Source organism: Aythya ferina (assembly GCF_964211825.1).
Source record: "Aythya ferina genome assembly, chromosome: 23".
NCBI classification, from domain to species: Eukaryota; Metazoa; Chordata; class Aves; order Anseriformes; family Anatidae; genus Aythya; species Aythya ferina.
In genome coordinates, this window is record NC_140321.1 from 3,774,171 (window position 1) to 3,898,485 (window position 124,315).

At 49.5% G+C, this 124,315-nt stretch overlaps 5 protein-coding genes across 12 annotated transcripts; 4 read left to right on the forward strand and 1 right to left on the reverse strand.

The window, feature by feature from the left end:
* Nucleotides 1-14,351: 14,351 nt before the first annotated feature.
* Nucleotides 14,352-15,511, reverse strand: RPRML (reprimo like). Its single transcript, XM_084496038.1, has one exon. The coding sequence runs from the start codon at nt 15,085-15,087 to the stop codon at nt 14,752-14,754; it is 336 nt and encodes a 111-aa protein (XP_084352164.1). The 5' UTR covers nt 15,088-15,511; the 3' UTR covers nt 14,352-14,751.
* A 3,106-nt stretch (nt 15,512-18,617) lies between these two features.
* On the forward strand, nt 18,618-37,588 carry ITGB3 (integrin subunit beta 3). 2 transcript variants are annotated; one of them, XM_084496159.1, is made up of 15 exons: nt 18,618-18,968; nt 22,498-22,583; nt 26,315-26,507; nt 28,375-28,627; nt 29,058-29,220; nt 29,808-29,966; nt 30,113-30,208; nt 30,409-30,498; nt 30,988-31,122; nt 31,533-31,962; nt 34,078-34,300; nt 34,467-34,567; nt 34,692-34,811; nt 35,432-35,598; nt 36,320-37,588. In XM_084496159.1, the coding sequence occupies exons 1-15, from the start codon at nt 18,911-18,913 to the stop codon at nt 36,386-36,388; spliced, it is 2,343 nt and encodes a 780-aa protein (XP_084352285.1). In that variant the 5' UTR covers nt 18,618-18,910; the 3' UTR covers nt 36,389-37,588. The 2 variants fall into 2 exon arrangements, with proteins under 2 accessions (XP_084352285.1, XP_084352284.1); XM_084496158.1 differs by having other exon boundaries at nt 18,619-18,968; nt 29,805-29,966.
* A 6,238-nt stretch (nt 37,589-43,826) lies between these two features.
* Nucleotides 43,827-50,393, forward strand: EFCAB3 (EF-hand calcium binding domain 3). The gene is made up of 10 exons (XM_084496041.1): nt 43,827-44,051; nt 44,723-44,815; nt 45,716-45,812; nt 45,900-45,967; nt 46,464-46,607; nt 47,120-47,191; nt 47,776-47,902; nt 48,212-48,402; nt 48,921-49,105; nt 49,939-50,393. The coding sequence occupies exons 1-10, from the start codon at nt 44,009-44,011 to the stop codon at nt 50,224-50,226; spliced, it is 1,308 nt and encodes a 435-aa protein (XP_084352167.1). The 5' UTR covers nt 43,827-44,008; the 3' UTR covers nt 50,227-50,393.
* Nucleotides 50,394-50,500: 107 nt separating this feature from the next.
* METTL2A (methyltransferase 2A, tRNA N3-cytidine) lies at nt 50,501-64,675 on the forward strand. The gene is made up of 9 exons (XM_084496160.1): nt 50,501-50,630; nt 52,885-52,976; nt 56,851-57,212; nt 58,547-58,596; nt 59,078-59,138; nt 60,312-60,451; nt 62,248-62,354; nt 62,570-62,635; nt 64,009-64,675. Exons 1-9 carry the CDS (start codon nt 50,536-50,538, stop codon nt 64,158-64,160), a joined length of 1,125 nt encoding a protein of 374 aa, XP_084352286.1. The 5' UTR covers nt 50,501-50,535; the 3' UTR covers nt 64,161-64,675.
* A 10,748-nt stretch (nt 64,676-75,423) lies between these two features.
* On the forward strand, nt 75,424-120,186 carry TLK2 (tousled like kinase 2). 7 transcript variants are annotated; one of them, XM_084496161.1, is made up of 23 exons: nt 75,424-75,813; nt 77,921-78,009; nt 79,826-79,891; nt 86,540-86,611; nt 89,113-89,182; nt 90,232-90,275; nt 91,297-91,392; nt 94,060-94,227; nt 94,782-94,877; nt 97,820-97,912; nt 99,345-99,455; nt 100,838-100,974; nt 102,404-102,556; nt 106,411-106,477; nt 109,244-109,341; nt 109,641-109,722; nt 111,383-111,474; nt 112,439-112,528; nt 112,970-113,139; nt 114,640-114,778; nt 115,914-116,025; nt 117,028-117,135; nt 117,520-120,186. In XM_084496161.1, the coding sequence occupies exons 2-23, from the start codon at nt 77,929-77,931 to the stop codon at nt 117,691-117,693; spliced, it is 2,319 nt and encodes a 772-aa protein (XP_084352287.1). In that variant the 5' UTR covers nt 75,424-75,813; nt 77,921-77,928; the 3' UTR covers nt 117,694-120,186. The 7 variants fall into 7 exon arrangements, with proteins under 7 accessions (XP_084352287.1, XP_084352288.1, XP_084352292.1 ...); XM_084496162.1 differs by having other exon boundaries at nt 77,924-78,009; XM_084496165.1 differs by lacking the exon at nt 75,424-75,813 and adding an exon at nt 82,301-82,582 and having other exon boundaries at nt 77,963-78,009.
* Nucleotides 120,187-124,315: the final 4,129 nt, after the last annotated feature.

Here is a 124,315-nt window from a genome sequence, read left to right on the forward strand (position 1 = left end):
AGGGATGGAGAGCCTGGTGTAGTTTTATCCCTACCCCTTTTTTCCTGCCCTCAGTGGGGAGCAGAACGCTGCCCCAGTGATGCTCAGGTCATCCTGCATCATCATCCCAGATGCTGTTGTTTTTATCCTGATGCACAACCAAGCAAATACAGTGCTGTACAGGGGCTCATCCTTCCTCATCCTCCCTGGGGCATGGGGTAATCTGTGCCGATCCCTTGGGGCAGGGCTGCCGCTGGGAGGGCAGGCAGGGAAGCGGTGTTTATTCGGAGCAAGGAAGCAAGCTGCTGGCTGAGCTCTGCGTGGGAAGGGCTGCGAGCTGTGAAGTGTGATGCCTCGGGTGGGTGAGCTCTAGGCAGCCTTTCCTAGAATAGACCAGGTGGAGGTGATGGGGAATGAATGCCATGGGGATGTGCTGGCTGTACCCGCCTGGCTGAGCTGCCGGAGGTTCGGGGTGCATCATGCACACAGGTGCCTGGGTCTGGTTTCTTCCCCCACATGCACGCCCTCTCCATCACTCCTTTCATTTGCAGATGTTTGTGTTCATACACAAAGCTACCACAGGTGCTTCAGCGAGTGAAGGAGTTGCCGGAGCCACACTGAACCTGGCTGCTGGTACATTTCGTATTGCACTGATTTCCCAGTTTTTAACAGAATTCTGCCCTGCATGTGGAAAGGCATCAGCTCTGTGTCCTCCAGGGTGTGGTTGGACCTTCTGACTTCCAGAGGTCCCTTCCAACTTCAACCATTCCGGGATATCTCCGAGTCTGGGACTCACAAGCTATAGTACTTTTTCACACAATCTCATGTTGCAGACTCAGAAAATCTGAAAGGATTGTTCTGAGAAAATCCTTTACAAGCTGACGTGCCCAAATGTGTAGCAGCTAGCAACAGTTTGAATCGCAGAGTTCCTTCGTGCTCTTTGTTTCCCAGACCGCGTAGGCCGGTGTTTAATGCACAGTCTGGTTTTATCACTGGTTTATCTTAATGCAGGAAATTTTGTTAAAAAAAAAAAAAAAAAAGTTTGGGGGGGAGGAAGACTCATGACTGTTGGCAGCAAATTTTAATTTGGGTTTGGCAGATGAGGGAGTTATTCATGGAAGCCTTGTCCCAAAATAACACTCTGCCAAGACAGACACGCGTGGAGGTTGTCTGTCCGTCCCAGCTGTGGGGCAGAGCAGCAGCAGGGGATGAGGACTCAGCAAGGGTTGCACCACAAGGATTGAGGCTTGGCAGCTGCCCGTGGTTCAGCACTGCTTCCTGAAGTGTGTGAGCCATGGGACAAAAAGCGATGGGCTGGCTCTGCTTGTCCAGAGAGCAGCTGATGGGCTCTTTGGGGACGCAGCTTCAGGATCAGCACCCAGAGCTTTGTTTCTCTCCGTGCTCCACCAAGGGCAGCTCTCCCACAGCTGCAAAAGGGTCTGTAAAGATACAGAGGGGAGTCAAAGCTGTCCTGTGGGTAGCCAGTGGGAGGGGAGGATCCTTGCAGAGCTTGGAGCTGTCCAGGTCCTCACTGTTTCTCATTCTTTGCCTTTACCAGGTCTACTCCGAGCAGCATTTCCACAGCAGGGTCCCTGATGGACACCCAGATGGTACAGGTGCAGCTGGGGGTGGGCATGGAGGGACCTATCCTGGTGCAAGGGGGGAGCAGGAAGGGTGCTGGTGCTGCAAATAGCAAGTTGCTTCCACGTCAATGTTCCTGGGCCTGGGTGTGTGGGTGCAGACCGCTCCAGCTCCTCTCTGCCTCTCCCTTCCTTCTGCTTCTTCACTACAGACTTTGCCTGGCATTGTACCTGCCCCACTTCCCCACCCCATGTCTGCCCACCACCATCTCTGGCTTTATTCTCTTGAAACATCTTGAGCTGGGGCTTGAATTCCCCATCCCAGGCTCTTGATTTTAGGGGGGATCTTCCTCTGTCCCAGGCAGGAGAGCCGTGGCTGAGCTGTTTTGGGTCCGTGTACCCATCCGCCCCTCCTTGTCTGTCTCCCTGCTGCCAAGGCAGAGGAGTGTGAGATCTCCCAGTGGAAAAACAGAGGGAGGAGGGGGAGAACTGCCAAGTGCAACAAGGCAGGAGCAGGAGGCAGATGGGTGCTGTGCCAAACGGGGATGTCAGTCACTCCTCCTGCGCCAGGCGGGCTGGGAAAGGAGCTGGCGTCCTGGCAGCCTCCTGCCATGGGAAGAGAGACAGTGGCATGGAGCTGCCCATGTGGGACAGGGCAATAAGTCCCTGTGTTGGGCCACTCCAAGGTATAGTGACCACCATATATGTCACCAGCCTCTCCGTGCTCCCTTCTCTCACTCAGGTGTGCTCACCTGAGGTTCCATCTCTCACCAGCCCATTCCTCCTTGGACGCTGCCACGTTTGAGTCCCAGGAAGGGAGATTGGTGGCCCCTTGCCTGGAGATGCAAAGTGAAAGGCAGGAGAGGCAGAGGCAGATCAAGGAACTTCAGAAAGCAGCTTTTTTTCAAAGCCTTGGCTAGCCTGGCATCCTCTATATGCAGTTATTGACAGGCCCATATGAAGAAAAGCCAGAAGAAAACACCAGCTGGCAGGAGGAGACCCTGGCCCCGTTTCCTGGCTCTTCAGGGCAAAAGCAAACAGACTGGGCCAGCAGGCAGGTGGTGGGGACCTGCTCAGCAGCTCTGCAAAAGCAAACACCACACCTCGAGCACCCGGCCTCTTCCAAAGACCGTCTTTGGCGCAGACCCCTGCAGGAGAAAGCCTTGCTGGAGGTCACAAAGCCACCCCCTTGGCGCTGGCGCCAGCCACATGCTGGCAGCACCCCCCCTCCGATTCCAAACACCGCCTCCAGCGCAGGAGACAGCAGAGGAGGAAACACGGAGGTGAGACAAAAAACAGCGTTTGCTTTCCTGGCCATCTGTTGCAGTGTCGCAGTCGCCTTCCCAAACAGATCCCAGCTCAGCGCTGGCTGGGAAAAAACAGGGAGTTATTTTGGTTCTTCAGCATCCAGCACCCAGCGACAGGAATGATGCGTCCCATGGAGCCAGCAGGAGGAGGATGCTCAGCGTCGGGACCGCTGGCTCCACCGCTGGGACAGGACATCGCACCCTGTGTACCATGATGGGCTACAGGAGCCACAGGGGCTTTCACCAGCACCTTGGCTGCTCTGTGTTGGGTGTCTCCAGCAAAACTGGCCAGTGCAGGACCTGACTTAGGGCTCACATAAGGGGCTGTGCATGCTCAGAGCCTGTTCTCAGCATCTCATTTGGCTTCTGGGTGCTTGCAGGCAAAGCATTGAAGTCCTCGTGGCTAGTTTCAACCCCAGCACAGATGACATATGGGCTCCCTGCGTTTGGCTTGGGTGTAGCAGCCATGCCAGAACTGCCTGTCCTTCAGGAGATGCTTCCCTCACTTCCCCCGCTACCTTCACATTTCCCTGGTCACGAAGCAGAGTCCCCAGAGCAGACCCAGCAAAGGCTGGCGGAGATTTGACACATTTCATAAGGAGCAATAATAGCACAAAACTGGAGGCTGTTCTGCTGGAGGGCTTTGGCTCCTTCCATCTTCATTTCTCAGGCAATTTATTACCCAGATGAAATTATTTCTTGATTAAAAAGACAGGTGATTCTCTCACAGTCAGCTTGAGATTTCAGGAGGAAATAACTTGAAGGAGATCTCCCCACACACACCAAAAAAAAAAAAAAAAAAAAAAAAAAAAAAAAAAACAACCTTGGAATTGGTTGCCCTGTGGATTATATTTAAGTGGAAGCATATCCTTGGAGTAGCCTGGATTCCCAGGGAGATCATTATTGCAACTGGGAAAAGGGAGCACATATGAAGGAGAAGGGAAAAAAGAACAGAATGGGTGAGGGATGAGAAGAGGAGGTTGGGCATTTTGCCACAGACAAAGTGACAAGTGCCTGTTCTGTAATAAGCAGCTCTTTTGATGTCATGTTGCAGTAAATGGAGACTAAAAGAACGAAAAAAAAAAAAAAAAAAAAAAAAATGAGAAATGGAAATAACATGTGGCAGCCGGACTATGGCAAAGCAAGCCAAGTTTTATCATGGGATTTTAACGTTTTGTATCTTTCTGCTTATTTCCCAAGCTTCAAAATTACCCATCAGAGGGAAACCAGTGCCACACACCCCATCAGCTCTGCAGTGGGATCCAAACTCAAAGCAGGAATAAAACTTCCCAACTCCACTGCAGCGAACTGATCTACACTGAGGACCTGACATTGAGTAAGGGAGCGAGATGACCCGTGTAGGTTGCTTTGGACAATGCATTTCTTACTGTTGCACATGGGAGACTCAGTGGTGTGCTATAGACATGTTTCTTCATAGCAGCTGGAAAACAGAAAGAAAGGGAGAACATACCAGAAAACCAAGGTCTTCTGCACAAGGACTGCTTGGTGGGTTGGACAAGGAGATTAGGATGTGTGTAGCCACCCCACACTGGGAGGATTGGTGTGAGTAATGCAAGGCAAGGAGAGTTTGAATGGAGATCCATAAAGCAAAGAAATGGAGCAGAAAGAGCCCCTGTGATGGGGCTCACTTGGAACAACTGCAAGATACTGTAAACTTGCAAAGATCGTCAAAGATCATCGCACAGATGGGATGGGTGCCAATGAGTTAGGCAGCAACGCAGAAATGCTCCTGGGGTCGTAGTGGATCCAAAGGTGAGGGAGCACCAGTATGAACAGCTAGCAGGAGACAAAAGAGCATCCCAAGATGCTGCATCAACAGGAAAGCTCTCTGGCAGAAAGACATTTAATGATGGTCTTTGTTTGTTTGGGCATTGGGCTGAACTCAGTTTTTTCGGGAACAATGTTTTGGGGAGGGTGGATGAAGAAGGGGAAGCATGCAGACAATTTGAATGTGGAAAAGGTAGCTGGAAGGAGAAACCAGCCATCCCTCTCCATGCCCACATTGTGCCCAGGAGAAGTTGTGACCTGTAAATTGCAGCGAGGGAGGTTTCATTCAGTAAGTGGTGTCCCTGTGTTTTGGGGTCCTTCTGCTGTGGGATGGTGCTCGAACAGTGGAATGTTGATAGGGCTGGCCATGCTGCCACCCACACAGCACACTGCACCGTGGCAGACCCAGGAACATGGGCAGCAGTTGTCTGGCTCAGTTAAAGGCTGGAAAGAGCAACAGGATTAGCTGCCAATGCCTAGTGCTATGCAATTTTGGAGAAGGTTAAGCCAGCAAGGAGCTGAGCAGGAAGACAATACCAAAGAACCCTTCAACCCAGAAAATAAATAAGGAAATCTCATTGCTGGGGCTAAAGCTACAGAAGTCAGACTGACGGAGCAGCTTCTGTGGGAAACGGGAGATGTCGGGATCTCGGGACCTTCACGTCCATGCTGCTTGCTGCCAGATGCACAAATGGGGCCGTGCCAGGAGGCACCGGTGTACATGAAAACATCCCTGACCTTAACCCAGGGCGGCCTTTCTGCCAGCCAGGCAGGAGGCCAGCCTGCCAACACTCATCTAAAGCTTCTTTTTGGGGTAGGAAAACACCCAAAAAAGAAACATCTTTCACAATTCAACATACTTCTCTTTCTCTTCTCCACAGCAGGACACAGCTCCTGTACGTTGTGCCAGCAGTGTTGGTTTGGTGAATTGAGAATGATCTGACCAACACATAAATCTGTTTTTATGGTTAGCTTGCAATTATTTTTCCAGGTTACCTGGATCTGTTTGTGACTCCTCTATGCGTGAAGTGGGGAGGCATGAAGAGGCAGCAAGGGTCTGTGGAGCTGAGGATGCTCTACACTGCAGCAGCCATAAGCTTTGCAACATGAAAGCACAGCGATGCTTCACCGTAACAAGGGGGGAAGTGCTGGTGCTGAGCCTTGGCAGTGCTGTTCTTCGATTTCTTCAACCCACCACCCCCTGCAGATGAGGAGGGAGCTATAAAAAGGGGCTTTGGCCCAGTGCATCCAAGCGGCCAGCTGCGTTCCTTTGTGCCTTGTTGCCAGGTGTTGTTCCCTCCTGTCTGTTAAAGGGTCACCTGGTACATGCCCCGCAGGGAATAATGGAGCTATTAGTCATCTGAAAGCCCTCAGATAAGGCACCTGCAGGTAGCAGGTCTGAACCATATAAAGTAACTGTGCATGGGGCAAATTCCTAAGCAGCCCAGGTTCCTCCCAACTTCTCCCTCCCATCAGCCTGTGCTGGTCTTCCAAAAACCAAGGAGAAGGAGCTGGGTTGGTCATGGAGAGCTGGAGACCTCACCTCTAGCATAAATGACTTCTTACTCAGCACCTCAAGCACACAGTTTGGGAGTGGGCAGAGACTCTTGCACCACCAGCGTGGTCGGTGCAGAGGAATATTTTAGGACTGCTTCGCAACCCAAGGGATAAACGAAGTGTCAGGCCTTGACTTGACAGCACATAAGGCTGAAGATGGTTCTAACCCTAAAGCAAAAGAAATATCTCCAGTGCTACAGCCCGGGCAGATGGAAGCATGAACAAAAAGCCGTGAACTATAGGAATGGTGCAAATGTGATTAGTCCCTCCTTTCCACAGCCCCTGCCCGCCCCAGCGATTATTACATTTCTGTACAACAAGATGACAAACAGTCAGCACTGAGTGAAATGCGTGCGTAATTTCTCATCCCCCCATGCCTTGTTTCCCAAGGCGCTTTGTAAACTCCATAATGAAATGCAGCCACCTGGCACACAGCACGCTGCTCGCAGAGGGAGAGAAGGGAGACTTGAGCCAAGGCTGCGGAATAAGTCCAGCATATTTCTAGGCATGATCTGTCAAGTGCTGTGATGAAGCAACGCTGCCTTTGTTCCTACCTGTCCAGCCTCTCTGAACCATCCCTAGCCACTGAGAAGATGTTGGCTGCACCAAATACCAAGTCTTTGCTCCATACCACATTGATGGGGAGAAGGACTTGTTAGAAAAAATGTGTCACAAGGGATTTGTTAGAAAAAAATGTGTGTACCTGGGCAGAGCAACCTGTTTCCTGAGGCTCCTTGGCTGTAATGATTGCTTCCCTTTGCCCAGTCACATTCATTGTGAAGATGCTCAGCTTCCAAATGTATGGTTTCCTACCAGAAAGCTTTGGCAAGGCAGCTCTAGCAGTGTCACTGCCAGCTCCAACTTGTGCCCTACAGGCTTCCATCAGCCCAGGGAGCCCTGGTCATGAAACAGAGCTTGTGAAAACCCAGCTGAGGCAGATTGAGCAGCAGAGGCAGGGGAACCAGCACTGTTGGCTCAGCACTGACCACACACAGGCCAGTCAAATCCCTGCATTGCCATGAGGGTGGCAAGTAGAGACTCATCCTCTTGTCCTTGCCAGCTGAAACTCCCTGGGATGCTGCAGATGGATGAGGGTAGATCCCTTCACATTAAGATTTTTGGTGTGCTCCTGCCTGGGGGTGTTGGCTTGGTGGCCCACCAGCTCCTTGATTTGTGAAGTGGGAGATGAAGAACCACGAGCTTTGCTGTGTACACAGGTCAATAAATGATCCTCACTGCAGCCTGGGTAGTTCAGAGGTTTTAACGTCTTCGGGGATGAGAAAAGAGGCCCTGGGGAGTTGCAGGCAGCCAGTGGGTAGCTGTAGCCACGTTCAGCTGCCAGGCTGGTGCTGGTGTGGGGACAGGAGTACGTGGCAGCTGGCAGAGCACACGCCAAGCTGGCTGGCTGGCTGTACTGGGAATTCATTGCAACCAATTAGTCCGATTTTCAATTATCTGAAAGAACGAACTTAGCTAATTAAAGCCTAATTACATTTTGCCTGCTTCTTCAGCTGTCTTGTCCCATTAAACCTGCATTTTGGGACTCAGGGAGGCAAGAGGGGACTGCTCACAGCTGCACAGAAACCTGTAAGATGTGAACACTTGTGGGGCCCGCCAGCAAGGATGGCTCGGGATTTAACCCCACGTGCACGAAGAGCTTGAGCCGTGCCAGGGCAGAAAGCCAGCACCCAGCACCAGCCAGGCAGCTGTCATGGAAAGGAAAGAGAGCTCTGAGCTGGCTTTCACGTGCACCCTGTTTTCCTGGAAGATGCAGTGCACAACAGGCACCTGCCTCCCTCCTGACACCCACACTCGTGTACCAGGCTCAGACAACACCAACAGGTGACAAAACTGCCTCTATGACGAAGAGGCAGGGCTGTGTAACTCTGCAGCCCCAGCCCCTTTGCTAGAAAGGCCACTCTAGCTGCCTGCTGCTGTAGGGTAGATGTTTCTGCTGTCTTCTGTTGGTTGTTGTCTTGATCATCTCCTCTTCCAGTGCCACATCCGCAGTGAGGATGAGATTATAACTCATCTCCTCGCAGTGCTGAACCATTGTGGAGGAACAAGAGCATCACAGGAAGGATGAGTCTTGTTTCCTTTCCCTTGGAGTCACCCAGACCAAAGCCAAAAGTGTTGGTGTTCAAAGGCATGTACCTGCAAGGCACAGCTGGTGCTCCATAAAGCACAAACAGCCAGTGAGCCCACATGGAAAGGACGGATGTAACGAGGGATTCTGGTGCTGTCCTCTACTCTCACAGCTCCTTGCTAGGAGAGCAAATCCACCTGCAGTCGTGGTGTCTTCAAAAAGCTTGTCCATGGGGACAGGAGGCCCCCATTCATCTGAGCATCAATGTTTGGAGGGGTCTCGTTAGCTCAAAAAGAGGAAATTTCTTTGGTTTAATAGCTGCTCCCTGTCCACACCCCAACAGAGAGCACTTTGCCATGGTCAGCGCTCACGTTCCTGAGCACTGTGGGTTGATGGAGAGTGCCAACACCGTTGCTTTCACCTTAAACGGATCTTGGACCTGCAGCCAAATTGTTATGCAGACCCACCTCTCTGCTTCTCGCACTACTGTGCCATCTTTCTCATTAAAAAGACATTTTTGCTTTGTTGTTGATTAACCCGCCTTAATGATGTGAAAACGTCTTCCACGCTAATGAACTTCTAGGAAAGAGGAGAACTGCAAAGGTGTCTCTGAAGCTAGACTTCTGCTACACTCACAGCCTGAAATACATGTAGATGAGCAGCATTTTTCAGATCAGAGACAGCCACTCAAATAGTTGCTCATGTCTTTGAGCATTGCCAGTGCCCCCGCTGCTTTCCAGCACTTTGACGGTGATATCTTCAGGGAAGTGCCAAACCATACTGATCGTTGGCAACACTCTGATTTTCTCTGAACTAAATTTTCTATAACCACGTCCTCATGGAACAAACAAGTCCAAGAAATTGCCTGTCTGTAAAATCAGAGGAGCGCAAACTTGACCGCGGTGCAAGGGATTCGCTTGGCTAAGCCATCTTAATGGGGGAACTGGTGGGAACTCAGAGATTTGTCCAACACCACCAAAGAGGCAGTTGTCAAGGATACTGAGGATGTTTTGTGCTTCACTGGGCTCGCTGTTTGCCCAAAGATGTATTCTCCAGGACTAAACCCTGGGGTTTCCAATCCCTCATTGATACTTGAGGAAGCCAAGTTGGATTCAGAAAGCCCAAAAACTGCTTTAAAGATATCTACACTGGCACGCGGCCCCTGCAAACCCATCAAACCTAATGAGGTGCTCACCCTGCACAGACAGCACTGTCCGAAGCAATATCCTGGAGTGCATTGTGGTCTTTTTGCCACTGCCCGGGGACTGTTTGGGTCAGAGCTGTTGTCACAGGTCTGAGCCATACCGAGAACCCTTCGCACAAGTCAGCAGTATCATCCATCAGCCAAGCCCCAGTGGCCAGGAATGATCTTGTTGTTCCTCTTTACCAGTACAGACAGATTGTAAGGCCCGTGTTTTGCACCGAGGGCTCTAAATGCTCCTGCAATCCCATGATAGCTCCGATTCAGCAGAGAGTAAGAGGGAGAAACCCCTTTCAATGCCTTCACAGCTGCAATGCTCTTAAATTTTGTCATCATTTGGCCTCAGCTCTCCCTTGGGTACCAGGCTCTCGTGGCACTGACTTGTCCCTCTCTGTCAGAGCTAATGGACTACAGAGGCTTTCTCTGGAGGCTGATGGCTCTCACACAGCCGGCGCGAGAGAACCATGCTGAGCGGCAGCAGGGATTTATGGAGCAATGTTCCTGAGTAATTGCACGCTGTATTTCAGACCATCTCTCTGCTAAGCGAACCCTAAATGCTCTGCCTCAGCCTCCGGAATAGGAAACAGGTTCACAGAGCTGCTGATTTATCCAGCACTAAATTAAAATTCAATATGAGCAGCGGCTGGACAAACCTGCCACACTTGGTGGAATGGCTGCTTAGAGAGGAGATGGGAGCAGCTTGCATTTTCCCATTGATGGGAAGCAGAACAGGGACATGGGGGATTTCCACTCTGACTTGATGGATGCCCCATCAGAGAGCTTGAGCCAGAGCTCAGGGAACCTGTCCTTTCTTCTTAGGTGTGCCTTTTGGCTTTGGGAATGTGGCCTGTTAATTCTTTTCCAGCCCCCAAACTGCCTGTTTTGTTATGCATGCTAGCTTTGGGACCTTCAATGCTTGGGGTGCAGGTGTCCATAGGCAGGTGGGATCCCAGCATCCTTCCGTGGGCTTGGCTGGGATGAGGGTTTCTGCGTGGCCACTGCCTTGTGCGAATAAACTCAAGAGAGACGGGTATGAACTTCCCATGTCCCCCACGGGGACACCCTGAAGCCAGGCCAGGGGTCTGGCAGGGAAACCAGGTGGTGCTGGAGCATCCCAGGACCAGCCAGGGGAAGGGTTCAGCCCCAGCACCCCCAGCAGCACCTGGGTGCTGCTGACCCCAGGTCAGGACCTGGGGGGATGCTCCCAGCCATTGCCCAGGCTTTTCTGGGCGACGTGTGTCTGCAGCAACCTGCCTCCCTCCACCTGCCTACAGAACAAGCCCAGAACTGCCAGACGAGAGACAGGAAACTGCTACTTATCTAATTTGATTTTATTTTACTTCTTTTTTTTTATTATTTTTGGGGGGCTGTCTGAAATGTTTTCAGGCTGGATTGAGGTTACAACCTGGGTAATGCCTCCCTGCCTAAAAAAAAAAGGCTGTTTCCATAACAACCTGACTCTGCACTTCATTACCATGGCAATTCTCAGGAATTATTAAATACTGTGTATGTTTGGTGCACGCGCTCCGGTACATCTGGTGCCAGGCTCAGGTTGGGATCCTCCCTCCCCCTTAATCTGTTTGTCTGTCTCATCTTGTTTAACTCTTTCTCTGCCCTCAGCCAAGGCTGCCAGGGCATGGAGGAGGAGCTGGGCAAGGTGTGGGACCTGCTTTGGGTTTCTCTCCGCCACAGGCAGGACGGCATGGCCAGGCTTGCTGGGTTTTCCCAGGCGGGTCAAGGCAGCTCTTCATTTCTCCAGTTGTAACACCAGGCAGAGGCTGCCTGTTTGCAAGCTCAGCAGGGGGAAATGTTCTCACATCTGCCTGCCTCTGCTGCTTCCCTGCTGCTTGTCTAGAAATCAGAAATTCCAGCTGGAGCAGAGCGGGGACCAGCCCGGAGATGGGGACAGCTCCGGGAGGAGGACCACGAAGGTCCAGGGCAGGTTTCTCGTGGTGGGGCCAAGAAGCAGTTTCCCATTAGCAGGACTGCTTGACGGCCCACATGCTGCCTAAAATCATGACTATTTCCAGAGAAAAGGTGCCGATAAAGCGGACCCATGGCTCAGACTAGTGTGGCCAGTCCCACAGGTCAGGACTGTGGATTGTGTTGGTTCCTTGCCTTCCACTGCGAGGAGATGAGCTTAAATGGGGCTCGAGGTCTGATCCTCACTCTGCCACTGATGTGCGACTCCCCCCGAGCACATCCCTCCTCTCTCTGCTGTATTTTACAGCCAGTGCAGTCTCTCAGCCATACTTGAACAGCTCCTGGCACCCCCGTGACGTTCTGGGAGCTAATGAACTACAAGTAGCAATTAAATATATATATATAAAAAAAAAAAAAATAAAAAAATAACCTTAAACTGTTCTCCTTCAAAAAAAAAAAAAAAAAAAAAAGGAAAAAACTGCTTAAAATTTTCTTGGGAACCAGTACCCACTTGCAAGCTTGAGCTAAATGAGTGGGCGGGAGATGAGATGAGAAAGCACAGATATCTGTGGGGGAAGGGCAGCAGAAGGAGCCATTATTATGGGATGCTTTCCTTACAGCGGCCCCGGAGCAAGCAGCTCATCCTCCGGCTGCAGGACTCGTGCCCCTTGGCAGAGCAGCCGGGTCCCCAGGACCTGGGGTGGCAGCCTGAGGTCTGGGGAGCATCGTGGTGCCCTCAGCATCCTCCCTCCCATCCTTCCTTCTGGTCTCACCTTACTGTCACCATGCTGACATCGGTCCTCCTGAGGTCTCCTTTTCCCCAAATATTTCCTCCTCTCAGTGGGGCCATCATCTTTTCATTGGGACTCTAATGGGATTTGTGTGCAGGTGCTTTAAACTCACTGTGAGCAAGGCAGAAGCCCAGTCACCTCATGGGGATACACACCATGTGGTGTGGCAAACCTGGATGGTGCCCTCCCTGCAGCCCCTCCTCTGCTGGTCCTCCCTGCCTGGCAATGCAGACAGAGCCCTTATGGCCAAGGAAGGGACGTAACAGGACTAGAGGATGAATGAAGTTGGCTTCTTGCCCCATGAGGCCACACATAAAGTCCCCCCTCCTCTAAGTGACTCCTGAGCAAGCCCCACGGGTCTCAGTGGGGGCCAGCTCAGCTTTCTGAGGCACTGCATTGCTCCCCCACCTCTTGTGTACGTGACCCTACAGCAGCTGGCTTTTCTCCTTTCCTTCAGAAGACTCCAGAGCAGAAAAGGGATGAAGGTTTCCACATCCCCCTCCTGAAGGTGGCCTGTAAGGACCCTTAGGACGAGCTGGTGGCTCTGTCACATAGCAGAGCCATCCTTCCCCACAGGGCAGCAAGACCCCTGTACCACACAGAGGTTGCTGAGGTGTGCGTCTGCTTTGTGTGGGCTCCAGGCCCAACGTGACCCCCTCAGGGTCAGATTCAGAGGCTGGGGGAGCTTCCAGCAGAGCTAACCAGCTCCAGTGGCTGATCCATGGAAGAAAGAGGCTTCTTCAGAGCATTCGTCAGGCTCCTGCCGAGCCCTCTCTTCCTCCCCTGTCTGCAGAGGAAGACAACGGTGACCACCCTACATGTCCCCCCTGACCCCTGCCACCTGGAGACGCAGGGATGCATTTAGTCTTTACACGTGAGTACATGCTGAAGATTTGCAGAGCAGGGTGTTTGCACCAGTGGGACAATCCAGAGCTCTGGCTCCCAAATCGTGGTCCTGCTGTTGCGTTGTCTTTGTGCTCCTAAGGTTAGCGGGAGCAATCAGTGACAGGACTGCACGAATCTCGCTCTGCATCAGGGCTAGCCCAACAATATCCTCTGGGATCCCTGAAGAAGGTGCTCAGCAAGCACTGATTAGCTACAAGCCATGCCCTAATCCCACTCCTGCATCTGGGAACAGCAGAGAGCTGCTCAGGATTTACATCCCCATACATCAAAGCAGCAGCTCCTCCAGGATCCAGGATCGCTTTCCCACCACAGAAGCAGACCCAGCAGGAATATTGTTGGGGCAACAAAACTCAAATCATTTCCATCTCACACCCACAGACAGAGCTGCAATTCCATCACAGCACAAAGGTCAGGAGTCCTCCTCCTCTCACATAATTTAGTTTTGACAGCTCATCAGGATCAGAGGAGATGGAGATTTCAACTCAGGGTCTGAAATCTTGCCTTGCAAGATGTGTTTGGTGCATCTTTGTGAAAACTCTGTGTTTTGGTACTGTGCAGGAATTTAACACCAGCCCAAAATACGTAGTTCCTGACAAATGTATTTGGTAGTGGAAGCTGATACTTGCCTGTGAAAACAATATATGGTAGTTTCTGCTTTAAATAACTGTCTTTAATTAGAGTTCAACTGGAAGGTGAGATGACTATATTTAAACTCTGGAATTGGGATTGAAATACCTGAGCTCTGCACACACGGGAAAAGAAAATGAAGACAACAAGAAATTCTTTTGAAACAGGTTCATTTTCTTTTTTTTTTTTTTTTTTTTCTTTTTCCTGAATGTTCAACAGTTTTCAAAAAAAAAAAAAATACAAAAACCTCAAGGACTGTAACAATATAGCACTTGGGAAAAAAAATTAAAAAAAAGGTTGTTATGTACAAAAACAAGCATGCTTTTGTTTTGGGTTTGGGGTAGGGTTTTTGTATTTATCTGGGTTTCTTTTCTTCCTTCAGTGTTGTGAAAAAAGACAGTACCAGTTTATTTAACAGGACAGTTCAAAAAAATAAGGAAGAACATGCTCTCCTCATTACAAAACTGCCAGACAGTGCATGCTCGATGTCCAAAACACAAACAGACCAACACATTTTGTAGCATGCAGACTTTGTTGTACAACCCACCCAACCCTTCCCTGCCCCTGCCCCATGGCCAACGACGTGGCCCGTGCCACAAATTTCACTTTCCCATTACTTTGTTTTCTTTTTGTAGTGAGTAGTTTGCTTTTTACACTTTTTTTTTTTAGCCCTAAATCCCAAGTAGCGGTATCCAAGGTAACAGCAGAAAAAGAGTCCGAATCTGCACATTATCACTGTTTCTGCAAGTTTCATGCAAAACTTAATCCATTTCTGCATGCAACACAAGGCTGGTCAATTATTGTGCTTGATACAGCGCTGGGGAGATCTCCCCCTTCACCACGACAGTTCCCTCACTGGGAAGCGCAGATTTGCTTCCTCATGGACACAGACATGTTAAAAGCCATCGTCCCCCTTCCCACTGTCCCCAGCTGCCCCAAACACACAGGAATCTGCATCATAGCACCAGGTCCAGCCAGTTCACTTGCCTACAGGTGCCCCGTGGCTTCAGTAAAGCCCCATGATCGCAGCTCCTACATCCTTGGAAGGTCTCCGGTCCTTCACCAGAAAGTTAATCATGCTCTCCGACTTGATGAGCAAGTTGCAGCCCAAAAAGAAGATGCCAAACACCACAGTCAAGGAGAGGACGCAGAGGACGGCGATCTGCACCACCCGCGTGATGTACAGGCTCCTCTCGTCCGGCGCGAGGACCAAGGAGCCACCGTCAGTCGCCAGCACCGAGCCGGTCCCATTGCAGCAGGCCAGGAGCATCCCCAAGCCCTGGGTCCTGTTGGGGTAAGCTCCTTGCTCAAGGAGAGTCTGGTTGAAGAAGGATCCATTCATGGTCTGTGCGTGGTCCCAGATCTTCGAGGGAGGCAGGAGGGAAGCGTGCTGTCCCCCTGCCCACCCTCACATCCCGGCGGGCTCCGTGCCCCCTCCTGCCTCCCTCCTCACGACGCCCGGGGTGGACGGGAAGCCAATTTGTGCAGCTTGCCGCCGGCTCCCTCCTGGCACGAGCAGCTCAGCACAAGTCCCCGAGCAAGCAGAGCGAGAGGCAGAGGAAAGGCAAAGGGCACGCAGGGGAGAAGAAGGTGGCCAAAGGTGGCCACATGCCCCCTGCCCTCACTGCCACCCCAAGGGACGGGCGCTGGGGACCTCCCGGCAGGAGCAGGGGACCGATGCCTGCCGGCTGGGAGCTCCACGGATGCAAGTTCCCAGCTAAAAGTCTTCCCCGTGTTCAAAGACAAACCAGCAACTCCACCCCCTTGCAGCCTCCCCCCAGGACCGCCTTCCCTCCCCCCCCCACGCTCACCCAGGCTGCCCACCCCTTCCCCACGCGGGTGCAGCCCCTTGCCCCGCTCTGGGTGCCTGCACCCACCCCACTGCCACCCCTGGGTGGGGGCCGACCCCTAGGGTCCTGCCCCTAACGCATCCTCGCCCCCAGCCCCTCCACCTGCTCCTCAATCCCACCAGGTTCCAGCCCCAGGTGGGTGGCAGGTCCCTTGTCCCCCCCCCTTGCACCCTGCCCACAGCCTCAGGTCCCTGCTGCTCTCTCCGCTCCCCGCTTGCTGCTCTGTGCCACCCACTCCTTCCTTAGGAGCAGCACTGGCCCAATCCTGCCCGGTCCACCCCCAGCTCTGCTCAGCGCTGCCTGTCCTATGGCAGGGCTGGATCCGTCCCTCTCTCAGCATCCTCTGGCTGGGGGGGGTTGTCCCCAGGGCACATTTTTCTCCCTCTCCTCTTGCTCCTTCGTCCCCTTCAAAGGGGAGCACAGGGATGCTGCCCCCCAATTCCTGTCCCTAGCTCGGGATCCTACACCCACGGGCCAGTCGGCACCGTACATGGGTCCAGATGCATCTGGACAGTGAGGAACAGGAGCTTGCTGTGATGTGGGGACCTCGTTCTGATTTATCTGTGTACGTCTTGGATCACTTTCCTTGTGCAGCCCCCAGAGGGGATTTTAATAAACCCAAATGAGAATTGATAAATTGCAGCTAAAGGCAGAAGCGGGAGGCCGGCTGGCTGCGGGTAAAGGGAGGCTCAGTGGGAAGCGTGTCAACTGATTTTTCTTTTACACAGCCAGGAGCTGAGTGCCTCTTTTGCTTTTGTGACATTTAAGGGCCCAAAAGCAGCTAGGTTTGGGGTTTACTTGTTGCTTTTTCCTCCTTGTTTCACCCACGGCGTTGCTGTCCCAGCAGGGCCGTCTGCAGCACCGGGGGAAGCAGAAAGCCTGGCAAGACAGGGACCCATCGGGACAGGGACCCATCGGGACAGGGACCCATCGCACTTAACCCCAGGCCCAGGAAAAATCCCCAGGGGAGACCAGAGCATCCCAGTGGCAGCTCCTCTCCCCGCTGCCTTCAGACCAGAGGAGTTTCTGCTCCCTCTGCTGGCTCCAGCTCCAGCTCCAGCCTCTCCTCCGTGCCGGATCCGGCCGCTGCAGCCATGGCACAGGGGTCACAGCCACCAGCTGCAGTGCTGGAGAAGCTGGGGACATGGGGCTACTCAGCTCTTGGGTACTCCCTGGGCTGCTCTTTACCTTAATCCAACCACAGGCTTCATGACACAGAGCATCCCATGATTTATTCCCCTAGGACCAGTTTTTGTGCAGCTCTCCAGACCGTATCCAGCCCCAGAGAGCAGCGATAGGAGCCCAAACTCTTCTCGGTGCACCCTGAACTATGTGCACCCCATGTCACCATCACAGTGATTCTTGCAGGACAAGCAGCACCTTCCTGCAGTCAGCCAGGAAAACGGGTCCATCCTCATCTTCAGGCAGGGTGAGAGCCCAGGAGGGTACAGGAAGTCAAACGTTTCATTTCGTGGCTTTTTCCTTCTTTTTCAAAGTTTTTGTTTGTTTGTTTGTTGTTTTGTTTGTTTGGGGTTTTTTTTTGCATCATGCTGGCAGCAAGGGCTGGAGTATCCCCCTGTGCTGTGAGGGTCCTGATCGTGCTGGCTCAGGGAGGAGACATGTGGGACTGTGTCCCTTTGGAGCTGGCAGCACTTGCAGATTCAGGCAACCAGCTGCTAGGCAGGATGAGACCCCAGTGAAGAGGACTTTTGGGACCGACAATTCACTCGGTCAAATCTTTGAGACAAACGCATCCACGAAGCTTCAAACCTGTTCCTGGGGTGGTCCAGTGCAACACACAGGGACAGGCTGGCCAGAAAGCCATGCACAAGGGGGAAAAGACACACCAGTGGCATTTCCAGGCAGGGACGGGGGGACACATGCAGGGAAAGCAGGAATTGGGGTGCCCCAAAGCTGGCTTATGGGGTCAGCAGGCTGAGATGGCTGCAGGGCAAGATTGAGAGCCCTCAGAAGGCAGCTTTGGGGTGTTATTTATTTTATTTTCCAACCAAGAAGCAGCACTTTTTCAACACTGCGTGAGGGTCGATGGGTTTCTCTTTACCAAATCCACGTTAAAAAGTCAGGGGGGAGAAGCCGGGAGGAAAATGACCCCCCCGAGCAGAGCCCAGGCAGCCGCAGGAGGGCAGCAGCACCCGCCGGGAAGGTGGCAGTGAGTGGAGGAAGCAAAAACGCATCGAAACTTCTTTTACAGCCAAGAAAAATTCCCCGGCTCCCGAGGCAGAGCCCCCAGCCCCATCTCACCTCGTCTCTGAGGCTCCGGGCAGATGCAGCGATCCCCGTTTCTCCCCGCACAGCACCCTGTACTCTGCACAAGCTCCTTTTCTGCTCCCCCCCGGGATTACCCCGACCCCAGGTTTTGCCATTGCTGGCCCCAGCCCCTGTCACCCGGTGAGGGGAGCAGCCCTTCCCTCCCTTGGCAGCCCAGCCTGTATTTGCCTGCCTCAGTTTCCCCATCTCCGAGTAGGACCCTGGGGGATGAGAGGTTTTTTAAACCTCTTCAGGAGGCATTTCTTTGGGTATTTCAGCAGGGAAGGTTCCTGCACAGATCTGACCCCTTGCTTGGTACAGGAGCGATTTGTGAGGATGTGGGTGAGAAAAACAGCACAGGAGAGAAGAGAATCGGGTCCGAATCACCCAACCCAAATCTGAATTTCCCTCCCTTTGTGATGTCCGGGTTTGTACCCAACTGGTCCTGCCAGGTCCAAGTCTCTGCTCTCTGTGGGTCTCCCCTCCCCGTTCCACCAGGGATGTCTCCACCTGCAGTGTCCTGGGGAGGGTCCCCAAGACCCCCCCCCACACACACGCACTTTCATTTCACTATGCAGTTGCTCTATTTCCCCTTAAATCCTTCAGCTCTCAGGCAGCTCAGCCTCGGCAGGTTTAAAAGCCGGGCTGCCTTTCATGCAAGAGTTAACAAAAGGAGGGTGTGAGCAGGATTTTGCAAGGAATTAAACCCCGGCAAAAGAGCCTATGGGAAAGAGCCTGTTCGTGCGGGTCGCCCGTGCCCCGTACTTTCTTCCCGGGTTCATTAGGTCCTTGTGTGAGCTGCGAAAAGGAAAAAGGGTGAGGAGCTCCGGGCAGGATGGGGGGGGCCACTCCCTGACTCAAATTTGAGTGACGAGCCAGCGCAGTTTCCTCCGGCCGGCCCCGCTCCGCGCCTGTGTCACACACCCAGGCTCATGATTCATCTTCTGGACGGCTCAAAACCCGGAGGTTTTGCCCCAGAGCCGCTCTCCATCGCTCACGGCGGGTTGGTCCCGACACCCCCCGGAACCCCGGGGCTTGGAGGAGAAGATGGGGAAGCTCCGCGTCGCCCTCGGCATCCTCGTGCTCTGCGCTGCTGGCAGCTGGGGTAGGTTTTTACAGCCCCTAAAGCTGTGTTTGCCCTAATGTTGCACTTCCCGCTTAGATTCCCTGCTATTTCCCCTAAATCCCTGCTATTTCCCCTAAATCCCTGCATTCACACAGTCCCGGAAAAATTGCTGGAAGGGGAAGCTGGCAGAGCACTGCCTCAGTTCCCAAACACAAAGCATCTCTCGGGCCGGCTGGGTCGGGGCTGGGTCAGGGCTAAGAGGGTTTCTCTGAGATGCCGTGGGATCAAAGTGTTGTGGCTCCGTGCCTTATTCTCACCCCAGTAACTTTATCTCCGCCACCTACCCGCCGTTGGGCTGCGGTACTAGTTTATAATGGGAGCACTGGGATGGGACTTGGACTCTGTCCTCTGTAAACAGGCAGTAAGGGGAGTTTATGGGGCAGGCATCACCATACCCATCTCATTTTAAGGGCATGGGGTGTGTTTAAGTCAGCATTAGTATCCTGTGTCATTTTTTTCTCCTGTTATTTTGGTGCTTTTCTTTAAAAGCCCCGATTTCTGGCATCAGGTGACTTCAGGACAAAAGTGGCTCACTGCTTTAAAAACTTTTCAGTGCCTTGCGGAACAGCAGCCCGGTGAAGAGACTCTTCTCCCCAGGTGTGGTTTCCGGGGCTCAAAGCAAGCAGAAAACAAACCCTGCAGCCACAAAACGGTGCCGTGTTTTTCAGCTGCTGATTTATAAATCAGTCCCATTGTTTTGGAGGCCTGACCCGAGGGGTTTTGGGGCAACATTGTTCAGGCTAAAGAATGCCAGATTTCTGTGCATTCCCACCAACAGCCTGAGCAGGAATGCAGAGTAACCCCTGAAAGAGATTTGGGTTTGTAAGGTTGCTCTTTGGGGCTGAATAGGTGATTTCTCCGGTAATCAGCTCGGGGCATCTCCTCCCCAGGAAGATGTTGGTAGACAGGGAGGGGTTCAGAGAAAAGACGCAGCCCCAGGATGGTGTGGGCAGGACATCAGCCAAAAATAAGCCCAAGTCCATATTGCTTAGACAAGCAGAAAGCTCAGAGAAGATGCAAAAATGGTTTGTATCTTTATCAAGCTTGTTTAAGTCTCCTTATAAAGTTTTCTGCATGAGTGTATTAGCAGGAAAAAAAAAAAAAAAAAAAAAAAAAAAGACGAGACCCACCAAGGCATGTGGCTGGCTCAGACACTGTGTGGAGGTGACTTGGAGTTCAGGCTGAGCACTGAGTAATTTTCTCCAGCCAGGGAAGGATGATGCTCAGCCACAGCCGTCTGGGGCATTTTGGGTTCAGCATGCGATGTGCATCCCCCTCCAGTGCCTGGCTGCAGTGCTGCCACCCCAAACGGGGCTCCCTGTGCCACCCAGGTTAGCTCCTGGTATTTCACGTGCTGGGATTTCTCCTTATTTCAAAGCTTCAGTCATTAGGATCAGATTTTTTTATGAGACCAGCGGGTTTTGTAGTAAAAAAATAAATAAATAAATGCAGCTTTTGTACTTTGGTTTATTAGTTTTTATGGCTGGAAAAAAAAATACACTGATAAAATACACGAAGTTTATTAGTTTAGTCTGTGCTGAAATCCTGTTAACCAGCTCGCAGCCAGGCAGCATCCTGCACACCAAGGGCCAGAACCAGAGCATCTGAGCTTCAGCACCCTCTGCTCTCCTCTTCCTGTGGTTTTGTGCCCCCATCACTGCTGCTTCCCCCTCCCCACCTGCCTCCAGCAAAGCCCCCAGCACCTCACCCTGCATCCAGCTGTGCAAATGCTGCTGGAGATGCCAAAAAAAGAGGCATTTTCAGGGTGAGGGGGTGAGGCTGGCCACCACCTTCTGCGTGTTTGCATGGCGATAACAGCCCTGCCTTAATCACAGCTGGCGCCCGGGGGATTTCGGCTCCTTCTCATGGGATGGAGAGCCCTGCTCCATCCAGCCGTGAGTTAAACACAGCCAAGAAGAGCTCCGTATGGTGTTACAGGATGGGGAAAGGTCCCACATCCCCAGACATGTGTCTTGGTCATGTGGCAGTGGGGCAGGATGGCCCCATTCATGGTCCTAAGTGCCAAGATCAGCCAGAAAATTGACTCATCAGGGCTCCCCTGGAGCCTGCAGTTTTGGAAGCTGTTCCCGTCTTTGGGCACGTGGCCCTGAGAGTTTAATCCCAAGTGCCTGGAGCTGCCAGGCTGGTGCCTGCCAAGCCATCGGCACAGGGCTCAGCCTCCTGCACCAGAGATCAACCTGTCGCTCTTTAGGGCCATGCTAAATTTAAAGTCTCCCATCCTTTTTTTGCTTCCTTTTATGCATCCTTTTAACCTGCAGCCAGGTATTTTGGTGTAGGGAGAGAGCTCTGGGAGTGGATGCAACCTCAAAGCTGAACAAGCTGCATGCCCATGTGCCTGAGCCTTGTGGCATTTGCTGTGTCCCCACATCAGTCCCATGCCCGGATCCATCGGTGCCAGCACCCCGTACCAGCACCCACCTCCACGAGCCCTGGCACGCTGCGTGCCAGCAGGCACAGCCACACCGAGCTGCAGCCGTGGCTCTGCCCGAGGACCTGATGCCATCGTTTCACCGTTTCCTCTTTCTCTTCTGTGTTGCATTTCCTCCCACTGCTGCAGAAAACTCCTCTTTTCTTCCTCCTGTGGCTGCAAGAGGGGACCCTGGGCAGGGAAGGTGTGGACAGAGGAGCCCCCAGTTGCTCCGTGCTGGCACCCCCAGTTCCTAGGGCTGTAGCTGGGGACACACAGCACCCCCAGGGACTGGGTGCCTGCAGATGCTGAAGCTCTGACGAGGTGCAGGAGGGAGAAACAGCCCAGGGCAATGCCACCACAGCTGTGTCTCAGCCACTCACCGCAGCAGCAGCCGTTGGGACCGCAGAGCTGCACAGTTCCTACCTCTGCCCTTCCTGCCCCAGCAGACATTGCTGCTGCCCCAAAGCCCCTGAGGGTTTTTTGGGGGGCCCCTTGATGGGACACACTGGCCTCTAACCAAGGCATGCACCTCCCGAAATCCTCACTGCCACTTCCTCTGGTGGAGCTCCGGTTTCCCCCCAGGGGACATCATCACAGTTGGCTGTCAGCATGTTTTGGGATACGTGCCACTTCCCTCCCCTCTTTTCCCCATGTTTTAACCCGAGCCGAGACCAGCAGGGCTGAGTTCAGCATCTGCAAAAACAGGCACCGACCGGCTGGCCTGGGGGTGGGAAGAGGCGCTGAGCTGGGGGGCTCACTCCTTCCCCTCCCCGCTGCCCCAAAATGCCCGCAGAGAGGCACAAGGGGCGATGTCCCCCGGGGCTGCAGGAACAGGGGACACTTTAAGGAGCTGGCATCAGGCTGGCAGGTGGGAAATGCCAGCAGCGGCGGGCAGGATGGAGCCCAACTGGTGCCGGGCTGGGGGAGGCAGCCGTAAAAGAGGCAGGGGGGCAGCAGCTGGGTTTTGGGGCTGCAAAAAGGGTTAGGGTGGAGACCTGGGAGGATGGGGGCTCTGCCTGCTGGTGGGGCTGTTTGGTGGCCCCGAAGGTGGTGACAGCTTTCTGTTTGCTGTTCCAGGGGGTAACATCTGCACCACTCGAGGGGTGAACTCCTGCAAGCAGTGCCTGGCCGTGAGCCCCCTCTGTGCCTGGTGCTCCGCAAAGGTGAGTGCTGGGGGGGCTGAGCAGGGCTGGGGGGGCTGAGGGCTGTGGGATGGGTGCTGTGTCTCCGTTTGGTCCCACCGTGTCTGAACACATTCCTCGGTGGCATCTGGCAGTGACCACAGCTCTGGCAGTGCCCACAGCCATGCGCATCGCGGCTCTTGGTCTGGATTCCTGCCTCGCTTTCAAAATCTGCCCCTTACCTGGGTGCATGAGTATGAAACACGTCGAGTTGGCTTGGAAGTGCTGAAGTTTTCCCTGTGAATTCCCTTTGTCTCTGAAAAGCTATACATTTGAAAACCTGGTTTCCTTTTGGTTTGCTTCTCAAAAACCTATTGTGAAGCTCAAATTTTAAAAAGAATCTAATTCCTGAAAGGGCTGGGAAAGGAAGGGAGTCTGGAGATAGGAAGCAAGTGTTGATTAGAAGGTTTGGGGTTTTATTCATTGGAAAACGGTGAGTGGGAAGGTGAGGTGACTGGGCTTGGTTACAGAGCTAAAGAGGATGTCAGAGCTAAGCTGCGGCTCTGAAATCCCCGTCTGGGTGGGTGAGATGCTGGAAGGTCTGCCACAATACCCTCCAAAAATGCTGCCCTTAGGGTTGGCCCATCAGGGATGTAAGGCTGGAAGTTCCTAACACTGATGGGATCTGGTGAGCTGCAGCCCCAGGGCAGAGACAGGAGGCAGGGAGAGATGGGAGAAGTGATTAAAAACTCCGGGGCTTGGGTGAGCCATTGCCTTAACAATGCACTCCTGTGGCTTGCAAGGAGTTCCCCTTCCCCAGAAAGCACTAAGAGAAGGCTTTTCTTGCCTTCTGCTGCTGAGAAATCCTCTCCCATGAGTGGTGGCAATGCCCACGGGGCTGGAGAACAGACCCAGGAAAACTGATCCAGGTTGGGAGCGCTGTCGGATGGTGCTCGATGCCGGGCACCCGCTGCATACCCCAGCCACCTGCAGGTCCCATCAGATCCCAGGGCATCTTGCAGCATCATCCCATGCAGGATGCATAAAGATCTTGTGTGGATGAGCCCCGACTTATCTCCTGCAAGAAGCAAGAAGCTGAACTTTGCAGCTCGATAAGGACTCGACCATCCATCTGCTCCTTCCCAGCCCGGGCTGGTGTCTTGACGCGGCAGGGACTGCGAGCTTGGGTGTTGTTTTTTTTTTTCCCAGATCAGCAAAAGTTTCCAAAAAAGGAAATATTTCCAGCACTGCTCAGGGCTGTGCTCACGGACAGACGTGACAAGCAGCAAGGGAGCCGTCCCACTGCCAGCAGCCAGCCGCCGGAGAGCCGCGCTGTGCAAACTACTCAGCAGCTCTGCCTCCAACATCTGGACCACATTGTCTTAATTTAGCAAATGAGGGTTTTTTCTGCGGGTTTGTTTAATATCCCCAGGGCGGGGGCGGTCTCTGATCCTGCCCCCCTCCTTCGTTAAAGGGACAGGGCTGCCCTTAGCTGTGCTCCTTTCCCACCCGTGCTGGCTCCCAGAGGAGCCGGGGGTTATCAGTTGCTGCTGCTCCTTCCTGGCTTCGAGCAAGAAAGGAATTTTATTGCTCTTTCTTGTGACCACTGACTCCACTGAGCACTGAAGCAGAGGAGAGTTGAGTTATCTTTATTTTTCAGAAACCCTGACCACCGTTACCAGCTCATAGATATGCCTGGCCACTTGTTTTTCCTTTTGGGAAAAGCCAGCTGAGACGTGGCTCTAAAATCACCTTGGAGAGCATCGTGGCAGACTTCTCCTGGGTCTCACCCACCCCAAATGTCACTTCCCAGGGAGGAAAATAGAGCCAAGGTTGGACCAGGGTTTGGTTTAGAGAAGCTCTGGAAGGTTTTAGCTTAATGTGCAGAGGCATCTGTTCCTTGGGTCCTCCCATGAGCTCTCCTGCAGAGAAGCTGTTGCTGTGTGTGGTTGCCTGTGAGATGAAAATGGAGGTGCCCTGGGGATCCTGCAGCCTCCCAGCCACAGCAGTGATGGAGATGTGGGATGGAGCTGGCTCTGACAGCACCCTGCCCGATCCTTATCCCTGTCCCAAAGGCCTTGAGCAGATACCTCCTGTAGCAGGCTCACAGAACTGCAGAAAATGGGAGAATTTGAGAGGTTGGAAGGCAACTCTGTGCATGCACCACCTAGTGTGGGCTGCCAGGAGGGGAGGTGGGTCTGGGGAGCATCTTCCAGGGCTGCAGGAGGGCTGGTGGCAGAGGAGGTGGGACCATGTGCCCCCCAGCAGCGAGCCTGGGCTGCCTCCGAGTCGGTTTTACAAGTCCTGAGTCAATCATGTTGAGGCTTTCAAGGAAAGGGGAAGGATGTGGCCCAGAGGTGAAATAGCTTCTCCGTGGGAATCTCTCAGTAGAAATGATGCTGCTGATTGTGCAAGGAGCTGCGTGTCCTTTGGGAGCCCCCCAGCACCTCAGGGTACTGCCCAAGAGCCCAGTGGCATGGTTAAAAACCTTTCTGCCCAGCCCTGCCTCTCACCCTCACCCTTCCAGTGCTTTCCCTGCCTAGGACAGGACCGGGTGTGTAATTACCCGTGGGCTCAGGAATGATCCAGGCACCTCACCCAGCTCTGTGGGGTCACAGGGAGAGGTTCAGTGGCCTCGAGGGCTTGGAGATCTGTGGTGGGGAGCCCCACAGGGTGAGGTGGCAGGGTGGGTGGGTGCACAGAGCTCGTGTAGACGTAAAACGTGTCCTCTTCACCAGCAGCGTGCTGCCTGGGCAGGAGTGGGAGGCCACAGGGGAGGAACACGCCTGCTGATGTATTTTCTGGCTATTGCTCGGACTGAGGGAGGAGAAAAAGGCAGATAAAGGCCGCTGCTGCCGGAGGGGGCCTCCTGATGCTGTTTGCACTTTTCCACTTGTTTGCTTAAAACACACAAATTAGCTCCCGGGTTCAACCCACCTGGACCTGAGGGGAGCTTATAACCTGGGCAGGGGCATTGATGGTGCGGAGAGGGCAAGGATCTCACTTCTGCCCTCCTGGGGCTTTGAATGGAGAAAGATTTGGGCTGGGGGGGAGCAGGAGGGAGGAACCCCATGGAGAGGGGACAGCGGCTGCCCTGCCAGGAACATGCAGCGGCAGATCCCAGCAGCGCTGGGCCAGGAGAGGAATTCTTCCCATATTTGTCCCAATAGGAAACTCTCCCCCCTCCGCCCCCCAGGAGTGCCGGGAGCCCTCTGAGCATGCCAAGATAAGGGCAGGCAGCCGGGAACTTTCTAGGAAATCAGGGAGGGGGCCGGAGCCCCCACCGTGACTTCACACTTCTGGCTTCCTGTTTCTGACGGATTCTCGATGCCTTCTCCCGCAGCCCAGTTGCCTTTTTGGTCTTTCTTTTCCTTTTTTGGTTCCCCTTCCTCAGCTGGGCTCCAGCTGGCAGGATGCTGGGAGCTGCAGATAAGCTCAAGTGGATCTCAAAAAGGAGCTGTGTGCTGGGCTTGCCTGCTGCTCCTGGGGCGATTTCTGACGGTGTATGTCAAGAAAACTGGGGAAAAGGTGGCTCTATTGCCAAAGCTTAGAAAAACAAAACAAAAAAGTCTCATACTCTGCCCATTGCTCACAGCCTGCCAAGCTTGTGTCCTGCTTCACTCTCTTCTGGCACGCAGCCACCCCATGTAGAGGGGCTTTCCTTTTAGCTGTGCCAAGAAACAAACTTGTGGCTCCAGCTCCTAGATGTCAGAAGGGGTTTGGGCTTGGGCAAGCCATCCATCATCACTCCTGACTCTTCCCCTGTCCCACAGACCATGGACCAGTCGTCCCCACGCTGCGACCTGCTCGCCAACCTCCTGCAGAACGGCTGCAGGCAGGACTTAATCGAGTTCCCCACCAGCAGCGTCACCATCCAGGAGGACCGACCGCTCAGCGACAAGGGCTCAGGGGGCTCCACCACCACCCAGATGAGACCCCAGAGAATAGAGCTGAACCTGCGGCCGGGTAAGAGTCCACAAAATGCTGTGGGAAAAGGAGATGTGGTGGGGACAGCTTGGAGAGCTCGAGCGATGGATGAGCCATCACCTGTTGGCCAAGGTTGTCCCAGACCCACCGGGGACAAGGCAGGGCTGGGGCTACACCAACCCCACCAGCAGTGTCCGCAATCTGGCTGTCTGCAGGCTGATTTCTGCTGTTCGGTCTCCCAGCTCAGCCCTGCAGGACGGGATGTGATTTCGACATCTGTGGGATTATTTTATGAAGCCACTTAAACCTTAACCACTGCTGCCTCAGTGCCATAAGGCTGACCCTTATCTTTCCCAAGGCTTGTATTAAGGGGCTTTGTTAATATATATTTATTCACATTGTACTTCCCCTGTTTGATTTCTCCTTTTGGTGTCACTCACCTGAGGTCACAAAAAGGGTTTGGGAAAACTGGAGCAAAATGGTGACATTGCCATGTCCAGACTTTCCCCACACACAGCCCATCCCTGCTCTTATCATCAATCTGCTCACAGATGTCTCAGCAGGAACAAATTTTGGTTCTGTGTTCATTCTGGCCTCAGGGACAGATGTCAGAGGCTGATAGCATGTCCCTGGGCTGGGCAAAGAGAAGTTCTGATGTGAGTGACAGCGGTCAGCCGTGTCCCCTTCCCCATGATAAGGGGACGTGTAGCTGTGGGGTAACTGTTGCTGTCTTTAGGTCCAAAAGCAGTCATCAAGAGACAGGTATGTGTGCTGCTCTGGAGAGGATCAGAGGAGGCATGTGGTGCTCTAAGGATTTTGGAAGCAGTAGAAGAAAACCCTGGCTTGATATCACCTCTGCCAGAACAAGAGGGCTTAGCAAGAGTTGTCTTCCCCAGCTCGTGAGAGAAGGCCAAATGGCATAACCAAGGCATGTCCCACAAGCTCTGAGTCCTTGTGGTTTAACTCAACGAGGAGGAGCAGAAGTCCCCCAAGGATGAAGCTGGGACTCCTGACTGCGTGTTGCTACCTGGCCATGCAGACAGTGGGGCATGGAGCTCTTCAGGCTCTCCTGGATTTTGAAGATACTTTACCGATCCTGAAAATCTAAATCTGAGATATAGATTTATATGAAAACAATGATTAAATGAAAGTTGATTAAAGCTTTTTTCTTGTTGTTTGAGGTGTTCTGAGAAGGCTGCAGCTGTGCCCCAGTTGCATATCAAAGAAGTAGTTTCAGAAAACAGCAAGAAAGATCCTTTGTCCCTTCTAGAAAGTTGAAAGAAAAGGTCAACCCTAAGTGTTTTCAGCATTATTTTTTTTCAAAGTCATTAAAACTGGCCTGTTCCCCAGAAGGTTCTAAGGAGGTTTTTGTTTCATTAGAAAGTGTTTCATCAAAAAGTTTCCCAGCAGGGGCTGGGAGGAGCCAAGAAGAACAGGAAGGAACAGGGATGGGGAGGCCCAAGGAGATGTTTGGAGGCCTCAGGAGTTCAGAAGCAGCCTGAAGCAGACGTGCAGTCCCCTGGCTGTTCCCATAAGACCTGCTGCCCATGTGTACAGCATTTTACTCACTCCATCCATCCTGTGTTGGCCACACTATCAGCATAGGACAACTCTGAGCAGAAGGAGTTCATGTCCTAGTAATGAGATGCTTGGACAACAGGAGCTGTGGGACATTTGCCATCTTCAAGGGGTGCACAGCACACCTCACATGCAAGCACCCTGCTCTTAGTGGTTTACTCCTTGGTGTGTCTCACTGTGATAGTCTCCTCCCAGCAGCTTTAAGCCATCTCCTTGGGTTCCTGTTGACCCCATTGGGTCCCATTGACTTTCTCCCCAGTCCTGCGACCAGCCCCCTTTGTTTCTCCCAGGGGATGATCTCTTACTCCTCTGCCCTGCCATATTACAGATGACTCCCAGATCTTCCAAGTCCAAGTGCGTCAAGTGGAAGACTATCCTGTGGACATCTACTACCTGATGGACCTGTCCAACTCCATGAAGGACGATCTGAGGAACATCCAGAACCTGGGCACCACGCTGGCCAGCGAGATGCGCAAGCTCACCAGCAATCTGCGAATTGGTTTTGGGGCCTTTGTGGATAAGCCCATTTCCCCCTACATGTATATCTCTCCTCCAGAAGCCCTCAAAAACCCTTGCTATGAGTAAGTCCCAAGCTGAGGGAGGTCTGTAAGGGTTGGAAGCTAATGGGACATCACCAGACTGTGGCTGGAAATCTGTGGAAATGGATTTCAGAAGGGATTTGGGTGTCTGATTTGGGGCAGGGCTTAAGCTGGGCTGCACTGCATGTCCTGGTATGGATAGGGGGAGCACGTCTAGACTTTGAAAAGCTCTTGTGGGAAGAAACAATTTTCCACCGTTTTTGTTCAAGGTCTAACTCCTAAAAATCTCAGCTTCACTGTAACATGATAGCTTTTTAAAAGATCCTTCACCAGCCTCATGCTCAGGGCTCTTGGGGTGGTTGGGTCCTTTCGGCACGCCCAGAAGAAGACCAGAGGGTGTGAAATGGCTGCACAGTGAGGACAGGAGCTGGGACACCCATGAGACTTGTGCCCTGACCACTTTCTCCTGCAGGATTGGGGAAACGTGCCTGCCTATGTTTGGCTACAAGCACGTCCTGTCGCTCACAGACGAGGTGACGCGCTTCAACGAGGAGGTGCGCAAGCAGAGCGTCTCACGGAACCGCGACGCCCCCGAGGGCGGCTTCGATGCCATCATCCAGGCCACCGTGTGCGATGTAAGGGGCAGGAAGGCTGGGACGGGGCTGGGAGAGGGTCGCTAGGCTGAGCCTGGTGGGTTGGCAGAGAGCTCCCACCCCACCAGAACGGGGCCTGAGGCCTCTTGCAGTGGAGCTACAGCAGGGCTGGGATGTGGGCAGGGCGCATGTTCAGCAAGGGCATTTCTGGGTCTCAACCAAGGAGAGGGTAGAGCATGGCCCTTACGTGGACCTGGGAGGAGAGAGGAGCAGAGCAGATGCTTTGGGGATAGATGTGGTGATCCCATGTCAGCCCAGAAGGGACACCTTTTCCTCTGCCAGCACCTTGATTTTGCTCGAGATGGGAGGGTTCGTGCCCCTCAGTCGTTAGCCACCGTGATTAACACTCTATCAAATTAAAGCCTGTCTTTCACCTTCACAAGCAGCCCATGCTCACCTGCCTGGCTCCCCAGCACTTCCCTGGGAGAGGGGCTGCCCTTAATTCCCCCTGCAGTGACAGGCTGGTCCCCAGGGCCCAGCCATGCCCCATGGTGGCAGCGAGGTGCCGGTACAGGGCTGCCCTCGGCACACACTGCCACCCCACTGGGAGCTGCTTTTGGCCACAGAAGAAGATCGGCTGGAGGAATGATGCTTCCCACCTGCTCGTCTTCACCACGGACGCCAAGACCCACATTGCGCTGGACGGGAGGCTGGCCGGCATCGTGCAGCCCAACGACGCCGAGTGCCACATCGGCCAGGACAACTTCTACTCAGCCTCCACCACACTGGTAAATCCAGGCCCATGTGTGGGGTTTGGGAGCCCACAGCTCCTGCTGGGGATGGGAAAGGTGGTCCAGGTGTGCTTGGAGGGCATGGGGGGGACCGGGGTGGTTGGGACTACGTGTTTCAGGGTGCAGCCTTTCCCCTTCCCCAGGACTACCCCTCTCTGGGCCTGATGACTGAGAAGCTCTCGCAGAAGAACATCAACTTGATCTTCGCTGTGACGGACACAGTTGTTGGCCTCTACCAGGTAACGGCTGCTGTGCAAAGCCACCTTCGTGGGGGGCTGTGGGGTCCTGAGGGCACCTTTTGTGGGTGGCTGGATGGATGCTGGTGGCACCCATCCTCACAAGGCTGCTCAGGAAGCTCTCGTGTCTGGGAATGGCTTGACCCAGCAGTGGTGCCTTCACCTGTCATGAGCAGACTGTGCTTACGGTGGTATTTCTCCAGAACTACAGTGAGCTGATCCCAGGAACCACCGTGGGCACCTTGTCGGGAGACTCCAGCAATGTTCTGCAGCTCATAGTGGACTCCTATGGGGTGAGTGTGCAAGGCCAACACATCCTGTCCCCATGGGCAGCTCAGAGGGAGCAGCAAGGTGCAGGGGGCTTTCTCCTCATCTTGGAAGAGCAATCACCCTCGCAGCACACAAACCCCACCCAGGGTTGCCCAAAGGAGAGCTGTGCACTGTGATGGCCCCACAGCAGCACTCTTCCTCCCCAAATAACCACCACAAGCAGCTGGACACTTGGCAGCTCCTCCAGCTTCCAGCAGCCTCCCTGGGCCAGCTGTGAGCATCTGCCTCCGCCCACACGTGTGGGGGCCCCAGGGATGGGAGCTCACCCCTGTCCTTTCCCATCCTCGAAGGTGTTCCCCGTGGGGAGTGACGTGGCCAAGCTCTAGAAAGCCTCAAGGTGCTTGGCTGCTTTCCCGTGTGTGTAGGAGCATCACTGGGGTGTGGTGGCTGCTCGGGGTGGTCCCCCGTGCAGCCTGGCTGGATTTTTCCATCTTTCTTCTCTCCTCCCCCAGAAAATCCGCTCCAAGGTGGAGCTGGAGGTGCGCGACCTCCCCGAAGAGCTGTCCCTGTCCTTCAATGCCACCTGCCTCAACGACGAGGTCATCCCTGGGCTCAAGTCCTGCATGGGGCTCAAGATTGGGGACACGGTGAGGCTCCTGTCCATGGGCTCAGCTTTTCTCCCCCTCCACACTGCCTGCTTCCCCCCAGATTCTGGGGGACACAGGCTCTTATGGGGACATTATCATCTTTTTGGTGGAGAGAGGGTCCAGCTGGGTGGGCGCAAGGAGAAAAATGTTGTTGTCTGCTGGATGCAGAGGCTGTGGTCTACCAGCCATGGTGCATGGGCTTTTGGGCTGATTTTGTCTACACGCTGTGGTGGGCAGGTGCACTCTCCCATGCTGGGACAGTTTGGGAAAGCCCTAAGAGATCCTGCTGGACCCAACTCTGGGCTGCCTAAGCTTGGGCACAGAGCAGATGCTGAGGCCAGGCTGGAACAGGTACCCCAAGGCTGCAGGGGGGTGCCAGCACCCAGACACACCCTTCTGCCCCCCCCCAGGTGAGCTTCAGCATCGAGGCCAAGGTGCGAGGGTGCCCGCAAGAGCGCCAGAAATCCTTCACCATCAAACCCGTGGGCTTCAAGGACAGCCTGGTGGTGGTGGTGAACTTCAACTGCAGCTGCTCCTGCGAGAGCCAGGCTGAGACCAACAGCTCCTTCTGCAGTGGAGGCAACGGCAGCCTCGAGTGCGGCGTCTGCCGCTGCAACCCCGGGCGCCTGGGCTCGCACTGTGAGTGCTCGGAGGAGGAGTACAACCCCTCGCAGCAGGACAACTGCAGCCCCCGGCCGGGCCAGCCCCACTGCAGCCAGCGCGGCGAGTGCATCTGCGGGCAGTGCGTCTGCCACAGCAGCGATTTCGGCAAGGTGACGGGCAAGTACTGTGAGTGCGACGACTTCTCCTGCGTCCGCTTCAAGGGCCAGATGTGCTCAGGTGAGTGGGAGGCCTGGGGGTGGTGGTTGCATGGAGTAAAGCACCTTGGGGTGTGCTAGAGAGGTATTTTTGCTGCCCAGCATTGTGGTTGAGGGAGATAGCAGCCATCTGGGGGCTCGTTGCATGCATTGTGTCATGCTTAGCCATGGATTAGTTCAGGGTGTGATGCAACGACTCCCCCTTTGGCAGCCTGTGCCCAAAATCCTTGGCAGAGGATGGACTCAGAGGGTTAAAGGCAGACCTTGATCCTTCCTTAGGCTCGGGAGCCCTGTTGAGGTGGCTGGGGGGCTCCAAGGGAAGTGGCTCTGGGGTGCACAGGGCAGGAGCCGGCCAGGTTCTGCTCGACTCCCACATCTGAGGAATTGCTCCACAGGAGGAATCCCCAGGGTGGAGAGAGAGGGGTGGGGAGAGGCACTGGGATTTCCGAGGAGAGGATGCGCTAATTTTATCCTCCACCCTGTTCTTGAAGACTCCCTTTTGGCAAAAAGCGGTGGGGAAGAAAATCCTCCCCCATCGCTGGTCTTACAGTGAATACCCATCTCCTGAATATTCGCCTCCTCCCGGTGCTGCCAGGCTCCCAGTCCTGCCTGCTGCATTTCTCAATTTGGGGAACCTCGCTTCTCCCATGCCAGGGACCAGGGAGCCCATCTCTGAAAAAAAAAAATCCCAGCAGCAGTCATCTCATGTGCCCCATGTGTCAGAGCCCCTTCCTCAGCCAAAAGCCCCATCTCCAGCGAGCCCTGAAGGTCTGAGCGTGCTGGAGGAGAAAACCCCAGGGCTCTTCCCCGTCTCCTGGCTTCCCAGGAGATGCGAGAGGGGTGGCAGCACCCAGAGCCCCCAGCTGCCTCCACACCACTGGGGTTGATCATTCACCTTAACATCAGACAGGGGGGGCTGGGATTTTTCCCCCCCAGGCAGTGATTTTCCGTGGGAGCCGGGTGTTTGTCCTCGATGCCACCACCCAAGGCTGCTCCCGTGGTGCTGCCTGTTTGCACAGCATCCCCCGTGTCAGGCAGAGTGAGGGCAAAGGTGCTGGTGGCACGCTGCCCCCAAGCCAGGCGAGCTGTTAATTAACCCCATCCGTTGGTTCCCAGCTCCGTGCCCGAGTCCTTTGCCCAGCGGGGCCAGCCCTGGCTGCGCGCCCAAGGCTGAGGAGGAAATGAGACGGGGAAAGGTTGCCAAGCCCTTCCCGGGGGGCCACCACCCACGAAAGCCAGACTTGGCAGAAGCCCTGCCCTGTCTCTTTGCCAGTGCCCCGTCTGACCCCGCTGGCATCCGTCACGTCCCGTTCAGCCACACTCCCCCAGCCTCCCCCTCTGTTTCCATACCTCTTCGCCCGGCGCGGCGCTGTTTTCCTGTGACTCAGCTCCAGTTCCTCATTAACAGGGTTACACATTTATTTCTCACACCGGTGCCTCCAGGGCCATGGGGGCCGTGGGGGACGCGGTGCCCCGGCGCTCCCCAGCTGGGAGCAGAGCTCCCACGTGCTCGGTGTTTGGGATGGGTCGGCGCGTGCCGGCACCGCGGCGTTTCCGCTGCTCGCTGTGTCTGGTGGCTGAGTCAAAAACCCAACCGGGATCCAAATAGCTGCGGGCTCTGGCAGGATCTGAGCACGTCGGGCTGTCTGACCGAGCCAGAGGAGTGTGTGGAGCTGGCTGGGCTCTTCCCAGCAGCCAGCTCTCCCGTGTGCGGCGCTGGGCTGGGAAATGACAGCAGGGGTTGACCAGATGGCCTAACCAGATCTGAAACTAAAGGCAAGAGCCAAAGCTTGGGCAGCTCAGATGGAGCTGATTGAGCATCTCCAGCTGCTGCCAGAGCCAAGCTAGCTCAGCCTGAAATTTGGCTATTTTTTCCTTGTTTGCATGGGATAAGAGAAGAACAGGGGGTACAGAAGGCAGGGAGGTGAAGGATGGGGTTTGCTGGGGGCAGCAAGATCCCACCCCAAGGACAGGGGGACACAAATGTCCTGGGTGGCTGCTCCACCTCGCCGTGCCACGCGGAGACGGAGCTGTGGCTCTGGGTGCACAAACATCCCACGTGGATGATCCCCAGAGGAGATCTGTGGGCATCCATGGGGGCACCCATGGGTCCTGATGCCCTCCTGGACATCCCCAGGCCATGGGACGTGCAAATGTGGGGACTGCGTGTGCAACTCGGACTGGACCGGAGACTACTGCAACTGCACCACGCGCACGGACACCTGCATGTCCAGCAATGGGCTGGTGTGCAGCGGCCACGGCTCCTGCGTCTGCGGCAAATGCGACTGCACCCAGCCCGGCTCCTACGGGGACACCTGCGAGAAGTGCCCCACGTGCCCGGATGCCTGCACCATCAAAAAGTGAGTTGGGGGGGAGAGCTCAGATGGTGCCCATCAGGGTTGGTGCCCGCAGGTATGGTGACCATCCCCAAATCCATTGGGTTGGGATCCCGGAGAGAAAAAAGGGTGGGAGGGTGCCTCGGGGATGGTGCAGAGCAGTTCACGGCAGCTCCCTCCTCTTCCTCAGGGACTGCGTGGAGTGCAAGAAGTTCGAGCGGGGCGAGCTGGTGAAGCAGCAGTCCTGCAGCCGTATGTGCCGTGATGAGATCGAGACAGTGCAGGAGCTGGGTAAGAGCGGAGATGGGGCGCACGGCACAAATTTCTGCCCTAAAGCAAGGAAACACGGGGCTGCGTACACCCGCCATGCACATGTCCCCAGCACGAGGGCTCTGACAGCCTCTCAATCCTGCAGGGGACAGGGGCAAGGACGCTGTAAACTGCACCTATAAGGACGAGAACGACTGCGTGGTGCGCTTCCAGTACTTTGAGGACTCCAGCGGCAAGTCCATCCTCTACGTTATAGAGGAGCCAGGTAGGACCCGGCTGGGGGTGCCGATTGTGCTGCTCCTGGGGGTCTGCACTAACCATGGGGTTGGAGCCCCCTTTGTGCCTCCTGGCCAGGATCCAGGGGCTGGCACAGGTCACAGAGCTGCTTTGTTCCCCGCTCTGTGCACCCGGGCTGTGATTTCCTGCCCGTGTCTCACATTTCCCCATGCCTCTGGGTTGTTTCACCCCCCTGCTGAGCCGCCAAGGAGGAGCTCTCTCTTCCCACCACATTTCTGACTCCAGGGGTCTCGTTTTCTTGATGTGCTGTTAAGATCCAGCTCTTGGCCACACAGAAGCAATGCTGCCCCTGCACGGAGTAGCCCAGGGCCTCCAGCATCCTTGGGGACTGCTATCAAGCTGAGCAGGGGGCCATATGGCTGCAGATCCTTCAAAACCAGGGTCATTAAAATAGCCATCAGCTCTAATTACAGCCACCCATCACCTCCTCAGCCCCTGCACAGGCAGCCCTGGGGAGCAGGACAGATGCTCAGAGCTGGAGGCTCTCTCACGGGGGAGGATAAAGCCCTCTGGAGAGCAGAGGAGCCCCCATACCCACAGTCAGGCACCCTAGGGTGCCCACCCAACCATGCTCTCCTATCCCCCCAGACTGCCCGAAGGGGCCAGACATCCTGGTGGTGCTGCTGTCGGTGATGGGCGCCATCCTGCTCATCGGCCTGGCCGCCCTGCTCATCTGGAAGCTGCTCATCACCATCCACGACCGCCGAGAGTTCGCCCGCTTCGAGGAGGAGAAGGCCAGGGCCAAGTGGGACACGGTAAGGGCTGTGATGGGCAGGAGACCCCGAATTCTGCCTCCACTGGGCTGAGTGGATCCAGATCCCAGTGCTCCCAGTACAAGAGCCCGGTCCCCATTTAGGACCCACAACGCGCTGTCCTTATGGACCAGCTCATCCATCCCATTGCTCTCTGAAGCACTGTGTGGGGTCACAGCAGGATCTGGGGTGGCACCACCAAACTGGGCACCCCTTCTCCCAGCCTGCTGTGGCCCCATAGGCTGTGCACAGACCAGAGCAGATGTCCCAGGCACTTTTCCCACCTCTGGTGTATCCTGAGCACTTCTCTCCAGCGTGACCCTCTTACTCACCACCCACACAAGTGTTTCCACCCCGTGAGCTGGAGGAAGGTCCCTGCTGCCACGGGGTGCTGGAAGGGCTGAGGCACCCGGAGCACGAGGGAAGGGGCCAGGATGGCACCAGTGCCTGTCCCCCACCGCCTGGAGGGAAGGGATGGGTGGGCTGGGGTGGCTCTTTCTTGAGGTCTCTGTTCCTGTGCTCTCCTCCACAACTGCTTTTCCCTTCTCTCCCCTATAAAAACCTCATGAGGAGCTGTTAAATTGCACATAGCATTGTAGAGCCAAAGCCCTGAGCAGAGCCATGGATCCCACACCCACTGGTACCCCAGTTTCCCCAGTTGTAAAGTGGGGTGAGTGCCGATGCTGATCACGAAGCGGTGATGCTCTTTGGCTTCTTTTCCCAGGCCAACAACCCGTTATACAAAGAGGCCACATCAACCTTCACCAACATCACATACCGCGGGAACATGTAAGGATGCCGCATCCAGAGCTGGCTGTGGGATCAGCCGGGGATCATGGGGTCTCCTGGAGTCCAGTTTACAGAAGAGCTTGTGTGCGTGTGTGTGTCTGCGTGTAATTTAACAACCCCCGGGCTGCCTCCGGCCCCGTTCTCCATCACCTCACTGCACTGCAGGGACGTGCTTCCACGGCAAACCTCTCGTCCATACCTCTGCGGGCCGCCCCATAGGAGCTGGTGGCCCCTCCATACACTGAACAGGGAGAAATGGGACTTCCTCTGCCTGGTGGTGAACCTGTGAACTCTTCGGTGCTCCTTGGGCCAAGCGGATTTTGGCTAGAACCCAAGGCCAAGCTGTGCTCTGCCTCCTCGGGGATGCCCTCGTGCACTGGCCATGTGAAGTCCCAGCAGCCACAGTGTTGCTTTGGGGGTTGAGGACACCACTCAAAACCCAGCAGTTCACGCGTTTCTCGTGTTGCTGTGGTTCAGGATGGTGGAAAGCAGCCCCCAGGCTGCTTGTGACCTTCCCCTCCCCTCCACGTGCCTCCGCTCTGCACCGCCGGCCACCTCCATGTAGCATCAGCTGTGCTGGTCCCAGCTGCAGCCCTGGGATGGGGCTGAGCTCCCCGTGTCCCCCACCACTGTCCCCATGTCCCAAAGCACACGGACTGCATTGCCTGTATGCCGGGAGCCTAGCCCAGGCTCTCCGGGGAACGAACTCTCCCCTCCCTGTGCCTTTTGGCCTGGGTAATGGTTTTCTGCTTGGCTCAGGGTCCAAATGAGCAGGCGGCCTTCAGGCCCCATCCTGCAGCCTGGGGCTGTGTGTCACCCACCCGTGGTTTGTCTCCTGTGGAAAAAACAGCCTGGGGGCAGAGAGAGCTTGGCCAGGTGCTCTGGGCCCTATCCTGGTAGCTCCGTTCCCCTCAGTTCCACCAAAAAGCAGCACCCACCTGTCCTGGTGGAGAAAATTAACTCTGTCCTAACTGAAACCAGGACACCACCTCATGTCCCGTGCCCACCCCAAGGCCCTAGGGCTGGTCCTGCTGGGGGCTGTGTCCCCTGCTCCCTGCCTGGCCTGTCCCCAGGGGTGGTGGACATCAGGGATGGTGCTGGGGGGCAGCTGGGGCCGAGCCCCGGAGCAGGCGTTGGGTGGGCAGAGATGTGCTCCACATGGGGGTGCTTCCCAGGGCACCAAATAAAAACCTCAAACCACGAATTGTGTCGTCACTGCTGTGTGACCCAGCACCAGGGGGGCCTGTCTGGGCCAGGAGGGAACCAGCCTGGGCAGGGCTGTGGGATCTCCATGGGGTTTTCTCTGCTCTGTTATTGCATTTTCCTGGAGTGGGTAACACAGCTGGGGGCACAGCGTGGCCCTGAGCCTGCTGCAGGCTGGGCTCCTCTCGGCAGCCCCCTCCGTTCATTGCAGAGGAGCAAACCCCAGCATCCCCCCTATTTCTGCAAGACTCCCAAAATCCTTCAGCGTGCACAAAAAGCCCCTGGAGGAGGGCAGCTGGGCTGAGACCACTGCGGGACCGTCCTGGGGGCAGCTGGGCTGGGGGCAAAGGTGCTAAAGCTGGGAGCTGGGTGCTGCCTGAGCACCCTGCCTGGGCACCCGCTCAGCACCGCGACGCACAGGGCTGCAGGGACACCTGGTGGGCACCTTCCAAAGCAGCATTTTGGGACCACAGAAAGTGCTGGGAAAACTCTTTGGAAAGGTGCAAGGCTGGCCTTGGAGTGAGGATGCTGGGGCCAGGCCCTGTAGGGTCACCCAAGAGGGGTACATGGGGGGATCCTGCTCCTGCTCGGGGCTATGGGCATGGTGCAGGGCCCAGCGAGCAGCTGGAGGGATGGAGGTGCTGTTGTGCTTGGAGCCTGGGTGTTGTCCCCATCCTTGTGTCACCCTGTGCCTCAGGGACCCCATCGGTCCCCATCACAGCGCAGGGGAGTTGAGCCAGGGGATGCCCCCAGCACTCTGTGACATCAGGCAGAACGGGGGCACCGGGCGACATCGGGCAGAGGGGTGACAACAGGCAGCGAGCCTGGGGACTGCCCCGCACTGCCTGGGTGCATCGAGGCCACCACAGCGATCGGCCAGGGGGTGAGTCTGCTGCGGGGTGCCCGGAGAGGGGCAAAGGGACAGGGGGTCTGCACTGCAGACCTTTAACACCCGTTGCTCTGGGGTCACATCCTGCCCCTGCAGACAGAGCCGGGGGTCACACCATCCCAGCTGTGTCCCTGCTGGGTGCGAGGACCTGGGTGTCAGCACGGCCCCGCGGGGCCCCGTTCCCACCAGGGCTGGCCAAGGAGAGGATGAAGCCCCACAAGCGGCCAAAGTCCTGCAGCCCTGTGGCCTCCAAGCAGCAGCAGACACCACAACGTGGCTCGGCAGACAGCTGGGAAGCGTCTGCCCCCTCCTCAGCTGCGACTGCCCCCAGGAAGATCTCCACATCCAGCAGGACCTCCACGTAAGTGAGGGGATGCCTCCTCTTTGGCTGGACGAAGCTTGTCCCCATTCATGCTTTAGGGCTCCGTTATGTCCCCTGACCACCCTCGAGGCAGAAATACAGCCAGGTGGGGTGCAGGGGGTAACAGGACGGTGCCCACCTTGCAGGGAGTCTGTCCCACGCTGCACGATCCTGACGGCCGAGGTGTACCCGCCCAGGCAGGTGGAGTGCAGGACGGACGTGTCGAAGGAGGACAAAGCAATACAGGTGAGGGTGGGCAGAGCGGCCCTGCGCGCATCCTGCTGGGAGCGCACCCAGCCCCTCAAAGCCATGTGCCCATCACCGAGATGTGGAACACGCAGCCCCGGGGATGCGGCTGGGTCGGGGAGCTGGCTGGGGAGGGCTTTGGCCACTGCTGAGCACCCCGGTGTGGCCCAGCACGGGCCCAGCTGGGGAGCATCCCCGGGATGGTGGCCACCAGGTCTCTTCGGTTGCCATCCTGGGCTCAGCCCACGCGGTGTTTGACGACGTGGGTGCTCCTGGCCCCAGACACCCCAGTCCTTGGAAGCGTTACCGAAGCAACAGCACCCACGGCACGAGAAGAAGGGAGACAACAAGGACGTGAGCAACAGCCAGGACCAGCCTCAGCAACGAGCCTCAGCAGCCAGCAGCGCCCCGGGGGGCTCCCCCCAGGCAGCGGGGCGCACAGCCCCCAGCACCCCCAAGGGCACTGCCGCAGCACAGGACAGGTAATGGGGATGGTAACGGGGATCACCCCCGTGGTTAATCCAGGGCCCTAAAGCAGGGGAACGGGTGCTCAGTGTGGGAATGTCCCTCGGTAGGAGGAGCAGCCTCACGTCCGACCTGTGCCCGAGTTCCAGCGACGCAGAGTGCGCAGAGCAGGGTCAGGCTGTGCTGGGGACAGAAGGTAACCCTAAGCCCTGGCTCTCCCCACCCTGTTGAACCGTGCTTCCTCCAGCGTGCTGCTCTGAAATTCTCTGTCCCACCTCGGTGAATCCAGCACTCTGGAGAAACCAGATCCAGGGACCATTTAATGTGCTGTCGTCTAAAATATCCTCCCTTCCTTCTTCTCCCACCACAGGGGATGAGGCTGATGTCCCGGACACCGCAGCAGTGGGCAGTCTGGGGACCTGCCCGGCAGGGCAGGGGAGGCAGGAGGGGCTGAAACAAGCTCAGGCTAACAGTAAGCATAGAACTGTCCTGGAGACATGCGTACAGCAGCCTTGGCCCCCTTCTGTGCGTGTTTTATGGGTCCTCTAATAACAAACCTGGGCAGGAGCTGGATCACACAGCCACCGGCTGCAGACGCAGCTGCCAGAAGAGGTGCTGCAGAGAGCACAGAAATGAGCACGCTGGCCATGCCGAGCCTGGGGGAATGTTAATTAATCCAAAAATTCATCCAAAATTAAGGCAAATTAATCCAAAAATTTTGGCCCAAAACCAAGAGCAAAGCCTCAGGGCTGGTGGCAGTCAGCCTGTGGCACCTCCTGGAGGTGAAACCCCGAGCTTCACAGCTTCCAGGCCATCTGCAGGCTGTCCTACTCCCATCTCGAACACAATTTCACGATCTTCAGTTTTACTTTTCCAGTAGGATAAAAATGAGATCTTTATTTTTAATGGAATTTGAGGTGCTGCTGTTTACCACGTGCCTCCAGGAGCTGGAGCAGGAGCTGAGCAGTGTAACCCCCAGTGTCCCCAGCAGCAATCAGCGCAGGATCTGGCTGCTGTTCAGCAGCCACAAGGAGAAGGTAAACGCCTTGTCCCAGGGGACACAACCACCTCCACCCACTTCTCCTCCAGTCCCCGGCTGGGGCAGGTGTGGGACAGTCCCCTCAGCTGCCCGTCCCTACGCACGGGTGGCTGCGTTGGATCAGCAGCAGGAAAACGCCTCGGTGCATCCTCCAACCCCAAACTCCTTTTTCCTTTCCAGAAAGCAGGGAGGCAAACGTGAGGCAGTTTCTGGAGGCTGATGGAGCCTTCCATGAGGATGGTGAGCAGCAGAGTCCGTCTGCAACCATCGCACACCTGGGTACGTTGGACAAAGCCCCTGTAACACAGAAAATCTTTACTTCCCATTGAGCCATGGGGTAGGGCAAGACCCCTGCTTAGCCCTTAATGCCAATGAGTGTGGCTGATTGGGCTCAGGACCACAGGAACCACCTGCTGGGATGCCGGAGTGGCTTTTTCCAAAAAAATCAGGGCCATGTGGCTGCACTGGCCGCTGTAAATGAGCCATGAGCAGCCAGAGGCACCTCCTGGAGCAGGAGCAGGAGGTGGAGGCTGCTCGCAGCTCCCCAGGAGAAGCCATTTGCAAGTGCTGATAAAATAACTCCAGCCCTGCCGAACCTGCAAATGCTGGGCTGTGCCGAGGCTGCCGGCGTCAGGGACCGCTAGATGGTGATGTCTGCACGCTCCCGGCCGCTCTCCGCCTTTCTGTGCCGCTTTCCGACCATCTCCCCGTGCAGCCAGGGAGCCTGAAGGGTTCTCCCTCGTGAAGGTTTGCAGGTTGCGGAGTCCCTGCAGCCAGCCCATCCCGCAGGCACGGCTCTTGCAGCAGCACTGCGGGCTGGGGCTCTCCCTAATGCTGCTTTTATTCCACTGGCTCCTTCCCAATCTCCTTCCTGAGCCTCAGAGCATGAACTCCACAGAGGGCACCGTGCTAAGGCTGCCTTCAGGTTTCAGGTGCTTGCTGCAATGATGAGCAATAAAAGGTCTGACGTCTTTTAATAAATCCAAAAAACAAAACGATCAGAGCTCTCCCTGATGCAGCTAGTTAAGGTGCATGCTGCCCGTTCACAAGCCAGAACTGAGTTTTCCAGGTCTCCAGGAAACTTCCTGAAACAAAACGCGTTTCCCCATTGATTTTAGGGAAGCAGGGCTCTGCCAAAGAGCTGAAGTCTCACCTCGCCCCAGCAGAAACCCCCTCAGCCCAGCATCACCAGGAGGCACTGGAGGATGCAGCTGCGGATGGTGAGTGTGTTCGGGTCCTGGAGCACCTGCTGGGCAGGAAACCTAAGGATTGGGGCTGAAAAGGAGAAAGAGCTGGGATTAAAATATAAAAATAAATTAAAGCCAAAGTACTGACATTTCCCAGGGCACAAAATCATAGAATTCAGGCTGGAAGGGACTTCAGGACACCTCCATTCCCACCTCCTGCTCAAGGCTGGGTCAGCTGTGAGATCAGACTGGGTTGCTCTGGGATTTATCCATTACAGGATCTCCAGGGCTGTGAAGCAGTCAGCGATAACCTGGGATGAGAACACTGTGCTCTAGGAAAGCCTGGACCTCCAGCCTGGATGGCAGGCTGGCCAGAAAGGCCCTGGGTTTGTGAAGCAGTTTTGTGGTGAAATTCTCCAAAATCACCAAATCCTTTGTGGCTATGAGAGTTCTCAGTGTTGTAAAACTCCCCTTTTGGCGAGACATTTATAGCTGCAGCCAAGAGCCTCCCTGCAAGCTCTTGTCTGGTTGTTGGGCTCTCCTTCCTCAAACATCTTCCCCCCAGCCACACCTCATCTTCCCCCGTTCCCCAGGGAACACAGTCGACAGCCGGGACACAGTCGACAGCCAGGACACAGTCGACAGCCAGGACACAGACTCCAGCACAGACACTGTGGACGTCTTCTTAGCCAGCGAGGAGCAGAAGGAGGTCCTAAGACGTACCACAGGTGGGCTTTGATATTTCTCTCCTTGGTTTCTGCTCCTGCACAGCCACTGCAGCCAAAATCCCAGAAAGAGGAGCTCAGAGAGGTCTCTGGAGCTTGGCCACGGCCTGGGATACGCCTTGCACTCAGCAGAGGTTAAACCCTCTCTGCTTCTCCCTTACCTTTAATCTCATGTTCAGTTTTTTGCTTTGCATTGTTTGGCACAAGTTGCTCCATGTGTCCTGGCAAGATATAAATGCCATCCTTCAGCATATAAAAGTAAGAGGGGGTTGTGCCTAGAGAGTGCTAGACAGTGTGTGGAGGGAAGCAAGGGTTGATGAATGGCCATGGAAAGGAAATTTAATCTTTCTTGGCCTCAACATCCCACCCTGCCTGGGGGGGAGGGAGTTTCATTGCATTATTGTGGCTACAGTCCTTTAGATCCTGAGATGGAAAGGGTAGGTGAAAGGCAAAGGTGCCTCCATTACTATTATTAACAACCTTTTCTTTTTTTCCCCAAGTCTCTCTCTGCTGGCTGCCAGCACGTAGAGGAGGTTTCTAACGCTTTCTTGTTACAGAGGACACAGACACTGTGGATAATTTTGGTTCTGACCTGGCTGCGGTGGAGATCCCCCTGGGGGAGGTCCCCCCAAACCCAGAGGAGCAGCAGGAGGTGCTGGGTCCCGCTGCTGTGGATGGTGAGGGTCTCCTCCTGCCCTTCCACTGTCATTGCCAAGGTCAGGAATGTCCCCAGTGAGCCCATTCCTGCTCCATTCAAATATTGCCTGGGCTCTAGGGGATGAGGACGACACCCAGGACCTGGTCTCCACCCCGGACAGCACAGCCAGAGAGGTCCACGTGGGCAGCCAGGAGAAGCAGGAAGCCTCAGGACACAAGGAAGGTGGAGGTAGGCTTTTGGGATCCCTTGGAGGAAGCCCAAACGTCTCTGGAAACCAACAGCTGAGTTAAAAGCCTTCTGCGTGCCCATTACCAGTGCTTGTCCAGCAACGAGGATGTGATGTTAACACAAGAAGCTACAGAAAGCTATTGAGCCCCTTAAAATAATGCTGTGGGTTCCCACTCACATGGGGCAGACGTGGAGGAAAGTCTCTGCGGGCGAGGGATGTGATTGCTCCTCCAGCAGTGCAGTCCTCCTGCCCCATCTCAGCCGTGCCTGGCACCCCATCACAGAGCCCTCACGCTGTGATGGGATTAGTGCCCAATGCACTCACTCCGGATTCCTGCCTGTAAAAAGCCAGCCCCAGCACTTTTGCTTTCAGTTTTCCCCTTTTCCAATGCCTAACCCCCCCCGAAGACTACTTCCTGCCTCCATCTGGAAGCTCTAGCCAACATCTGAGGCAAGCCCTTGGCTTGTGCAGCAGCTGCCACTGGGTCCAGCACCAGCACCTGGTCCTCTCCATGCTCTGCTGTCTGTTGTTCTCACCAATTTATCGTTTTTATAACTGTTATTTCCCCTGAAAGCTCTGCTCTCCCCCTGCAGCTGATGTGAAGGCGAATTTGAGCGAATCCATGACAGTGGTGAGGATGGCCCAGCAACCACCCCCGGAGGAAGGTGAGTGAGATCTCCATCATGCAAGCTGCTGCCAGATAACAGCAAACAGGATTAGACAAGAGTCCTTCAGAAGAAAATTCTGTGGCTGTGTATTGTAATGAATTGCAAATCTGCTGGTAATGAAGCTGCACGGGGAGAGGCAGAGGTACAGCAGAGCTGCAGCACGTTTCCAGTGGAAGCTGCTGGAGCAATCAAGGCACAGTGCTGCTCTCAACGCACTCCGTGCTCTGTGTTGTAACTCCTGAGCCACCAGGGTAGGAAAGCACAGCCCTAAGATGTGCTGCAAAGATTTACTTGGCACCCTCTGGCTTCTGTTCCCCTTCTTGCTGCAACTCTCCCGCACAGCACAGACCTGATTTGTCTGCAAGCCACCTCGTCTCGCTCGGCTTCCCCCTCCTAGCAGTGATGCCAGGGCTTTTCTCCTCCCTGTGTGCAGGCAAGATTAATTTCACTAATGTGCTGAAAAGATTTTAAACCCTCTGGAGGACAGAGCTGGAGAAAGGCAAAGGATGTTAATAACACGGCTCTTACTTTTATTTAACCAGTCTCCCTCCACGTCCTGGCTGTGTGTAGAAGGCAGTAACGCCTTGCTGTGTCGAGGATGGTGCTTAAGAAAACCATGCTTAGAAGGAAAATAGTGCTCAGAAGATTTTATTTTGTTGCTTTTATAGAGGCCAAAGTTGATGTCAGCAGTGAGGGCTCCACCCTGGCTACCTCAAGCACCCACTCAGCCCCAGAGAAGCTGAAAGAGGCACAAGTGGATGGTGAGTGAATCATAGAAATGCTGGTGGGACGGAGAATCCAAACCCATAGAAAGGGTGGGAAGGAGACTCCAAACCAGCCTTCCACGTGGAGCCAAGTTATTGCCAGCACTGGATGAGGTTGGCTGAGGTTTTATCCAGCCAAGCTCTGGACTTGAATGCCTGGACATGGCCCCAAGTGCCTTACCCGGTTTCTCCTGGATTTTCTGGAGTGACAAGCAGGAACTGAGCCTGGGTCTTCAGCTACCTGCGCTGTGACGCCTTCCTTCTGGGTCACAGTGTGACAGGCTGGCTGTGCTGCGATGGCACTTGTGTGGCCTCTCATCCATCAGCCAAGCCGGGTTCTGGATGAGCAGGTGGAGGAAAATACCTGCAAGAAAAAGCTTGGCTTGCTGTTAATTCCCCACTGTGATTAGTCAGCCTTTGGCTACCGCGAGACACCGTGATCAAGGGGAAGAGAAAGGAAAAACAGCCGTGTCCATGAAGTGCTGCTGCTGTGGGCATCAGGTTGTCCCAGGTGCTGGCGGCTTTGAAGGGAAGGAAGAAGGGATATAAGGATGCAAGGGATATAAGAAGGGATATAAGAAGGGATATAAGCTGCCCTTCATGTCCACTGCAGGTGGGATGGGAAATCAGAGGCTTAAATGACAAGAAGAAGGGATTTGAAAGTATCCACAGGGAAGATGCTGTAGCAGAGGACAGGGGATGCTGGGAGGCACAAGATTTCTCTTTCTCAATATCCTGCTATTCATGGACAAGAGGGCACAGAGAGTTAATGCTGCTGCAGCTCAAAACAGGGGAAGGTGCCATCACAGGGTCCTTCCAGCTCTTCTCCTTGGGATGTCTGAGGCTGTGGGTGCTGGTGAGAGGGAAGCCCACGAGTTTTTGGCTTTCCATGTCCAGAAAAAGTTGCTGCTGGCCGTGCTTCCAAAATCCGGGTAAAACTGAAGCTCCTGCCAAAGAAGAGGGTTCAAAAACCCCTCCCAAGGAAGACAAGAAGGTAAGCATCAAAGCAGAGACAGGGCTTGTAGGAACGCCGTGATCAGCTGTCAGTTGGTCCATCTCTCCTCCTCATTGTGTGTGGCAGTGAACAGATCCCTCAGACGAGAGCTGAGTGTGAAGCCGTGAGGAACATGACAAAGAAGCAATGGAAAGGTAACGGTACCGTGCTACGTGCTCCTCCTCCCTGTTGACATGTTGCCAGCACGGACAGGAATGGTTCGATCTTTAGCTTGGTCCTGCAGCACTGCACAACCCTCCTGAGACAACAGCCTCACCTTGGGGTACACAACGGGAGGGACAATTCCGTGTCCCAAGGATGTGGGGACCCAGAGACTGAAGGAAGCGTCACTGCCCTTTCTGGCAGAGAGACAGCTGAAAATGAGGAGAGCAGGGTTAGCAGTAAACCAACCGCCCCACCCAGCACCTCACATCAAATACCTGTTTACCCTTCTCCCCAGACTCCTCAACTGCCCTGCACTGTCAGGAGCTATTTAAAGGTGGATGCTTTGCCACTGGCAGGAAGGAACAACCCACCCCAGTCCTAAATCCCTGCTGGTTATGGTTCATTGCTTCCAAAAGGACGTAGGACAGGCAGCTCCATTCCCCCACACCCCATTTAAACCACTGTCTTCTCCCTGCCTGCCTGCAGCATTCTCCGATGCCTTCAACTTCTTCCCCAAAGACACGGATGGCAATATTAACCGCTACAGCCTGGAGGTGACTGCTCAGCAGCTGGGGATTAGCTTGGCCGGTGAGGAGGCTTACAGCAAGCTGGAGTGTGCAGAAACTGATGGTGAGTGCCTCATGGAATCACAGCGTGGGCTGGGTTGGAAGGGACCTTAAAGATCATCTAATTCCAACCCCTTTCGTGGGCACGGACACCTCCCACTAGACCAGGTCACTCAAAGCCCCATCCGACCTGGCCTTGAACACTTCCAGGGATGGGGCTCGATGCATGGATTGTTCTGGGTGTGTAAAGTGATCCATCTCGATGCGCCTTCCCAGCCGTGGGCAATGCTGTGCTGAGATGTTTTGAGCCAGTGGCCGTGCCTGAACTGCTGTGTTTGAGCACTCATCAGTGGCTCCATCCTTCACAAATGCATGTTGTGCTTTTTGGACCCCTTTACACATGCGGAAGCACTAAGTGCCACTGTCCAGTTACCTGTGAAAGCTTTAACAGCTTTTCCTCCTGCCCTTAGGTTTTAGCGAGCAAATCTTTCTGCAGTGCCAGCTCTGAGCTACTCACCCCAGCATTTTGTTACAGCAAAAATCTGCCTTGCTAACACAGATGCCACTTGCTTGCAGGAGAAAAGGCGATGAATTTCTCAGACTTTCTGACCACTGTTACTGACAAGAACTGCTTTATCCAGACAGTATGTAAGTAAGAGACACCCTGCCCACGTAAATGTTGTGCTCCCCTCCAGCAAAACTTGGAGTTACCCAGAGATATCTGAAGTATCTGATTCCCAGACTAATTGGTATGGAGCAAGAAATCAGCATTGGGACCCAAAGAAAGAAAGGCTGCTTTGCTCAGACAAGACCATGATAGCTCAAAGGGTTGTCACAGTGCAGCTGAGGGTTAGCTCTGTCCCCGGGCCAAGCAGCAGAGCGGTGGGGAAGGACCATCATAGTGCTGGCCATTCTCAGCGAGGGGAACACAAGGACAGTGGCATGAATCCAGCATCCAGTCCAAGTGCTCCTGGCTACCAGAGCAGAGGCCAAACTCACCTCTCACAAGCAGAGAAGCAGTAGTAGTAGAAGACATTATCCTTCTTTGGCTAATGAATGGCTGAAGGGATTTGTCCTCCCTGCTAGATGTCTAACTAGCACTCAGAAGAAAATGGGGATAGATCCCTATTGTCCAGATCTTTCTGGGTGCTGCTGGTGTCTCTGCTCCCTGTGAGTTCTGTGAAGCTAAGACAAGGCTCAGTCATGGCTCTGACTGCTCTCCTTCTCTCCAGTCCCTGAGAAAAGTGATCCAGGCAGCTTCGATTCTGTCGATGCCAGAGGAATCCTCCTCTGCAAAGTCTTGCTGAAGATGGTGGAGTTGGAAGCTCTGCCTCGGAAAACTCTTCTTCAGATTGCCAGGTGAGCACTGCATGACAGAGAAGGAAGCTCTCCGTTTTATTGGGACATATGTGGATTATCTAATTTAACATGTGGATATCAGGGCCCAAGACCATATTTCCTGACATGTTCCATACCTAGATGGATATCCAAAAGCACCTACATAGCTACAGTATTTTCTTTAGAAAGGTGTTGTTGTAAATGCCACCATGTGTCTATCTCACACCATTTAAATATGGGCTGTTGAGATATGTCAGTGTACAGCAGCCAGTGCTGAGCAGGCCTTGGGCTCTGTTTTGCTGGACAACTACGCCCTCTTTTGTCTTCTAGTTACTACCAGCAGTTTAGGGACTACGCTGGCCACATAGACTGGATGGATGCTGATTTCCTCACGAGTTACAGAAAGCACAACAACAAAACTAGGAAAGACCTGGTTTACCCTATGTCTTCCTTTGTAAGCGCTGCCCGCATCTCAATGATGAAGGAAAAAGAGGCAGCAATTTATATGGAACGACTCAAAGGTAAGGCTCGCACGCTGTCTTTCCCACTCTGTCATTCCCACTCTGTCCAAAAGGGAGTTCACCAGAGTTACAAGGGTGAAATACTGACGGGGGCTTTTCCCACAGCTTCCTCCATTACTTCATGGCCCTTGGCCTCCTCCAAAGGTGGAGAATCGGTGCTTTGGTACTTCATTCAGCAAGTCCCAGCACCAGCCTCGCATTAGCAAACCCTTCCCCAGGCAGCAACAGCCAAGAGGAGCACAGAAAACAGAGCTGGAGCCAATCTTGGGAGTCCTTCCAGCCCATAACCCTCTTAGGGCACAATGCGGAATCAAACAGTTGGAGTGGGTTGTGCTCCAGAGACTTCTAGGGCCAACAGAATCACCTTCCTGAGCTGTCTCTGGTGGTTGAGTAGCTTTGTGTTTCAGAAGAATTGAGAAATCTGGGACCTACGAGCCCTTCTCTGGTCAGAGGAAAAAGAGCAAGAGTCACTTGGCCGTGGCTGTACTGTGACCCTTGTTCTATCTTCCCCTTGCCAGAATCTGCGCCCCGTTCAAGCAGCCCGTATGCTCAGGTACCCGTCTTCCCACTAATTTTGAATGAAGACACAAAGGCACTCTTGAAGAAGAAAAAAAACATGCAGAAGCTGGTGATGCAGAGAAAGAAAGAGCCAGTAGCTTCAACAGAGAGCCGCTCCATCCGAAAGAGAAACCATGTGCAGGAGGTGAGAGACAAGCATGATGCTTCCAATACATGGAAGCAAGGGAGGCCTGGGGACAAGCCTGAAAAGCTGCATTTTGTTTAATCAGGCCGCTACCCTCCAGCCTCCTGCTCGCAGCAGAAAGCAGAAACGCTGTCCCACCATGAGCTCAGAGCACCTGAACAGACAGCGGCACCCGAAAACAGGCAACCAGGGCAAGACACGAGCACACGTGAGCGTGAGATCCAGCCCCATGCCCCCGCTGCCCCACAGCAGCTGCCCACACTGCGCTCCGTGCTCAGTCAGGCACTCGCTTCCCATTTTCTCCCCCTTTTCAGCTGCAGCATTCAGTCACAGGCTCAGTTAGAACTCTTTTTTTTTTTTTTTTTTTTTCCTTGGTAGCCATTAGCAATACGTAATGATAGCTGGCAACCCCACTGACATACCATGGCAAGGAGGCGGGCTGCAGATACCGCCCAGCTCCGAGCCCAGGCGTCAGGGCTACGGTGTGGGGACTGCAATTCAGCCAGAACCGAAGGGTGACTGGTCCCTCATGCAACCTGGAAATTAACCGTCTTTAACTAGACGTGGGTATTACACGGCAATTTTCTCGTAAGCGCAAGGAAAAACGAAACCAGAGGTATAATAATAGCTTCGCTGTTTATTACTGTTAATTGCCAGCATGAATTAGTTATAACCTGCCACCACCGCATCCTAGCGTGCCGCTGAGGTGTATTTTTAGCCTTGTGCGCGCATCTGCGGCACGTGCTCCCACCGGGGCCAAGCTATGGGGCTTCCCCCCATGGAGCTCTGCCTCCTCCTGAGCTTGGCCCCCTTCTTCTCCCTTCGGCTCCCAGGAGGCGCGGGTGGCCCGGCAGTACCAGCACGACCTGGCCCTCCGCCAGCGCGCCAGCCTGCTGCGGCTGTGGCGGAGGATCGGTGGAGCCGAGATCGGGCGGCAGGCGGGCAGCAAGCGCTTCCACCACACCTTCTCCACCTACTCCTGGTCGTGGAACGCGTGCCAGGAGCTGGTGACCGCCGAAGAGCTGCAGGCGCTGGACCGCCTCAACCGCCGCCATCGCCGGGCCGCCAGGCAGGCGACGGCCACCAAATGGACGTTCCTGGAGCCCACCAGAGCCCGCTGAAAACGCCGCACGGAGCCGGTTTGGGCCGGGCTTCGCTCCCACCCTGCCTCCTGGGGTAATAAAATGAGAAATAAGAGCCGAGACAAGCGTTTTTATCGTTTTTGAGCGTTTTTATTGCACCACACGCGGCCGCCGCCGTCGCCGCTCCCCTGAGGCGGCGCTGAGGTAACGGCCGCCCCCTCCCCCCCCTCCCTCACCGCCGCCTTCGCGCGCGCTTCCCGCCGCCGCCGCCCCACGTGACCCCCACACCCCTCCGGGTCCGTCCCCGGGACTTCCGCACTTCCGCTTCCGGAGCCGCGCGGCCCCGTCATGGCGGCGCCCAGCGAGGAGGCGCCGCAGCCCCGGCGGCCGTTCGGGAGGCGGCTCCTCACCGACCCCGCCCGCCTCTTCCAGCACAACGCCTGGTGAGGGCGGCCGCCGCCTCCCCGACCCCTCGGCGGGCCCGCGGAACCCCGCTCCACCGCCCTTCCCTGCCCTCTCTCCCTAGGCCGAGGCCCGCGGAGCCGCCGGGTCGGGTGCCCGTGTGTCCCCCCCAGCCTCGGGGTGCCCCTTCCTGAGGGAGCCCCCGCCCCGGGGGTGCCCAAGTTCCGGGGATCCCGTGCCCAGGGGACTCTCAGCCCCGGGGCTGCCCGTGCCCCGTGGAGCCTCAGCCCCTAGGAAGCCTCTTCCCGAGGGTGGCCCTGTCCCCGGGGTGCCCCTTTTCCCTGGGGTGCCCGTGCCCTTTCCGTGGGGTGCCCAAGCTGTGGGGTGTCCCTGCCCCTGGAGAGCCTCTGTCGCAGAGAGTCCGTGCCCAAGGGTGCCTGTGCTCCGGGGGTGTCCCTGCCCCCAGGGGTGCCCGTGTCCTGGGGTGCCCCTTCCTAAGGGTGCACATGCCCCAAGGGACCCCTTCCCTGGGCTGCCCCTGCCCCCAGGGAGCCCCTGTCGCGCAGAGCCCGTGCCCCAGGGAGCCCCAGCCCCGGGGGTGCCTCTCCGCACCCATCACAGTGTACAGGTGGCCAGAGGGGTTTATCCACAGCCTGATGCTGTGGAAGGGTAAGGCTCCACGTAAGGGAGCTCTGGGGGTTATGGGTCAGCCCCGAGCATCACCCCCCACCATCTCTGCTTTGCAGAAGCCCAGACATTGTTCATGCCCCCTCCCAGCAGGCTGGCCCGCTGCCCAGGTTCCCCTCTGTAGCACCCATTGGGGCACAGAACAGGCAGGAGGGCAGCTTGGCGTGGGGCTGTGAGGGGACACAGGCCTGTACACCAGGGCTGGGGGGTTGCTGGAGCTGCCCTGAGGGCTTGGAGGTATGGAGGAGCCCAGCCCTGCTCATCCAGTGCTCGGGAGCACCCATTCCCCATGGTCCTGAGCCTTCATTGGGTTGGAAGCAGTCAGGATTCACAGCCCCTTTCCATATTTCAGGAGCATGTGCTGCTTTGCTTCATGGCAATCGATTTGTAGCTGTAGTTAGTGCAATATCTGCTCTCAGACACTTAAAACTTCCCCACCTGTACACATGAGCAGCTGATGTGCAAATTGAATGGAGATAACTTCACCCGTTTGCTGCCACGTGATGCCGTAAGAGTGTGGGGTTGTGCCGGGTGTTAGCATGGAGCAGGAGGGCTTTGGGTGCAGAAAGCTGTTGTTTGAGAGATGTTCAGTGCCCAGATGCTTGAATGTGATGGGAACCAAAGGTATTTTGCATTTTTGAAGTAAATCTATCCACGTTAGGGCTCTGTCTGCCGTACCTGTTGAAAATTGGCTGTTTAATTTGTAATAAAATAATGAGTGCATATATCAGCTTGTCATCTATTTTGGGACTATCAAAGGAGTGTTACAAAAGCATATCCTCAGTAGTACTTCCCTGCAGAAACTCCCTAGTAGTCTAGTTTTTCAGAGACAGTAGTTAAGGCTTTGTTTTGTTGCTTAATATCAAAAGGTGTATTCTTCCTGAGGCCAGAATTGTTCTTCTTGATCCTTGTATTTTGCTTTTCCTTCATTTGTTTTAATGAAAAAAGGTCAAGTGAATCACTTTAATGACTATACAACTTTGTATGCGCATTTAAGTTATTAATAGGTTCTTAATGCTTTTAAGATTCCTGCATATTTGTGCCATAATTGGGTTTAATATTAATGTAACACTTTACCTTCCAAGTAACCCTAGCTGCCCTCTTTCTTTTAACTTGAGAAATAAAACGTAATTTTCTGAGACAGCTAAATCAAACGGGCTGTGGTGACGACCTGCTCAAGTGAAAGTATGCGAGTGCCAACCTTTTAGTCACCTGTACAGGAACAATTACTTGTTTTCACTGTGAGGGAATGGCAGCTCCTCTCCAAGGAGGTCTGCTCCTGCTGAGTGCCCCGGTGGTTTTATAGGAAGGGTTTAATTCCTCTCAGCATGGCTCACCATCAAACAGGGGAAAGGATTAGGGGACAGGTTTGGTGTCTCTTGGGATCCCCTCCAGTTGTGCCTTTTATAAAGCTCCGGGTACGGCTCGTTCAGAGCTGGGAACCATCCTTATGTGCTGGGAGCTGGTACGGTGCTGCTGAGCTGGAACTGGAGATGTGGAAAAGCTCCCCAGCCGGCGGCGGGGAGAACAGGTCAGAGCTTTCACTGTTTGCCGTTGTCTTTGCCTCATGATTCTCTGCTGAGTAGCTCACCTTCATTTTTACAACAGGGATAATGTGGAATGGTCGGAGGAGCAGGAAGCCAGTGCCAGGAGTAAAGTTCAAGAGAACAGCTCGCAGCTATTGCCACAAGATAAACAAGGTACCTTTAGATGTTGTTCTAATGCATCAGTCTTGACTGTGTGTGCAGCAGCAGAACAGTCTGAGCTGCGTGTTCATCTTCATGTATTCCTCCCTTCCGCCTCTCCTGAATTATTCGAAATACATTACCGAGTGCATGATAGTGAAAATGGCGGGGAAGGAGTCTTTCTGCTCTAAATTTACCTCTCTGTGATTTTCCCACCTTCTGCCTAGGCTCGTTCCGGGCAAAAGAAATGACCTTGGTGGGGAGGAGTCATCTTGGCTTGAGATTCTTTGTTCGTGTTGTGTACATTTAAATGTTTGGTAGTGTTTCCTGTCAACAGGCTTCGTTCAGCATACAGCACCAGTCTCATTTGTGTTTTGCTCTCTAAAACTTAGCTTCTAATGGCTAATTTCTGTTTGCTTGCATGCTGCAAGATTATTTTTTCCCTCTTAAGAGGCTCGAATAAAGTAGTGTCCGTACCGATCCCTGCCGAGTTAACAAGCAGCACGGTCCTGCTTAAATCTGAAGTGAGGAAAAATGATTTTATCCTGATGGGAGCGTTTATCATCAGAGAGACAGAAAAGGGTTTCCAAATTTATTTCCTCAATCTTGGCTTAAAGGCTATTGATACATCCAAAACGAAAACTTACCTGAACAGGAATCGAGCTAAAGGAGCTCTATGGTCAAGGTGCGCGGTTGAAGCTGTTCTGGAGTTGGTTAGCACTGCATCTTCCCACCTCTTAGGTACCATCCAGCCCCTCAGGTGATGGTGCTTTCAGATTTCCTCTTCTTTGGTATGATAAGAGACTCGTTTGATGATGATCTTGTTATATCCTGCTGAGCTCTAGGATGTATCCGCTCCTTTTGTTCAAATTAAATTGCATGTGTCATCTGTAAGGCAGCGCTGAGCACTACTGGAGCTGTTCAGACACTTCCCATATAGCTTCCAGTTGTGTTCACAATAGCAAATTTAATTAAACCAAAGAGCAACCCTCCTAATTTCTTGGATTCCCAGAAGTATCCAGCAGCTTCTATTGTGATACCCATTGTGTTGAGTTCATTTTAAAATCTGGTTAACATTAAAGGTTGCTGTCTGTCATGCTTTGAGAACCTATATGCAGCTCTGAAATTGTGGAGAAATTTGCTGTTAGAGCAGTTTGTCAGGGCTTCGTGATGTATTCCCAGACCGAACAATGGGGGACGGTCAGATTTTGATGGCTTCTATTCAATAGGAAGCATGTGGAGACAATGGGATGGCTGAAACATAGGGAAGTCAGCCCAGCCAAATGTGCCTGAAGGGTCCAGTATTTTGAGAATCAGAAGCATCCAGGCAGGAGAACAAAGACAGGCTATTGGTCATTATGGCTGTATTATTCTGTGGACTTCTTGGGCTGTCAGAATTTATCCTGAAGAAGGAGGGAAGTTCTGTGTGCTATTTAGAAGGTGCATCTGCTGGCTGGAATCAGAGAAAGAACTGAAAGTTTCTTGGTTTTCTTTAGAGAAAGCCCCCACGTGACTCAGGGGATCGCTGGTTCTCTTCTTGCCTTATATGAACAGTTATTTGTGTTTGCGTTTCTGCAATGTAATAGGGTGAGTAGGGGCTTGACTTCGGGTGTGTCCTACCAAAGATGAGCAAAAAGGTCAGGAGTCCTCATCAGGAAGGTCTCTGGAGGAATCCGCCTCGCATGCTGATATCCTTAGGAGCTAATACCACAAAAAGGATGTCAAAGCAAGTATTATGAGAACTTCTCTGACAGAAGTTGTGTGGGAAGACAGACTGAAACATTACTATGGTCATTTTTTGCTTTAACCCTGTTTCTTGCATGATCTCTATCAGCTGGCCCTTGGCTTCTTGTGTTTATATTGCTGGCGACCCTTTATCCTAGTGCTTTTAAAATGAACTCTAAATAAAGCTTCCGCACATCTGGGTTGGAGCGCAGCAGCTGTTCATTAGCATCCAACAGAATTTCACAATAATTTGGGAAGAGCAAAAATGTTGGTGATCCAAAATGGCTGGCTTGGAACATCGCCACAGCTCCTGACGGGAACATCCTCTTATGGTCAGAGGCTGCCATGGCACCTTTAGGGATGAGCAGGACTCGGGACTTTGTATTTCTGTTAGCTGAAAGAGCGACTCCAGCCCCAGCAGCCCTACCAGTATCCCTACTAGTGCGTGGAAGAAGTGACAGCTCAGGAATGAGTGCACCATGGACAGAATCCATAACTCGTTCCTCTGACATTAGCAGTCATGGAGTGGCTCCTGTGCAAGTAGCAAACTGTCTTGGCTGCTTGCTTTGAGGTCTGGTGAGATCACAGCACAAACGTACTGCTGTAGTCTAATATCAGACTAAAATTTCTTTCAGCTTGGTGTTTAAGGACAAGGCTTCTTACAATGAGAATATGCTTGTCATTGAGGTAAAGAGGTTACTTTTATACATAGTTCTTGTGCTTCAGGGATAGATCCTACTACAAATACGTGATTGACTTCTGATTCTGCATTAAAGCCATTTTTGTCTATATTTTGCTGAGGCTATGTGTTTTTCCAGGTGGTCTTGGTTCCTTCTTGGTATCTCCCTTCAGATGCCTTCTAAGCATTTTGATGCTTGTCAGAAGACTGGTAAATAAACTGCAGTTCAGATAAGCAGGCATCCTAAAATTGGGGATTCTGGTTGTTCTCTTAACCGTACTCTTAGTGGATGTGGTGGAGAGGCCACCCATTCTCACATTCTCTTGTCATCTTTAATGGTTGGAGATATTTTTGCATTCAGTAACAAACTTGTTGCCGTGCAAAGATGGCAAAGGAGTTGCATGTTATTGAGATGCAGTTGGGGTCTCTGGCCAAGGCTGTTAATACCTCTAGTTGATTACAAGCGCAGAAGGTTATAATTAGGACTTATTTGTTAGGACAGAAAGCTTACTGCATTGATGAGAATTCAGGAAACCAATTGGATTCTTCATTTCCCATGGAAAAATAACTCTCCTCGAAATGTACCCGATCTGAAATACGTGAAGCTGTGGAAATAATTCTATGGATGGCTCTAATTTCATTAGGTTATGGCTTCCTAAGAGTTCTTCCAGCTGTCTGTAATAATCATCTTGCTACTGGAATGTATCTACTTGGTGTGAAAATAGCATTGCTTGCTGCTGCAGTTAATTCTTACCAACTTCAGTCCATCCACCTTAGCCCTATGCTATTACTCCAATTGTAGTGGTCACTTCTTTCAGTTCCTCTCTTTTGTTCTAATTTCATGCTTGTGATGTTCCAACCTGCACAGAACAGTGGAAAACAAAGTGCTAAAGACTGGACTCCAGGAGTGTTTGTGTAAAACAAGATGCCCTGTAATCCTGGAGTATTGTGTAAATGCTAATGGAGCTTTAGGCCAGGTCTGTGGAGTTGACTAATTTTGCTGTTTCTCAGTCTGCAGAAAGGGGTGGTGTGTCAGACAGAGCTCTTCAGCTCCAGGCACTTGTCATAGAATTCCTTAGAAGTTTAAGTGCTTGACACTTAAAGTCATGAGGCTCCAAATGAATTGCTTCTGTGAACTGATTAAGTTAGCGTTAGGGATGGAAGTAAAACCTGGATTTCTTCATTCCAGCCTCCTTCAAAGAGGCCTTTTCTGTTGCCAACTTCCTTTAAATCCTACCAGGAGACAGGCAGTTTCCTCTTCTATCTCTTTTCCCTTTAATATTCCTAACAAAGTGACAGTAAGGAGGCAGACTGAGTGTTCTTGTGGGAAGGTACAACTTAAATCAAGGTGATTTTCAATCAATAACCTTACTTATAATAAGGGATTACTGAGTAAGATATCTGCAGCAGTCCCTAACTGACTGAACTGATTAAACTGAGACCTTCTGATTTGACTGCTGGTGATGTTTCTGTTTGTGTTTACAGAGGAATATGAGGTGAATGCTAAGAGGTACTGGGATGACTTTTATAAGATCCATGAAAATGGCTTCTTCAAGGACAGGCACTGGCTGTTCACTGAATTTCCTGAGCTGGCACCAAACAGGAACCCAGGTCACAATGAAGACTCTGCGTGTGAACATATTTACAAAGAAGAATCCAACAATGAAGGGCTGGGAAGCTGTGAAAATGGACATTGCTCGTTAGAAACGAGGGCAGAGAATCAGTTAAACTTGATGAAAAGCACGCCTACGTTCTGCACAGAGGAGCTGGCTCCGCAGAAGCATGGTGAGGTGAACCAAAGCTACGGAGATTACCCGGGATCCTCTGCCTCTTACCGCATATTGGAGGTAATGGCTGTAGAACAAAGAATCACCCTTCACTCTCTTATATCAACGTTGGAGTGACTGGATGTACAAACATGTCATGGCAAACAGCAAGTGAGTGGGACGATTGACAGAAGTCAGTAAAACGCATAAAAGGAAGGGGGCAGCTTAGAACTTGGAGTTCTTTTGGTTCAGACAGTCTATCGGCAGAGCACATGGACCATAAGAAGTTTTCCATGCTTAAAATACAAACTATCTCATGTTGAAATAAGCCATTAAGTCACTTTCTGTGTAAGAAGTTGATTGTTTTATTTGTGTAAATCTTTCCCTTATCTTTTGTGTTTTGTGGTTTTTCTGTTTTGTGCTGATCCTTGTTTGCCTTGGGAGATGGATAATGAAACAGTGAAACCAAGAACGTAAAGATCCTGTTTGTTTGGGTCCTCCCAATCTACCTGATAGCAGTGGGAATCTCAGATTAACACAGAGTGTCATGCTTGTCTTGGGCAAGCCTGAAGGCCTTACAAATATTAGTCTCCTAACAGCTCATAATGACCTTTTGCTCTGCTAGTTTGTTTAGTATATCACTATTGTTGTTGAATGCTCATGTGCTGTGGAAGCTCTGCCCTCCCAGGGAGTCAGCATAAGCTGCCCTTTAGATTTGTGTATAGTCTGAACCCTCGAGACTTCCTCAGACTAACGTTCTTGGTTCGTGGTGGCTTTCCTTTCTCACCTGAGTGTTCTCGGTGCTGTCTGTCACTGGGAGCCCTTGGTGGTATTTTCTGCTCAGTCTTTCAGTTTTACTGATTGTTTAAACAGAGACAAATTCCCTAAGCCCAGTTGTGAGAGTCCGCTTCTCTTCAAATGGGAACTAGTAGCAGGAATAGCAAGGCAGAATCGTAGGCCTAGCTGTAACTTGAGGAAGAGCCATCTAGTGAGGGGAACTCGGAAACAGCAGGATGTAATTATAGTAAATCAAACTTCTTTCTCCATTGCTCTGAATTTCTATGGAAGTTAATGTAACTAATCCCCAGCCTTTGCCAGTGACTCATACTGGTTGTTATGCTTGGGATTCCAGAAAAAACAATTTTCAGAGAAGTAACAATATGGCTTGTTAGTAAGATCTCTGGAAGAACTGCCTAACTCAGTGGTTTCCCACAAATGCCCATATGTAGGCCTGTTTCTCAGAGCTGAACTTACTCAGAACTTACAGTGATATTTGCAAATGGTCATTGCTGTGCTCATGAGTTACTTATGAGTTGCTCTTTGTTTCGTGGCTGTAGAGAGATGATTTGAAACGAGCTGTGTGGGACATGCTGAAGAAACAATTTTCACTATGTACGTCTGTTTTGTTTGTGCAGGTTGGCTGTGGTGCTGGGAATACGGTCTTCCCAATCCTACAAACCAACAAGTAAGTAGTTCTCAGTAGGTTTTTGCCTGCATGATGAACCAGCTCTGAAAAACAATTGGAAAAGTGCTGCATGTGGTTTTAGTTTCGACAGTCTCAGAGAGGAAGGCCATATATAAATGACTGATTTGCCATACAAGTCTTCAAATAATTGTATTTTGAGCCTGGAAATCTTTGCCTTTAGAGTGCAACCTACAAAGCATGATGCGTGTTTGCGTGTCTCGTTCATACTCATTCAAGCATTTTCATACAGACCTTAGTGTCTCTCCTTCTCCTGAAGAAAAAGCAAGCAGTCCAGTTTCGTGTGAGAGTAACTGGAACATAAAGGAACAAAGTGGTCCACTCGATTTTGCACAACAGATGAGAGAGAGACATTAAAGCCCAGCATTTCTGCCCCCTAGTTTTGTGCTCTGTTTGAGACACTGTGTTAATTCCTGTGGAGCACCTTTATATAAATTATGATAGTTTCTTTTATTTATTCCAGTGACCCGGGCCTTTTTGTTTATTGCTGTGATTTTTCTACAACGGCTGTGGATCTTGTCCGGGTAAGCTCAACGGTGACTTATGAAGGTAGGAAGTACAAGGTGCCAATTGCACATTAACCCAAGTATATCATAGCTTCCACCAGCTGTCTAGCTGTGTTGGAAGCTTTCTGGTTTTAGCCAGCCCTGATGCTGACCCTCATACTGGTAAATCAGGAAAATGAGCCATCAAAGAGTGTAGAAATGAGGGAAGCAGGAGTTCTGAGGACTTCACATTGGCAGCAGACAAGCCAGCCAGATTTCCTTTCCCCTTTGGTTGGCAGCACTCTTCCAAGTGCAGTGCTCTTTTAGTTGAGTAACTGCTGAACCTTGAAAACAGTCAGGCTATTTTTTAACAGCAGCTGAAGTTGGTTTTGATTTGTGTGTGCATTACTGTCACTGCGGTTCTGGGAACGTGGTCTGACTGCTTCTGCACAGACAGCTGAGGAGGGGTACTGCTGTCTGTGGAGCAGAAGCTGGGATTCAGTCAGAAGATAAATGCTGCTAACAAACTTCAGGTCAGAACAGAACTGGGTATCTGTGAAGTATCAAATATAACCAGACGCTTTAAGAGGTGAAATGGGAGCGTGGCAGCAGATCCAGCGTGCGATTTCATTCTCTAAGCTGACACAAGCACTGCTTATAGAAGCCACTGCAATCCGTAACAGCAGCTTTAGAAAATTAAACAACTTAAGGAAGTCTGCATGAGATTTTATGAACATAACTTTAGGGAGCTGGGTTTGATGGTTGGGGTATTGAGAGTAGCTTGCTTGCAGTTGAAATTAATATCGATTTCAGCAATGCAGGTGCCCTAACACACCACTTTCATAAAGATTTCATACTTAACAGTGTGAATTTCTCACTTCTTTCCACTATCAGTGGGAAGTCCAACCTTAAAATTGCAATTATCCCTCAATCCAGTTTTACATTTTTTGGCAGTGCTCATTGCCCAAACGTAACAAGTCCAAAGCTCTCTGTAAATCTCCTACATGTACTTCTTTTTCCCTATCTGACCAGGGAGCCCATCAACCCTACCTAAGACTCTGCCCCTCCTGTTTAGTTCAGTGAAGCTGAAACAGGCCTCTGGGCACACCACGTCATTAGGTGAAAGTCGAAGTGCTCCCATGTCCAGATAATACAGAGATCAGGGGCTGCTGAAGTGTGCTAATTCTCTAATGTCTCTCCCCTTAAATACAGAACAATGCAGAATATGATTCTTCTCGCTGCTTTGCGTTTGTCCACGATCTGTGCAATGACCAAAGTCCTTTCCCAATGCCAGATGAGAGTCTTGATGTTGTCATTCTTATCTTTGTCCTCTCAGCAATTCTCCCAGAGAAGTAAGTTTTAATAATTCCTTCTGGTTTCAAACAAAATGGACATAGATTTGGAGTTCTTTACTAGGGAACCTTTAAAACAGTACAGAGAAAGTAAAAACTTTAATTGTTGAAGTCTGGCTGGTGGCCAGCGGGAAGTACTTGCCCTGTTGTTATACCTTCTTCCATTTCATTCAGTTTAGATAAGGTTTCTTATTGATCTGTTCAAGTTACGTCATTATAACTTATATCACAGACTTAAAATTCCCTGCCTGTATCTCTGTAATCTCAGCGTATCTTGTCTTCATCTCTGCAACTTCGCTACTTCATCTCTCCAGTTTTATGGACTTCACATTGAAGTCTAGGACCAAAACAGCCTGCATTCCTGGTGTATTTTTTGAAAGTTGCACCACTATTGGTTGCACAAAGTAGTGATATTGGGTATATCAAGAAGAGTTTTCTATTGCAGTCACCTGTTGCCAAGAGCAACATGTAGCAAAAATGCCAAAGAAAATGATTAGACTGGCTAGTAACTAAGCTCTCTGTACTCCGTAGTGTTGCTGCATGGGATCTCCCTGGACTGTTAAGTTGAGGAGGAGACTGGTAGCTTTCTACGTAATGAATTATTTAGCTTCAGCACTTGCTAGATAGTAAAATGATCTGTGTGCCGTCCATATCTTTATGGAGTTTAATTAACCAACAGTTGAATAGGGAAACATTATACGGTTTGACCACCTGTGCTATAACCATGGTGCAGAGAGGCTGTTAGCAGTTAAATAGCTAAACTGTTATTTGCATGAACTCTGCAAGAGCAGGGAAGAGAATCTTGTTAAATGAAACATCTATCTGCAGCAGAGTACATAAGAGATGTTTGATGGGTACTGATAGGCAACAACTAATGGGAAAGTACTGCTTTGAATCCTTTTAGATGAGGCTGCTGGAGCTGAGCCTGCACTTGAATATACGGAGATGAAACTCGTAGAGCCAGCGTAAAAGTTGTAAAAATGGTTTGGTGGTTGGGTGTCAGGGCTTTCCTAGGTATGTGTAAAGCTTCAGAGTAGGTCCCTTTGTATCAAGGAAAATTAAACTTTGTTCTGTGACTGGTCCAGCTTTTTGCTAAACCTCTGGAAGTGGAACTTGCCAGTGCTTTGTTTTAGCAAATTCTGGTATGGGACAGGTGTAATTTAGAAGTGCTGAATGGCTGTGGTTGAAGTCTTGCTGTGGTCATGGTTGCTTGCCTGTTCTGAACACCAGCCACACTGAGCACTCAGCACCAGTTTGTGGGAGGTATGCTGCTGTATTTTTAGGCTCCGATACTAGATGGATTTCTCTTCAGCAGGTGGGAAGAAGGGAGGGGGCAGGTTCAGAAAACAGTTTAGAAAAGTACTGCGCTTAGCATGATGATGTGCTATGACCTATGAAATGCAAATAAATGACTTAAGTATTCCTGTTCTCTCTTTAATATTCCCTTTGGTTTTATTTCACAGCATTTTTCTTCAAGTTCACTTTCTGCTTGTTTTACAGAAACCAGTCCAGATATTTTTGTAATTAGTAAGAGAGAGCAATTAACCCCTGCTGTGGTAGGCTAAGTTATCCGTGTAGGAAAAAAAGCAGAATTGGGGAGCGTCAGAAAAAAGGTGGCCAAATAAAATCTACCCACCTAAGCCTGCGAGAGCTCAGAAAAGTACCGATTTTGGGTAGCTTTTTGTACAAAGTTGAAACGGAAGTGAAGCTTTATACCTTCTTTTTGGGAAAGTAGGCTAAGTAAACGGGCGTGATTTTGCAGACTGTTGAGTACAGCTTTTTTGTTCTTTCCTCAGGATGCAGTGCATCGTTAACAGACTGAGTCGCCTTCTGAAACCAGGAGGAATGATTTTGTTACGCGATTATGGCCGTTACGACTTGGCCCAGCTTCGGTTTAAGAAAGGTATTTCCATTTCCCATGGGGAGCCTTAGCAGCTCGCTAATGGATGATGCTTCTCTGGAGTAGTGTCTGCCCTGTTTGGGAGGCAGCTCGTTAATTCTCCTCAAGCACAGCATGTGCTGGGAGGAGAAGTGTCTCTTGTCGTTCTATGCAGTTGGATGGCAGTTGTTGATTTTTAAATGATAGCTGGTAACTGTTTAAATCCTTCTTGCCCTTAGGTCAATGTCTGTCTGATAACTTCTATGTGAGAGGTGATGGCACCAGAGTCTACTTCTTCACCCAAGGTAGGAGGCTAGAAAACAGCCCTCTGGCTCTGCTCACCTCTTTTTGTCCTTGTGATCTGAAGTTTTGTCACTAGATCTTTCCAACCTGTTTTATTCTTGGAGCAGAGTGAAATGTTAAGTGTCTCCCAATCACACAGGGACCTGGGCCTGACACTTACTGATGCGAATGCGGCACAGTGAATTCCTAAGCACAAGATCCTTTTTAGTTTAAAACTGGTGTATTTGCTACACTGGGAGGAAGGGGAGTGGAAGAACTCTCCTTGAATCTTGTTGCCTGAGAAGGATGCAGTGAGATGCACACAACTGGAACATCTTCTCTTAACTTTACTGACACAAGGGAGTAAGAGGAGCGTGGTTCAGCACAGAGCTGAGGCAGCCTTCTTGGTTTTATTGCTGCTTTGTACTCAGCAGGGTTTGTTTCTCTCTCCTTATCACCAGTCACACCTCCAGTCACTTCCACTGAGGGCACATCTGCAGAGTCTGTTTCAGAGCAGCGGCACAACTGCAACAAACCATTCCGTTCCCTACTGCACAAGTCTTGTTTGTCACAACAAAATTAATGTTTAATGCGTGTTTGGCAAACGCTTCACTATGGCAAGCATCTGATAAAAGAGCACAAGCTGAGACCTGTTAGCCCTTTCCTACAGAAACTCCGTACAAATCACGTGCTCCCAGGCTGCAGTTGAACGAGCTGTCTGCTGCTCAGCAGGACTCACTCTGGCTTTGCCCAGGGCCACTGCGCTGGGGCACTGTGATACTATTTGCTTGGTCAGGAATACCTAACAGAGTAAGTGTTGCAGCCTTGAGGGCTCTTGGTGCTTTGATTGGGCCCCAGCTGGGTGTGGTTTTGTATGGATTTTTTTTTTCCAGACTTAACCTTAATGAATCCAGTTCCCCTCCAGCCTATACAGCAAAGATCTTATTGCCACCCTTTGGAAGTGTAGGCCTGATTCATCTGATCCCGTTCTTTGCTCTTGCAGACTCTGAAATCCCTATGGAGGGAGGGAGAGGGGGAGGGAATGGATCTGTCCCTGCTCGCCAGAAGATGTTCCCTTAATTGTTTACTGGAGGCGATAACAAAGTCTGGAATTGCAGTTGTTTTCTCCCTGTCGAGTCTCTGTAACTCTACAGATTGTCCTCACAGTACTTCTTTCCTTCCTTGGTAGAAAGTAAACTCAAAGGAAAATGGTGAGACTGTGATCTTAATCCCCCCATACCACAGCAGTTAAGTCCAGTCTGATTCGCATTTCCCTGCCAGACAGAGACCGTGAGTTTCCTCTGGCCCATCTTTCAACTCTGCTTAGCCCTCAGCGTGAGCAGGTATCAGTTAAATGAAAGCTGTAGCATCCTTATCTCCCTCTCTCTGCTTACAGATGAATTAGATGATCTCTTCACAAGAGCTGGGCTGGAGAAAATCCAGAATCTGGTTGATCGGCGACTGCAAGTGAACCGTGGGAAGCAAATGACAATGTATCGAGTGTGGATCCAGTGCAAATACCAGAAGCCTGCTGCCCCTCAGCTGTGAGGAACCAGGGCGTGCTTTTTAGATTCAATCTTCTTTATGGCCATGTGCAGACTCCTCCTGGTGAGAGGTGTTAGGGAGGCTGGCATGCACAGAACCTCAGTGCCTTTTACAGTGCCTAGCATCACTTCGAGTGAATTTTGTTAAGGACAAATGCTCTAGGAGGAGACCAAGCAGTATTTTAAATGTCTTGCCACTGGGGTGAATTTTTAAACTTGCTGATGGTTTTAACAGCATAAGAAATGTCCATGCTGTCGAAGAGCAGCCGAGCAGGCTGAATAGCAACTGACTTTTACTCTGGATGTCTACATGAAACAGAAGGAGATCTTCAACCTTACCTCTGTGTTGTGTACTCTTGTCTTAGGGAAAAAAAAAATGAATTGGTAAGTCTGCCTTTCTTCATGGCTGGTCACTAGGATTGATATGAATCCCTTGCCCTACTTATTTCATGCAACTCTCTTACAATCATTCAGGTTTGTGCAAATCCACAAGATAAAATACGTTGATCAAGGTCATGACCTAAGAGCATTCTAGTTTCTCTGTGCCACCTTCCCCATGGATGCCTCCTGGTGAGCAGGTAACCTGTGGAGAGAGCAGATCATGCTGCCTTGCCCCTTACTCTCCACAAGGATGTTTGTCTAGGGAGCAGGCACACTATAGCTCAGGTGCTGTAAATTCACATCAGGCAGGGTTCAGGCTTTCAAACATGTCGGGCTGATGCCAGTTTTAGGGCACCTCCAGAGTGCAGAGAATCAAAAGCAGACTGGGACCAGAGTTTATGCAGAATCCATTTCCTGCTTTTTCTGCTGGAGCAGTCAGAACTGTTCTTGCTGGCTGCAGTCAGGTGACAAGCTGTGCCGCCCTGTGATGGTGATGTGCTAAACCAAAGGAGACAAGACACCTGTCTTTGATAAGAAATCTGAAGAGTGTCTCCCACTTTTCTTTAATTTCTCAGAGGAAGCCAACCTTGTGGCTTTCTGACGGTATTTCCCCACCTTTGACAGCTAACATCTTTTATCTCAACTTGTTTTCTTTTGTGATTTTTAGGGTGTGGTACAACAGGTATTAGAATAAATTTTGTGGTAACGCTTTTCAATGCTGGGTTGATTAATACAAATCAGGCTTCCACAGAAACTCACGTGTTTCTGCAGGATTTCAGACACTGTTAAGTAGCTGCTGGTTTTTTTCCTCTTCGATTATCTTGGCTCTCACTATTGCCTTCTCACACCTCTCAAGGAAAGAAAGCCTTGTCTGATCTCTCAGCTTGTTTTAGCTCATGAACTAACAGTGCCTACTGAGTGCAGTACTGGCTGAAGAGCAGTTTGTGTACTAGTACTTGTAGCTTACAGTTGCCTAAGAATAACTGTCATCTATAAGGACATGTAGGTGATGAAATAACTGCTGTCTTGAAATGGGCGAGAAAGGGTAAAAAGATGAGGAAGTGTCATTGCTAGATTTGGAGAGTCTGCAGGAGTCTTCATGGAGCATCCTGGTTTGTGAAGTGCCAGAAGGGGCATGCTCCTTGCTGGACATGAGGTAGCACAACCAATTCATAGCTTCCACATCACCGTGTCACCCCACAGGTATCAGTATGCCTTCTAACAAAGGCCTCTGAGCCAGGACATTTCAGCCATTCCTGTGGAAAGGTGACCCAGCAAATCCACTCACAGTCGAAAGGCAGGCTGCAGTGCTGGGGCAGGCATGGAAATGCATCATTGTTTTTATATTTTTATTTTATTTTTTAAGTAATATTGTAAATTGTATGAGAATTGAATTCTCATTCAGTTTGTTGCACTGCTATGGTTTGTAGTATGGGAAGAATTGTCTTCCCAGTTATTTTTTCTAAAAGAATAAGAGACTTTCCAGTGCCTCCAAATGACACAGGAGAAGATAAGGCTTGAAGCAGCTCTTTTCGGAAAGACAAAAAACAAACAGAGACAGTTTTGTTTCACAGATCCTTTACTGCCTTTTTTTTTGTTTCTCCACTTCCTGTCTCTTTTTGTCAAGGCAACTCAGAAATCATACCCTGCTACTGACCTGCCCTTGAGATGCATTTTCACTGGGGTGCAGGGGGCAAAACACTGATGCACCAGCACTTGGAGGAACGCACGTTCCTTGACTCTCCAAATCTGGGCTTGAAATGCTGAAGAAAACCGTAGTGCTGAAGGCAGGGGAAGAAAAAGAAAATGTTCATGAGGGTCTTACACTCTCCTTCCAGCTCTCCAGCAAGGAGTCAGGCTTAGCAAAAGCAGTCCTGTGAGCATTGAACACAACGTGACTCATGTAACCAGCTCTGTAGCTTTCTGTGAAAGACCTCCCGTATGTTGCTGGTGCCTCAGGCAGTTCTCTGGGGTCCTTTTCCTCCTGGTCCCTGGAGGGAGACCTCCTCCTGGGATAGCTTTATCTCCCTGGAAGGAGAATTATTGACTGGGGTGAGCAAGCAGCGTAATTAGTGTGAATTAAAGTAATTCGAAAAATGCCTTATTAATCATCCAAGGGCTTGTAAGCAGCACAGGAAAATGTGTTTTTAATTATAAACATGATTTATTTAAAGTTGATGGACTCTTCTTTAAGTTCAAACTCCCGAATGGGAGAACATGAAGACCAGTAATTTATTTGCTTGTACTTTGAAGGCTCCGTCCCAGTTGTCTGCCTGGTTTTGACTTGGGCTTCATGCAAAAACTTGCAGCCCAGCGAGCCTGCAGCCATCGCGGTGGCTCTGTGCCTTTCTCAGCGCTCCTCGTTCTGCTGCAGTCTCGAAGCAGTCGCTGGACGTGACCCACGCTGAGGAGATGTTTTTGTTTTCCAGCCCTGTCGGTGGTGCTCAGAGAGCAACAAGTTAATGGCCTTGGACCGAGCCAGGCCTCCTACAGACAGATACTGCCTGAGCTCCCCTCATTAATCTCTGTCAGCTCCTGCTCGCTCCGAAGCTGCTGCGCTCCTGCAGCTGCGGGCCTGGCCTCCCACACAGCTCTGCTCAGGTACCTGGGCCCTGCCTCGCAGCAGCTCCTGCCATTCCCACCACGGGCCTGCCGAGCGGGCTGGGTTGCACAACGCCTTTCTAGAACGTGCGGAGATCCCTGAATTCACTTTCACGACATCTCACTGCTTCTTTTTTAGCCCTGGAATATTGACTTTAAAGCTATTCAGAGCGTATCTGCCCTGCTTTCGTTCCCAGCGCTCCGGCCTTGTGGTCTGCGGCTGGCGGGCCGTGCCAGCGCAGCTCGTCGAACCTCCCAGGCAGCAGAGATGGTTCCAGGGCCCTTCAGAGGCGCTGCCCCCATGGTGCTGGAGCCAGACATTGTTGCGCTTCAGAAAGTCTGGTCCCGGCTCTTGCCAGGGGATGGTGGATTTCCTTGGAGGTTCGGAGATTGTTTTGGCTGGAAGGGGATTTTATCATCACCTATTCTGACCCTTTGCATAACCCTTTCATGGAGGGATTATGGCATCAAGCCCGTGACTTGGGCTGAGCCTGGACCGATCCTTCAGAAAGGCTCTCGGTTTCAATCCAGCCATGATGCTGAGGGGCCCAGTGACTGGCAAGGGGCCCTGTGCCTCCCTACGTACATATTTCCTCCTGTAGCATCTGGATTTCACAGATAAGCTTTGGAACCTGGGAAGCAGGAGGGGTAACGGGACGTAAAGAGAAGAGAAAGCTGAAGAGTGTCTGATGTCTTCACTTCAAAAATAAATGAATTGTAAATTCCAGTGGAAATTGGAGCTTTTTCAGGATCTTCCTGGCAGTACAGGAATGTGGCAAGCAGCAATCATCCTTAGTGATTTTTCTGGTTACAACAGTAATCATCAAAAGCTTTTGAGACCAGACAATTGTCTTCTCTCCCAAACGCTTTGGCTCCACCTTCTCAGGGTATGTCACCGCCATTTCTAGTTGTGTAGTTACTTGTAGTGCTCCAGGATAAATGAAACCTGATTATTTTCAATAAGAGGTGTGAGCAGAAGTAACCTCCGTGTACGGGTGCCTGCGGCTCTCGGCGCTGCATTGTAGCCAAAGCTGAAAGAGCTTCCTTTGTCTTTAAGCACTGGGATGAGCCCCTGGCGGGTTCCCAGCTGGATTCCCTACAGGAATCACAGACCCAAACTGAACTCAACTGTTTCCCCTGAGCACAAATGAAAGCTGCCCAGGTTTTAGTGCCTAGAAGTGTTGACGAGGACGAGGCAGCAAGGATCACCTTGCTGAGGGAGCTGGGGAGCATCCCTCTGTCTCTGTAAAGACAGATGCAGGGAAACTGAGCCGTGCAGGCACAGGAGGAGGTCTCTTCTTCATTCTCATCAGTCCACGGGACAACCCCTTTGGGTTTGGTGCCATGTTAGGGAAAAATCAGAAGAGAAGATGCATGATCAGGAACTGGGAGAACGTGTCAAATGCCCAGGATCCCTTCTGCCATCATAGCTCTTCCTTCCCCCCAGACGGGTGTGTGCTTGGCACGCAGCTTTCTGCTCAGCTGTCTGTAGGGCTCTCACCCTAGCAGTGTTGTCACATATGCTTCCAGGGCATGATAGAAATTATTAGAAATGCAAAGAGGAGGGAGGGTATCTTTTTTTTTTTTTTGAGGAGTCTCCTGTGAAGTGAGGTGCTCAAGAGGAAAAGGAATTGTCAACTCTGTGCTTAGTCAGCAAAGCACCAGAGTTTGTGCTCAACTCTTGCTGAAGGCAGTAAGTTGCTGTGCTTAAATGCCTCGCTGAATGGGAGCTTGTATTGCAGAGAAAGTGGGACACTGCAGGAAATCACCTGTGTGGGCAACAGCGAGGGCTAATTCGAGCTAAATGGGATACAGCGACCTCTGTTATGGAGAGCGCAAGCTGGAGCACACACAGGGAGAAGTAAGAGGTTGGCCTCCTGCCCAAAGGTGCTGTGCTTTACTTGGAGGTGTCACTCCAGAGAAGGATTTTACTCTGGAAATGCAGTCTTTGAGCCCCATTCACGTGTGACAACAGCGGGATGAGCGGGAACGGGTTGTGGCTGGAAGGCATTGATGGCAGAGTTCACTAGAAGCATTAATGTGTTGGCACCAGCCCGGAGCTGCCAGCCTGTTGGTCCATGGCTGCTTCTAGGAAGGAAGAACATCTGAGTGAGATTTGGACCCTGCTGCTCTCAGCCAAGCTCCCTTGTATGCAGTAAGCACCTGAGAGTCTTCCAGGGTGAACAGCAGCTTGATTTGGGGGTGAAGAGCTGGCATGGCTGCTGTATTCAGGTTGTTTTAATGCCTTGTAGTCCAAGGGACTCCTGTAGCTCTCGTGTTTTCATTTTATTTGGGTTCTGGGGAGTTTTGTGGGGATTAGGGCCACTCCTTCATCCTGTGAAACTTTCTTTCAGTTCACATGAAATGGAAAGTTGCTGCTTGCAGTCCCAGATCACGGCATCCAGGCTCACACCTTGGGGGTGTGCAAGGGGCACACCAGGGGATGTGCCCTACTGGAAGTGGAGAGGTTCCCCAGCACCCTCCTTCACGGGGCACTGGATATGGCTTTCATCATTTAGAAGGAAAATTTGGCTGATTTCCCCCCAGACCACTATTTTATCCATGGGACCTAGCCCAAGGCACTGTGCTGGGTGCCCCCCACCAGGGCAGCAGATACACCGGGCACCACCTAGACAGCCAGACTGCACCGCAGCCTTTAATTACACAGCTGTCTGTTTTTTCCATATTCTATGCCAAGGGTCGATCAAGGTTGCATGCAAAACTAAATCTGGCTTTTCCTTAACTTCAAGTGACTTCTTCCCTACTGAGACAACCCTTGTTGTGAAGGTTGGTATGTATTTACACACGTTCACACAGCCTGAATATAGGCAGAGAAATATGCATGCAGTACCTCCAGCTTTACAATAGGATGTTGATTTAATTTTCCTCTTACACAAATCTAAGAGCAGTTTGTTTAATTGAAGCTTTCAGAAAGCCCTGGAAGGTAGGGTGTTATTATACCCGTTTTATGCAGGAGGAAGAGAAGCAGGGGGCAAATCCTGCGGAGAACATTATCCTCTGGTATTCTAGGAAGCTAGCAGCGAACGAGGACGGGGAAGGTTTGCTGGCACATAAAGGAATTCGCACCGGTTCAGGTGCATGCAGAAGAACAAACAGTGGCTTTCTCCAGAGCCCTGCACTTTGGGGAAAGCGAATGCCTCCGGGCAGGCAGGACACGCTGCCTTGGATCCCGCACGGCGCTGAGGTTGCGCTTGGCTCGCTGCGAGCCTGGAGGTTGAGCGACCTGGATGCTTTCCTACTGGGTTCGGGTATCAAAGCCTCCCTAATGGGATACCTGAAGGTGTAGACAGAGGGAGGGGCAGGAACAACCTCCGAGATAAACCCCATTGTGTGGGAGGGCGGAGGCTCCGAATGGCCTCAGGAAGGAGTCAGGCGATGGCATGTTATCTCCAGGTAGCTGAGATACCAACTTTCTCCCTGTCTAGAAAACCAGGAGACCCTTTTACCGTTCCTAGGGAGGGAAAGGCTCTGCAGGAGTCCTACCCTTGCTAAATACCAGAGAATCCGCACAAGGCTAAGATGCTCGGAATGCCCCAAGTCTAGAAAAGCCTTCAGTTGCCGCTCGCGCCTGGTTAGGTAGGACGGGCTGCTCTGCAGGCAAGGCTTGGCCTCTTCTGGATGTGATGCCTGGAGTGAGATCATCCCCCGTGCTGAATCTGTAAGAAACCTGTTGAGTGCCGAACTCGCTTTGTTTTTCTGTTGGCTTTAGAGTTTCCAGGTTTGAGATCACTGATGACAGCTCTTATGTTTTAAGGGTTCAGGCAATTGGAGGCTTTCCTCAAGTCCCCAGGTCCCGGATTCCTGCTATCAGCCAGGAATCTCAGCTCTCCTTTTTCTGTGTTACATCATGTCAGTACACTCCTAGACTTCTTGGTTGTACAGAAATGCGAGGGAAAATGCAGCCGGAATATTTTACAAGCCTGGAATGCAAAGGCAAAGCACCCGTGGCGTTAAACAGATAAGGACTTTGACTTTTAATTTATCTTTTCAAAATTCAAGCCAGAGAGCTTGTTACACGGCGGTGTTAAAATCTCCAAAACCTTAGCAAATTTTGACCAAATCTAATATGGGTTAACAGTGAAGCAGCGATGCAGAGGCAGGGGTTTGCTCTCCCTTTGCTAAGCACGCGGTGCTGGCTGGAGAGGAGCTCGGAGGCTGCTCCAGTACGAATCAGTGACAAAATGGCTGCGGCAGCCGAGTGGTTCTTCTCCAACACAACACGAGCACAACATGCCAAGCGTATCGCTGACATCCAAGGAGAGCGATGCAAGAAGATGAGAGCTGCCACAGGGGATGTAATAGGAAGCGTTAGCGCTGGCTGATGGCAGACCTGGAGAGCAGGATGCTGTACGGGAGGGATCTGGCACCGGCACCGGTGTAGGAGGGCTGGCTTGCCCCCACGAATGAGATAATATTTGGTCAGCCGTGCACATACTGCATTGCTCATAGCCGTCCTGCCCGCCAGCTTTCAAACCAGCTCCTCTAAAAGGACCAAAGCACAGGGGCTCCAGCCTCATATGGGGTTAAGGAAAAGGGGGGAAACAGGGGAGTTCTCACGTGCTGCGCACGCGGGGGCTGGCGGAAGGAGTTTTGCTGCATGAGAGTTCTTGGACATCCAAATGCTCTCTTCTCATTCAGGGCCAGGTGTTGGCAAACTGAAATAGTGTGGGGAAAATCACAGCGAGATAACAGAATTTTGTTTTCCTTTTTTTTTTTTTTTTTTTTAATTTGGATGTTTTGTATGTTTCTAAACACGGTATCTTAAAATTTCGCATTACCATTTTGGATTGAATCAGAACTTTTCTTGCACAAAATGTTTCAATATTTACACATCCCAACCACTTTGAATTAGAAAACCTTTCCCTGTGAAAACAAAGTCACAAACTGATTGTGTCTTGCAAGGTCTTTCCGATAAGTTAGCTGTCCTTATTTAGGCAAAAAAAAATTAAAAATAAAAATCTGCCACTTCTCTGCTGAGTCCCAACCTGGGTTCTGAAGTCCCATGGGAAGTAATGGCATAACAAAGAGCCCAGCTGTGCTGTGTCTCATCCCAAGTAAATTCATTTTCACTTTGGAGACCACTGCTGTTCCAGGGCACCCGGTGTTGGCCCCCCATGGTAAGAAGGGAAAGACCAGGCAGGGGTGGATGCTGCGTCCCTGCTGAAAATGGTGTTGAGATGGGAGTATAGGACAAAAAAACCCTGAGATGTCGGATTTACAGGCTCTGATTGGGAAATCTATCTGATAACTTACTTCCTCCAGGGGCTCAATGGCAAATTTGTCCACAGCCATAAATACGGTTGCAACTTGTTGATTCCTTTCCCCTCTGCGCCACCAAAAGATGAGCTGCCTCGTCCTACGTGCTGGTTTGGCATCTCGGGAAGGAAGCTGCAGCTGAGGGTGTTGCTCTGAGCTGGGAGGACAAAGGCAGAGGGGGCAATTGGGGTTTGCAGCAGAGAAGGGAAAGGTGCAACTGTGCAGCTGACCGAGGCTGAAAATAAAGGGGTCGTGAGCCTACGGCTAGCAGAAAATCCAGGAGCGTGCGGAAGGAGGTGGGCTCCAGCCACAAAACCGCACGTGAGAAGAGAAACCCTGACCCTTTTGCTAAGGGCAGAGCAATACGGGGCTGGAAGAGGGGCAAGCTACTGGAGGAGGATGGTGCAACCTCAGCTCGTCGGGTTCCTTATCAGAAGTAGCCACCCGCTGCTCCACCAGCGCAGGGCGCCTTTCGGAAAACATTTCTGCCTGAAATAAATGCTCCGGGTCTCCAGGAGGCTTCTACCTCCCACAGTCCTCATCAAAGCGACCCTACCACCCCTAAAACACAGGGAAAGGGCGATGGGTCCAGCGGCACAGCATCTGTTTTCCGTTCAGCCCTACAAAGTTTGGGGCGTTATCAGGTGTGGTGGCCGGGCTCCAGAAGAGCCGGGGGGTGTTGGAGGCCGGTCCCTTTCCCGGGTCTAACGCCTTCCAGATCTTCTCCTCCCTCCACCCCAAATCAAGCAGAAACTGCACGAATGAAATTTCTACCTCCTCGAACGATGCTAACTGCAAATGTTACCAATTAGCGCTCCCCTAAACGGCTGTGATTAGCTTACCAGCTGATGGAGTATTTACTCTAGAATTTCTCCTTTTCTTTTGAGGGGTAAAAAAAAAAAAAAAAAAAAAAAAAAAAAAGACACACGAAACGCCATTTATTTATTTATTTTACAAATTCCTGCCGCCGGCCGTGCTGAAAACGTGAATCACGCAGCGGGAGCTGGAAGTGGAGTGGCTCTTCTGCCGAAAAACAGATTAAAGCACAGGAAACAGCCTGCGAGAGCAGGCAGGCGCTCCGCGAGCCATTTGCGACACGAGGTTAACAAATAACGCCGGGCTGCGCGGCCGATAAATGAACGAGTTGAAAATGATGGAACTTCCCCCGGCGCGTCGCAAGGGCGATTATTCCCCCCGAGCTGAACCTCGCCAGCTCCTCCCCGCATCACCCCCGGTGCCAAACTGCTGGGCAAAGGCTCGGGGAGAGGATTTGGGGTGGCGGCGGTGCGGGACGCCCCATTTCTGCCTGGCTGAACCCTTCCCGAAGCGCCAGCAGCCTCGCATCGCTAATCCGCGCCTGCCTCCCCTCGGACAGGCCTGGCCACTTCCCTTCCCAACACGCCGATTTTTTTTTTTCCTTTTCCTTTTTTTTTTTTTTTTCTTTCCGAATTTCCCCCCCTTGCTTGTTTGCCTTTCAGAAAGCTGATTCAGCCTCAAAGCCGAGCAGCTTGCACCGCTCGGCGCTCGCGGCCCCCGCTGCCTGCGAACACGCCACACTGCAACCTCTCGCCGCAGCCAGGATGAACCTTTTTTATTATTATTATTATTATTTTTATTCTTTTTGTTTTGTTTTGTTTTGTTTTTTCCTCAGCGTCTCGGCACAGCCTCAGAAAGGCAGCGGTTAATGTGGTCGGGTTGTGCTTTACGGCCACGTCCCTGCTCCATCGGCCCCAAAGGACGGGGCTGCGTGAGGCGGCGGCCGGGCCTGGCTCCTGGGGGGCTTTTTGGCCCCTGGGGGGGCTTTTGGGGTGGCCGTAGTGACAGGGGGACAAGGCCAGGGGGACACCAGGGCACCCCGGCCCCCTCCCCGTGGGTCTGAGGCGGCCGCTCCTGAGGCAGATGGAGCTGGGGGTGGTGCCGGGGGGGTGCATGGAGACCCCCCCCCACATCCCCTCTCTGGGGACACCCTGGATTTCAGGGGTGGGTTGAGGGGGGGGCACCCCAGAGGGGGAAACGCCCCAGGGCTGCTGTGCCCCCCCCTCCTTGTGTCTGCAGCCCCCCCCCAGGTCTGTCCGCACCCCGAGGCTGGATCTGTCCCCTCATGGCTGCTGCCCCCACCCGGCCCACCCTAACCCCATAAACTGCCCCCCCCCAAGCTGCCTGACCCCCATAAACTGCCCCCCCAGCCCATTCTGACCCCCAGAAGCTGCCCCCCCCAGCACCCCTAACCCCCATAAACTACCCCCCCAGGCCCTCCATGACCCCATAAGCAGCCCCCCCAGGCCCCTCAGCCCCCCCTTAATCCCCCATATGCTGCCCCCCACCTCCAAGTCCCCCATAAACCGCCCACCCCCCCAAGCTGCTTGCCCCCCCCCCAGCACCCCTGACCCCAGAAGCTGCCCCCCCAGGCCCTCCATGACCCCATAAGCAGCCCCCTAGCCACCCCCTGCCCCTCAGGCCCCCCCTTGACCCCCATCACCAACCCCCCCTGCCCCCCACCCCCCACCTGCTGCCCCCCCACTACCACCCCCTCCCCCTCCCCCCTCCCCTAAGCCCCTCCCCCTTCCCCAAGCCCCGCCCCCTCCGACCTCCCCCCTCCCCCCCTCCCGCGCTGACCTGCCCTTCCCGCCCCACCACCACCACCCCCGCCCCCTCCCCTCCCCTCCCTCCCCTCCCCCGCCCTCTCGCCGCGCGTGCAAATCTCGCGAGACGCGGCGCGCTTTCACCACTGTGTGTGCACCAATCGAGCCGGGCCGGGCCGGGCCGGGCCGGGCCGAGCGCCGCGGGAGGGAGGGAGGGGGAGGGAGGGAAAGGGGGGGAGCGAGCCCCGGCCCCGCACCTGCCCGCCCCCACCCAGCCCAACCCAGCCCAGCCCAGGGGTCCCAGCCACCCACCCGCACCCCCCCCCCCCCATATTCAGCGACCCCCCCTCAGCACCTGCCCGGCCGCCCCAGCCCTCCCCCGGGCCTTTGTCCTGCCGCCGGGCCTTGCCCTAACCACCCCCCCCCCCCCCCCCCACCTCACCCCGGCCTAGGCTCCTACGCGAGGCCGGGGATCCGCGGCCTGCTCCGGCTCCTCCATCCCCGCCCTCGGGGCTCGCCCCCCTTGGTTCTCCCCCACCTCCTCCTATCCCCGCCGCCACCCCTCCGCCCTTCTCGGTGCCCGGGAGGCCGCGGAGCCGCCCCTGGCCTCCCCCCCCCTCCCGCCCGTGCCTCCGCCACCACCACCGCCGCAGCAGCAGCAGCAGCAGGTTCCCTCCCTCCTTCCTCCTCCTCCTCCTCCTCCTCCTCCTCCTCCTGCCCCCGGCGGCGGGAGCCGAGCGGTGCCCGGGGAGCGCTCGGCCCGGGCAGGAGGGGAGAGGAGCGGCGGGGCGGCGGCAGGAGCAGCGGCAGCGCCAGGTGAGAGAAGCCCCGAGGTGGAGGGGGGGGGGGAGAGAAAAGCGGGGGGACAGCGGGGAAAACCCCCCCCGTATCCCCCTTCCTCCGCCTCCCTCCCGGCCCCGCAGGGCCCGGAGAAGCCCCGGGGGGCTTGGGGGAGAGCCTGGGGAGGGTCCCGGCGGGGGTGCGGGGGGCTCCGGGGGTGTTGGAGAGGCCCCCCCGGGGCCGGGCCGAGCCGGGGTCACGGCGGAAGGGCCCGCGGCCTGCGTGCCCCGAGGCGGCGGGAGCGAGGCCTGGGCCGCGGCTGCTGCCCCCACCGCGAGGCCTGGAGGAGAGCAGAGCAAAAAGGGGGGGGTGGGGGGGGAAGAGAGGTAAAAACCGCGGGGCTCCGGCCCCAGCCGCCTGAAAATCCCCCCCCAGGGGGAGGTGAAGGGGAGGCGGGCACGGCCTCCGAGGCCCCGGCCTGGGAGTTGGGGCAGCGCTGCCCCGGAGGAGGCAGGCCGAGGCGGTGCAGGCTGCTCACTCACCCATTTATTTCCTAACCCTTCTCTTTTTTATTTTTATTTTTTAATTATTTTTTTTTTGCCAGCTTGGGGTTGGAGAGGGCTTGAACATCATCCCTTCACCCCCATTTTATTTTATTTTTTAAGTCTGTCGGGGAAGGGCAGCCCCGCTGCTGGGAGGGAGGGGAGGGGAGGGGAGGGGGCGGCTGCCAGCAGTGCCCCAGCCCAGGGCATTCCCCAGGCCCCAGCTGAAGATGGGCTCCGGTCAGAGGGTGGAAAGAGGCTCGGGAACTTGTGGCAGCCCCTTCCCGGCCCAGCATCCCCGCCCTGGGCTGCCATTCCCTCCCGGGTGGTGCCCCCGAAATGGGGGACGAGGTTGGGAGCTCTTCGACATCTCAGCCCGCACGGCCCGTCTGTCATTTTCCTCTGCACAGATTTCCTGTTTTGAAATCTAGGCTGATAGCTTTTTTAGGAGGGAGGGGGGGTGGTTGGAGCAAATAGTAGAAATAAGGCTCCCCGATGACTGCGTTTGGTGTTCCATTAGTTTTTGAGGCTTGTTGCTGACTGGGGAGAGCTTTTGGAAATGCCCCCGGCCTCATTCACTTAGTCCCCCGTAACTTGGATCTGCAGCGTTTGGAGGAAACAGCAGGGACAAAATGGACAGTTAATAAAAGGAACAATTGTATCCTGCCTGTTCTAGAGGGCACTTGCTGCCCTTCAGGAACTTTCCTCATCGCATATGCTCTTTATACAGCAAATCTCTATCTTCCATCTCTTTTCTCTACCTTCGTCTGGGAAATGAAACTGGAACAGACATTTCTGGAAATGATGAACTTGATTGGTGCAGTTGGGAAGATGTGATTCACGGTTAAAAATGAGCATTGAAATTTGTCCCATTTTTTCACAGTTCAGTATTTGAATTGTATATTTTGTCATTTTAACCTGTTTATATGACTGCTTTTTTTTTTTTTTCTCCTCACCTGAACCCTTCAAATAACGGCATCCGCTCTGTCGGATTGCCAAGAGGTACCCCAGGTACATCCAGTATAAAGATGCAGCTCTAAAGGTATCCGATACTTTGTAGAGTAAAAGGTGTAAATGTGCTTTATTTATTTTCCTGTGATCCTTTTCTGGGCTTGGAAGAACCACGGCTGCTGTCAGTATTACTGTCAGTGAAATCTGGAGTTTGGGGAGACCTTGTATTTTAGGGATTGGCCAAAAATAAATTCTGGGGTGAGGAGCGTTGCTTTTTTTTTCTCCTAGTCATGCAGCATGGATGAAAAGCTCTGAAGCCTTTAGTCATAACGCTCTAGTCCCATGTTTTCCTTTTAATAAAGCATCCAGTGGGAGAATGTGACATAATTGGTTTCTTGGATTAAGAGATCTTGAAATGGCTGGTGCTACAGATAGAAGATGAAACTCTCCAGCAGGGTTGTGGTTTAAATACAGTAATACGGTGACAAAGTCATGTTATTATGGCATGGTAATTTCGTATTTCTCCTGCAAGAAAACGCTCTCTACACAGTTCTGCTGCAAAACAGACGCTTTTGAGTCTCATCAGTGGCACGGAATGTTAAATCTCTCCTTTCCTTGCATTGCATAATCTGGCTGTTGTTCTCCCACAGCAGCAGAAATGATGGAAGAATTGCATAGCCTGGACCCACGAAGGCAGGAACTACTGGAGGCCAGGTTCACCGGAGTTGGTGTTGCTAAGGTGAGCGTAAGTACCTTCTGGAAAAGGCATGACTGCTTGTCCATCCTGCACCGCACTTTTTTTTTCATTCTACATTGATAATTTTGCTTTGCTAACAGAATGTTTTACATTGATAGTTGTGTTTTGAGTGCTAATTTGCCTGAAGTATGTTTAAGAGGAATGAAAATGGGATCTCTATGAGCAGACACTGCTATACAGAAGATTTGGGCTTCTAATTAAGTTCTTAGGAGTTGCTCCATCTTGAGGTAGCTTGCACGCCCCCCAAAACAGACAACTTTGTCTTTGGGAATGGGAATCTCATCTGTCTTTTCCTTTCTCCAAGTTTTCATTTTAGAATTGAATTTGGCCACTTGTTAGATGCAGTTTCAAGCGTATTGTGTTTGATACAGCACGTAACCAGGCTTAATATTTTCAGGAATTTGTTCATCCCGTTCTTTGTGGGTACAGTGCGCTAAAATTGTGTACTCGATTGCTTGGGACACACACACAAAAAGTACTTGAAGGCAAACCCTCCTATATCAGTGTTCCACAACCTGCTAGTAAAATCCCATCTTTGTCCTCACGTACAACTTCATAACTGTTCAGTAGCTGACTTTCCTGAGTAAGGCACCTAATGACAACATTCTGTGGTTGCTTGATATGCTAGCATTAAGTTGTTAGCTCTCCTGATGTCGTTGGTAGCGTTAATTGATTGTCTCTCTGAGCAATGAAATGGTGGCAGAACTCATTTTAAACTAGGTCAGTGATAGGGAGTTTATTTTTGATGAAGATACCAAGTTTTGGACTACATCAAGGTAGAAGGTAAAACACTAGTTTTGCAGTGTCATTTTTTTTGGAAGCATCTTAGAATTATTTTGGGAAGAAACTTTGTAGATGTTGTATTTCTTAGAAAACATGAAAGTAAAACAACTTGAAAAACAGTTTAGTTTGAGTGTACACTTTGTTTCAGTACTTCCATCTGGATTCAAACAAGGCTAAGTCCTGGAAGGGAGCATGAATAGGTAAAATGTTCAGCATTCAACTAGCATAGTAACGATGATTAATGCTAGAAGTTTGGGGGTAACTATTTCAGGTACTGAAGTAGGAGTGTGGGTTTTTTGATCTTTTTCCCACCCTTAAGACTTTTTTTAACCTTAGGGCTTCTACAACTATTAAGTTTATGCTCCATAAAGTAGTTATGATCTTGAAAGACATGCTTTATACAGCATTACAACTTTTTATGTACTTTCTCATCTGTTTCTTGCTTTTTCCCCCCCACATATGTAACTTTAACATCTTTAGCTGTACCAATAAAAATAAAGCCAAATGACTTTCTGGAATAGCTAAGACTTAGAATCACAGACACTATCATTGCTTTACAACAGTGCCAACATACTCGGTGCTCTTGAAAAATGTTAGGAATTGCTCCTTTTAAAGGAAAAGGATACGGGAAAGCAAGTCTTAATTGTTTTCTCTGTGTTTGAGGTAGAAACACTGTGTACCTCCGTAGCTCTGTATAGGTTCATATTGAAAAGCCTTTTTTTAACTAAAGCATACCAAATAATAAGGCCTCATTTCTTGAAGGTTGTACTTGGAGCAAAGCTCCTCTTTAACTGAGTTTTGTTTTTATCTGTTGTTATGCAGTATAGTGTGTAACTTTGTATTAGTCAGTAAACTGTTAAAATGCATTACACTTCAAGCAATATATATTTATTTACTTGCATACTTGCTAATTTGCAATAGATCAGCCAACCATTGATATGAATTAGCATGACTCTACTATGTTGCAGCAAGTCTTGGTTGCAATATTAATCTCAGATACTACATTCCCTCCCAGGTTGGTGCTTCAAATTCCCTCCCTACCCCCCCAAGTCTCCGTCCGTCATGCTCCGCACTGGCATTGGTAGGTCACTGTCTTAAAGGGAATGTATTGGGAAAGCTGTGATACAATTTGTATGATTCAACTAAGGTTTTTAGCCTTTTCCAATTAAATGTTTAAGGAAAGCTATGTCGAGTAAGTTAGTGCCATCTAGTGGGACTGGGACTGGCACATCCTCCTGGGATAGAAGGTATTCTGTTGCTGTTTATTGCATAAAAGGAAGAAATGTCATCTTAGATGCTCTCCTATTGGGTGAATGCGGCAGGCAGTTACAGCTCCGAGCTTCCTGCCTTCCACTGGCTTGTTGTATCACTTGGTGTGTTTGGCTAGGTTTCTTTAATGTTTAAAAATACAGGGTATATTTTGAGCCTGCGTAAAACTAACGTGCTAGTTTACGTCCTTGATATAAATGCAGCTTTAAAGCCTGTTTTCCCACCATGTTTGCAAGGATATCTGTACTCAGTTCGAAGAACGAATAAAAGTAAGCTGGCCGAGGATAAATTTTCGGTCTAGAAACTGGAATAAAAAGCTTCTAGTCATCAGAGTCACAGGATTCTAGAAGAGCTTTCCAGTAACAGTAGTAGAGGGCAGAAATCCTAAACTGTTTTGGAAGCAGCTGTGTGCTGTCACCTCCTGTGGTAGCTGAAGGCACAACCCAATGACCGAGGTCATTTGCAGTCCCAAATGCCTCAAAATTCTGTTGCAAGACTGTGATGAATTCTCTTACTTAATAGTTGGAGAATATATTTCTCTTGAAGCTTGGAGTTAATACGTGGAATTTATGAGCAAGGAATGTTTCTAGGCAACTGTTATACTCATGTGGTTCATCCAGGTCACTAGATCGCTTCAAAAAGCCAGCGATGCTTTAGATGTCTATTCTTGCCATATGGTAAAGTGCCATTCTCTCCCAAATTCACAAAGCCAGTCCTTGAATTAACACATGACTGTCTGACATCTACAAGTATTCTGCTTATCTAACTCCTGTTTGTGTTTACTTATTTAGGGCAAACCTAAGCGTGTTCAGTTGAGGCATTATTCTCAATAGTCATCTCAGGCATCTTTCCTGGGTCAATGGGTACAGAAGACAAAAAGTAGTTTATTTCTGGAGATAACGTTGTTTGGTTTTGTCTGTTCTCATCTTCTGTCTCCCTTCCCCCTGCCTGGGTGCCAGCTTTAAGATACCACACAGGTTAGCACCGAAGGATTTGTGTCTCTTCCAGAGACTTTTACTGGATAAGAATTGGAATAGGTAATTGTGCTGGATGAATTGGTGTTTGCACACAGCTTGCTTCAGGCCTAACCAGGGTGGATCATAGCTGCAGTATGCATTTCTTCTACAAATTTGGTCTTTAAAAGATTTTCAAACTAAGCTGCGTGCACCACTTCATTATAGCTAATCTAAAAAGGCTGAAATATTTCTAGAGAGAGTAACTGTCTGTCTTGCTGTAGGAATGTTGTAGGTCTGGAGGACTGTGCTGGAATTGAAGTGTTGGTGGTAGCTACTGTGCTCTGCCCTCCCTCTGTGTGGTGTCACAAAGAGGGAAATGAAAATAACCTGAATAGCGTCACTTACGTTGCAGGACATCTGCCTCCAAAAAGAGAATAAATAGAACATAAGAAAGAACAGCATTTACTCGTATTATTCTGTTGTTGCCTTTTTTGTTTGTTTTTCCCTTTTTCTGTCGTTCTGGGATGGAAAGTCTTGATGAGTTCAGTAACTACCAGTTGTTTGGTCTACTTAGCAGTGTTTTTAGCAGCAAAAGTTACTAGGTTGAGAATTAATGCATGAGCATAATTGTATCTTCCCTGGAGGGAAGCAGTGCTGCACAGTAGTCCTTGACAGGTGTCACGTGCCACCAGAAGAACTAATTAATAAGAGTTTTGAAGCTTAGAAATGAATTTATCAGCTACCACAGAAAGTGCCAGGACTTTATACCAGATACTTGAAAATTGTTTGGATGCTTCTTTGTGCATCATGACTTATTTCAAGCGTGCTGTCTGGCTGCTGGAGTTCAGGAATAGTTCTCAGATCTCAGTTCTGCTTCTGCCCCTGAGCTGAGGTTCAGGGTGAGTTGTGTGACACTCGTGTCCGGTTTGCCGTCAGTAAAATAAAAATACTGGGTCTTCATTGAGGGAACTCCTGAGGTATAATGGAAGCCAAGCAAATCCTGTTGGAAATACTCTTACCCATCAGCTGTGTGGAGGTTACCTGTGAACATCCGATAGTAGATAACTTCCCGTGGCAAAAAGACAAACCTGGAACACAGAGGTGATGTGGGGATCTCATTATTGGCCATAAAGTTGATCAACATGGGACTTTCCTAGAAGCCTAGTTAAGAAGTAGTCTTTAATTCTCCCATGTGGAGTCAGCAGTAACTTTCAGTGGAATTAAGGACTGACTTTTTCCCTTTGAAATCTCTTGATTTGCTACAGAGTTCAGAATAATTTGGGCTGCATTGGCCTGAGGTAGTGAAGCACATCTCCGCCACTGAGTTAGCAAGAGAGCTTTGCAACGCACGTAAACCCACATGTGAGGCTCCAGCTAGGCAGCTTGGATTCCTAGAGCTCCCTTCCAGTCTGAGGAGTTGCAGAGCACAAAATGGAGACTGGACAACAGAAGAGTTGTGGACGAGCCTGAAGGATCATTTCTGGCAGCTTGGAGAGGCTGAGGAAATGCGCGAGTCATGCAAGGCAGTATTTAGGCTTGAACAGGAGGTAGGTAAGGGAGGCCTGAGTCAGACTAACTTTGTTCCAGAAGATGTGATGGGAGCTATTATCAGGCAAAGTTGTTGCTATTGAAACTGCAGCCATTGTGCCTCCTTTGTGGCCCTCCCTGGGCTCTCGCAAAGGGAGAAATGACTAACTAGCCTGTGTAAATGGACAGGTTTTTAATTCTTGCCTTTGAGTAGGAGTCTTGAAAGGGCCTGTGAACTCTTCATCCACTTCTCAACATGGAGGTGTTGTCGTGCAGAGGTAGGCCACGGACTCAAAGCAGCAGTTGAAAGGTGAATCACAAGGGAAAAGAGCACGCCAGCTTATCTCGGAAAGAAATTCCTCGCGGAGGAGGAAGTGTGTGCTGTTCTTGTGCTTGTCATTTGGGTAAACACTATAGGAGCCATTAGCTTATTTCAGATGACCCACGTATTTCAGATTTTTGCAGGGCCCCATCATGGTTTCTCTTGACAGGGAATAGTGGGTGAGGGGGCTGGAAGCGATACCACAGAAATGCGGTATTATCCTAATAATGTCTGTGCTAGAAAAGCCAGATACCACTGAAAATGACTTCAGGAACAAAATTCATAAGCCCTTCCCTTGTGAACTATGGCATGCTCATTCCCTACTACTATTTCCCAAGCTATATTCTGATGTCAGTATTCCTTGCTCCTGCTTGCTTGTTTTTCCCCCAAAATTCACATTCATTCCTTTAATTCCTTTTGTGTCACGACCACTTCAAATGGTATGCTAAATTAAGTACTGAACATTTATCCAATGTCAGTTGCTGAGTTAAATATAAATAGTCAGGAATGATAAAACATAAATTTGAAGATTTTTTTAGTCCGTGCACACACTTACTCCCTCACTGTCAGCTGAGGGGCAGATGCTGAGATGTATAGCTGCTCATATCCATTGTCTAAACCTGTTGCTACCAGCAGTGGCTAACATGAGGTACTGTGTGAAACCAGATATCAAGCTGGATGAGCGTGAAAACTGTTTTGTTCTCCTCTCAGTTATGCAAGAGGAAGAGGTGCAGCTGAGGACTAGGCCGTGCTCCTCAAGCATCCTCGGTATTGCATCCTTATTGCTTCAAGTGCAGCCTGTGCTAATGAACAATCCGTGTTTCCATAGCCAAAGCACCTCAAAACAAGACTTTTTTGCTGACAGTTTGACTCTAGCAAGATGCTTTAACTTCTTGCCTGTAAGATAGGCCTCATACTGTACAGTAAAGGAAGTGGAAGGCTGTCTTGAAGATATGGAAGGGAAAGAAAACTTGCTCAGTGGAAATAAGTCAAAAAGTGTCTACAAGGGATTTTGCATTTGTTCGCAGTGTCAATAAACATGGCAGTGAACTTGCTAGATATTTATAAACAACTGACAAGCTTTTCTTTCCTGATTCCATAACTAAGTACTTGGTTCCTTTCCACCCTTTCTGTTCCTGTGTTAGCTTCAATTTTATGATTTTGTCGTTGTAGTTTCTAGAGGAAGTTTTTTAAGTAAAGGGAAATTAACATTTTTGCTCTTCAAGAACTTGTGATCAGAATTGAATTTTTTTATTTTTTTTTTTTTGGATCAGCACAAGAGCAAAAAGATTTGATTCCAGCTCCTCTAGAGCTGTAAATCTCACATGGAATAGTACAGGTAGTTGTGTCTTGTAAGGAAGAAAAACATTTTTAGGTATTTTTCTGGCTGCTTGTGTTTCAGAACTTTATATTCTGATGCAAACAGACCGGATTTTTTGTATAGGTGAGGTTAAACCTCTGTTTCTGAAAAATCTTAGGATTGCTTCTAACTATAGATGGCTTTATCAGCTTATTACTCCAGGTTGCCCTGGAGTGCAGGTCAGCACCATGGCCACATGCTTTCAACCACAATGTCTCTGCGAAGCTCAGATGTGGCGCTTTGGGACAGCTGTTCTGTCACTTGCTCTCCACGTGCAAAATGGAGGCACCAAAATGTGGAAACAACTTTCACCTTGGTTATGTCAGAGCCCCAGCCTGTCCATCTGAGGCCAGCAGAGGCTAACTTGTTGGGGTGTCTTGGCCATGCTGCCGAGGTTTCAGCGCACAGGAGGAAGCAAAGGATTTTAGAGGATGTCGCTTGAGCTGTTTGTAACCAAGCTCTTTACGTAGGTGAAAAGATCAGCTTTCTATCGCCACTTGCCATCAGACAATGCATTTATTATCAAGGAGGACTTCGTGTGGATATGGTTAAGGTTGGTGTTGGCAGTTCCATTAAGTTCTGTTGGCCAAGAAATAAATCTCTGTGACAACCGGGGGCAGCACCCTCGTGAGCCATTACAATGGAGAGGTTCTGGGGCAAGCAGAGGTGCAAGCTGCTCCTCTGTATAAAAAGCCGTATAATTTGAATCAATTGCCTCGCCAAGGGCGCAAGGTAAAACGTCTTAATGCTTTTGAGCTATTTGTGTGATGAGCTGAAGGGGTTGATGGTATGGCTTAAAGCATATCTGCAACATACTTCTCAGTAACTTGTGTTTGGAAGGGAACCCTGAATGTGGAGCTTCCTGAGCTGTTCAGCTGTAGGCTTTTTTTATTCCCTTGAAGCAACCCTGTCCTTTAAGGAGTAACAAACTTGCTAGTTAACATTCACAGAGTAACACGGCAGGTAAACCGAACTTGTGCTCCGTGCCATGCCTGATTGGGAACGGGGTTAGTAATAGCTAGGTTGTGTCACAAGCCTGCTTTGATGGTGCTGTTTGTCTTATAAATGGGGAAGGGAGAACTGCCACCCTCAAAAATAATCTGTTGTGGGATTCTTCTGTGGTATTAAGGCTTCTTCGCTACCCCTCCCATAAGTCGTCTTTTCAAGTATATAATGAGAAGTGGCTTTGCCTTGAGGAAAGGTTGATTGGTGGGAAGTGGTTACTGCCAAAATAAGAATGCCAAAATAGAATGAATCTTTGGGAGAAGATGCTCACAAGTTATTAATGGAGAGTTGGCTTTATCATGTCATTCTTCCTGTTAATGCATTTCATCAGTAATTGTGAATCTTGTTTTTATATCTTTGTCAAATTTGTCTAGATTTCTTAAGTTAGGTCCGTGGGAGGATGCTTTTGTGTCAGAGCACTAGGCTAAAACAGTGACTTTGCATGATTCACTTTTCTTTCTTTTTAAAAACAACTTAAAGAGATTTTTAGAAAATAATTTTCAAAAGCGCTTGTGTACCTTAAATGTAGGTGTGTATCCAGCAGAGCCTGCAAAGATGTTAGACTCTTGTAGGTAACTGGATACTCTTTAGGTAAATCTGTTCCAGCCTCTTGGATTTGTGCTTTAGCGTGGCAGAAGCAGCTGCTTTAATGGGCAGGTCAGCCTTGGGTCCATAAAAGAGCCTAGCAGGGGAGGTTATTTTATGGGTGACGATTCTACTGCTGTTAACACAACTTTCACTTGTTCATTTCTTTAGTGTGGGGGGAAAAAAGCATTAAATAAACACTTTTCAAGAAAAATCAGTGGTACTGCCAGCATCTGATAACAGCAAGGGATGCCTTGCCAGATGGAAGATACCTTTAAACTCATAGCCCAAGGTTGAGCAGATGCTTGCCTGAAGAGCTGAGCTTTGAACTACTGCTCCTCAACAAATCCAAAGCTCTGCTTCTCAAGCCAGTTGCCTTAGACCTTTGTGAATAGTCCCTTGGCTGTTTTGTGATTGTGGTTAAATAAGACGATTAGGATTTAAATGGACATAGAAACACCACTCCAAAGGCCAGATCAGTACGCTGAGAAAAGCCTGTCCAACTGGCAGTCCAGTTTCCATCTTACTCCAAATGACTTCTGGAGGTTTTTAGTGCTCTAGCACGTGTCTAGGCATTTGACCTGTGTTGCTGCTGTACCCACATGGCTTAGAGCAGCATAGTTAGCCCAGAGGTGCGGTGTGTGGTAGGGTGTGTCTGCCATGCATGGGGATCGTTTCTAACTGTCTCTGCTTGTTTTTTACTAGGGTCCATTAAATAGTGAGTCTTCCAACCAGAGCTTGTGCAGCGTGGGTTCTCTCAGTGATAAGGAACTGGAGGTAAGCAGGCATAAATACTACCGGTAACTGGGTTTTTCAAAAAGGAATTTTGTGAGAGCGAATGACAGTGGTGTGTGCGTGGGGGTGTGTGAAAGGGACTAGCAGAAATACCTAGTCTCATTCTAACCCTGCAGCCTTCAGACCATGCTATGAAACAATCCTTCTTGAAGCTTCCAACTGCAGCAGGCAGATTTTACCCAACCCCAAAAACACAGTAATCATAAAATTCAGCTTATGAAATTGTTTTCAGCTGCATTGTGATTTGTTTGTGGCTTTTGGCTAAAGTTTAGGCCAAATAAAAAGCCAGAGAGCATTAATGGAAAAGTTTGCCTTGCCTATCAAATATGTGAGTTTGCAGAAGTCTACAAAGCTGAGCGTTTTTATGAATCACTCTGTGGAAGTGTGGAGAGGTGAAAATTGATGCTTTGTCCCTGTTTAATCTTACTGCTTTAGTGTTAACTATTTCAAAACACTTGCTAAAGCAGCTGTAAAATGAATCACAAGGTTCATCTTTTTGCTTTAAAACGCTGTGTTAATAAAATAGTGTCTCAAATTAGAGTGCATTTTCTTAAGACTTTAAAGAACTTACCACCCAATTATCAGGTAAGTTTTGGATCGTATTTCCCTCCATTATATGGCAGTACTGATAGGAGCTGTCTGGTGAAGCTAAGTCTTTCAAGAATGAAATATCCATACAAGTGAGTACAGCTAATAGTGAAAGATTGAGTGCTAAGTCATATTTTACTTGATTTTGATAGGCTTGCGTGGAATGATTTAAATTGACCAAGCTGATGTAATCAAATCTACCATTCCTGGCTTTTCAGTCTATAAAAGATAACGTTGTGTGTAATTTTGGTTGTATAAATGTACTTAAGGGGAAGAACAACCGAATCTGAATCTCATTAATATGCTTAGAGGTCTACAGGGGCTGTGCTGGAGTCTGTGGTGTTACCATTGCTCCAACGCTGCTCACGAATTACTCTTTGCTCAGCAGCGAGGAGGCAATTTCATGGACTTGTACGTGTTTGGGAGCTGGTGCGACAAGTGTCTAGATCATTACAGAGTTTTCAGTCTCTCCATTCTAAAAAGTGCTTTGCAGGCATGATGGCCACCCTTCTCTTAACATCTCCTACATCATCTTACCAAAATAATGTCAGTGACCACCCAGTTGGTGACGTGGGACCATGGATGTCCAGCATCTACTGGGGCACAGCCAGATTTAGGTTCTGGCTGCGTCAGCTTTATTCTTTCTGCTATTAAAGAAGGTAGATTGATTTCTGTGCTTACTGTGTGCAAGTCTTTTGGCAGAGATCTTAAACAGGGTACTTTGGACTTTGGTTTCCAAAGAGCATGAAGCTTAGGTTTGCCACAAACTTTCTGGCCATGGCTTTCCCTCCCCCAGTGTTGTTTTGCACACTGCGGTTTTCTTTCTGCCCCTGGGCTACAGTTTAGTGGTGACTGAAGTGATTGCAGAGCTTATAGCTTGGAAATTATTTGGGACCCTTAGGGATAAGAGATGGTTTTAAAATGACATTGGCGATGGGAATGACAGATATCTTTCTTTCCAGCAGCCTTGGTAGGCTGCTTCCAGTGCTCTGCGTCCTATTGTTCTCAGCAGACTGAGCCACATCAGTGACCCTGGTGGCAGTGGAGCACCATGCCAGGGTCCCCTCACTCTAGTGTGTCTCTGTTTTCAGCCTTGTAGGGCTAGGTGTGATGCTTCCAGAGGCTTCAACTGGTGATCTGTATCATGCCTGCCCATAAATATATCTTGGTCCAGTTCTAAGCTGCACCTTTAGGTCTCTGGCTGCTCCCAGAAGATGCAGGTGTAACTGACCCTCAGCTTCAGTGAGAGCAGATGCAAAGCAAACTGAAGTTCAGATGAAATCCATCTGCGGTGGCTTTCTCCTGGCTGCCTGCTTGGGGAGCTCTGCCTTTATTTGTGCAGGGTTGCAGATGTGCACCATGGGCAGGATAGTTCCCGTAGGCAACTGCAAACAGCTTCAGGAATGAGCAGAGCTGCAGGCAAGATGGATTGTCCTGGTAGGCCGAGAGTGGCTGCTGTGCTGTAAATCTGGATGTCTGTACTCCAACCTCTTGTCGTTGGGGCCTGTTCTCAGCCACCTTTCACCTTTTGTGCCAGCGCTGCAGTCACCCTGAAATGGTTTATGCATTGTTTTTTTTCCAAGTGTTTGGGCTTGTTCTGTTAACCGTGTGAGGTAACTGGGCAGTGGAGGCTGGCTTACTGAAGCTGAAATTAGGGAAGAAAAAAAAAAAACAAAAACTAATTCCTAACCATGTTCTCTCCGTTCTGCAGTGCATATATCCAAAGGTAGCAGCTATTTGAGAGCTATTGTTTCTTTAAATACCAGCAGTAGAAGCGAATGCACCAGAGAACTGAAATGGCCACTGGGGATATGGAGCAGATTATTGTGTTTTGGCATTTTCTTTAAATTTTGGAATAACTGCAGAAATGTTAATTTTGAAGTATTGTTTAACAGACTCCTGAGAAAAAACAGAATGACCAGCGGAATAGGAAAAGGAAAGCAGAACCGTATGAGACCAGCCAAGGTAATCCATTCTTCTGACCCTGCTGCAGGATTTCCGAACGGTTGGTAATTTGTGCACGTTTTGCACAGTCAGTGTCCTAGGAAACTAATGGCTCTTCTCAAGGGTGTGTCAGGCAGCTTGTTATAAACTACTCCATGATGGTGTAGTTCTCTTCTGGGAGCCCTGTTGTCCTCATTGGCAGGAAAACACTCGTCTTCGGCTTATTTGCACAAACTATCCCATTTTTATGGGACAGACTGCCCAAAGGCTTAATATGGCTTCTCTGAAGTGTTGTTCTGGTCCTGTGTCACTACATATACAGCAGCCAGACTTCAAAATACAGGCTGTACTCTCTCTCTTATTTGAGACGTATGCCTGCCTTGTTAAAGTAGGTTCTCACCATAACAAATAGAGAACAAACTGTACTCAAGTATAAAGCAAGCAGTGCTGTCTTGAAGTACTAAGAAAAACGCAGAGCATTTCAGTCCAAGTTCAGATTTTCTAGCAAATGGGCATAGGGGCAGATTTCTAGTTCTTTTATGCTTCAAAAGAAAGTAATGAGGATTGTGTTGACAGAATGGCTTTGATAAAATTATAATAAGAGAAAAGGGCTACGCTTTAATGAGCTGCTATTAAGCCACCACCAGCTATCTCTTTAACTCTTATAGGAATGCTGGTGAGAGATTTCATGTGCAGTAATTTACCTGAAGGTGAAGGAGTGGAAGTACCCTTTGCTCTGCCCTCACCTTAAAGGAAAGTTTGGGAGAACCCGTGCACCATTCAGTGAGGTTTAGTGTTTTCTAAGTCCTTCAGCAAGTGCAAATGCTGTTTGATTAGATTTGACGTGTTCAAAATTGATTGTTAATTGAATTGCCAACTGTAAACCCTCCCAAAACAGCACAAGAGCAGTGACCCTGGGGCAGTGTTTTGTTTTGCAAAAGCTTTTGTTAGGATAGGTGGTGCACCTTTACACTTTGACTTCCTTTCCCCATATAGAAGTCGTTTTTCAGAAAACTACTTCATGACTTCTGTACTTAAAATATCCACTCTTCATTCTTTTTCTTTCTCAGGAAAAGGCACTCCTAGAGGACATAAAATTAGCGATTATTTTGAGGTAAGCATCTTTACGTTGTTTGAGAAGTCAGAATTCACATTATGCAAAATCTGGAGATGGAGGTCTGTAGCGAGACTTCTGTTACTGATCCCTCACATTAAATAGGATCTGGGAGTCACTGATTGATTGAGGTTAACCTGCAAATCTGCCTAGCTAGGGCATGTGAGACTTCAGGAAGTTGGTTTTTAAGTTACTTTCTCTTTGAGCAGTTGATAAAATGGGTTGGAAGTTGACTCCACTGAAATGTGTATCTCAGGTGAGGATACTTGAGCTCTTAATGTGCAAACCTACATTGATAAAGGTCCAGTGCTGCAAAGGAATCTACCTGCCAAGTCCTGCTGATTTGAGTAGGAAGTTTCTTACAGGGTTCCCTCTTTAGAGGTAGCTTGCCATGGGAAGCTGGCATGACGTGGAATCCCCCGTTCCGTATCACCACTCCACATCCACCCCCCAAAAAAGTTTGTTCTTTATTTTACTGAATAACTTGGAGTCAGAAATTAAGTGCTTATTAGTGTTTATTGCTTTCCTGGCTTAAGTGTTTGGTAAGTATGGGGCATTGTGCAGTGCAGGAACATACAGATTGCTGTACTGATCAGTTGCCCAGCTGATTTGCTGTCTTTGACAGTGACTGGCACAAATACTTCAGTGGAGGTGCATATTTCCTACTACTTCTGTGCTGCACAGTTAGCCACCTCCTTACAGGGAATGCAATTCCTAATTCTGTACAGTAAATAATTAGTATGTAGCCAAGTATGCAAGTTTATATCATTTTTGTCTTAAAATGAGAAATGTACTCCATGTAAATGTGGATGTTTGTCTGAAATGCTTTTGCTGTTATTTTTGAAAACAGCAAATGAAATTTTGAGTTTTGCCTCCCAGCTTATCTTCAGTTTGTTTAAATGAGTCCCTAGAGCCTGTATGGCTTCATTTTTAAGATTGTGTTGGTTCTGTCTCTGTTAAATTTGCTTGAATATAGTATCTCTGTGGAATTACTGATGATAAAATATGTTGCTTTGGCCAGTTTGCTGGGGGAAGCGGCCCAGGAACCAGTCCTGGTAGAAGTGTGCCACCAGTAGCCAGATCGTCACCGCAGCATTCCTTATCCAACCCCTTACCGGTAAGCGTACTGCCTGGGGACAGTGCGGGGGGCATGGCGATGATTGGGTTGGTGGCTGTGCTTCAGACAGGTAATAAAGCGTCCTGCACGGGAAGGAAGGGTCTCTTGGTGAGTGATTTCATGTGGTCTGTATTGTTTTTCCTTTCTCGGTTTGGTTCGTTTTTCTTGTTTATTTTTTTATATCTGAAGCTGGTTTCTGGCAACAAAGCCAGATTTCTAGGAGCCTGTAACACTTTTTAGTCCAGTTGTTAATAATGTGGGTATCAGAGCTTAGAGCATGCAAGATCAATATTTTTAGCGTGCTTCGTGATTACAGATAGGGCACTGTCCTTAATAAAAGGTGGAAGGGATGTATTTTCTTACCTTGTATTCCACTAGTGCTCATGAAATTCTGTGTGAAGTTGGGATTATTGTGTATGTTTGTATAGCACTACCACAATGATATTCTGATCTTAGTTACACCCTTTGGGACTACAGAGAAATGTGCATAACATAGTAATATTGGGAACATCCTTTACTTCTGTCTGTATGTGACTTGAGCATTAGCAAAAGCTTGCAAAGAAATGTGTATACAAGCACGTCTGTTGCTGTCCTTTGTTAAATAATTCCATTTTGCTGCCTGAATGTTTCTGCAAGATCTGAATATGAAGGAATAACCAGTATTTTTAAGCCGTTTTAGCACAAAGCAGTTAAAGACATTTCTTTCAGCTGGTAAAGCCGTATTCAGAGGCCCTGGTGCTTGATCTGTAGTTCTGAGTGTTGCCAGTGCCCTTATGTAAAATTTTTCAGCATTTGTTGTGTCTCACAGAAGCACAGGATGGGAAAGGTTTAGTTATACCAAAAAGCAAATGCAAAGGCTTTTCTGATTACATTATTCTGCAGAGACCTTTGCACAGTTCATGAATGTGTACCGAACTAAATCCCACCACTGAATGCTCTGATCAGAATTCAATATACGTTGCTAGATTTTTGGGAGCTTTGTATTGCTGCTTTAAGGGAGAGTTTCAGATATGGCTTCTAGATGTTTGTGATGTTTATAAAAATTAAAATATCTGGATAATTGAACATCCTTGTCTTATTAATTCACTAATACTCCTCCTTAAAGAGAACTTAATGAACGAAATAACATCTCTGTTGCAGATGAATGATATCCTAGGGACAGTTCTTTATTCCAGCAGATGAGCTACCCTTCAAGTGTTTATAATGGGATCAGTTGGTTCTTCCTTTGCTTTTCTTCTTCTCCGCTTGAATATATTGAGTAGGTAAACGTTTGACCAGGATGTTTCTCAGGTGGTGAAGACTGATGGTACAGTTAGTTTGAGCTAGGTCAGTTTGTCTCTCTCCTTACACAGATGCTCTTTGTGTTTCTTATCTTCTGTTCTTTACTCTTGCAGCTAAACTTGCAATGTTTGCATATTCATAACAAATTATGTGCATTTGCAAGATCTATCCTCTTCTTACAAACTGAGTATCAACGGTTTGAGCTAAGCCCAAAAAAATGGGGGGATAAGTGAAAACTGGAGAAGATGGAGTATCTTATCCATTGCAGATGTCAGTGTGGTCTAGGAAGTGAGCGGAGTGTTAAAATGTCTTTCACAGTGAGACAAACCTCCTCCAAACCCGTGAGTTAATGTGTGCTGTACTGGAAATTTTCTGCAATCAGAACTTGTGGAGGAATTGTACTGACTTCAGGTTGTTACCTCTCGTCTTCAAATCTCTTGACTGCTTTGAATTGCCTCGCTTCTCCCTTGATCAGAAGAATGATGTTCAGGTCTTCAGACTTTTTGCAAGGTCGCTCTCGTATACAAGCATTCTGTTGGAGGAAGAAAGAACGCTCTTGACATTTGTAATGCTAGCCAGAAAATATGCTGCAGGTTGCAATTTAGGTTTTGAGAGAAAGTGGAGCCTGACCTGACTGTTTACTTTCTATGTGGCATATGTCTGGCCTGGAGTTATGACTTGGAAGGTCTTAGATGAGTATTACCCAGGCTGCCAAGTTTTGGTGGTGTTGGGCTGGCTTTTGAAGCAAGAGCAACAAGATTCTGAGTGCTGTAATCAACATAGCTCAGATAATCCTTGTTCTTACTCATCTCAATTCCCACATCACCTTTGGAAAATGAGTGTACTGAATGAGAAAGGAGTCGGTGTTTACCTCTGCTATGCATCTCAGATCTTTTAGAAATACGGTAGCATTTTACTTAACTTGCAAGAGGTTGGTCCCTGCTTTAATTGACAGAAATGAGGCTGTGATATCTGGGTCCCAGACACGCTTAGGTTGCTGACTTAGCAGTTCAGTATTGGTTTAAATTTTAAAATGAGTCCTTAGTAACCAAAGTATTGTAACTTCACGTTGCAGTGTACTAGGATATTTTGCCTCTCTGGCTCCAAAATGCAAGTATTTGCAAAGGAAGGGTGTGTGTTAACTGATGAGGAATTCTATCCAGTATGTTCATTTGTTACGTTTTTTTTTAATTGCTAATTTCATCTACTTTTTGATGTCTGCCATTGGAACGAACATTCCAGGAATTCTGTCTGAGTTATCAGATCCTCGCCATGCTGCCTGCCCATTCCTGAGCTGCTGCTTCACTGACAACAGTTTTGGCAGAGTCAGAGAATCGCTTTTAAAAAAAAAAAAAGTTCATTGTATTTTTTTTGACTATGTTACAGCGGCGAGTGGAGCAGCCGCTGTATGGGGTAGACGGCAGCACAGCAAAGGAACCACAGGAGGATCACTCTGCTCTGCCAACGCTGATGTCGGTGATGCTGGCGAAACAGCGGCTAGAGAATGAGCAGCTGGCACAGAGGGGAGGTGGCCTCTGCTTTACTTTTGTCTCGGTGAGCAGCTCTGGAAAGACTTGAATGCCAGGGGATGGTTCTAGTTAAGGGATGGGGGCATTTGAAGCAGCTCAAGTGCAGCCTGGTTTATTGATGACCAAGTCTACCATCTTCTGGTAAGTTCATCTTCCTTGTGAAGAGTTCGAGGTCCCAGGCTATCTTTGTTTAATAAAATGAGATGAGTTTTAAGTTAATGATTCAAAAGTTTTGTGTAGATCAAAATAATAGTATCTGAATGGCTAACCAAATGAGAAAAACAAAAAGAACAGAGTATAGACTTGCTTTTAGAAGCATTAGTTTTGGCCTAGCTTAATCTCAGCTGACAGAACTATATGAGGTTTTAAAAAAGCTTTGTCTTTTAGCAGATTGGGCCAGACTTCTTGAGAGGAGCTGATTCTCTTGTTTTAATGAACTAAGTCTCTAGAGCATTCTTAAAACTTAAAAGTATGGTACCCAGGCCAGCCTACACCTCCCATGTAAAGATAAGTGTATCTGCATGGGCACTAGCAGTCGTTTCGAGGAGCATATAACAATACACTAACTTTCTTTTGCAGGCCCAGCAAGGCAGCCCATCTTCTACGGGATCAGGGAACACTGAGCATTCCTGCACTTCCCAAAAACAGATTTCCATCCAGCACAAACAGTCACAGGTATAGCTTACTAGATGATACATCTCTTGGATATGAGATTTAAGCTTGGCACAGCTTGTCTTCTGCACGAGAGGGTGTCAATTGCAGGAGGCATAATGTTTCCAGTGGAAAAGAACTGGTAGTACCAACTCTGTAACTGTACATATTGAAGGTAAATCACTCTGAACTTTGTTCCTTATCCTGTAAAGGATGCTTCTCAGTTCTGCTACTGGAGTTTGCTTGATCTGTTACGAAGCTTTTCCTTGTCAATACTGTGGGCAGTTCTTCAGCTGTGTGAGAACGTGATCGGGGAGGAGTAGCTCTGGATTGCCCTGTCTCGGTTGTGTTGTATCCTGAGTGGTCTTCCTCTCCTTTAAAAGTGAAGGCGTGATGGAAAGCTAAATGGTGGTTATGGATACCTCTGTTTAAGCACTGGCTCCTGGGTGCATCCACGCTGATTACAGTACAGATATCCGCAGCTGCAAGTTCTTTGTCTTCTGCAGTTGTTAAGAGTACACCTGTGGTGTAGTTTGCCCTGCGAAGGTGGAACCTGATTTGTTCCTGACAGTGCTTCTCAGCAACTTCACTGAGCTGGAGTCGAGGAGTAGCTGCTTTGTCTGTGCCACTGTCTTTTGGTGCCTTTTATACTCTGTTAAGATTCTTCTTGTGGCTTTATGGTGAGACTTACTTTTAGCTGTGTCATCTATCTCTGTTTCATGTAAGGACATTCAGCTTTATCTGCAATGCATCTTGCTCGTTTCTTCTGCAAGCCTGCTCGTAGTCTTCTGATTTTCATCTCTGATTTCTCTGTGACTGACCCTTCCCTCAAGTGATTTCTAAACAATCAGTTTTGTGTCAATCATTTTCACACATCAGTCTGTGTCAGAGCTGGTTTTACTGCTGGGGGAAGTTCATTCTCGGTTTCCCCAGCAGGTGGTACAAGTCCTTTGTGCATAAAGAATTGCTGGGGACACTTACCAGCTAAAGTCTCTGAGCTCTGTCGTGTCATTGGGGTCACATCTGTTGTCTGTATTGTTAAAATGCTGGTCTGTGAAGATCCCTGCTTCTTGCTAATGCTTGTGATAGAATGATGCCGTGGCTCAAGAACCTGCCAGAGAGACTTCTCAGATTTCAATCTTTGCCATCTCACCACCACTGTTTAAAACAGTGGCCACAGCTGTAGTGAGCAAGATGTTTTTATTCTCTCCTGTGCTCAACATGCTCACTGCATCCATCTTCCTCGAAAAGGGCGACAGGTTAGCTGAGCATGCTCTCTGCCAATGCTCAGCTGCGTGGTGTTTTCCACAGATGCAGCTGTAGCATATGCTTAAGACAAAGAATCCAGAAAGATGCTTGATTCTGTGTTGAGGATGTTTACATTTTCATTTTCACCATCTCCACCTGTTTGTAGCTGATAAATGGAGAAAATAAAATCTTAGTGATTTCTAGCTTGAATCATTTTTGGCAGTGCCAAAAGCAAGTCAGCATGAGAATGATTTTCTTAGTGTTTTCAGTCAGTGCAAGGGCCTTCACGAGTTCTCTGAGGCAAGGTGAGTTGTGATGAAGTAAATCACTGCAAATATAAGAGCATGCATCCTGAAGCATGACTTCACCTGATGCAGTGCAAGCACATGTGCATTTGACAGATGGATGTAACAGTTACCAAAGAAACTTTCTGCTGCTTGGCTGAGTGGATGCAGCCAAGGTTTTCAGCAGAGTGCCTTCTCACTGCCTTCAGTGACAAAAGTCTGTTCCATGTGCCTCCTGCAGGCTGTCAGGAAGTATAAAACAAGTTAAGGCCACAGTGAGGTGACCTGCCAAGCTTCCTCTTTGTCTTTTGGGATTTAGGCTCCTCTTGCTTGATGTGCAGTGCTGGCAGGTGTTCATTTTGATCTTGCCCATACTGGGTGCGTGTAGAGAAGCAACAGAGTTCCTGCTAAGTTTGCCTCTTACTTCATGGTGTTAGCTGCCAGGCAAGCTTGAAATTTGGAGAAGGGTTATTAACAACTCCGCAGGTAAGTCTCTGCTAAATCTTCCCAGAACCAGGATAGTTGCCTGCTAGCTGTAAATGTGAAATCTGTTTGTAGCCAGGCAGCAAGATTCCCTTGGGCTGACTTGTTTTTTCAGTTGTGTTGTTCGTGTGCATGCTGACTTTGTCCACTTTTCTTCCCCATCCATTAACCGGAGTCCTGAGATTGAAATACTCTTACTGCTACAGAATGTTTCTTATTTCTTTTGTACCCTGTTCCTGGGTTATAATTATGATTTCAAAGGGTGAATGTATTAAAGATGTGCTGCACCTTGTAAAATTTTCCAAATAAGTTTCATTCAAGAATTGTAAAGTTTCTGTCCATAGTGGATACTAACACATCAGTTTGTCAGAAGAAAAGCTTGCACCTAATATTCCTGCTGTTAATCTGTTGTTATATTTTAAAATAATGAGGACCTGCATTTTCTGCCAAGACCACCTGAAAAACCTCATAGGTATTATGTTTTGTCTAGCAGGTGGTTGTCTATGCCCATTAATTTGTTATTCCAGCTGAGGGATGGGATTTGGTGGCTTTTTCATAAGCCTTTTTTTCCTGTGCGAGCGAGCGATGTTGTGCTGCAGGAAAGGATGCTGAATGTTAGAGACCATCAAGGGCTGGGCAGAACTCCACTATAAAAACAAAATTGGCAGGGTGTTGTAGCCTGCTATGTGTTAACAATCTGTGTTCTCCAGAGCAGAACTTCAGGCCTTTGTGCTAGCTGCTTGAACCTCCTGTGTTGGAGGAGCCCATCATGCAATGAGAAAATGAAGAACTGGGAATGTTCTTCCCCATACTGCTGGGGGATGCAGGGGCTTGGTTCCTCCTTAGACCTAGCTGTTCAGGTTCAAGAGGGTTACTATATTATGCTCTGTGCTGACTCTGAAATATCAGCTGTTCTATTAAATGTGGTTTACGGTGGTTTTTTCTCTACAGTCGGACCTCACAATGGAAAAAATCTCTGCACTAGAAAACAGTAAGAACTCTGACTTGGAGAAAAAGGAGGGGAGGATAGACGACTTACTAAGAGTAAGTATTTCAAGTGGGACAACTCTTCTGAAAGTTGCTATTTAAAGATATCAAGAATGCCTGTGCCAGCTAGGCTGCAGAGCAGGGGCTTGTACACTGTAACATTTGTAGAACCAACACTCCCAAGGTAAAACAAATCCAGTCATCCCTTGCTTGCTAGATAATTATCTGGTTTGTAGCAGATACTGTTAGGGCCTGCTCGAATCCACAACCAGTGCAGCAGCAGCAGTGTGGTATTTATAGTGCAGAGTCATTGTTGTAGCTAAGCACTAGCTCAGGTGTCTGTGTCCTCAACAGGGTTGGCTTTTCTTTATCCGTTGCACTCTTGTGTATTTTGGTAGCTAACCTTCAGAATTATTCCCCTCTTCTCAGTGCTGGGGAGCTGACTCTGCCTCTTGCTCAGTAGATGGAGAGGTTTTATTCAGAAATGTTGATTTATGAGAGTGACACGAATAAAGATGAAGAGAGGATCTTTTGGTCAAACCTAAAGAATAAAGCTGCTCTAGCTCATTAGTATTCTTCAGTAAAAGATAAATACCTTTAAATCAAGGATCTTGTCTTAATGGAGGAATTGTAGTTGATCTAGCTTTCATCAGCTGGAGAGGCATCTCTTGAAGTGTTGAAAAGGATTAGAAAACACAGTAACAGGAGAAGAGCAGGGGCTCTGTGTGTTTTTATATTTCTGATCTCAGTACCTAAAAGAGCTAAGACATTCTCTTAGACATACGCAGACAGACGTGTGGCTTTGTGGAAAATAAACCATGGAGCAGGAAATAGATTTTTACCATCCACTGTTTAAACAGAAACCAAACTATTGATTGAAAGGGCATGGTTAAATATTATTTTTTTATCAATGAAAATAGTTGCACGTAAAATACTGATGTACATTTTGGTGTTCTTTTTAAAAACAAACAATCAGCCTCTGTTACTGGGAGAAGTCTATATATCAGGGCTGATGGACAGTAACTCGAACAAGAATTTAATAGAAAGTGCAAAGGGAGTTATCCCATCCTTTTCCTCTGTCAGTGTTGTGGCTAAAGGGGGAAGATAGTCCAGGGATGACTAAGCTATTTTGAGACTTGATAGCTGTGGCAAGGTCATAATTGTTATAAAAATAAGAAGTCCTTGTGTTGAGTTCCTTTTTACCTTAGTTTCTCACATGTAAAACAGGATGATAGCACTTCCCTGTTCTAGAGGTGTGTTAAAATTTGAATGGGTTAAAAACGATGAGCTTAGCTGGGATGTTTTGATAAGAGAAACCTAGTACTTTTTTTCTTTTTATTATTTTTATTTTTCCCTGTCATATCCTGCTGCTTTGCTTTCTTTAATCTGATGCCTAGAGCTAGCTGGAGGAATTTCTTTCTAGGTGATGCTTAGCTTGGCTCTCATGGAGCAACTTAGTCAAAGGCTTGTCTTCTCTGTTCGCTTTTAGGCCAACTGCGATTTGAGACGGCAGATAGATGAACAACAGAAGATGCTGGAGAAGTACAAGGAGCGGTTAAATAGATGTGTAACGATGAGCAAGAAGCTCCTTATAGAAAAGGTGAGCAGGGGACTCACGGTTCATATGACTGAAAGGTTCTCTATCGTTTTTGTGGCAGTGAAAACCTCTTCTTACTGCTGTAATGATAAAAGACAACTGGAATTTTGTCTTGAATTACTTCTCTGCAAATAGTAATATAATCTGAAGACTAGAAATGTTCTGAATGTTTTGGTTTGGTTACTCTTCACTGACTCAGTATGATCTCCCTTGCTTAAGTGAAATAGTCTGAGCTCTAAGTGCAACAGGCATTAGGTTTGGTAGCTGGTATACCCAAAAAGCACCATTGTCCAGCACTTGCCATACAAGAGCAGTATCCCATTGTGCAGTGAAACTGCCAGATAAGCTCTGTGACATGGGCGAGCCATTTAAACCTTTCTTTCTCTCAAATGGCAAAATTGGCGATCATTGCTTTGTTTGCACAGCACTCAAAACAACATGTTTAAGACACTGAGAAAGTGCCAAGCTGTTGTTTACCAGCATCCAGTCTGCTTCAGTCTTGAAAGCTTCACAGATTTCCTTTTGGTGAAACAATAAGGGGGTTTGATTACTCTTTCACCTGTTGGCCAATTACATCTATTGTTTGTGGGCACTGGATGGGCACAAATACCAGGGTGCTGGCTAGTACACGCAGTCTGTTTGACTTGCTTTTGTCACAGAGCTGATTGTTCCTGGCTGAATGGGACTCCCTTTTCTGGGAGGATTTCTAACTCTGGGCTGTGTTATGTAGGCTTGGTGTACAGATAAGTCCTGTGTAGCTCCAGTGAGGAGCTTTGCCTGTTCATCTTTAATCCTAATTGACTGAAGCTTTGCTGCTCTCATCTCAGGCCTTTTGAAATTTCCTTTCACTTACTGAAAATACTCTTGACAGACACCACCACCAGTTTTTATGCGTGTTGGTGTCCTAATTGAGATCATGTCACTTCCGGGAGTAGTGCTTGTCTAGGATTGAACTGGCTGATCATTGTATCTTAGTCTTAACAGTGATTTAAGGTGCATTTTCTTCCTTCACCTCTTGTTTGAGTGAATAAGGGCCTGATCAAAACCATGCCTGAAGTCCAGCTAAGCTACTGATGCAAAGGGATGGTTTTAATCCTACTGCTAGATTGAATTTCAACTGGTGATAGAAAGGGCGAGCTGCCGAAGCAGTAATGGGCAAGGGAAGATGAGGCTGAAATGTCAGAAAAGCAGCTGTCTTACAAATGCCTGTCAGATCACAGAAGCACCATCAATAAATTTATCAGTAACGTTCAGCTGGGTTTCAGATAAGTGGCACTGGAATAGTGTGAAAGGTGATAAGGGTTAGAAGTTACTTAAAATACAGCATAACTCGGGGCTGCTGATTTATGGGTTTTATTTTAACACGTGTCTTATTTTGTTTTCAGTCAAAGCAGGAGAAGATGGCATGCAGAGATAAGAGCATGCAGGATCGATTGAGGCTAGGTCACTTCACCACGGTGCGGCATGGGGCGTCTTTCACCGAGCAGTGGACAGATGGCTATGCCTTCCAGAACCTCATCAAGTGAGGACAGAGTTATCTTTACCTTCAGAGCCAGAGAAGGAAAAATCTAAGCAGTTGTGTGTGTGGTGTCTTGCATGTCAAAATGTGAGAGTGGTGTGACCAAAGCATGGAAGGATCAGATAGGAACTCGGCTGCTGACAGCGGAGAATCTTTTAATGTTGAAATGCAAAATGTTTCCACTTAACTCCAAAGACTTAAAACTCGAATCAAATTGTTTGAGTTGGCCCTTGGGTTGGAAAGAAATCGGCTGCCCTGCTGGATATTCTCCGTGCACTTGGCTGTGTGGAGGGTGAAGGGGCAGAGCAAATCCTCACACGTATCTTGAGTCTATCAATTTGATTTGCTCCATCTGTGTGTGTTACTCCAGGAGGGCTACTTGGCTCTGTGTTTTCTGGTTTTGTTGTTTTTTTTATTTTATTTTATTATTATTTTTTTAAGTTAAAGTAGAAAAGCTTAAAAGAGAAAATCCATACTATTTAGTTTTTTTTTCCTCCTGGTAATGGTGATCAAAGGGGCTGCGGAAACCTAGAAATTGAGATCAGAGACCCTTTTATGCAGGATGTTAATGGAAATACCCAGTAAATTCCCACCTGGCCTAGACCTTTAAGTAGGACTTGGCAAATTAATTGCATAGAGAGAGCTATGTGTGATCCTTTAAAATCATCTCACTTTTCTGTAGCCTGGTATGGAGGCGCAGGTCTTGTGAGGTGTAGGTTGAGTACTTTATAATTCTCCCTTATTTGTGCAGTAAGACGTGGAAGAAATACTTCTGGAATTTCTACCTGCAGTCTCAGTCTATTTTTAAAATGTGAATTAAGTATGTAAATTCTCAAGTCATCTAAACTTGTAATTCCACGAATGCTTTTATCGCTATAAAATAACGAGGCAGTTTTAAGACTTGGAGTCTCTCCTCCAAGACAAAAAGACTATTTTTAGAGTGAAATTGGGAATGGTGTTAGTTACACTTCAGAGAAGTAAGGACAGCTTTAACTGTACCACTAAAGCATACGGATACTTTCTCAAACAGTGCCAGACTTCAGGAATAATTTGAACAGGAAAGTCTGAGGTTTAGAACAGAGCCTTCTAGGAAAAAGAGTGTGGAAACTTAGTGACTTACCATGGATCCCTGGGTTTTCTATGAGGTTAGCAATTCCTTGTTTTTGGATATCCTCTGCATGAATAAAACCTTTCACTTTACTGAAAGGTTTCTGTGGGCCAGGAAAAGAATCCACTTCTATGTGTGTATATATTTAAAAAAAAAAAAAAAAAAAAAAAGCACATCCCCCTTTTTTGTACAAGAGTGTTTTGTTACTAGTCTTAAAACTGATTTGAATTCATTGCTCCCGTCTGTTAAAAGCAGATGCTGAAGACAACTGAGTATATCCCATTAGTTTTCTGCTTCATGTTTTTTCTCCTCTCTTCTTTCCAGGCAACAGGAAAGGATAAATTCCCAGCGGGAAGAAATAGAAAGACAGCGAAAAATGTTAGCAAAACGGAAGCCACCTGCGATGGGACAGACCCCTCCAGCAAGCAATGAGCAGAAGCAGCGCAAGAACAAGACCAATGGAGCAGAAAATGAAACGTACGTTATGTGGCCTTCCTTGTGCATTGCAGAGCTGCGTGCTTTGATTAGAGCACAAAATATCTACTGGGAAATGGAATCTTGCCCTTGCCTCTAGGCTTCACTACATGCACAAATGAATAGTGTGGAATTAGCCTGGCATTCAGAAACATCTGGCTGCAGTTCTAAATAGTTTTCATTGGAGTAAAACAGGGATCATTGCTGAGTCCAGACTTTGTGTAAGCTTAACTACTTTTGAATGTAGTAGTTTTCAAACTTGATGCAACAAGAGTGCTGAAAAAGCGGTGTCTTTTTCTGAAGAAAATACTTCACACTTAATTTTGGTATCACTGCAACATGTCTCTTAAAAAAAAAAAAAAAAGCATAGCATTCAGAAGCTTTTATTTCCATTTATTTTCTGCTGAGACTTTTCATGCAATTAATTTGGTATACTAGAAAAAGATGCTCTACAAAAACAGTGCATTAAGCATTGAACTGTGTCTCAGAAGCAGTCCTTCCCAGATACTTGAGTCAGGGAAACAGGAACATTGTTAAAGTATTACTCTTTCTTCTAAAGGAGAAATTCCCCCCCCCCCCTTTTTTTTTTTTTTTTTTTTGGAATTACTGATACTTTGAGACTCCTGATGCTCTTCAAAGAGGAAAGCTTGTCTCACAAGAGGTTTCAAACATAACTTCTTTTTTAGAATTTTTTGTGGAAATGTGAAGTCAGCCTTTCACCAGCTTGTTTCTTGTTGGAGATCATTATTAAGTAACTTTATTGTAAATAAAACTGACTCTCAACATGCTGGTAAGCCACACAGCCTAATTTTCCTTTCTTCTTTTTCTCCCCATTCTGGGCACTCAGAACTTTCCCATAACTTCTGCAAGTCTCCTTTTCAGTCTTCATTTTATTGCTCTTAGCTAATACTGTAATTCTGGATGACACTTTTCTTTTTGCACTATTAAATCTCCTGGGTATGGCCTGACTTCAAAGTTCTTGCAGCCCTTTGAATTCCTGGTCTTTGCACTTCAAAATTGCATGTGAAGCAAAAGCTCCTGCTGCCTTTTTCAGTCACAGCAAAGAAGGCACATGATGGGTGAGTTGTGGTGTTCAGAATGCTCTCACCAGCCAAGGTGAGAGCATTCTCACCTAAATAGGATGCTGATAACTGCTGATAAGGCATGTTGTATGGGAGCGCACTCCATGCTTTCTGCAAAACTAGTTTGAGCAGAGAGATTTACCTCTTGCGCTGGCCAAGTGAGCTTAAACAACTCAATACGCTTTTCAAGGTGTGCTTTTGCACAGGGACATTGGAGAAGTAAGTTAAATGTGTTTGGATATTTTGAAGCGTTGCAGCTTGTTGCAGGAACATTTCATATATGAGGGAAGAGATAACACTTTCCCCATTTCTGTCAGGATATTTTTACCCATCAGGACGATGCAGCTGGTTTCTGGCATGTGCTGTAGATGTGGCAGTATGGGTCTTGATGTGCCTGGCAGTCGTGATATGTATCTGTGATACCCAGTGAGCTTCTGCCTATGGTTGTGAGCGTGCCTTGATATTATCTCCTAGCGCAACCTGGGCATGCTAGTGAGCCTTTTTGTCCTCCCTGCCCTTTCTCCCTGTTTCTTGCTGGTGTATCATCCTTCACTGCTACATTTCAGGGTTTTATCTTTGTGGTTTAGAAGAGCTGCTTGTGATGATCTCGATAAAATCAGTTTGCCAGTTCATGTGGAGTGTTTTATGTTTGTTTTTGTGAGTCAGTTGAAGCAACTACACTGAGTGACTACTTGCTTAATTGTTAGTTATCCTGTAAATGCGTTTGTTGGACGTGTTTCATGTACGAAATCTTACTGAATTTTGAGGGAAGTTATTTTTTGAATTCTTACAGAGGCTTTTGGGCAAGTTGAATCTGAATGTTTCTGAAACTTGAATGGGGAGTGGATAGCCAAATCCCTACATTTGATTTTGGTTTCCTCTTAGTTTCATGGTCGTTGCTGTGTCAGAAAGGAGAGGAAGGTTCCATTATGCAAATTTAAACATACTCTTCTCCAACCCTGCTCTCCGGAAAATGTCTATCTTGTGAATGAAGTTATTTTATTCACAGATACTAATCTACTGGGGCTTTTTGAGGTTTGCTGGGACAGCTTGGGCAACCTTAGAGTCTTCAGCTGCCATAGAAGGAGTGTATTTCAAGCCATGTTTCTGTGAAACAGGCAGTGTTTGTTTTCAAGCCCCCTTGATTTTTATAATGCTTTCTGCAAATGTAGCTATTTCAGGCAGTATTAGCCTGGTACTCATTACATCTCTTGCTTAATGAGTAGACTGTCGGTATTTAGCTCTGTATTCCTCTTGCACATAAGAAGATTTGGAAAGTTTGTTGCTGGCTTATTCAATTGTCTTTTTGTTCCTTATGAGCAAGACCAACCAAAGACCTAAACTTCTGGGAAGGCATTTGGAATTAGCTGAATCTGATCTAAATTCAGGCTGTCATGTTTTTCTTGTGGAATAGCGCACTTTTATATGAAATAAGACTTCACATAAGCTTTTACAGTACCAGGTGGTTTTTGTAGGTATCTTTAATTTGTAATAAGCAGTTCCTTATGATGGAGATTCTTTCAAAGGGAGCTTGGTTTGAGAGTGTTATATCAAATCTATCTGCTAAGAACTGCTTTAGAAGTAATTTCAACTATGCACACTCTGCATTATCAATGGTGGAGGGAAGTAGGGTATTTCAAGATGAGCACTTAATCAACTAAATACAGTCATCTCAATTTGCTGTGCGGTGAGCTGAGAGCCCATGGCCCTGAGTAGACAGAACTCGGTCCTCTCTTTAAACAAGGTGTGACGTTGATTCTGTGGAGACCTTATATGCTAACCTTTGTGCTAAGTATTACGCAGTGCATAACTGCTGCAACAGGAATCCTTCTGGAATATGGTTTGAACTTAATTTAGGTTAAGGGTATGTGTATATATTGTCGTGTGTTACCGTGTTTACAAAGTAAGCAGATGCAATTGATACCGACTTGATAACTGGTTCACATGCATGATGCTTTTACCAAATTTCATGTTGACAGCCATGAGAAAATCAGTATAATGATTTGTTTTGTAACTTTAAAGATCTCAGCACATCATTCCACTTCACTAGTGATGGGATCTGTCACTATTTTAGTGTAAGGCTGTACTTTGCCACTGTTGTACACGGCACACTTTGTTTATAAAAGACGCTGAAAACATTGTGAAACTTTGCCTTTTTTTGACCACCCACTTAGGATGGAAACTTTACACATCATTTACCATCAGCAAAAAGGGGATTGTTTCCCTTATTCCATTGTCTCTACTAACTACATACGGGGTCAAAGATGAAGTGAGCTTTCCAGGGTTTCCCTGAAGCCACTTCACAGCCCGAAACAGAAAAAAGTTATGACTCCCAGTTCACTGCTCTGCTTGCAATGGCACGGTAGCCAGTTGTTCTGCTAATGCTGAATAGATGGGCTGAACTATCATGTGCTTACTACACAGAAAAAAATGAGAGTCAAACAACGAAACAAACTTCAAAATGAAAAATAAGATGTTGAATACTGAATACTTGTGCTTCAGTGTTCCATGCTTAAATTGTTTTAGGTCACTTTGTTATGATCCTGTCACTATCCTAAATAGTTGTTCTTAGGGAATTGAATTTGAAATTGATACGTGTTTTATCACGGTCTCCTTTACTTAATTGCTAGATTGCAGAGTTTACAAAATGAAGTCCTGCTGGGTGTTGACATACACTGTGTAGTTGTTGTTTCCTTAGGAGAAGGTGTCTACTGCAACCTGTATACTTTGCCACATGCATTGAAACTTGACATTGGATCTGTCACTTCTATGCAGGTTGACGTTAGCAGAATACCATGAACAGGAAGAAATCTTCAAACTCCGACTAGGTCATCTTAAAAAGGTAAGAACTAACTGCAGAAAAGGCTTTTGGGTAGGTTCTTGATGGTTTTCTGCAAACAGTAGCATTTTTCTGCAGAAGTCACTACTCTTTGTTTGATAAGAGGTTTTTGTTGCTTGAAAAGGATGTCTGGGGTTTCGTAATACTATTTTCCAAGGAACTAGTATTGTACTTTACTTCAGGAAATGGATTCTGTGTTGTTACAGTCAAAATTTCATTCAGGGAGCACCACAGTTTCAGTGCATCTTATACTGCCACCAGCGCCTGCCTAGTGCTGGGCTCTATATGCTCCAGGATGGAGGACCATAAAGGAAGGTACCAAGGGAACGAAATCACAAGAACACCACAGAAATTGCAAGCGTCAGTGGCTTTCTCATTTTTGTCATGTCAAGTAACCAGTGTTATTGCTAACAGACCATTAAAACCTCTTGGGCTTTTGAATGTGAGTAGTGTCTAGGTAGCTGTAATGCGTATTTGTTTTCAAATATTCAGTAGGAGCTGCACCTGCAAGTGATTTTATATTTAAGTAAGCCATTGGTCCATTGGTTACCATTTAAAGTGAGTGCAAAAATGTAGGAATAAAACTTCTGGGACACTTCAACCTATGAAATTAAAAAGTCTTCTGCCATTTCCCAGTTAGCTGTGATCTCTATTAAGGCCAAAGAGTTTTCATTCCTGGGTGAAACAGAGAGGAAAAGTGCAAATGCACTGCTAGTCTCCTTTTCCCAGGTGGTGGATGAACTCTACACTTATTTTTTTCTGTAACCTTGATGCTTAAATTGAATGCAAGGCCTCATTAATGCTGCTGTACCCCTCATTATTTTCAGTGGCGAGAGAAAGTTTAAGCACACATGGAATCTGCTGGCTCTCTGCCCATTGTGTTTTATTGTCCAGTGAGTAAAGATACGTGATATGGGCAGGAGTATGCTAAAGGCATACTTGCTCTACAGCTTCCGCATTGCTGGAATGGATTAATTGCAGCTCGGTCTATGCTGGCATGTAGTATGCCACCCTGGAATAGAGGAATCCATTAGGAAATGGACCTTAATGGAAAATGAAGTAATGTTCTGGGATTGTGGCATTGTCTGAAGCTGTGCTTATCCTTCTCCACTTTTGGAAACCGGCTCATTCTTCGTGCCTAAAAATAGAACAAGTTGAGAAGGAAAGGAACAGAGTCACAAGACAAATGGGTAACTATGTCCCTTGAGTCATATGCACCAAATAATGCTGCTCAAGGCACATGTTTTAATTGAGGTCTGCGACTGTCCACAGTGATGTGAATTCTGGTCTTGTGTTTGAGGGCGCTAGAGCTTCCAGCTCTACAAACGCTGTGTTGAGACTTTGATGTGACTCCTTCCTTCACAAGGGAAGGAGCAGGACCACCACAGAGATGAAGCTGTACGTGTTCCTACACAAGGCAAGGGCTCTCAGCACATGCACTTCATCACTCAGTTGCTAGGCTTAAAGTATTCTGGAACGAAGTCTTTCTAAGAAGTATAAAATCTCTGTGGTCCAGAGAAAAACTCTTTGGTTTTGAGAAGTAGCAGCTGCAAGTTCTTTTGGGTCATGTGCGGCTTATCAGTCACTCCTATCCTATAATAGAGAAAACAGCCTCAGTTAAAACTGGAGGGTTTCAGGGGGAGGGTTCCCTCCCTGTTGGCAGCATGAGGCCGTGGCTGTTAGCCTGGTGTTGAAGAGGCAGAGAAACAAAAATCCAACCAGGTACTAAATAGCCCATTAAACTTACACTAATATGTTGTTCTTTTCATAATAAGACCTGCTGGCCACTGCAATGTGTGTTTTATGGTATTCCTGCTGCTTAACGTTAGACTGTTTATGTGGTTCAGCTTGGCGTCAGGACTTTTACTTATGTGTGAACGAGTCTTTACTTGCCTTACCTTTGTTAACCGAAGCATGCTGTCCATTCAAGTGGTGTCTTACAACAGAAGCTTTTGACTAACTTCCATTTTTGTTTTAGGTGGCTTTTAAATTTCTAGATTAGAGAACGTACGACCCTGAAATGTGTTGAAGCTTATCGTAATGTTTATGTGCTGTGATGGTTTTCAGAGTAATCATCTGTCAGAGATAAAAATGGAAGCTAGTATTGGAAATGTTCTTTTATGTTAAGTTAGAGCCATGCACTTGCAATGTGGAAGCCAAAGCATCGAGCAGGCCACATCATCCTGTGTCCTTCAAGCATCCCTTTTTTTTTTTTTATGGCTTTTCAAAGTCCAGAGTCTGTACTTTCTTCAGAAAAATCACAATTTTGTTATCTGCATAATTTCACGTTGAAGCCCAGGGTAACAGCCTCTGTATTTAGAGCACATCTTTGTAAAGTGTCATGCCCCACTTTTTGAAGATGCGATCTTAAAAGGTTTGTCTTCACTTACGGAATTGAGAGAGAAGGAGGGGGGTTTGGCTCTGTTAATGTGCAGTCTAATATCATGGGGCTTTTTGTTATAAGGTCCCAGGTGGAATGCCTCTTAATTAAAATCTTAAAAACAGAAGACACAAAGATATGTCTGCTCCTGTCCATGTATAATTTTAAACAAAACTGTCCAGTCAGTTTGCATTCCTTTCATCTTCCACCTGACTCTAAGTTAACTGTGAACATCAGTTTAATCTCCCAAACGAGTTATTTGCCAATAACATCTTTACAAGTGGAGTTACGTTTGTGGTTCCATAAATCAGGCAGAAATGCTAACTGCAATATTGTAAACAGCATTGTGTTTTCCTTTTGGAAACGTGTCTTTCCCTTTCCTTGTGCAGGAAGAAGCAGAGATCCAGGCAGAGTTGGAACGGCTAGAGAGGGTTAGAAATCTACATATCAGGGAATTGAAAAGGATACACAATGAAGATAATTCACAGTAAGCGCATGGGAGTCATAAACAAAAGTGTATTGCAAATTTTGATTTGTCTCCCTCAAAAATGTCAAATACAGCATCTTTTTTAAAATTTCTTTTACCTTAGTATGTCACTTGACTGGGGGGCTATAATCTTTTATCAGTACAAAATGATCAAATATTGTCAAATCTTCTAGCCATTATGATTTTATTTTTAGACTTGATATAAAAAAATGTTTCTTCACTGTATAACAGCTGTAACTTATTGTGCAGTAGACATCATTATTACTGTCAGTGCTCCTAAACTATGTCTTTCTCACCAGATTTAAAGACCATCCAACGCTAAATGATAGATACTTGTTGCTACATCTTCTGGGTAGAGGCGGCTTCAGTGAAGTATATAAGGTAAATTTGGGGTGCTGGTCTGGTGTAATCTGAATCTGAAAGAAATGAAATGAAATACTACTATAAGCAGAACCTTGCACTCGTTTTCGCAGCAGTATGTGTGTGGCTGTAGAGGGAAGAAAGGAGGACAAAACAAATGTTACATCTGGCTTCTATTAGACAGCAGGCTTGAAATTTTTAGGTTCTGCTCTTGTCCTCAGAGGTCAGTTTTCCTACAAATGTATGTTTCAAGAAAACATTGCACCAAGTCTGCAAGTTCTGTAAGGACAGAGAAACAAAGCATTTGTTTCTTCAAGGGCTGCACGCATGCATACCTTACGTGGCTAAGTTTTATTGAGTATGGCATAGCAAGTCTTAAGTGTCCAAAAGAGAAAATAGCTCCAATAATAAATAAGAGCAAAGCCTTCATTTCCTGGGGGTAGAAGACTTTTTTTCTTGTCTGTTTTTTACAGTTTGAAGTAGCAGACTGTGTGTGTAGTCCTTAGAACTGAGCATTACTTCTGTGTGTCAGCACTCTTGCATGGCCACGGCCTGTGATACATCGGAGGTTCTTATTGATTGACAATTGCAATTTAGAGCCTCTCTAGTTGTAAATATTCCCCATCTGTACCTACTGTTCTTTAATTCATGTTGAACTTGGATGGAATTAACATAACTATACCAGTGCAAACATGGGAAACATCACAGTGATTGATTTTGATGCAGTATAACAACAGGTATCCAAACCAGGGGGCTCAGGTAGCAAAGAGGGACAGCGATCTGCATGCAGTGCCTCTGAATTTCTCTTTGGGGTCTCTGCTGACTCAGTAGAAAACCTAGGCTCTGCAGGTGAAAGGTGAAAGCACGAGGGTATGAATGCTTCATACCTGACTGTTCTTCAGAGTTCTAATTGCATTACTAAGACAAAGAAATGCTTACTTCTCTTCTCCAGGGTCTTGGCCAATCTCTTAGGCACTAGCAGTTGAGTATCCAGCTTTTGAGCTGGACACAATTATCTTTGTTTGTTTGCAATAGGAGTCTGTCCTGTCCTGTAAATTATTGGGTGTTTCTGCTCTCAGACAAGGTAATAGGCTTCATTCCTCCAAGAACACAATTCCAGTGGTTGATTCTTTAAAGGATGCCTAAATAGTGAGAGACTGGAGGGAAAAAACACAGCACAAAAATTACATGGTTCAGCCAATGAATTCTCTAGCTTCTAAATAGGCTGAAACGTTTTGCTGCAAGCTGGAGAGCTGAGCTACCTGTGTGAAACAAAGTATTAAAAAATCACGTGTGTGTTTTGTTCTGTTTTTAACTGAGTGTAGAAAGTAAGTTTAGGTGGTTTGGGGCATAATGGCAGTCTTTCCCAGTGTGATTAAGTGGCTACACTTTGTTAATTTGGCCTCTCTGATCCCATTGTAACTCTCGTAGTAGAATGTCAGAATAAATGCAGCACTGGTTAGGTCCCATAGGGAAGGGTCAGATCAAAGCACAAAATATTCAATTGTTTTCAGAGTTGCTTGGTTTCATTAGTGAAACTAATTACATCAAAATGTGGGTTTGCTCTTCACTCAGTGTGTTGTAATGCTGATTTCCTGGGTGGGGATATTGGTTTGTTAGAGCTTGTCTGCGTTAACTTGAAGCTGTGATTCCTACTGATACTCAGCTCTTCTCTCCACAGGCATTTGATTTAACAGAACAGAGATATGTAGCTGTGAAAATACACCAGTTAAATAAAAACTGGAGAGATGAGAAGAAAGAAAACTATCACAAGTAAGTAAGGCTGTAAAGCAGACAGATGTGTTTCCAGACTCCTCCTGTATTTGGTTATTCAGTGTCTGAACAGGCTGCCATTTTTTTCCTGTTTTGCCATGTTTCAAAAGCTGCTGTTTCTTTTAGTAGCTACTTCTAAAAGTTCTGTTCGTATTAGAAATGTCTTCAACATATGCAAAAGCGTGTTCGTGTGTACGAGCACTGTGACACGAGGTTTTAAAACACCAGTAACACTCTACAAAGAAAGCTTTAAGGTGGCTTCTCCTCTCCAAAACATGTAAGCTCTTTCAGAAAAAGGGTGCTGGTGCCCATCTTCCAGGTACACACCTACATTATGCTCACAGAAAGATTTCACTTTGTTTCCTAGAATACTTAAGCTTTTCACAGATGATTAGGAATACACTTCTATGTCATGGCCTAGAAGAGAGGTAGAGGAAGTCTTAGGTACTGGTAACTCGTGCTTCCTAATGCCATGGATTAGAGAAGCGCTGCAGAATAGCATCCAGGCTTTTTTTTTTTCCTGACAGAACTGCAGAGATAAAGCTGTGATCTTAATTCCCCAACAAGTCACTGGCAAAAGCTAAGCTGGAATTGAAGCTTGGAAACTGGACAGTTGAGTGTCCTGGAATTTTTCTAGAACTTGCTGATTTTTGTATTCAGCTATCTTGGATCCCATAGCAATTTATTATGAGATTATTCTGTTTTGGCAAGCAGTACCGTTAATCAGGATTAGTTATTTTGTAGTACTGCCAGCACTTGAGAATCTGATGTACTTAAATTCTGTGGTTCTTCAAAATTGTTCAGAGCAATCTCTGATTTGCTTGCCTTTTCTCAAGTTGTCTGAATAATGTGCATGGGTTTGTGATTGGACTTGGAATGCTGAGTGGTATGTCTGGGTGCTCTATCTGTAGAACTTAGAATTAAGTCACTCGTATGACTAATGCTCAGACTTTCCTGCTTTCAGACATGCGTGTAGAGAGTACAGAATTCACAAAGAACTGGATCATCCTCGAATAGTTAAGCTATATGACTACTTCTCGCTGGATACTGACTCGTAAGTTGTGTTGTTGTGTCCTTTGACTCAATTTGACCCACTCGCTACAAAGTTTTTGGTATCTCAAAAGCAGAGTCCTGAATATATCCACACCATGCAGACTGTACTGCAGAGATGTCTGAAGCAGTTTCAGTATGCACAGGTTTCCTAGAGATGTGATGCTCTACTAGTAAATCCTTCTCTTTATTGGCCTGGGTGCATGCCCCAGTGGATACAGCTTTCCCCTTCTGCTTCTAGTGCTAAACAGGGCACATCTGACCTTTGCACTGTTGAGCACTAAGGACTGTTCTCCTGGTGGCCTATTTTTAGAGAAGGATTAGTAGGCTGGAGGGCTCTTACTTTGAAACTTTGATCAAATAGACGAGACTTGCAGACAAACAACAACAACGTTCTGGTTTCTATCTGATGCCTTAATTACAACTACTCCTGTTTTGCCTCCAGGTTTTGTACAGTGTTAGAATACTGTGAGGGAAATGATCTGGACTTCTACCTGAAACAGCACAAGTTAATGTCGGAGAAGGAGGCGCGATCCATTATCATGCAGATTGTGAATGCTTTAAAATACTTAAATGAAATCAAACCTCCCATCATACACTATGACCTTAAACCAGGTATGCTATGCTGCTAGCTGCTGTGCACAAGGATGCTTGTTAACTAAAGGTAATGGGTTATAAATAACATGGGAGCATTTATTTTGGTTAAACAGCGAAAGGGAGACAGTCCTGCTTGGGAAAATTAACTTGCATCAAGAGAAAACTAAAATGCATAGAACATTCTGTGAAAAGCTTATTGTCTCCCAGAATTGCAACATAAACAAGGAAGTAACATTCCAGAAAAAGCAGCCTTCTTGTTCAGAATGAGCCCTTGAACCACCAAGTGTCTGTTTGGTTTCTCAATGACCTGCTTGTGTTCTGTATTTGAGGGCTTCTGTTATTATTGCTTCATAAAGGTTCCCATAATTACTAGTGTGTTTTCTGTTCCCATTCTTCTGACTTACTCTTTCTGTAATCATCTGCCTGAAAACTCGGTAGCAGAAGCTGGCTTGGGAGTGTTCGTTTTTTCGTATCACATGAAAGCTCACAAAGCTGAGGATATACAGTCAAACTGTTTGCTCAGGTCTGCCTTTTGATTTCAGTAACGTCTACCAGGTAGAAGGTCCTCTGCAAATGTAGGTGTTTCCCTTTAAAGTTTCCCTTTTAGCATTGGACGGAGTAGTGAGGGCAGAAATGAAAGGGCTCCCTTTTGGGTTACAGATAGTGGCTCCACTGCTGGTTACTAGTCCGGTAAAATTCAACCACCTCTTCAAAAAGTTCTTTGGTTTGCCTCCCTTTACTGGTGGCACTTCATCAGTAAGTCTTGTGTAACTGGTATGTGATGTGGTTTATTGCATCAGCACGAGGAGTCTGTACAGGAGGTGGTGCTGTTGCTCTAGTGCACAGTTTCTTCCCCCAGCTGTTGGCTGCTCTTCCGCTGCAGAGCTCTGCCTACAGTTGTCTAAAGTTGTGATTCATCCGCTGCCATCACACACAATTCTGCTGCTTAACTGTAGGCTTTGAGAAAAACAGCAATGATCTGACTGCTTGATCCCTGATGGATTTGTAGAAGACTCTTGCTTAAGCAGTAATTGTCCTTTTTGAGCTTAGAAAGCCACTGGGGAGCACTGCCAGGAAGGAGAGTGTTTCTGGCTGTTGAGAGGCTGGGGCAAGTCAGGACTCCTGGATAAACTGAGTCATAACTGTGTATGTGTACTTCCTTCTCTCCTTAGTCCTCCTTTTTGACCTGCCCTTCCAGCAGGACCTCTGAGAGGGACCAAAACAGCACGGGCATCAAGCTGCTTTGGAGAATAGGGCTCGTAATCTGAAGGCCCCAAGTAATATTGGGCAACTGAGTCATTTGAGGATGGACAGATGAGATCTAGCATTCAGTAGGAGCTGAGTTGTCTTTGAAGTTGTGTATTGAATGGTAAAACACCTACCCCAGGCTGCTGCAACTCCCTGGGTTTTGTAGACTCCATGTTCCCTTGTGCAGAGAGCCAGAGTTCAATGTCATTTTATTCTTGCCTTTCTCTGCTAAATGTATATCCTAAGAGCCTGTTTCCTTCCTCCGTTTAGGTAACATTCTTCTAGTCAATGGTACTGCATGTGGAGAGATAAAAATCACCGATTTTGGACTTTCCAAGATCATGGATGATGACAGCTACAACTCTGTTGATGGCATGGAACTGACATCGCAGGGGGCTGGTACTTACTGGTAAGCATTGCCTGGGGCACCGGCAACTTACAGAGCTGACACAGATCCAAAACTGTCTGTAAATTATTCTTGATCTGTATGTGCTGCCATTGTCTGTGACAGCTTGAGACGCTGGGGGTTTGAGACCCTGGAAACCACTTTTTCAGTTGACACACACAGCTTCTTTTGAGGCTGGCAGCTTTTTGCTTTTCAATCTGTTTGTGTTTATATGTTTGAAGACCACCTCTTGTCCAAAGTGCCCGGTGAAAAATTGCACGTCTGAGATAGCCAGCTCTGGAGTGGAATTTGGCTGCTATTCTACAATGCATAATGGCACAGTCTAGCAGTTTGGGGGGGGAGGAGAATGCCATGCAGGTACATCAGGGGGAAGGAAGGAGTATTCTTCTGAATTGATGGTACATCAGGGTGAAATAAAGAGTATTCTACTGAAATGATGTGAAAATCCTGGGTGTTAGCTCTTACAAAATATGTAAGTCTCATGGTGCTATCTATAGCCAAACCTTCACTTGTAAGCATCACGTGAGAGATGTTTCAGTAATACTTTACCTCTGATGCCAGTTGTTGGCACTGCATCACCCGTAGCTGAGAGCAGGACCTATGGTGAGTACCCCGAATGTGTTTCTTAGAAATCACCCAAGCTGCAAACTATCACTATGAGCAACAGTTGCCCAAACATTTTCTAAGGCCTTCTGTATTGCACAGGTTTGTTCCTTTCCTAAAACTGAAACTAGTTGTAGTTTGAAAAAGGCTGGGTCTCTGAGACATGGCATCTGAGGTTGTGTTTCTAGAAACACGTACTTTGGCTGTGAATTTCTATTGTGGAATTGTTGGCCAAGCTTTTTTAACAACAAATGCCAGTTTCAAAGATGAAAGAAAGAGAGGCTATTTTGTGTGTGCTGTTGAAAAGAAATTGACTGTGCTGAGTAGCTCAGACTGTGGATGTCTGGGCAGTCTTTGGGATCGTGGTTTCCAGGAGCTGGTGTGCAGTGGTGATCTTGAAATACAGGAGCCAAAATCTGGTCCTGTGACTCACAAGCCAACATCTGATCACAGAAGCTTGTTCCTTCCTTTCGAAAAAAATGACAAAGTATTTGGAGATATTACTAATAACTTGTTGTCACTTCCTCCTCATCAGGTATTTACCACCAGAATGTTTTGTAGTTGGGAAAGAACCTCCAAAGATTTCAAATAAAGTTGATGTCTGGTCAGTAGGAGTTATCTTCTATCAGTGTCTCTATGGCAGAAAGGTAAGAACACAAGTAACTCCTTTCCAAGTAGTGATTCCCAAACCTTTTGGAGGCAGCCCTGACTTCTGCTTCCTTCTCCTTGCCAGACTAGAAGGTGCTTCTGCCTTGTCCCTGCCGCATTAACACAGGCTCTGTCTTGGAGCTGATGGCAAGGAGACAATTTACTAGGTTGTGTTTTGTTCTACATGGCAATTCCTTCAGGAACAATCCTCAGAACATCTCTTTCCACTGGACATGTTTCCAGTGAGGCCCTTACAGGCAGGACAAGTGTGTCATTCAGGGCCAGACACCGGAGGTTCCTGGTTTGGCATTGCTTTGTGATGCTTTCCATGTGTTTTGATGTTCTTCTTCTGAATGCCGAGTCTTTGTAGAGCCAGGTATTCCTTGACAGCTGCAAGTGTTTTAAAATAAAAAGTAGGCACAAGGACCTCCTCTAGAAGTTTTTAGGATGCCTTTTGGAAGGGAAGAGTCTGAATCAGGAAAAGACAATTTGTCCTGAGAAACAGCTATCTTATTTTGATTTTGACAAGAAAATAAATTGATTGGGGCAGGAAGAGGATTCCATCAACACTTGTGTTCCCAAGTCCTTGGTAACTGAGTGTTGTGAAAGCCTGAGTTGCTAAACACACTGTGTCTGCTTCATGGTGTCAGCGGAACCGGCCCAGCAGAGGTTGAAGTAGGTGAATCTCCTGGCTGCTTGGGTCGCTGAAGGTCCTTGACATATGCTGGTGCTGACCCATGAGGTCTGGAAACAGATGGAGGTCCCTCCTGTCTGAGCTGGAGACACCCCAGACACGTTCCAGCTTGATGTCCCTTTTGACCAGTTTAAAAACAGGAGCAGTGCGTCCTGCTCATCTGGCAGGAATCTGCAGCACCTTCAATAACATTCACGGGCGTCTTGCCTGGAAAAATGCTGATGTCAAGTGATGATTAACAGAAGTGTTAAGGTTTATTTAAGGTCTGTCATCAACCTTTAACAACCCTCTTGTATTTTTTTGGTAGCCGTTTGGCCACAACCAGTCACAACAAGACATTCTGCAGGAGAACACGATTCTGAAAGCTACCGAGGTGCAGTTCCCTCCAAAGCCAGTAGTCACGCCAGAAGCAAAGGTAAGTTTTGCTGCAGAAAATTTGATCACCCCGTGCATGCTGTTCAGCAGTCGGCACTGACAGTTCCTTTCTTACGGTTCTCCTAAAACTAGCAAGGAATTTTGTGTTTTATGCGTACCTCCTACAGAGTGCTCTGGGACTTTGCATCGTTGTAGTTGTCAGCCTTGGGTTGAAGGGAGCACAGCGTGTGCCTCTCCCCGTGCTTTCTCCTGATAAAAGATGAGCTTCTGGCATGGGAGCTGGGCTGTCTGTGCAGTCACCAGGGAAGGAATTTCAGTGCCGGGGCTGTCAGATTGGCCCAGCTCCCATGGAGTTATCTATCAAAGAAAGCTTCCTGTTCATGTTGGTCTACTGATTCTTGTTTCGCCTTTGGGGTATCTGCAGGCATTTATCAGACGCTGTTTGGCCTACCGAAAGGAGGATCGGATAGATGTCCAGCAGCTGGCCTGTGACCCGTACTTGCTGCCTCACATCCGCAAATCTGTATCCACAAGCAGCCCAGCTGGAGCTGCGATTGCATCAACCTCTGGATCATCCAATAACAGCTCTTCAAACTGAGACAGAGTAATAGGCCAAAAACTGCTTGAGAAACCGGCAAAAGGACTTTCAGAAACAGCTTTGGAATAGAGGAATCCGCAAGGGTCTCGAGAAACCTGTACCAGGTGCTTTTTTTCTCTTGCTTTTTTCCATCCATAGAGCATGACATCAACTCTCATCAAGAAAACCTTCGGCATCTAGGCCAAGCCATGTGGATAGGAGATGGCTTGAGGTTTGTCCAGTAAACGACCGCGAAGGGTGGCTGCTCTGAGCAAGGAGGGGAAACTCAAGAAAATACAAAAAAGACATGGTTTCATGTACTGTGAACTTCTGAACATGCAGCCTTGGGGAATCCAGGACGCCGTGTGTGCTTCATATGAAGAATGTGGACTTTGGAAAAAGACTGGGCTAGTCCAGTGTTGATATTTAAACATTGTTCTTTTTCTTTTAATAAAGTTTAGGTAACATCTCCTGAAAAGCTCGAAGCACCAAGGTTCAGCTGGGGATGGTATATGACTCTTTGCCCTTTGGAGGGGAAAAAAGTTGATCCTGCCTGTTCATGGCACTAGAGTTAGTGTTTTACCCCTAATTAATTTCAGTTTTTTAAAAATAACAATTTTTTGGAAGAAAACAGTTTTCTGGTCTCAAAGTGAAACCCGTATTAGCAGGTCCGTGGCAGTGTCCGTTCTGCAGATGGCACAGCTCTCTGCTCCCTTGGGGTGGCCTCTTACAAATAATCACCTTCTCAGGAGGGCCGTGGAGCCCGTAGGCAGCCTGTGTAGATCTCCTGTGATCAGAGCGGATCACGCGTCAGACTGCCACTAGGTTTTCAGCTGCTGCTTCATAGATCTCACAACGGTTGGTTGCATCTTCTTAATTTATTTGAAGTGCTGTTCTTTTTGAAAACATACCCTGACATGCTCACGACGTGCTCTCTGCTCTTGTGAGCGTGATAGCTGTTGACTGTTGAAAAGGCAGGCAGTGAACGGGAAGGAATCTGAGCACAGCTCAGGTGCGGTCTGTGCTCACACAGTACTGTACATATCTTGTTTATGTTACAAAAACCTGAAGCTGAGGAAGGCTCTTACCAGTTAGGTGACTTGGCAGGAAAGCTGCCTCTCTCCCTTAGCATTTTCCTTCTAAAACTTGTTGACTTTTCTAACTTGCTGTCGTTACTGCGTCAGATTACAAATAGAGGAGATAATGTTCTGGAAGGGAACAAACACCCAAATATTTTTGTCTCCCTTCTGTAATCTGCCCGGAGAGGTTTTACACCTTCAGCTGGAGCCTGCCTGCTGTGAAACACAAGCCTGTTGTCCCCAGTGTGCCCCCTTTTTCCCCCTGCGTTGAAGGAAGACTGAAAACACACACAAAAAGCGCAGCACTTGAACATGTGGCAGCCAGGTTGGAGTGTTTCTAACATGTGGCAGGAGCTCGTAGCCAGAAAAATTTAAAGATGCAGTGTTCCCGGCAGAGAGCTGAGCCGTACACTACTTCAATCCAAGGTGTTTAAAAAACCAAATGGTCGCGTGCACGCTTCCTAACCCGACACCCAGACCACCGTGTTGTGGACTGTTCTCGGTGCGGCACCTCTGGGATCAATCCTGCAGCTCCAGCAGCACGTGGGCTGCTTTTGGGGGGCGCTCAGTACCTGAATGCTGCTCTCGTGGTAAGCAACGTTCTCCATCTCGCGCTTTTTGAGAGAACTAGCACGTGTCTGCCTTATTTGTAAGCCATCATCTGCAAACATCGCGCTTAACCTGTTCAGGAACTCGAGGTTAACTGAAAATTGCAGGAGTCTGTTGAAATTGAGCAATGGACATGGAAAGCGTGGAACTCTGTTGCTTTGATTTTTATTACTATTTTTGTAGTGACTCTTGGGCTTTTAATTGGATGTATTCACTTGCAGCTGCGTTAGGGTGGTCTCTAAACTGTAGTGTTTTAAACAAAGAAAAGAAATACTGCATCTTTAAATACTCAGCCATAATTTCTTAGCCCTTTCCATCGCTGCTGGTCTCTTCCAGAAGTTAACTGTTTAGCAAGCAGTGATTCAACGTGTCTATCCAGCCTCTGTCGGGCAAAATCAGGGTTGATGCTTCGTCCTGTTTGCTGAAACGGATGATTTGGTGTCTGTCCACATCGGGGAGAATTCTAAAAGGGTTTTTTGTATCCCAGCCCCGTTGTTTCTTGGACATACAGTGTGTGCTATCTCTGTGGGTGTGATTAGTTTTGTGTCAGATGCATTTATTCCTGCTGTGTGACACCCATTCAGGGGCCATGGGACCGCGTTAGCCTTTTCTGGGGCTGACAGCAGTGAAGAACCCTGGTAGAATTTTAGCGGCGACACCTTCCTTGTTAATACGGGTTTCACTTCCAATAACAGACCCTATTGCCACACTGTTCATTTACTTAAAGAAAAGTGTATGAAGAATTTGTAACTTAAACCAGGCCAGACTGTTTTGGCTCTACCCAACAGATGAGACATGGATATTAAAATAAGTTTTAAGAAACTGATTTGCTTGGCTCTTTCTGTTTTTGCTCTTCGTAGTGCTGGCAGGAGCTGTTTGAGGGGCTTGGGGGGTGCCAAGACCGGGAGGAAGGATGGAGAAGGGCGGTGCTCAGCAGCTCAGAGCAGTGGGATCTCTGCCTCACAGGAGGGAAGCGTGCCCTGCACAGGCTTTTATTGAAAATTACCAAGTCTTGTTTAATTACTGATACCGATCTGGTTCTGGAACGGGGAAGAAGACATCAGCTTGGGGTTAATCCCTCATTTCTAGCAGAGCAGTAGCTGCCTTTAAAAGCTGTTTATGTGCAGGCCACAAAGAAACCCTCTTTGTGCCTGCTGATGAAACTGTCAGCCTCCCCCTCTGCCCTGGCTGGCGATGCTGCGAGCTGGTGGCCACAGCCAGGCCCCGGGACTGCAACAAGAAATTCAGCTCCTTCAATTTCAGTCTCGGCAGCTCTCAAACTACACAATGGAGAAGGAACAAAGACCTTGGCAGCCGAAGGCAACGAGTCTGCTTCACCCACTGAGTGCCAGCTCCTGTGCCCAGCTCCCTGCGGGCGCACTGCGAGCACTGTGCGAGGTATCCCCGCAAGGTGACGCACCCGACCACTGCAGGACAAGGGGTGGTGGGTGAGGATTCCTCTCCTCCTTATGTCACCTGCTGTGCGCTCGGGGTAAGAATGAGCTTTCAGCGAAGCACGGGTGAAACTGAACACTGGGAGCAGCTCGGCTCCCTCTGCACTGCTGCAGCTGATTTGGTTTTGGGCCCCTGTGCCAGTTGGGATGATGCAACACAGATTTGGGCAGCAGGAGGTGGTGGTAGCGCTTCAGCAGCAAATGCAGGAGCTGAACGCAGCCGTGGCCAGGTACCTGTGGGGTGTGTGGCATGCCCGGAGCAGGGCCATAAGCAGCATTGTAGGAGTTCAGCTCAACGCCAGCAGGAATGAGGCTTCCCAAGGGGCTGCCTCGCTGGATGCTTCGCCTCATACGTTAGCGGTTAGGCATCATGCTATGAAACGAGCTCCCTTCTGCCAAATAGGCCAGTCCCAGTTTATTTTGTGACCTGGCAAACCCTCGACGTGAGGTTTGCTACTGCTGCCAGCGTCTCCCTGGGGTTTGCTGCTGGAGGATGTTATTTTCTGGGTGCTAAAGCTTTAAACCTCGCACCACCCAGAACGGAGAGGAGGTTTTACAGCACAGAAGCAGGGCTCTCACCCAGCACGGGGGCAACTTCCCTACTGCCTGCAGCTGCCTTTTCCCCCCGGGGCCATGCCAACAGTGCCCGCGGAGCATCCGTGCACCCCTGCAGCGCCCACCCTGGGCAGGGCTGGGGGCGAGAGGCCAAGCAAACACCACGCTGCTCGGCCTCCCCTCGCACGTTCACGCCCAGGGCCAGGCGTCTTGGCCACAAGGACGCTATTGTCTCTGCCAGGCGGGGGAGCGGGAGCCGGGGCCGGTGCTGAGAAAAGCTCCAAAAGCTCTCATTTCATGCGTTAACTGCGTGGGGGCGCGAAGGCCGGGAAAAGCCGCTGGCGCGTGCTGTCTGGTGAGGAGCCGCGAGCGGCTGCCAGCGCCACGCTCACCTCCTTACGTCTCCCCGGCTCCCGGCCCTGGATCTCGCCGTGGGATCGCTCGCTGCAGCCTTTCCTCTCTCTCCATCCTTCAGCTGCAGCTCGGCCCTTTCTGTCACTCCCCATTGCCAACTGTCAGCCCGCTGGCTCAGCGCAGCTCGATGCCGCGGGACGGGCCGGCAGAGCCAACCCTCGCCCCGTGTAGCCAAGATTACCGGCACATCCTGGCTGGCCCAGGGATGTGGTGGGGAGCAGCATGGTGAGGGTGGGAGGCTCGGCCTCGCAGGTGCTGGTGCCAGGTTTACGAGGTGCTTGGCTTCCATCCGCGTTCACAGAAGTGAAAGGCCGAGCTCTGCTCAGCACTGTCCTCGCTTGACCGAAGCTGCGGGCAGCCTGGGCACTGCGAGCATGCGTTGGCCAGGGGACAGGCCACCCCTTCGGTCATGTCCTCCCTCTTGGCCTAGCCTCGGCTTTGCCTCAAGATCAGGGCTGGAACCCTGCTTTGCTCAGCGTGGTGGCTCATCCCAGCTCCTGCTAATCCTGACAATCTGCCTGCTCGCACCCAAACCCAGGAGAGCGGCCAGGACGGTGCTGAAACCCCTCCAGGAGAGAGGAGACAGCGAGGGACTAAGGCAGAAGGGGTCATGGCCAGGGCTACGAGGTGAGGCAGTGGCAGAGGTGGAAGAAAAGAATCCAGGGCCGCCCACGTGGCCCTACTTTGTGCTGCTCCCACTGGGAATGGCCACGGGACAGGGCGGGAGCCTGGTCCAGAAGCTGCCGCTCGGGATGTGCCGTCCCCCGCTGCTCTCCAGCTGCCTTCCCTCCCAGCCCTGCGTCCCGGTGCTGCAAACTTGTGCCTGAGTCATGAGGAGAAAGTGGTGATTTGTTTTTTTTTTTTTAGAAGGCGATTTCCTCGCGAAGGGCTGGAAATCCATGCAGCCCCTTTCCGGGTGCCCCGGAGAGCAAGGAGCAGCCGTGGGATCGGGGGGCAGCGCTCCTCCCTGGGCAGCCCCCAGCCTCGTCTCGCCCCCGCGTCGGAAGGGCAGGGACCTCGGCGCTGGCCCTCCCAGGGCTGGAGCGCCCTGAAATTCCTCGTGGCAGCTTTGAGCGAGCACATCTGGTTTTAATAAATTATTTGCAGCTTGAACTTGCCTGACTTCTAAGGGCTGCAGAAGAGAAAGCAGCAAAAGAGCCCCGCCAGCCCCAGCAGAGCAGCCCCAAAGGGACCGACCCCGCTCACAGCGAGGGGGTCCGGGGCCAGCCGAGCCCCTGGGGGACCCCTGCTGCTGGCAGAGCCCCTTCAGCTCCTTGCAGGAGTCGCGGGGGCGGCCGGCAGGGAGGCAGGGAGAGGGCTGCTCTGGGCCAGGAGCCCGCTCCCTGCAGCTGGGTGTTGAGCAGAGCCAGGGCTGACGGCCGTCTTGGCTGGGCTGGTGGTGTCTCGGAGATCGGGCGCGGTGCCTCCCCCGTGTCCCCGGGCTGTGCCCGTGGTGCCTCCCCGGTGAGATCCCTGCCCGATGTCCCTGCTTGTCCACAGCCAGGGGGGTGCAGCTGTGACCTCTGGGGACAAGTCCCTGTCCCAGCCCCATGCAGGGGGATGCATCCAGCCCCCCAGCCCAGCCCCGTGGCTGCCGACTGCTCCTTGCTGCCAGCGCTGCAGAGCCTAGTGTGAGTCCCGGGGAGGACAGGGACATGGGGACCCTATCCATGGCTGGGGCAGGGGATTTTTGTAGGGTTTCCATGGGGACCTCTGCTCCTGCCACCCCATCCCCACCGTGGCATACAGCTCTCAGAGCCTGCCACGAGTGCTGGGGGATGCGGGGGCTTGCTGGGATGAAGGAGCAGAAGGAAAACAAACATTTCTCTTCATGCTGCTTCCTCATCCACACCCATTTCTACCCCTGATCCCTGCGACCCCGCAGCAGCGCATTCCCCAGCAGAGCACCCTCTCCTTTTTCCTGGCTCCACCGGGCAGGGCTGCGATGCTCGTGCACAAACCCAGCGCCGCTGCGCCCTCCTTCCCTTTTGGCCCCTTCCAGGCTGGGTCTCCCCATCACCAGGGGCAGGCTGCGACCCCCCCGCAGCCTCCGCTCCTCCCGGCGGGCGGGGAGCGACGTGGCCTTCCCCGCTGCCGGCGCGGGGGAGAGAGGAGCCAGCAGACGCCGAGACGGCCTCTTCCCTAAGCGGTGACCTCAGCGCGGCGATGCTTGCCAGGTGGGTGTTGATCTTGGCCCGGCCGGCCTCATTCGGAGGCCAGGATGAGGCCGAGGTGGTGCGGACGGAGGCTGAGCTCGTGGCCGAGCCTGGCAGGTGCTGTCGGTCCCCATCACGGCCGAGTTGGGTGCAGGGAAGAGCAGCCCGTGGCATCGAAGCCCCTCAGTGGCTGGGCTTTGGTCCTGGGGCTGCTGTCCTGGGGCCTCATCCTGCGGAGAGCCGGGGGCACGGGGACTCTGCCGGTCACAGACACCATCCCAGCAGCGGCAGTGCCCTGGGTGGTGCAGCTCTGTCCTTCAGGGCAGCTGCCTGAGCCCTTGATGCTGCTCTCATGGTCCACGGGCACCCCGACCCC

What these genes read in the sequence shown, in the direction of transcription:
- RPRML (XM_084496038.1), bottom strand. Translation starts at nt 15,087, where the DNA reads ATGAATGGATCCTTCTTCAACCAGACTCTCCTTGAGCAAGGAGCTTAC.
- ITGB3 (XM_084496158.1), top strand. Translation starts at nt 18,911, where the DNA reads ATGGGGAAGCTCCGCGTCGCCCTCGGCATCCTCGTGCTCTGCGCTGCT. An exon ending in GGCTCAAGATTGGGGACACG is followed by an intron (nt 31,123 to 31,532) that starts GTGAGGCTCCTG and finishes GCCCCCCCCCAG; the next exon opens with GTGAGCTTCAGCATCGAGGC. An exon ending in CCAGGGCCAAGTGGGACACG is followed by an intron (nt 35,599 to 36,319) that starts GTAAGGGCTGTG and finishes TTCTTTTCCCAG; the next exon opens with GCCAACAACCCGTTATACAA.
- TLK2 (XM_084496161.1), top strand. Translation starts at nt 77,929, where the DNA reads ATGATGGAAGAATTGCATAGCCTGGACCCACGAAGGCAGGAACTACTG. An exon ending in CATGCTCCGCACTGGCATTG is followed by an intron (nt 79,892 to 86,539) that starts GTAGGTCACTGT and finishes GTTTTTTACTAG; the next exon opens with GGTCCATTAAATAGTGAGTC. An exon ending in CACAATGAAGATAATTCACA is followed by an intron (nt 109,342 to 109,640) that starts GTAAGCGCATGG and finishes CTTTCTCACCAG; the next exon opens with ATTTAAAGACCATCCAACGC.
- METTL2A (XM_084496160.1), top strand. Translation starts at nt 50,536, where the DNA reads ATGGCGGCGCCCAGCGAGGAGGCGCCGCAGCCCCGGCGGCCGTTCGGG. An exon ending in ATTGCCACAAGATAAACAAG is followed by an intron (nt 52,977 to 56,850) that starts GTACCTTTAGAT and finishes TTGTGTTTACAG; the next exon opens with AGGAATATGAGGTGAATGCT. An exon ending in CCAATCCTACAAACCAACAA is followed by an intron (nt 58,597 to 59,077) that starts GTAAGTAGTTCT and finishes TATTTATTCCAG; the next exon opens with TGACCCGGGCCTTTTTGTTT.
- EFCAB3 (XM_084496041.1), top strand. Translation starts at nt 44,009, where the DNA reads ATGACAGTGGTGAGGATGGCCCAGCAACCACCCCCGGAGGAAG. An exon ending in CTCCCAAGGAAGACAAGAAG is followed by an intron (nt 45,813 to 45,899) that starts GTAAGCATCAAA and finishes TGTGTGTGGCAG; the next exon opens with TGAACAGATCCCTCAGACGA. An exon ending in AGAGAAACCATGTGCAGGAG is followed by an intron (nt 49,106 to 49,938) that starts GTGAGAGACAAG and finishes TTCGGCTCCCAG; the next exon opens with GAGGCGCGGGTGGCCCGGCA.